Below are 144,179 nucleotides of genomic sequence, written 5' to 3'. Positions count from 1 at the left end.
AAATGGACATAAAACAAGCGTCTAGCGTTAGTATCGCGCGCCTTTATATTGATCAAGCGTTTATGTTGATGGCCATCACAAAGGAGATACTTTATTTTGCTTTGTACACGGACTGGACTGGACAGCACAGGTCTAGGATCGAGCGCACTGATGTTAACAGGTAGGCTGCCAGGGCATGGAATTTATATTTGATATATACATAATGGTCCCTATCGTTGCATCGGCGCTGTTTCTAGGCCGAACGCCTGGCGCAGCTCAAATCAGTGGGCGTGGACCAGCGCACTTGATATCGTCGTGCTGGCGCTAGACGCAGCCTCAACCATTACAACCACGCCTTTTAAGCGTAAAATTATGCACCGTCATGCTTATTGGATAACTGCAATAAACGAATCGCACGCTTGCCTTTTTAGCTCCAATTCCAGTGATCCCGCAAAACCAGACGAAAGCCACACGCTCTGCCCCCCCCCCCCCCTCCCTTCATCCAGTCTTGTCTGTCTCCATTATAGGCTATTATTCCATATTATTATGCTTCTCAAACCAATCTAACTGCAGTTTCAATACTGCAAGCATGTAAATACGCTACACAGCAAGATCAAAGTGAAAATAATGTTCTAAATGCATCAGCTAGAAAAATATAGCCTATTAGATTGGTGAAAGTTTGTCCAGAAAGATATCATTTTCTCTCGCCTGCTGCAGGAAGGATGATGCACATAAATATAGCCTACATTATGTAAAGTCATTGCATAAATGTGTTTTTATTGTAAAACTAAATGTGGAGTAGGGCCAAGTTATTGGAGCGGACATCACAGTATAGCAGATGACAGTAGAAGCTTCCGAAGCGCGTTCCGCTGTCACTTATCTAAATCACGTTAAATCCACACAGGGTATATATAGGCTCAAGAGGACATATATGTTTCACATAGGGTGGTGTTTCATTTCGATGTTTTATTTGGTCCAATATTGAAATGTTGTACAATTGCAGGTTGTCTTACCATTACACATTATTTTAGATCTACCTTTTATATCTATTTCGGCTCATTTGGTTGCTATTTAGTAGCGAAATGGAGGACCCAATTGCATGCTGGGACAGGGACATTCACAGGCAGTAAACTTACAACTGCTATTTCCTATGGGAAGCTGGGTGCTGCTATGTGTTGTGTCTGTCTGAGCGAGGGAGTCAGAGAGAGAGAGAGAAGGGTGACAGAGAAGCGGCAGAAGAGCACTGGCGCACTGAATAGGCCTGGTTTCAGAGAGAGACAGAGAAGGGTGACAGGGGAGAGGCAGCAGAAGAGCACTGGCGCACTGAATAGGCCTGGTTTTCAAAGGCGCAAAGCGCTAAATTTATGGCAGGTGCGAAGATAGCAGTACGCCGAGATTTAAAGCCGACACGCCCACTTTGGCCCATTCTGGGACTGCGCCACGCCCATTCGGCCTAAAGCGCATTTGGCAGCGTAAAGCCATATTGATATCGTCCCAAAACAGGCGCAAGGCACGTTTTTTTGCGTTTTTTTGCGTTTAAGGCCCGTTTTAGCGCCGAAGGCCTGTGGGAGAATAGGGCCCAATGGCTTTGTTAAGACTGCGTTGCCTACTGTGCTGTTGTGTTTTTTGGCCGCCGTGCTCATGCGTGTGGTGTTAATGTGAACATAACTGTCGTTCTCCCATGAAAGTTTGTTGTTTTAGATCACAACAACATACAAGCGAAGCAAGTGGGCGCCTCTTTCAGGCCCCGTTTGTAGCAGGGAGGCAATGGGTCCCATTTTTATAGTCTTTGGTATGACTCGGCAACCTCCCAGTCTCAGGGTGGACACAGACCACAAGGCCACTGAGCTGGTTTTGATAAAAGTATCAAAACGCCTGTTGTCCAGCTCAGTCACTATACAGTCTTGTTGTCACTGGCGTGATTGTTATATAGTGCAATCTATGAATGGTTCTATTTCTTTTTACTCTGGCACAGACTATTGATGAATGGATGTGCCTGTGTATGTGGCACTGTTTATTTACATATAGCCTATATGCAGTGATTAGCCTAATTTGTCTCTAAAATATAGCACATTTTAAATCTTTTGTGTAACTTGTGAATATAAACTCTTGATTTACCATCTAAATGTGTGTGCTGCATATAGCCTTGTGTAACTGGACTCATCAGTCTCAACATACAGTGTGACATAGGGCTAAATACACAGTCAGTCTTCAGCTCATTGAAGCACTTACATGCATAATGTTGGGTTGGGGATTTGGCTCTCAATGGAAAAGCAGTGGGCCCTCCTTATTCACTATCCTAATTCACACCCTATCATATTATTATTATTATTTCTTATATTAGTGGTTCTCAACCTTTTTACACAAGTACCTGAGAAATTACCACCATATGAATGTATGAGAGGGAGGGCCCCCCGCGTACCACCAGTGGTACCTGTACCACAGGTTGAGAAGAGAACCACTGTCTATTTATGTAGAAAAAGTTAGCCCCTGCTGTAAATATTTAAGCCCCCCCCTTAGCCCCCCCAGCCACAATTGGCTGGAGCCGCTACTGTGTCTATTACAGACATCTCAACTTACAGTAGAAGGTGTACTGAATGCCACATGGTTTACCGCTACCAGGAATGGACAGATGGTCTTCATAATTTCAATAACCATATCATCCTGACACTGCAGCTTTGTCTTTACTTAAGGCACAATCTTCAGGTGAGTAAAACAGTGTTATGACAAACAACGCAAAGTGTTCTGATCATGTAATTCATATTGCCCCAGAAAGACTGTCTCAATTGATCTCGTTCTGCAATTGTTGCAAGATTTTCTAATTTCTTTCTTTCTTCTTCTGCTACTACTGTGCTTTCTGTGGCACAGGCCAAAGTTAAATTGGCAGTCTATTCCATGTACGAAATTTATTTGGCCATTTTTTTAACGGTACATTAACAGGTATACTGATTGCAGGGAATGCTATTAATAGTTTGTACTGATGCTTTTCTGTATATTTATGCTGTTTAAAACCTTTCCCTGTTTCTCTTCTGTTTTTACCATAGAATCATGTGTCTGTGTCTAGAGTCATCAGCTCTCTGGAGACGTTGGACGTCTCCAAGACCAAGGAGATCATTGTAGACTACAGGAGGGGGGGGGAGCACACACCCCCCATTCACCATCAACGGCACAGTGATGGAAAGGGTGGACAGCTTCAATTACCTGGGAGTCAACATCCACCAGGACCTGACTTGGGCCGGCCACACCGCCACTGTTGTCAAAAAGGCCCAACAGCGAATACACGGACTCAGGCGCCTGAAGAAATTTGGGCTAAGGCCAGAAATCCTTATGGACTTCTACAGAGGCACCATTGAAAGCCTGCTGACTGGCTGCTTCACCACCTGGTACGGGAACTGTACCACCATGGACCGCAGGGCGCTACGGAGAGTGAGACGCGCGGCCCAGCACGTAACAGGATGTGAGTTGCCAGATCTGCATGAACTGTATAAACAGCGGTGCCTCAGGAGGTCCCTGAAGATCATCAAAGACACAAACCATCCCCACAACAGCCTGTTCTCCCTGTTACCTTCAGGGAGAAGATACAGGGTTCCGAAAGCACGCACAAATCGCTTGAGGAACAGTTTCTTCCCACAGGCCACGAGACTCCTTAACATACCCAAATAGTGTAGTAGCCGTACTGTACCGCACTGTAGCTGCTACCATTACGTATGTCTAATGTTTAAACTGTATGTTTAATAAGGAATATGCTATCTGCACCTGTATGTCAAATACGCCGAATTTAGAACGCTGAGTTTAATTGTATATTTAATAAGGAATATGCTATTTGCACCTGTATGTCAAATACGCCGAATTTAAAATGTTTAAGCACGTCTAAAGTATGCTCATGACATGTGCACCTATGTGCAGTGAATATGCCACTGTCTCTGACTTGTCTTATCACTATACTGCCTTATTGCTTGTTGTGTCTCTTGTTGTTTTTGCACTCATATGCCCTGTTATATTTGTACTATGTTGTGAACGGAGTCCACAGCACAAGAATTTCACGCGTGATACTTGTACCATGGAGTGACAATAAAAATCTTGAATCTTGAATCTTGTGGGGGGGGGGGGGGAGTTTCTCGCCACTGACTTAATTTTTAAAGCATATTGCCAATTTGAGGCACTTTGCAGCACTGAATATGAATACTCATGTATAAACTGTGGGTTCTACCCTCATGTGGTGGTTATGGACCTCTAAAAAAAAGCAGTGTTCAACTTTGAGGGTATGTTTTTCTTAAACTGCTATTTGGGTACATCACTTTTTAACTAGCTTTTTGATATGCCACACAAATTAAGTTTTACTTACCACAGTACTATTTCTCTGAGGGTATTCATGTCTTTATGTTGTATTTGGCAAGTGCAGTTAGTGAACTGAAAGAACCAAATGATGACTTCCAAGGTGAACACAACATAGAGGCATTCTGGGAATCCATCCATCTGCATATGATCAGCAAAGGATTTTTTGAAGGTGAGTCTATATAGTTTTTTTAAATACAGCCTGTCGTCCTGTCATATTAATGATTCACCCGTATGTCCTTGGGCTTCTTCCAGTACCTCCATATCTGTTTCCCCATACAAATTGTACTCTACATTTACAGCAATGGTCATTTGTAGTGCTATAACCAAGAATGTGCTAGACAACTGTGAAAAAAAGAAAGAAAAAAAAACTATAAAAAAGGGGAAAAACAAAAACAGAAACAAAAACAAAAAAACAAAGATACAAAAACCTTAATAGGTCCGTGAAACTAAAGGTGCCCGGTTGCTAAGCATTCCTTCATCCCTCCTCCAGTGTGTAGCCTAACCTACTTATTGCTTTAGAGATTGGGCATGACAGCTCATATCTAATAGTTTATCATGACTAGGTCTTGCTGTCATAGCTATATCCTCTTCTTCCCTCCCCATTTTAATCTTAATATGCAAAAGTAAAATAAACCAATGCAATGCCTCAAATTTATTTTCCACTATATTTCCAGCCAATTCACTTAGATGCGAAAAGGCACTGCGAATGCTACAACTAAAGACTTTTTTGTTTTGTTCTGTCTTCACCTCTCCCCCCTCTCTCTCCCACTCTACAAAAAGAAACAACCCAAAAAAAACAAGATTAAAACAAATATAAAGATACAATATTCCATTCAATCATGTATTGTTATGTTATTGTGTTTTCCATTCTAAAGTCATGCCAATACAATATTTCCATTCAAGTGTGACCATTGTGATAGTCCATGTACTAAGTTTGATTAAATCACTATATTTATACGGTATCTCGTCCATAGTTCTTCATCCAATGGTCCTGTGGGAAAAAAATATTGTCCCTTCTTGTCCCAAGAATAGAGAGAGAGAAAAAAGAAAAGAAACAGAACAGAAAATGTTCATCTAGGGGTGGGGGGGGGGGTATGTCCAGAAAATGTTCATCAGGGGGGGTGGGGGGTATGTTAATCTAAATTAGATGTGCTCTTCATGTATAGGGGGTAACAACTTCTCACCCACGGTTTTGCCTCTGGTCTAGTGGCTAGGATCCGCGTCGGGTCTCAGGGTTGTGTCATCTCCTCTGTCATCGTTCTGCATTGCTCTCATTTCAACGCAGTGTAGATATGAAAGTCTGTGCCTCCGTGGGGGTTGTGAAGAGATGGCTTTTGTTGTTCACGAAGATCTTCAGTGTGTCAGGATACAACATGGCGTATGGGGCGTTCATTGCTCGGAGTTGGCGTTTAACTTCGTCATATTTTTTGCGTTTTTGTATCGTCTCTTTAGACAAATCTTGTCTAAAGTATATACGTGTGCCCTGCCACTCGACAACGGCCTTCTCTCGTGCGGCACGTAGTACCGCTTCCCTCGCACTGAGTCGGAGGAATTTGACCAGGATGTGCCGATTGTACTTTGTTTCTGGGTTTGGTTTGAGCCTGCACCTGTGCGCTCGTTCAGTTTCAAAGCCCTTGTCGATATCCAAGCCCAATCCCTCTTTCAACAGTGTGCACATAAATACATCCATGTCTCCCTTCTCTGCATTTTCCAAAACGCAGACTAACATTATTACGTCGTCCCGCGTCTTCCAAATACGTCACCCTTTCCTGGAGCTGTGCAGCAGTTTTCACAGCTTGGGTTACTGTTCCTTCTCTCATGTTGCAGCCGTCCTCCAGCGTGGAAATACGGGTTTCTGCCTCAGAGATTCGGCTTCCGAGTTGCTGTACTGTCGTCTGAAGGGAGTCGAGGCTCTTTCTCACTCCGCCGATATCGCTAGCGAATCCCTGTAGCGCCTTGATGCTAGCTAGCTCCGTGGCTGTGTTAGGCTGGGACGCACTTGCCTCAGGCTGGTCCTCGTCACTCATCGTTGTTACTTCTCGTTCTAACATCAGTTTATTTCTCGGTCGTGGCATGCTCTCAGTTTGTAGATTGTCCCCCTCGAAGTTGCGCTTGGTCAGGTATTCATAGACTCATCAAATATCATTTTGTGGAGGGGTGTACTATGCTCAGCTCTGCGGAGCTCTTTGCTACGCAGCCATTCCGGGCGGCGTCCCACGTGACACTCTCACTGGACTCACACTCAGACTTAAAATAGTGACCTGGAATGTGAAGGGTGCTAACCTTGCCACTAAAAGAAATAAACTTTTAATGTACTGTAACAGGATGGGTTAGGTTGAGAGCATGGAGTTGTACAGTTATCAAGCACACCCACACAAAGTATTGAGTTATCCCCATTGGCAATGGCCTGGGCTTTTATTTGTAAAAAGGTAGAACCAAAATGAGTCTCAAAAAGGTAAACATAAAGTTGTTCCCACGGGAACTTGGCTTTAGCCCTATCCGGGCCGCTACCCGGCTTACCGGGTGGTCAACTCACAAGGTTAGGAGTTAGGTCTGGTTGTCCTCCCTTAGCTCGCTCTCTGAGCCTCTTTGCTCTGCTGCTTCCCCTCGCAATGAGTGTGTCCCTTCGCACTTAGTCTCCTCTGGGCCTAATCAGGTGGATGGGGAACATCTGGGCCCAATCAGGTAGTTGGGGACAGCTGGGTGAGTTTGGTCAGGTACACCATCCTCCTGAGACCACATGATGGAGCCAACAGGCGGGGACATAGCAGCCCTCAATCACCATGCCCATCAGCCCCTTACATACCCCCCCCCCCCCCTTCAGTTTCTGCTTGGGGATGGGAACCGAGGTCCAGAGGGCGTCTCTCCGTGACAGGGCATCTGCGTTCCCATGCTTCGCTCCTGACCTGTGGGTGATAGAGAAATTAAATTCTTGTAAGGAGAGAAACCATCTACCCACTCTAGCATTGGTCTCTTTCTTCTTGGACATCCAAACCAGGGGTGCATGGTCAGTCACCAGGGAAAAATGTCTGCCCCACAGGTAATACCTGAGACGTTCCAGTGCCCACTTGATGGCCAGCCCCTCCTTCTCTACTGTAGCATATCTTTGTTCCCTTTGGTTCAGCTTCCTACTGATGTAAAGGACTGGATGTTCCTCACCATTTATCTCCTGAGATAGGACAGCTCCTAGTCCCACCTCCGAGGCATCCGTTTGGACCACCATCTCCCGTGTGAAGTCCGGGGTGACCAGAACGGGACGTGCACAGAGTGCCTCCCTGAGACCTCGGAATGCCTTCTCTGCCTCCGCAGTCCATTCCACCATCAGGGCTTTTTTTTTCTTAGTTAGATCTGTTAGGGGGGCAGCTATAGAAGAAAAGTTACGGATAAAACGGGAGTAATAAGAGGCAAGTCCCAGGAAGGTCTTTACCTGCCTCTTGGTTGCGGGTCGGGGCCACTCCTCGATAGCCTTGACCTTGCGCTCCTGTGGCTTCACATTTCCTCGACCGATGGTGAAGCCCAGGTATTCGGTCTCCTCCAAGCCCAGCTTGCACTTTTTCGGATTGGCTGTCAGGCCTGCCCTGCGGAGAGCCTCCAGAACTGCCTTCAGCCTGTACAAGTGTTCCTCCCACCCCCCACTGTGGATGATTACATCATCTAAATATGCCGCTGCATACTCACTATGGGGTTTCAGTACCTTGTCCATGAGCCTTTGGAAGGTGGCCGGGGCTCCGTGCAGGCCAAAGGGCAATACGGTGTACTGGTAAAGTCCTGTGGGGGTAGCAAATGCAGTTTTCTCCCTGGAGTCGGCTGCCAGGGGCACCTGCCAATATCCCTTAGTTAGGTCTAGGGTGCTGATGTACCGGGCCTCCCCCAAGCGGTCAATCAGCTCATCGACCCTGGGCATAGGATATGCATCAAACTCAGAGATTTCATTAAGTTTTCTAAAATCATTACAGAACCTTTTTGTGGCGTCCGGCTTTGGAACCAGGACGATTGGACTGGCCCATTCACTGTATGATTCCTCGATGACTCCCAGCTCCAGCATGTTCTGGACCTCCTCCTTTATTATGCTCCTCGTGGCCTGCGGGGTTCTGTAGGGCCGTATTTTGACCTTCTGTCCCGGTTCAGTCCGTATGTGGTGCTCCACCAGGCTGGTCCGGCCTGGTACACTGGAGAACACATCCGAGTTCTGCTGTACCAACTCCTTTATTTGCTGTAGCTGTCCTGGGGAGAGACCTGGTCCCAATGTCACTTTGGCCCCCTCACTGCCTGGAGAGGAGGAAGGAAGCACACAAGACAAAGCACAACCGGCCAACACATCTCTGGTATACCACTTTTTCAGCAGGTTGATATGGTAGATTTGGAGAGGTTTCCGGCGTCCCGGCTGCCGCACCTTGTAAGTAACGGGGCCTACCCTTTCGGCCACTTCATAAGGTCCGTGCCAGGAGGCCAGGAACTTGTGGTCCGTGGTGGGCACTAACACCAGCACTTTGTCCCCAACCTGGAACTCCCGTGGCTGTGCACCCCTGTTATAGACTCGCCTCTGAGCCTCCTGGGCTTGTGACATATGTTCTCTTACCAGGGGCCACAGTACTTTCATGCGGTCTTGCATCCTCTCCACATGTTCTACCAGGCTGCGGTGGGGGCTGGGTTGCTCCTCCCAGGCCTCTCTCGCCACATCGAGCAGGCCCCTTGGCTGTCTGCCGTACAGTAACTCAAACGGTGAGAATCCTGTGGATGCCTGTGGCACCTCTCTAATGGAAAACATGAGGTAAGGCAGCAACTGATCCCAGTCCTTGCCATCTTTATCTATCACTTTTCTGAGCATGGATTTCAGTGTTTTGTTGAACCTTTCTACTAGGCCATCCGTTTGTGGATGGTAGACAGACGTTCGGATTTGTTTTACCTTGAGGAGCCGGCACAGGTCCTTCATGATCTTTGACATGAATGGAGTCCCTTGGTCCGTGAGTATCTCTCTGGGCAGGCCCACTCGGCTGAACATTTGGAACAGCTCTCTTGCAATGCCTTTCGTTGTCATGTTCCTCAGGGGAATGGCTTCCGGATACCTGGTGGCATAGTCAAGAACAACAAGGATATACTGGTGCCCCCGGGCCGATTTCACCAGTGGCCCTACTAGGTCCATGGCAATTCTGTCAAACGGCACATCAATAATGGGCAGCGGTATCAGAGGATTTTTAAAGTGGGGTTTTGGCGCCTTCTTTTGGCACTCTGGGCAGGTGCGACAGTAATCGGTCACCGCTCTTACCACTCCGGGCCAATAGAACCGGCTCATTATGCGCTCTTTTGTCTTCTCCACTCCCAAGTGGGCCCCAAGGACATGGCTGTGGGCCAGGTGCAACACTGTGGACACATACTGTTTGGGTACAACTAACAAACATATTTTTTGGTTGTTCCTCTTCTGCGCATAATATAAGAGCTGATTCTTTATCAGGAAGTGGGGATATGTCAGGTTACTCACCCCTGGGGCCAGTCTCCCCTCAATCTCTTGCACATTGCTTCGGGCATGTGTCAGATTGGGGTCCTCCAACTGGGCGGTGCCAAACTGTCCTTTCATCTGGGGTAACAGCTGGGCACCCTGCTCAGCTTCCCCGGAACTCTGTTCCTCTGGAAAAACCACAAACGGGTTCTCCAATGCCTCGTTGGAGCTGGGTCCTGTGGGACTACTGTCCCTGTTCTCTGGAGCAGCACACACCAGCTTAGTGGTTTCTTCTTTTAGGGAAGGTACCTGGGAGACAGTCGGTTTAACTTTGAGTTTGTTAGACTTTGTATTACACAGATGTCTTCTTTCACTCACCGGTATCCTTCCCATTGACTTTCACCGGCACCATGTGGGGAGGTGAACATTCAGAGACCCAGCAGGAGTCCAGCAGGTGGCAGGGCTTCCCTGGGCCTCCATCAGCCGAGGCTGCAGTGGGCATCGATTCGTCCCTGGTGGGGCAGTCCCAGGCCAGGTGACCCACCTCTCCACACTCAAAACACCTTCTCCGATCCCCAGGGACCTGGAAGCGTCTTCGTCTCCCCCCGTCATCTTCTCTCTCCTGTTCCTTTTTCCCCAGGGTCACCTTCTCCGCGACTTTCCTGGTTTTTGCAGCGTCGGGTCGCTCAGCTCTTCCCGCCTTCAGCATCTCCACTGTAACCTGGTGGCTTTCAACAAGAGTGACTAGACCCTCCACACTGTTCGGGTTACCATTGGCTACCATCTTCTTAGCATCATAGGGTAGAGCCCGGATAAATTTGTCCATAACCACTCTCTCCAACACACTCACCCCCTCTGGGTCGTTGGTTAGCCAGGATTTAGCCAACCGGGCCAGGTCATAGACCTGGGCTCTAGCAGACATCTCGGGGCTGTATTTCCACTCATGAAACCTCTGAGCTCGAGCATGTAGGCTGTAGCCATGCCTGGCCAAAGTCTCTTTCTTTAAGGCGCTATAAACCTTGGCTCGTTCAGGAGGAAGGTCAAGGTAGGACTGTTGGGCGGGGCCGGTGAGAAAAGGTCCGATAAGATCTGCCCAGGTGTTCTCTGGCCAACCCTCCCTTGTAGCAGTGCGTTCAAATGCCAGAAAGTACGCCTCTACGTCATCGCTCTCTGTCATCTTGGGGATGAAACGACTGGGGTTGGGATGACTCCCTGTTCCACTGGCCTGGGCAGTGGCAGGCCCCACCATCCTCTGTAGCTCTGTATGGATGAGCGCGTTCTGCTGCCGCTGTTCTGCCAGGAGGTCTCTCTGCATCGCTTGTTGCTCCGTGGTGATCTTCAGCAGTTCTTTTATAAGACCCTCCATTTTTTTTTTTTTTTTTTTAAATACTCTGCTCCTTCAGTGTGGCTTGATTCCTGTACACAACTCCAGCTCTGCCTGCATTCTCCACCAATGTAACAGGATGGGTTAGGTTGAGAGCATGGAGTTGTACAGTTATCAAGCACACCCACACAAAGTATTGAGTTATCCCCATTGGCAATGGCCTGGGCTTTTATTTGTAAAAAGGTAGAACCAAAATGAGTCTCAAAAAGGTAAACATAAAGTTGTTCCCACGGGAACTTGGCTTTAGCCCTATCCGGGCCGCTACCCGGCTTACCGGGTGGTCAACTCACAAGGTTAGGAGTTAGGTCTGGTTGTCCTCCCTTAGCTCGCTCTCTGAGCCTCTTTGCTCTGCTGCTTCCCCTCGCAATGAGTGTGTCCCTTCGCACTTAGTCTCCTCTGGGCCTAATCAGGTGGATGGGGAACATCTGGGCCCAATCAGGTAGTTGGGGACAGCTGGGTGAGTTTGGTCAGGTACACCATCCTCCTGAGACCACATGATGGAGCCAACGGGCGGGGACATAGCAGCCCTCAATCACCATGCCCATCAGCCCCTTACAGTACCTTAGACAAAAGAAAACTGACATAGCTCTTTTGCAAGAGACACACTTAGATGCAACAGAATCAAATAAGCTACAAAGGGACTGGGTAGGCCAGATTTTTCATAGTACATATTCATCTAACAAACGAGGGGTTATTATTTTAATACGCAAAAATTTAGTCACCCAGGTACATGGACAGAAAACCGATATTGAGGGGAGATGGGTAGCGATTGATATAGAGATAATGGGAAGAAGGGTTTCACTGGTGAATATATATGGCCCCAATACAGACTCTCCTGAATTCTTTTACGTTTTAAACACAACTATACAAAGCATGGGTAATACTGACATAATAATCGGAGGGGACTTTAATCAAGTAAGAAATAATGTATTGGACAGATCAGGTAACACAGGCAGACCTAGGACTATTCAAAAGTCTCAGATAGCCATTGACACCATTTCACAGGAATTGGGCCTAGTGGATGTGTGGCGGCTCATGCATCCTCAGAAGAGGGAGTACACATTATTTTCTAACCCCCACGCATCTTACTCTAGGATTGACTATTTTTTTTATATCAAAACAGCTTGTATCAGTGGTGGAACAGACCTCTATAGGTAACATTGTGAGCACCGACCATGGACCAGTAGACATAACACTACAATTTAAGACTGAGAGTGAAAAGCGCTCTACTCGTTGGAGACTTAAGCAGTGGTGATACTGTGGATACATGGTTTTCTGAAAACAAAGGCTGTCATCCTTAGGTCATCAAGCCAACTCAGAAAGAGATTCTCTTTCTCGACCCACTGTATTAACAAAGCGGTTTGGGATTTCGAGGCCAGCATTACCAGCCAATCCTGAGGTTACACCCTGAAAAACTTGTCTAATTGGTTACGTTCCTCTGACCTCTACATTTGCTTTGGTCACGTTCCTATGACCTCTACATTAGCTTTGGTCAGTGGCGTGCACAGACATTTTGGGGGGTGGGTGCTCAAGTGAAAAAAAAAGCACCGCTCTCTTGCGGCCGCCGCCAAAAAAAATTTGGGCCTTTTCAAGCCAGATTTAGAGGGAAAATGGCGACATCTAGTGGACAAAAAAAATCACTACATAGTGCCTTTAAGATAGGACGTGGAGGATGTTTCTCCTTCACATCAGTGCTGAAATGGCGGCAAGGCTGGCAAAATACAGCATCAACTTTAATGCTGTACTCTAGCCAACTGTATCTGTTGTACCATTTAGCTGAAAAACACCTACGTTTTCCAAACAGTGCTCTAGTCGGGAAGAACGCAAGTTTGGTTGGCATGCAGGTTTGTCTACTGCAGAGAGATCTGTAGCGTCAGTGTCCTCTGGCTCTGCACAAACCTCCGGTGTGTTGTTGGCTGCGTTCCCCGCTGTTAACGTCATTGTTTCGGCTGCATCATCATCTTCATCATCGTCTGTCTCTTATCCACTGTACACCACCAATACAGGTGCGGAACGGGGGCACTACAATCCGCACTTGTTGAGGGGGAGGGTGACGACGAGTCACTGCTGGTGCTGGCTGGCGCTGCTGCTGCTGTGCGTGCATTTGTTTACTTTACGTGGACGACAGCTTAACTAGTTTCCCATGATGCTCCGGGGCACATAGGGCAGCGGACAGTTGGACACAGTGCATGACAGCGTTGACATGTGTTTTGCAGACAAAACAAAAAACTTTTTTTACCCCATTTTTTTTAGGTGTGCCAGCGGCCTGTCTGGGTGGCATTTGCACACCCTGGCACACCCGTGGCTACGCGCCTGCTCAACAGACATACTACAGAAACATGTAAGACACAATGTACTAACTTAAAACATTTCATTTTATACAGTGAGGTCAAGTTTCGAAAAATGGTCTCACTAAATGGCTACTATGGGGACTAACATCATCACACATGAATATAATTGGGCTCATTGAATCCACAAGAGTCTCCGCTTTCCAGCCATACCCAAATTATCCAATTATGTAATTCCAAATTGGCTCTCTCTCCAAACATGGCCGCTTTCAAGCTACTGAGCCCTGAACACTGAGCTGTGTTTTCGCCACATTTCAATAATGAGAGACTAGAAGGAAAGTACAATAAACTTTAATGATAAAACAAACACTTAGATTTGGCGAATGACTCCATGGTATGACGCTCCTCTGAGACAAGAGGAGGACGTCAGTGATTTATAGGATAGAGAACCCCCATAGGGAGTTCTACTGGAGTCATGACATTGGTGGTGTTCAGGGGAGGAGGAGGGGCGAAGCAACAGCTACGCAGGAACAGCAGCTATGGGTGAACAAACAGGGTGAGTTGCAACTTGCAAGAGTCTGAAATAGAACTTCATTTAGGTGATTGGCCAACGGCCGAAGAGAGGGAAAGCGTGGGAGACATTGATTGGACAGGGATAAAGAGGGCGTGCATATTTATGAATGGCTGATGTAACCTGAGGGCGTTGCTGCAGGGGAGAGAGATATGAATGGAAAGGAACCATGGATTAGTGAATGGGATGGATAAACAATCATTGACTAGTGAAGTAGTCTTCATTATTGAAAACAGTCTGAGACATTATTTCTTGACCCATGTGGTAGGCTATAAACTTTGATTTGCAACTGTTCGTTTTTAGTCATTTCACCAAGTAAATGTGTTGTGTTGAGAGCATTATTGAGAGAGATTAAAAGCAGCACAGACTAGGCAATCAGGGCTGAGAAGTAAAACGGCTTTCAGTAAAAACAAGTTAGGTGATTCCTTCATGTGCTGATGTGCGGTCGTTTGAGAGTGAAAGTGCACTCAGTACTGCACATAATAGCGTTTCATTGCGACTTTTCACAGGCTGTTCTCACTATTACCATTGTACAATACATGCTGATCACTTGGCTGATCACTTCTGATAGTATAATAGCATCTGCCTCAGCGCGAGGTCTGCACGGTGACTCGCGGTGCTCCACCCCCACGGAGCTTTGCTCGAGTATAAGAGCCTAGTGTCAAACGTTCATCCAATCACATTCGCTTGGCTATCCTGCATCTCTTTCTACAGTCTGTGCTCAGTGGGTCAGACAGCCGTTTCGCTTGCATAGATCAGTCTGCGCAAACCATTGCGGGATTACTCCCCCTTTATAAATTGAAAATATGCGGGAATTCGGTAAAATGTGCAGGATTCCCACAATCCCGTGCCAAATTTTAAGCCCTGGTCATGCCAATAAAGCCTCTTTGAATTTAATTGAAATGAGAGAGGGAGAGAGAGACACAAAGAGGGAGAGACAGAGAGAGATGGGTGCTGCCTCTTGTGTTATATGAGAGTTGTATGGAAGAGTTTATAAGTGCCAGTTCTAGTGCTATCCATTTGTACAGTGTGGTTGTGTCAACAATAAATAATACATTTAAGCCTATTAGGAATAACTTTGCCTCCTGTGCGTAGCTGAATAGACAGTATTTTAACATCGGTCATATGGTAGTAGCCTACTTGAAGGGCCTGATCATCACCAAGTACCACAGAGGTGGCACTTGGTGTAAAAAGGTTGAGAACCACTGGTCTATGGGATTTACTTACTTTTGCAGTCAGCCTGAAGTGGCCATTCGTGGAACTGCCATTTTTGTTACTTCCGCATTGGCTTCATTTTTCAGAAGCGGATGTTGGGGCTTGTGTCCCATGATGCTGAGGAGTGAAGGCTTGTCTGAGGTACAGTGAAGGCACCATGATGCTGAGGAGTGAAGGCTTGTCTGAGGTACAGTCAAGGTACCATGATGCTTGTCCTGGTGGCTCACCTGGAAGCACACGTACCACGGAGGCTCAGTCCTTTGCGCGGCCGACGCGGGTTTGAATCCGACCGGAGGTCCTTTGCCCCATGGCATCCTCTCTCTCACCCCACCTTTTCTGTCTGCCTACTGTCCTATCCAATAAAGGTGAAAATGCCCAAAAAATAATCTTAAAAAAGGCACCATCTGTTCTTCTCTCGCCCTTGGACTGAGCGGACGCTTATCTCCTCCTCTCCAGCTTTCCTGAGTTCCCAGCCTGCTCCCTGCAAATAATCTTTCCTTTCCGCTGCTGTCTCTTCATAAACCCTGAGGAATTATGGAATTAATCAGCTGGTCCCTCAACGCAATTGATAAAATTATCTCGGGTCACAATGCTGGTCCAGGTGAGCCAAAGTGCCCAGACGGCACGTTCTCGGCTGGGTACGTGATGGACGGATGGAAGAAGTGGCAGACTGTATGCCTTGCCATTTTGACTGTTGAGGACGTCGAAGATGTCTACATATTCGGATTCATGATAGCTGGACTTTTGCTGACCGGTGTCGGCATCGCAGTCGTCTATCGAAAAATTTCCATGAAAATGGGGAATAATGAAAGCCCAAAGATACAGATCCTCATTAACATGATAAACGAGCTGGCCCGTGTTGTGAACTCTCAGTCTAATGCGTTCACTGAACGCATGAACTCTCAGGCTATTGCGACCACTGAACGCATATCAAAGGTGGAGGCTATGCTGGCAGAGGTGGTCAAAAAACTGGACACGATCTTGGAGAAGATGCAAAGAAACGGGATTGATGAGTATTAAGTTGAAGAGACGAGCTCCGAGGGAAAGATTTGGATTATACTTTCACTCGGATAACCAAATTATCCATCACTTATTTCGGATCCCCAGACTGCCCGAGGAGGTATGAGAAATTTTCACCGTTGAAGGGCAGTGGAAACGAGGAGTTAACACCCCCCCCCCCCCCCCGCACAGTCACCCTTTCACCTAGACAGCTGCAAGATAAGACTTTGGACGAGGCCGTATATCCGCTCAACAACCGGGAAGGAGGCCCCCACTATCTGGTTGTTTAGGCTTACAGCTTCATGGACAATATGGACATTCCTGCCAACACTCAAACTGATACACACCCACATTATCTATCCTCCCCCCATCCCCACCCCCCACCCCCCATGCCGCCCAGTCCGGCCTGTAGCCCTTGCAAACCTCAACCTGGACGCCACACCCCCCCTTCCCCCTTCTCTCGGTCACACACATTGGAGCCCAAGTGGATGCTGCCGTGCGCGATATGCATGGCCTTCAATCATGCGTGAGCGAGCTTCTCCTCCCCTCTCCCACTGCTAAACCCCCGGTCCCTGCAACCCCCACTCCCTTCCCCACCTAGTTTGTTTGCAACGGATGTTAATTCCTTACATGTAACAACAAATGTTTATGTATTGTATTATATTCAAGCGTGCCATTATTCCTTTCAATCTAGAAATAATGTAAATAGTCTTAATTCGAGTATTGAATGGTGATTCCCATTCGTGTGTGTTTATGTCTCTAAATGTTGTACGTTGAGGACCGCAATGGAAATAAGCCGCAAGGCTTTATTGTGTTTTTATCCTCGGTGAACTGTCTGTTTCCCTGTATCTGTGTTGACTTTTTCACCAAAATCAATCAATCAATCAATCAATCAACCATGAGGAGTGAAGGCTTGTCTGAGGTACAGTGAAGGCAGCATGATGCTGAGGCGTGAAGGCTTGTCTGAGGTACAGTGAAAGCTGCTCCATTCACAAAGACCCTGCAATGTGATCATGTTTAGATTAACACCTGGTCAGTCACCAAGGAGATGACTGTTTGTGTGTGTGTGTGTGTGTGTGTGTGTGTGTGTGTGTGTGTGTGTGTGTGTGTGTGCGCATGCGCGCATCTTTGTGTATGCCTCAGGCACCATTACATGGCCTTTCACCACCTGCCAGTAACTGGAAACACACATGTGCGCACGCACACGCGCACACTCACACACACACACACACACACACACACACACACACACACACACACACACACACACACACACACACACACACACACACACACACAGACACACAGACACACACACACACACACACACACACACACAGGCCGGTGGTTACAGTGTAGGTGTGAATGGAAACATTTCCCAAAGCAAACAACATGTCAGTTTCACACTATATATATATATATGTAGCTGCTCGCCTATGTGTCCAAACAGCTCCATGACTATGACTATGCTACGTCTGTGGGGGAAAGTCTGTCAGACAGACAGAGAGAGAGACACACACAGAGAGAGACACATACAGAGAGAGAGAGAAACAGACAGAGAGAGACAGAGAGATAGAGAACAGACAGACAGAGAGAAGAAAGACGGAGAGAGAGAAGAGAGACAGAGAGAAAGAGAGAGTGAGACTGAGAGAAGAGACAGACAGTGGCAATTTGCGACTTGCGAGTTATAAACGAACACAGCAAAAGTAGCCTTCCCTCAGGGATGACACATTTTTGTAGGTTTACCCAGAAGTCCCTGCACTTCCTGGTTCTTACGTGAAAAAGTCAATGGGATTTTTGTTTGGGAATTTCAGTTAAATGTATGGAATAACATCTGTGGTTAACAAAAGTTTATGAAACAGCAAAGTTTGTGTTCAGCAAGATAATCCTCACAAATGGGGACCACTGTTATGACTTTTGAAGCATTTTCTAGAATCAGCCTTGCATCAACAACAACAGCAGCAACACACAATGCAGACAGAGAGGACACCATGACCAGGAAGAATGAATTTAAAGTTGAAAAATGAGCTATGTTCGGTAATTAACTGCAGAAACGTTGACAGTAAACAAGATGCCTTTCATCGTTTCCCCAAAGACTCTGGAAGGGTCAGTAAAGGATTACTTCTAAAGTACTAAAGGATCACTAAACTTGTCCAGGTTCTTATTAATCTATCCGCTACATTTTTTAGTTTACATTTACTTGAATGTTTGTTTTGGGTATTAATTAATACACAGGACAAGATGTTACTATCCCTTGTGCCAAAATCCGAGGAAAAACACAGAGAAACCCAATCCAGAATAAAACAAGCTAACAGGCTAACAAACTAATAAACAAGACACAAATCACCAGTTACCTACCCTAGCCAACAGCAGTATGAAGCATGTCATTGGGGTTTTCAAGTGGGCACCTTCCTTCACCGATGTTTCGTTAATTTAGGCTCACGACACCTCAAGAAGGCTTAACGGTGTAATCCAGCGTCCTGGAAACACCACTGCATATTACCTCACCATATTACCTCACCCTCTAAGCCTAGCTATCCAGGTCGGTTCGGTATGACATTCTTAAAGGGGGACTTACCCCCCAGATATGTAACAAAACGGTGATTTGAAAAAACCTATGGGAAAAACCAAGAAATGACATATCCTCTTGTCTATACTATACTCTTTGGCTGTGCTCAGCTCAGGAATTTTTTCGGGAAATCGACGCCATTACAGTTTGCCCACCGCCTCGAAAATAATTTATATGAGAGCTGCAATATCTTTATAAATATCAACAACTAGCCAACGTTGGTGGCCTGTATGGAAACAGCGTTGCTCAAAAAGTGTGGCGGCTTGTGTAACTTACGTTAAAAGAGACTAGTGACGCGAGAGCACAGCACAATAGTCAGGACAAACGCCCTGCTCTCACGCTCATGTAATCACAATGCGTCATTCCCTCATCCAACTTGCCATATACCGCGCCATGAAATCCGTTTTTAATTTTCGTTTGGGGGCTTTTCGTGATTCTTGTTAAAAGTTACTGCACCTCGGATTTTTCCTCTCGAGCGCAGCGCAGGGCAGATCTCATCCGCAGAGCTGCAGAGCTCCCTCCTCCTCCTCCTCGGCCACAATCCATTCAGTCTGTCCAAACTTAATACCGATCTAATCTCAGTATGAGATGCAGGGAAATATATTATAGTAGCCGATGTGTTTAGAGCAGCTTTGTCACGTTGTCACGTCGTAGTATAGCGTTATATTTTACATGTGCGCTAAACTGCGATGAGATTTGTTTGCGGAAATGACGGCGGGGATGAAAGTTGCTGTGTGAGGGGAGGCTCACTTTGGTGCGAGGGCTCGGAGCCCCATGCTCGGAGCTGCTGCAAACACACAATAACCCTTCCCTCCCTCCCTCCCTCCCTCCTCCTCTCTCTCTCTCTCTCGGCACAATCAGTGTCTGAGATTGGGTACAGGATTGCGGGAATCCCGCATCTGGACTCACAGGTTACACAGGTTACAACTGCGCAAGCCGCTGGTCACAGACAGGCGGGCAGAGCGTCAGTGCAGCAGCAGCTCCGTGTCCCCAGCGAAAAAGGGCACAGAAGACCACCAGTCGTCCTTGAGAGGATTCCAGCATTCTATGTTGTCTCTCAACCTAATATATATGGAATTCTGGACAAAATCATATCTAGGCTACATAAAAAAATAAAAAATAAATCAGATTTGCATCTGAGAGACCAAATCTCATCATAGGGCTCCTTAGTATGAAAAAGGTTGGGAATGATTTACAGCAACACAATGCCATTTCCTTCCTTTTATGATTATAGTGGCGTTTATTGATAGTATTGTGTTACATAGGAGTTGGTAGGAAAATAACAGGCGATTGTAATCAATTAACAGGTGATTAACAGGTCAAGTGACATCATGGGAATAGGCTTGGAGTTGTGAGGATCCGAAAGGGTACAGGGGGAGTAGGGGAGTAACTATCTTGAAATCCCATAGTCTTTGGGGACAACGTGACGTCAGGTTGTACCAAATCTCCCATTCATTTGAGGGCAAAAAAAAGCAGTGTTCCACCCATAGAGGGCACTTATGCCAGTTATGCTGCTGAAAAATTATACAAATGGTAGAATGGCAACAGTTTGGTCTCAAATGTGGAAATTTTGACCAGCATTCTTCACACACCAGCCCCAAAGTCATATATATTGGTTAAAAGCTGAAAAAAAGTGTTTTGGGGGTTAGTTACACTTTAACTACCCCACCAGTACCACTGTCAATGATTCAGCCCTGTTGATGCGGACCGTCAATCATGACCAGCAACAAAAGCAATGAATCAATCTTACCTTAGCAAGCTCCTCAGCTAGCATGTTTCCTCCTTAGCCACAGCCATTCACTTGCTCGTTCTGCTGCCTGAGACATGTTGCTAACCGCAAGGGGGAAATAACGGATTTTGCCACAAAACCATGGCAGCCCACCTCTACAGGCCGCACTCGAGCCCTCCAACCTCGCTGCCCTGCCTCTGCTGCCATTTCAGCATACCTAGCTTTCTTGCGCTCATAAGCCTCCTCAACTCGATCTTCCCAGCGGACTGTGAGTTCGATAAAATAAACTATCTTCTCTACCTCAGACCACAGTAACAAGTCCGGACGTAGCCGGGTGCTAACTAGATATGCTGGGATGACTAGCTGTTCATTCAAGTCAACCCTCATTTCCCAGGCTCCACCTACACTTAGCTGCCCTAACTTGTGCCTGACCTTAATTGGTCTAATGTTTTCTCCCTCATGTACAAATTTGATCTGTCTAGTCTCTTTGCTAGCAACTAGAGAATTTACTTCTAGCCGCTTTTCCTCAACTGCAGCTGCCAAACATTTCAACACCTGGTTGTGACACCAGGTGTATCGCCCCTGGGAGAGACTGACCTTACACCCTGACAGTATATGCCTCAGTGTACACTAGAACACAACGGGCAGGCACCATCCTCGCCCAACCACTGATTTAGGTTCTGGGGAGATGGCAGCACATCATAAGTAGCCCCTATAATAAATCTAATTCTGCTGGCCTCCATGCTCCACAACTCCACTTCAACTTTCTCTTCTCGACACTCTCCCAGTTCACCCACTGTCCTTGCTTTGCCTGCGACACTGCCTTAGAACATCTTACTGCCTCCTCTTGCCTATGTACTTCTTCAACTACCATCTTCCTCTTTTCTATTACTGATGCCTTGTTCCACACAGGTTTCCCTATGCACAACCCTAAGCCTCCACATCCGTGCTGCACCTGGCCTATGATATCCCTGTGTCTAAGAGCTGACTGTGCTTGCTGTACTGCGTCCTTTGGGTTCCACTTCCTCCCTGTTTTAACTGTGGGCGCTACACTCCTAACCACTGGATCCTTTGACTGAGTCAGAGTAATTTCCAGTCTAACCTTAGCACACTTGAACTCCTCTGTCAGGCTAGATAATGACAATTTCAATATGCCTTTCCCATATAAGGCTGCACTGCTTAGGCAGCGTGGGACTCAGAGCCATTTTCTAATGAATGAGTTAATCATCCTTTCTTTTTTTTCCACCTTTGAAAGGGGAACCTCATACACTGTCAGTGGCCACATCAACCGAGGCAACAATCCAAACTGCAAACACCACAACTTTAACTTTCCTGGGAGCCCTGACTTGTCTATACTTGAAATACCTTGAATAATTTCCTGCCTCACCTCCTCAAACTGTCTCACTGAGACTTGCATCATACCATCTTCCCAAACTCTTGACTGGTTTATCTAACACTGTAGGCACCACCTCATCATTTATAACAAACTTCTTACCTACTACCCTCCCTTTAATGACTGAAATACTCCTGGACTTACTTGGCTTCACTTTCATTCTAGCCCACTGCAGATTACTATTTCACTTATCCAACAATCTGCTAGTACATGGAGCGGTTGACATCATAGTCATCATATCATCCATGTATGCCCTAATTGGAGGGAGCCGCAGCCCTCCCTGCAGCCTTTCTCCACCCACTACCCATTTTGAAGCCCTAATAATGATCTCCATTGCCATGGTAAAAGCTAATGGGGGAATTGTACACCCTGCCATAATAGCCTGGGTAAACCCAGCCCCCACGTGACCTGCTCTCAGACCCATGATGATCACTGATGATGTCATAGACGATGATGTCACTGATGATGTCATAGATAATGATGTCACAATGTCTATGACATCATCAGTGACATCACAATTGCCCGAGTGTAACCAAAAACGTGACCAAAAATCGCAGAACCCACTTACTCCCTTTTATATAAAGGATTTCTTCATTGTTCACCTGGGAGAGGTACTTTTGTACGGCACTGTATGCGGGATGTTTTACTGGATGCTGTTTCACTCATCCCTTAGGGCCAAAATTGTGGAGGTGTAGCTCTGCTACTGCGCATTGATGTTGCAATGGAGCGATCAATTGAGAGTCACTTCTTATCAATGTACATTCTTTGGTTGTCTTGAATGCGGTATAATTTCCAACAGGAAGTAGGAAGTAAGGGAGAGAGTGTGGCATTTGAGAGGTAGGCAAAACGCCACACGGATGCTGGGTTAAGCTGTACCCCAAACCAAAGATAATGGCCTAGCCTACCTGTTAACTTCATCAGGGTAATATGTACTTACAGGCCCAATGAAATTCCCCTTATTGGTGTGAAATCCTTATATATTTTATTGCTATAGCTAGATAACATTGTACAGTAGATAGGTCTTAATCAGTTAGAACTATTTTGGTTAGTGTAACTATTACACTCTTATTAAGGTGTAAACTTGGACTTATGAGTGAACTGAAGTTGAACTGGCTGGGACGCAGCTGGTGTGTTGGGTTCTGCTCCCCCACAGAATTGTTTCGAGCCTTAACATAACAAGTGACATCAGCAGATCTCGTCTGTTACATCTATTCAGCTTACCAAATAATACGTCTTGCCGCAACGTTTCCAACTTCTGTTTAAAAACATCTATAAAAAGACACTTTCACAGCCACAATTGCCAGTTCTCTGCTCTGTGTGTGGCTATATTTAACCCAGTACTGTATAAATAGGGCGGATACAGCTGGCGAAATGTCTTGGTGGAAAACATTCTAACCTACAGTAAACCCCCACCGTGTGGACTGGTTTGTGAAATAGACAAGTACAATTGAGTTTGTCGTTTATGTCATTCATTTGAAGTAGCATTTATTTTTCTGAAGTAATTTGCTGAAAATGTCTCCCATAAACAAATGAGCTCCCCCCCATCTGTCACTTTAAATTAGCAGCAGGCAGCTGGATGGCATTCGTTACATTAACGTAGCCTATCATTAGCTTCTCTTACCAGAACATTCTCTTTAACTTCATCATGAACCTTTTGGATTGTAAATTCCCATTTATCACTCAGGACCGTCTAATTTGTGTGTATATTGTATATATATATTGTACTGCACTTAGATTTTTTGAGTTTTTATCATTCTATACTTTTTTGTCTTCTGACTATTGATGTGACCGCTACGCTGCATACTTACACTAAAGGTACGTACACACCAGCTGCGACGCTATCGCATGTAGACGCCTGGCTCCGTGTTGCTGGTCACTTGGTGCTGCAGCTTGATTGGCTGTCTTGCTGTCTTTCCGTTTTGAATTGGTCGAGTTGAAACCCCGTCTAAAACTGGTGTTCCAAGCCACAGCAAAAATCACATTTTGAACCAAGACTCATTTTGTGGTGTGAGACCATGGCCAGACCGCTTCAACCCAGAAATAACCCCAAATATTACATTTTAGAGTGAAGATTGTTTTCTTTACTTTCTTTCTTTACATTTTCTTTTGTTTGTTTGTAGCAGAAGTCGGCGAGAGGTGTTGGGAAGGGCAGGGAGACTAAATGTAGAAACTTAGAACCTGACATCAACAGATGGCAGTGCATCATCCGCTGTTTTGAGTAGGTGATCGGATGCAACCTGCCATCCCTTCAGGAACTGCACACCGCTATGGATGCTGAAGTGGTCTCACAAAATCATGGCCGACTCCTCCCGCCCCGGTCACAAACTCTTTGAAATGCCTCTTTAAAATGCCGCAAGAGACAACCTCTCACCACAAGAACAGCTTCTTCCCAAGTACCATCGACCTCATCAACAAGGCCCGAAAGCCCCCTCTACTAAGGAGTCTACCCCCCCATACCCCTCAAGTATATCCGAATCCCCGAAGCCGAATGCTTCCTCTGATACATGTGCAGTCGCTACCCGCTTCTTCTCACCTGACAGCGAGGTTGTCTCACCGTCAGGACGTAGCGCGTGGGAGGATCACACTATTCCCCCTCCCCTCGAACAGGCGCCACAACCGACCAGAGGAGGCACTAGTGCAGTGACCAGGACACATATCCTTAATCCGGCTTCCCACCTGCACTCCCATTTAGAGTAAAATTAGATGATAAGGCAGATTGGGCCTTACCTTCGTACAGGCGATATCCCCTATTAGCACTTGCGCACCTGTTTGCACGTGCCTTAAAGCAGGGAAGATTGCAGTCCGCTGTCCAGGTGTTATGCCGAGTTTTGCACCACCGCCAGGCGGCAGCAAAATGCATCCCCACCTCATGGGAACATATTGTAATGATTTATACAGAAACATAACTGTTTAAAAATGATATAATTGTTTAGACGTGACCCCCCTGTTCTTAAGTTAAAACAGCCCCAAAATATGGTGGCGATGCATGGTGGTGCAGGGAAGCATAACTCCCACAACAACAGGCGCAAACGCAGATTAGAGGCGTACATAGGTGTAGTGCCGGTAGAACGCGGGGGAACGGCGTTCCCATACTTCTCCAAGCAGTGTTTTGTGTGTGTCAACGTGTGTGTGTATGTCGAGCCAATAAAACGAGTGAATCTGGACAAAGTTGTCATTCGTCTATATTTAAGGTGCACTGAATGATTCACATGGCATCAACTCTTGGCTTGAACTAAGGAAACATTCCACCTTCACTAATATTTAAGGTGGGCTGAATGATTCCCATGGTATCAACTCGTGGCTTGAAGGAAGACGGAAACACTCCACCTTAACTAGCTAGTGGCATTTTCAGCATCAAAATGTTTTTTTCCTCCCAGTACCTCACGATAACAGGTAAAGATGAAAAGGCAGCCAAACATCCTTTCATTTTTCGGACCAGTTGCTAAAAAGGTACGTTTACAATCATTTAGAAACAATGTTAAAAGCTGTTTTGGCACCAGGCACCACGCCCCCTTAAGCCTGGAGCTAACAGTCAGGTAGGTTGGTTAGCTTCTGACGCTAGCTGCTAGTACTAGCAGCATTGATGACGACTACAAAATTAGCACCAGCCAATGCTGTTAAAATATGCAATATGTACCTAGTAGATTTGCTTTACTCACAACTATACTATTGTATTACACTGATTTATTGAACTATTTTGAATAAACCAGCCCTTCATGAAGTGTTCATAGTTTTATAAGTTTAATTTACTTAATTTCTAATGAGCAATTGATTCATGTGGCAGTGCTTAGGCTACTATTTTAAATGTTTACTGTTTATGTGACGCAGCCTGACCAGTCAGTGGACAGTAGGTCACCTGTTCACATAGGAGTTGTAGGATCACATGACAGTAAAATTGACCAATCATATCGTTCCTAACAGTAAATGGGTGGGCCAAATCAGCTACGCATGGAAGCACACCGGTCCGGTTTCTCAGTTTCTGCTCATGCGCAAGCGGTGTAAATTTTACTATGGAGTGCACGTTACATTCCCGAGATTTCTTTTCAATTAACGCTAATCAAAAGTTAGCGTTAATCACCAGATTGCAATTTGCATCGCCAGAATTCGCCACAAAATGGTAAGTTACTTGCTAAAAATGCCAGCCGCCGTGCCAAATGATGATCAATTATGCCTTGTGTTGTGTAACTTGTGTGATGCTTGAGACTTCTTTAGCTTAGCTGTTTGTGATAACTGACTCTGTCATGGTCTACTTCTGCAGTGTCTAGGACACAATAAGTTAAGTCATGTGTGTCAGTGTAGTGTGTGTGCGTGCGGGGCGACCTGTGGTATGCCGGGGGAGGGGGGAATTCCGCATAATAGGTGCGTTCCCCCACTTCTCAAGATAGCACTACACCTCTGGAGGCGTACCAAATCATTTATGGCCGGCGCAAACGGGATTTGGGTGGTGTTAACCACCAGAATTATTCACAGGTGTGGCCTGGCAATGCCTGGGCATTAGATCAATCAAACCAGATTCCCGTCTTGCTGTCCATGTAATACAGTTTGCGTGAGGCATGCTGTAATTCTTCCCATGCGTAATTTGGATTTGACTGTATTATCCCTATCTCATAACGACACCATCACATCATATACCTGTTAAAAACATCTGAGTTTTAATGCAATTCGGGTTATTTTGTTGACTGGGGTGGGACAATAGCAAGGGAGCTGGAAGGTGGGTGCTGAGGGTGCTGCAGCACCTCCTGGTGGCAAGAGATGGGATTTTTGAAATTGTTGGATTTGGCTGTCTTGTCAACAAAATGCATTAAAAAACAGTTTGTGCTTCCCAGCTCTAATCTTATTTCGTACTCTTCAAAAGTGTTTGATTTTCATCATAATCTGGTTTTCCATAATAATAATAATAAGTTCAGTGTTTATGCCTGTGTTGCTGTCTGTTGTAGTGTAAAACGACTAAAGGGAGAGCAGGTGCTTACATGAAAGTGAGTGAGAAAAGGAGAATATACTGAATAATGACATCACAACAGTATAATCCTAATGTTAATTTAAAATTAAATATTCTTCTAAATATGGATGAAAGTCCAAAAAACGTCAAATTTTCTTCGGCGCTGCAGCACCGGGAGTCCCTTCCTTACAGCACCCCCTACCTAAAAGTACTTCCAGAGCCACTGGACAATAGAAACGTGTTTGCAGGGGGTAAATGGCGGAGACAAAAGAAAAGATTGGAGGATTTACAGTGGACTCAATTAAAACTCGACTCGTGCCGAGGCTTGTGCTAGATCGGCTGTGATGCCAATGACCCTCCGGGTTATAGCAGGTGAAGGTGAATAGCCTATTGCAAGTAGGCTACAATGTACAAGTTTTCTCAATTAATTTACCATAACCCCTCCTTGCAATGTGATAAAAGTTTATCGGTGAAATGTAGTTCTAACGTAAGTTCAAGCCAGGAAGACTATAATATGCATTTTTCACTTCCTTAATTCACTTTTTATATCTCCACTCTTCAATCTACTCACAAGCTCATAAGCTGTCAATTTCCGGGTTTCAATTGAATAATCAGCTGGTTGCCGCCTAGTCTCTTTTAACCAATAGCATAGTGTCACATCACTGCTCATCACCTCTCACGGCTACTGACTGCCTTTCCGAAGCCCTGCCACTCCGAACGTTAACTTCCATTATTCGGACTGGCGGTCGTTCACCTTAGAAGCCGCAATGCCGACCTTAGGTTTAGGCGTGGGGGTGGGAGAGGTTAGGTTTTGGGTTAGGGTCTGGGGGAGGTTAGGTTTAGGCATGGGGGGAGGTTAGGTTTGGCGTGAAAAACGGGGAATATAGAACCCGGGGAACATAGACATGATCCCTTTCTGAGTGCCGATATTTCGGAGTGGCAGAACGTCGGAGTGGCAGCACGTCGGAGTGGCAGCATGTAACCACCTCTCACACCACACACCTCCAGTGTAAGCCTATCATATTGCTTCGCACCCCTGTTGTAAGCCAATCGCTTGGAGGCGGTTTCCTTAAATATGCTTTTTGCTGTCTTATTCAGCCTCTCAACACTGCTGCTGTCAGTCTCGCACCCTCCTCCCCCTCTCCTCCCGGTCATCGCAGACCTATCCGCTTCTTCAGTCGGAAGAGTCTCATCGTGATGAGTCTCAGAAGGAGATCACCAGCACCACCAGTATCTAGACTCCACAGGAGGATTTATCTGGATGCTGATCTGGGCTGATGCAGCTCTCTCAAGATCTCCCTGCGGTGTCTAACCGCCAAAGACTAATAACAATACCTTATTCTCATCATTCTTTCTGTAAAGCATCATTCACGTTATTGTAATAAATATCATTTTATTCATTGGTCTCTAGTCTCTCCTGATTGAATTATAGTTGATTGCCTCACCGAATAATCTGCTGGGGTTACCCAATTTTAGCAGCAGAATTTGATGTCCTGGGGTGGCATGTCCGTGCGTAATGGCGTTTCTGCCCTGCACGGAGATTATGGTGCGCTCGAGCGCGGATTCCACTTTGAGAACAGTGTTGGCGTTACGGTTGATAACAGCCTTATTCTTGTTCTTTCACATTTTGCAGAGCCACTGGTGCTTTTATACTGGTAGACATAGTAGATAGGCCGCAAGCATGAGTATTGTCATTATGAGAATTGAGCACCTGTAACCGTAACAGTTGGGCAGTAATATATATCAGTAATATTATTACTCTAATACCCCAGTAATGAGTAATGTAAGAGATTGCAATTTCCAAAACAGTAATAATATTACAGTTACTAATCCAAGTAACTTCAAAGTTACTGCATTACTTTCTCCAGCGCTGGAAATAGGTGTGGGTATGTGAGACTATACTGTGTTGCCAGAACACGATTTTTGTGTGTGTCCTAGGTATAGACGGTTTTCACCAGAGCGCAACCCCACAGCACTTCCTTTTTCCCAGCATTCGGCAAACTGCAGAAATATTCACTTGACATCGTTACTTTTGTTTTCGCCGCTCAGCTGTATAGACGGTTTTCACGGAATGGTCAGTCCTGCACTTTAATGTTTTTTTTTCTTTTATGTCCATAGCAAACACTGCAACAGGAAGTGAGCGGGGGTTCAATTTAGAATGTTTTTGTTGTCAAGTTAAAACTGTCTATAGGCAAATAATTAAAAAGTATGCAGTTTAGCTGATTGTTGACTCCTGTATATTGTTCCAATAAATGTGTTCGATTCATTTCTAAAGCTGGCTAACACCTACGTTTTCGGAAGGGGGTAGTGAAAGTAATATAGTAAAGTAACAAGTAATGCTTTGATACCAAGTTATAAGTAATTTTACTGCTTTTTAAAGGAACAATAAGTAATGAGTAACTTATTACATTACGAGTAACTTGCCTAACACTCTTTGAAAACCACTGCCTTACAGTACAGAGTCCTGAGGCAGGGCAATACTCCTCTCCAAGCACGTCAGCCCCATCTATAGGCCAGTCCATGTAACTGCAACATCCAGCTCTGATTCTCCAGGAGAGATGGGTCAGATGGGACATGCTGGTCCCCTTGTGTGTGTGTGTGTGTGTGTGTGTGTGTGTGTGTGTGTGTGTGTGTGTGTGTGTGTGTGTGTGTGTACACACACACACACACACACACACACACACGCGCGCGTGTATGCTGAGAGTCAGAGGGAGGGATCCAGAAAACAGAAAAAAGGACAGAGCAAGTGAAAGAAACATCTCCAAAACAGCCAGCTGAAAATAACATGCATTACCATCTCAGTCCCAGCTGCAGCAGACGCACTGGAATCAATCGAGTACAAAGAAGTAAAGCAGAAGCAGCCTGTGACTCAGGCCGAGGAAAGCTTGTTAAACTGACTCCCACATTGTTTATGGGCTGTTCTCAAACAGCCTGTTGGTTACCAATAGACTGGACCCGATAACTCTCACTTCACCTCTCTATAGCAACCTCAACAGACTGGATCGGATCTAACTCTCCCTTTGCCTCTATAGTAACCTCAACAGACTGGATCTGATCTAACTCTCCCTTCATCTCTCTAGCAACCTCAACAGAATGGATCTGATCTAACTCCCTTCGCCTCTCTAGCAACCTCAACAGACTGGATCTGATCTAACTCTCCCTTCATCTCTCTAGCAACCTCAACAGACTGGATCTGATCTAACTCTCCCTTCACCTGTCTATGGCAACCTCAACAGAATGGCCGTGATCTAACTCCCTTCACCTCTCTAGCAACCTCAATAGACTGGATCTGATCTAACCTCATCAACCTTACTGCATGATGCAGGAAGGAGCTTCACATGACGAATGTGTCAAATAAATCACATCCAGGTTGTGAAGTAAGTGTTTAGTAAACTACTGTAGATGCGCTTCAGAGTTCAATCCAGTCACAAAGTACAGTCCAGTCTCAGAGTTCACTCCAATTTCAACAATATACAGGTAACAGAAAGACAGCTAAAAAGTCTGCTCCAGGATTTATCGCGGATCACAAAATCAAAACTTTATTCAACAGCGGAGTCATTCCACGAAATGGATACAATCCTACAGCTTCATCCCAGGACTCACCTTTTACAGTCTCAGTTTGACATCCTCAAGTGGCTCAGAGTGGAGAGGGTAGCTCAAATCAAACTGTGCATGGTACACAAGATAATTAAGAATGTTGTCCCACAGTGCCTCAGTGGCTACTTCACCAGGGTTAGGGATATCCATGGACACGGCACTAGAGGGTAACCTTGCTTGCAAGATGGATAACCTCGCGAGATCAAAAGAGATTCTCTCGACGTAATCCATCTTGTCATGCACAGGCAGTTAAGATGATTGGCCGAACCATGGCCGGCTCGACGAATCAGCGGCAGCCTTAGGCGGGCTTAGGCTTGTCTGGGCAAGTAGTGGGTACATGCTCTTTGTAGTTCTTTTCACTCGTCAACATGGCTGCCGCCACGGAAGTGACAGGTAGTCTGAATGAAATTGAATGTAACGTTCCCAATTCTATGTATTAAATTCTAAAAAACTACCCTCAACATTTGGGAAGGCTAAGCCACACAACTAGTTCGTTATAATCTAACGTCATGCTTCAAAGGTGACTTTACGATGATGAGGACAGTGAGGACTCAATCAATGATAGACTACCGGTCGTCAGAGGCATGGCGATCTGATTGGTTGAAGTTAACACGCACCAGCGGTGATAGATAGATGGGTCATCCAATCACCTGCCAAGTAGCTTGGAAAAAGTGCCCGCCTCCGTCAGCGGGGCGGGTTACTGCATTCCCAGATCGACTGGTTTAGTGAAACGTAATGTGGAGCTAAACCGTCCATCTGGCAGCGTCAGGTTAACTAGAGGGAGCCCTACTGATCTGGTTCCAGCTAGATTCAAAAGAGTAATAGGCCAAAAGACATTCCTTTACTCGGCAGCAGTCTTATGGAATAGCCTTCCAATGGAACTGAAGTCCATAAACCCCTTCTTCTCTTTTAAATCATCAGTAAAGAGCTGGATCAGGAGAAGCAGAAGCTGGGTCTAGATGCCATCTTATTGGATTCTAATAAATATTAATTTATTAGAGTTTTTTTATTTTACTGGATCTGATTATTTTTAGATTGCAACTATTTTACTGTATTTTATTATTGGGATTATTGATTGTATCTATGTTCTCCCCCCCCCCCCCCCCCCCCCTCCCTGCATGGTGGGCACACCCACGCATACTGTACCCACAGGCTCTGACAATGGTATTCTTACCATACACTCTTACATACATTACACGCACCCACGTCATCCACGCACCAGTGCATATTCAGACATTATTATTAAGGACCGCAATGGAAACAAGCTATCAGCTTTTTTGCGTTAATCCTTTTGTTAATGGCTGATGTGTATATGATGTTGGTATTGTTCATTCTCAATAAAAATCTTCAATCAATCAATCAATCAATTTTCCCCCCTGAACTGTATTTCATCTATTGGGTCACCGAAATCTAATTTTAAAAGCTTTTTTAAATATCAATTGAAATGTCCTCTTTAATAAAGTGTAAAAACATTACGTAAATTTGATCTTTATATCAGAAATTATCTTGTTTTCTTCAGTTGACACCACCTATTTTGTCATGTTCCTCATGGCAATCGATTAAATTGTACTAAAAGGATATGAGTACTAAAAATATTTTAAAAATCCATACATTTTGCCATTCACATAAACTGCTATCTGTGCTTTATTGCTGGTCATGTTTTTTTTTAATATAAATTGATGATTATTCATTAAAATCACATTATTTCGTCAGGAGGAGACCCCTGAGCAGGTGCCCCAACTGACCAGAGGAGGCACTAGTGCAGCGACCAGGACACATACCCCCAATTCAGTTTCCCACCCCCAGACACAGCCAATCGTGACTGTATGGACGCCCGGCCAAGCCGGAGGTAACACGAGGGTGCGAACCTGCGACCCTCGTGTTAGTAGGCAGGGAATCTACCACTACACTACCCGGACGACCGAAAGTCCTGCCGTAGCCTTTTGATTAACTTTATGCTTTAATGTTAATTCCTTTTGGAACAAAAATTGGCACAGGACTGCCTCTGGGAATAGCTGCGTTAGCAAGGCTGCCGGCAGGGTTTTTCTCTTCTGTATATTGTTACAACTGCTATGAGAAGAGGAAGCTTGTGAACAACATTCCCACAACCAAAGCACTCCTCATGCTTTACCCCTAATAAAACATCCAGTCCAGTGTCTGCTATGTGACTCCAAAGTGACAATGCCCTAATATACAGCGTTTGCCAACATTATATTAGCTGATGGCTGATGCCATGTGTGCTAACTTGTGTGGTCCCCGTGTACATTATGAAACACATCTCCTGGTTCTGCAAATATGTGTCTATTACGTTTTTATGCCTATGGCATTATGGATTCGGGTTGTCTGTCTGTCTGTCCGTCCGTCCGTCCATCCGTCCGTCCGTCCGTCCGATGTTCGCTAACGCAATATCTGAGGAACACCTTGATGGAATTTCATCAAATTTGCCTCAAACGTCAAAGTCTAGACAGACATATTTACTTTTCCAAAAGAAAACAGGTGCAACAGAACATCAAAATGATCCATGGACAAGAAGTTTATAGACTGGCTCCAGACCAGTCCTCTTGAGTAGAGTGGAAATGAGTTTATGAGTTACAGTAACGATCTACAGTCTGAATATCAGGCGGAGTTTACACACAGTCCGAAGTTTCATATACGTTTTTTTTATCTACCATCCGAAAAAAGATCGTCACGCACAGAAAACCTTGCACACTTGTGAGTCCGATGCATTTTTATTATTATGTCCGTCGTTCTATTTGCAATACGAAACAAATAGTCTCTCCTGTATCCACGTTACAACATGACTGATAGGCTGAGGCAGCAGCGCTGATGTGGAATGGAGAGGGCAGGTCGGGGAATGGTTATACTGGACACAATGCTCGCGTTCACCTCGCCAAGCCGGCTGTGCGCGGTGGCAGGTTGCTTGAGCACCGCTTCCCGGGGAGAGAGAGCAGAGAGAGAGGGGCCAGTGAGGTGAAGCGAGCCGCTCAGACTGGACTCCTGCCGAGCGGGACTCGGCCGCATCTCTGTCTCCGCGGCTTATTTTCGACTAGCATGTGTGACAAACTGCGAGCTTTGTCTACTTCACTGACGGTGAAAAAATTCCACAACGAGGAAGGTATGCTGGCATGTGTGGTGTGGTGGCTGGGTGCCTGTCTCGGTGCTTTGGGGTGCGCGCACGTCATGTGAAAATCGGCTCACAGAATCGGCTATTTAGAGTGACCGGCGCAGATCACCGATCGAGGCCGATCACGTGAAAATCGGCCATTTCCGGTCACGTGCCGATCGATCGGTGCATCCCTAATTACATTACATTTCATTACGTCATTTGGCAGACGCTTTTATCCAAAGCGACTTACAATAACACATTTTTGTCAGCAATAGAGCAATCAACTATGCAACACAGTCTATGACAACTACAACCTCTGAAGGAACAGTGGTACAAGTTTAGTTTAGTTTAGGTTATTTTATTTTTTTTATTATTTTTTTAGAAAGATAGAGAAAGAAGTTAGATCAAGAAGGGCCCAGATGGAGCCTGAAAAGGTGTGTCTTTAGTCTTTTCCGAAAGGTCGGCAGTGATTCAGCTGTCCTGACCGAAGGTGGAAGTTCGTTCCACCGTTGAGGTGCCAGGGACGAGAAGAGTCGAGATCGGGATGAGCGACTTTTGAGCCCCCGAAGCGAGGGAGGGGCGAGGCGTCCTGCACTGGTGGAGGAGCGAAGGGAGCGCTGAGAGGTTTGGAACCTGACCATAGATTGCAGGTACAGGGGAGCTGACTGGTGTACTGCCTTGTAGGCCAGTACCAGTGTCTTGAATTTGATGCGTGCTGAGATGGGAAGCCAGTGGAGGTCTTGGAAGAGGGGAGTGACATGAGAGAATTTGGGTTGGTTGAATACCAGACGGGCTGCAGCGTTCTGAATGAGCTGAAGCGGTCGGATGTCGGTGGCAGGTAGGCCGGCCAGGAGCACGTTGCAGTAGTCCAGGCGAGAGATGATAAGTGACTGGACCAGGAGTTGAGTCGCTTCTCTTGTGAGAAAGGGACGGATTTTGCGGATGTTGTAGAGGGAGAACCTACAGGAGCGTGCTGTCGCAGCTATGTTGGCTGAGCAAGACAGCTGGTTGTCAAGGATCACCCCAAGGTTTTTAGCTGTTTGGGAGGGAAGTACAGTGGTATTGTCAATGGAGATGGAGAGATCAGCGTGAGGGCAGTCTTTCCCTGGGAGGAAGAGTAGCTCTGTCTTACCAAGGTTGAGCTTGAGGTGGTGGGCAGACATCCAGTCGCCAATGTCTTTGAGGCATGCAGAGATGCGAGCCTCGATTTGAGTGTCGGAGGGAGGGAAGGAAAGGAAAAGCTGGGTGTCATCAGCATAGCAGTGATAACAAAAGCCATGAGATGAGATCACATGGGCAAGAGATCGGATATAGAGAAGAAAAAGTAAGGGGCCCAGGACTGAGCCCTGGGGGACACCGGTGGTAAGAGGGCAGGATCTGGAGAGGGACCCTCTCCATAAGACCTGGTATGAGCGGTTTGAGAGATAGGAAGCAAACCAGGAGTGTGCAGACCCTGAAATGCCAAGGTCGGACAGAGTGGAAAGAAGGATTTGGTGGTTGACTGTGTCGAAGGCAGCAGACAGGTCAAGGAGGACAAGGACAGAGGAGAGGGATGAGGCCTTAGCAGTGTGAAGGGCCTCTGTGACTGCAAGAAGAGCTGTCTTGGTGGAGTGAGAAGCCTTGAAACCGGACTGCAGAGGGTCCAGGAGGTCATTCTGGGAGAGATAGAGAGAAATGTGTTCGGACGCTGCTCGTTCGAGGGTTTTGGAAAGGAATGAGAGAAGAGAGACAGGTCTGTAGTTCTGAATAGCAGTAGGGTCAAGGGAGGGTTTCTTAAGCAGAGGCTTGACTCTTGCAGTCTTTAGAGCGGGTGGAACAAGACCAGACATATCAGACGACTTCTTCTGACTCCTGGCTCCATCATTTCATGTCAACTGGTTTCCTTCAAGTGGTTCACTGTTTACCTTTTGGCTGTGAAATTTCATTCTCTATCACCATCTATGGGGGAAAATTGACATGTACTTTGATTGTTTAGTGTGGCTCATATCCTATCCACTAACTTGGCGGAGGCGGGACTTGTAACCAGCCACCAGGGCGGCGATCCAGATGTTTTGGCTTCACTTTGAGATAGCAGATGTGTCCTGTCCATTCATTCTACAGTCAATGACCAAGTCAGTCTAAAGTCTAAATGTAGATTATGAAGTCAAGTCCAAGTCAAGTCCATACCATTAATACCAAGTATCAACTAAAGTCTCAAGTCTAAGCCTTTGTTCACACCTGGCGCTTAACATGAGCAGAACTGAAGCTCGAGGCAGGTCAACCTAAACACGATTTGAGACGGCAGCCCGTCTTTATTGTCACACAACACACTACAACACATGCATGCGGCCACAACACACACTCATGCTGACGGTGGCCGGTGAAATATGTCCTCTGCATTTGACCCATCCAGGCTTGTCCTTTCCTCCAGGGGGCAGGCCAGGAGCAGTGGTCGCTATTTCTTTCCAGCGCCCGGGGACCTTCATTGGACGATCATTGGACCAACTTCAGATGTTGTCGTCACTGGTCGCATGACGATCTTCTGCATGTTTTTAGTGGGGTTTATGTACGGAGGAACCCCCTGGGGGGTACGGGGAGAACATGCAAACTCCACACAGAAAGGCCCTTTCGACGAGATAGCCCACCTGGGCAGTAGGCACTGAAGATATGGGGGGGTCACAACTCCAGCCCACAGCGTCCCAGGTGGGAATCGAACCCAGGACCTTCGAGCTGCGAGGCGACAGCGCTTACCACTGCACCACCGTAACCTGAGCTGACCCTTAACCATTCACACAAGAAGCTTTCTCTTTTCCTCATTGCCTCGCTCGGCACGCCTGCGGCTGGTGTGAACGGCTTCGCCTGTTAACAAGGACGCCGAAATTAAACTTGTGGGTTCAGTGTAGGTTGAGCTTAGGTTGAGCGTTGCTTCGGCGTATGGTGTGAACGCGCTGTAAATCTAAAACACCATGTCAAGTCCGTCATTAAAGCATTAAATCCCAGCCCTTCACCCTTACGTGTCAGTGAGCTATTTCAATATCAGACAAGGTTATTATAGTTAACGAAAACTAACGAAAAAACGAAAACTAGAATTGAAAAAACATGAAATAAACTGAAATAAAAATAAAAACTAAGCTTTACAAAAAAACGATAACTAACTGAAACGGTATTGTGTGTTTACAAAACTGACTAAAATAAAATAAAATTTAAGAGAAAATGTCCTTAGTTTTAGTCTTTGTCAGTTTGCAGTATTTCATACATAATAAGCCTATATTTTGAGTGGAGATGAAATCTATTTTCCTAGATCTATCATATTTTATGACCCTTTTGAATCTCACCCCTGACAAACACCCCATATTACAAAAAAAAGAGGAAAGGGGCAAAAAAAGACTAAAACTAACACTGAAACTAATAAAAACTAAACTAAAACTAAGCATTTTCAAAAAATAAAAACTAAACTAAACGATCAAACCCACCTTAAAAACTAATGAAAACTAAACTGAAATTGAAAACAAAAAGTCAAAACTAATAAAAATAAAAACTAATGAAAAAATCCAAAACTATTATAACCTTGATATCAGACCGCCAGAGGTTGCCGCTACTTCCTGGTTACAGCTCCCTACTCTGGCATATGCACTGCATGCATGCACTTACTCACACAACCACAAGAGGTCGTATTCATAAACATTTGTCGTTTTAACTACTTCACTCTTCCTTGTGAGGAAGGCCTGGGTTTTGCTGTGTTTCTCTTGCGGCAGGTGCATTGTGGTCCATTGGATTCCACCACTTTCCTAAAAGGCATTGTGTGTGTGCGTGCGTGACTGTGCACACGCATGTGTGTGCGTGCCTGCCTGCCTTATGGAATGCTTCAAAACACTTTGAATGAAAGCAACTGGAACAACACAACAAAAAGCAGATGTGTTGTGTGTGAGAGCATGTGTGTGTTTGTGTGTGTGTGTGTGTGTGTGTGTGTGTGTGATTATAAAAGAATTACTACGATAGCATAGTAACTTCATGTGTGTGGGCAAATTTACAAGCACCGCATGGAACCACATGAATACACATTCACAAATACACATAATGGATTACACACACACACACACACACACACACACACACACACACACACACACACACACACACACACACACACACACACACACACACACACACACACACACACACACACAAACAAACACAAACACGGGGACAACATTAATCATCTCATTCTTGGCCATGGCCTGACTTGCTGTGTGGAGTCTGTCCTCCCCCCAAAAAGATGTGTGTGTGCGTGTGCGTGCGTGCGTGCGTGCGTGTGTGTGTGTCTGTGGGGGGGTGCTGTGTTGCATTGTGATTGGGGAGTAACAGATCAATACATGTATTCAGAATACAGTATTTAAAATACAAAATATTTGTAACTGTATTCCATTACAGTTACAGTTTAAATTGGGGTATTCTGAATACAGTTACTTTCTTTAAAAATAGAATACTTTTATTTGTTTTTGTTTTATTTAACAAAAGTTAACGTTACTTGTTGGCAGAGGCAGAGGGTCTGCTGCGGCGCTCGTACTCAGCGCATTTCCAGGTGGAAAGACTGCTTACTGGGCTAAACAATGATAAACCTGCTGGTATGGACAATATGGATGGACGGTTACTTAAAGTTGTTTCAAACATAATTTAATTGCCAATCTGTCACATTTTCAACTTGAGTCTAAAGGAGGAGTTATTCCCCCAGGTTTGGAAATCTGCCAAGGTCATCCCTCTTCCGAAAAACAAACGTGAGAGTTTTTCAGCTACTAATAGTAGATCAATTAGCATTCTCCCAGTGTTAAGCAAGCTAATGGAAAAAGTTGTTATTGAACAGATACTATGCTATTTTTCACTTAATGAAAATAACTCTGATTTCCAGCATGCCTATAGGGCAGATCACTCTACCAACAGCAATCAATTGGGTGAATAGTTACTTATCCAATAGGATGCAGTCTGTGTTTTTCAATGGTTGTTTTTCCTCCCCTACATGCTTTTACAGTGTGGCATGCCCCAAGGGAGTTGCCTTGGGCCACTCCTCTATGCAATATTTACCAACGGTTGTTTTGGACAAGTGCAGTGCTATTATATCGCAGATGATACAACAATATATTTTGCATCTAATAACATCAATGAATTAAGAAATACCCTTCAGTCAGAACTGCAACTATTACTTGACTGGATATGCAAGAATAGACTTGTTTTGAATGTGGCAAAAACTAAAAGGATGGTATTTAGGGCCAAACATGCCACTAATAATGATAATTATTAGCTATTATGCCTATCATTCAAAGGTGCAGCTATTGAACAGGTTCAAAATGCAAAATTGCTTGGTGTCACACTCGATGTGCAGCTATCATGTGAGAAACATATTGAAAATATTGTTAAAGGAACACTCCGCCCATTTTCAACCAGCTTTGTATCATTAGAACATCAGTAGTATATCAGAAAACTGTAAACTGTTTTGAAGTCTGTCATTTAATTTGACAGTTATTGAGTGTTAAAGGAGAATTTCTGCTTTTTTGAACCTGGACCCCTCTCCTCACATTAATTATGATCTGAAGACTCACCCAGGGATCTCCGCAGCGTTTCTGGCCGTCCTACGCGTTGTTTTGAGATCAATCCTCTCCAATACAGTCGTAAAATAGAGCTCCGTGGGGGCCAAGTGGCAGCCTGTCTTTCCTGCATCTAAATAGCCAGTTTTATTCCCGTTTTCGCCACATATCGTCATAATCTCATCCCTCAACAACCACCAGACTGATATTTCCCCCGGGCTGTTGACTGGAGTCTCCCAGGGATCAGATTACCTCATTCGTGATCTCGGTCACCAAGTGTCGTCTCCACATCTACATTATATTATACTTGCGCTGTTCATGTCAGCTGTGTCGAGTCACATTTAACTCATTGAGTGCCAGCCACTTTTGGAGAACGGACGCTCCCAGTGCCAGAGTTTCAGAGCGTTTTCAGTGATTTCTCGAGGCCCACAGAATATTGTGTGATATTACTATGTAAACACCGAACACGCACAAAGAACGATGAGACTCTCTTCTATCATCTGCAAAAAAAAGTTTATTGATCCCATTTTCCGTTCTTTAGTTATGAGCCGGAGAAGATAGGCTGTTTTGAGCAAAAAGACACTTTTCAAATTAGAAGCTGAGTTATTCCGCCTTTTGTGAAATGCAGCATTTCAAGCACATTCACTGAGTCTGAAGATAATATTTTCTGATGTAGTGACGTGGTGTAGTTGTGTGGTGCCTGCGTGCCCCACCCCCCTCTCCCCCCCTCAGCTGCAAACTCCTCCCCACACTAACACACAGCACGCACCCAGTCTATTTTTCGGAGCGCTCCGTTTTTTTGCGCCGGCTCCCAGCGCGACACGGAAATGCCAAACCGAACTGCAGGGAAAGGTTTGGCCCTTCGGCGTCGGGTGCTGCCTTTCTGGCGGCTAATCGTGTGTAGAAACTATGCAGACAGACAGACAGAGGCAGAGGGGCTCAGTTGTGTGCGCGGATTGACTGCTGTTCGCAGCCAACATCAGCTCTATATGGCTCTGGCTGCAGCATGAGCGGTTTCTCTTTGATCACGGGGGTTTTTCCTGCTGTTTTCCGGACCTTCCTCTAATCTGGAGAGCACTGTCGCCACCTAATGGGTCGGTAAAATAGGTTATACACATTCAACATTGAATGTGTATAACATTGCACCAAAATTTTACAGGAGATATATTAGGCTTTGATCCACGTCCCACCGTCAAAAAACGCAATTGACGACAATCGTCGTCATTGGTACTCTACGTTACTAAAGCAATTGACGACGATTGTCGTCATTGGCACTCAATGAGTTAAGAGTCCTAAACCAGTTTTCTGTGTAGCTGTTGATTGACATGTGTAAACGTCGAAAACTAGACTAGTAGGCCTATGTGCTTACAGCGTAAGTGAGCGATGACACCTTTACCATGGAAACATCATGTGCTGGCGCGCACATACTGTACCAGATGTAACAACATATTCCTTTGACACTACAATGAGCACACATTATAGAGAAGTGACTGGTATGAAAATTATAATAAATAGATAAATAAATAATCTAGAGAGGAGATAAATGAGTTTTTACTTTAAGACTGGGGCATATTAGAGAAAGTAGAGGACATGTGGCGGTGTTATTTGAGAGAGAGAGAGAGAGCACACACACACACACACACACACACACACACACACACACACACACACACACACACACACACACACACACACACACACACACACACACACACACACACACACACACACACACACACACACACACACACACACACACACACACACACACACACACACTGACAGCTCTAAAATATTGAATAGAATCACAAATATCCTGGCGCCCTCTACTGGCTCGCCACCACTGATACATGCTGACAAAACTCAGTAGGCCTACTACAACTACAAACTCAGCTGCCTTCCAGTCAGTGCTTGCATTATAAATATCTGATTTAGAACTGGAGCATGCAACGACAACGACCCAGAAAAGTTGCAAATACGACTGGGGAGTTTCTCTGGTGAGTTACATTGTAACATTTAGGCAGCAGATGGAAGCCACTCAGACATTGCTTGTTAGAATTTTCCAGTAGCCTAATATAACATATTCTGCAAAAATATTTTATCATATTAAGCAAATTCAATTTTGGGGATAGCCATATAGACATTTAGGCCTACAGATATAAACAACAACAATAACAACACCAACAGCAACATATTATATTACATGTTTGTTGTTTGTCCACATGTTGTCCACGACCTCGTTGTAGGGTGGAGTGCTTCATACTAAGGAAAGAGCCGATGAAGAAAGGAGTAGTCAGTGGCGTGCTTGCTGTGGAGGTGGAGACATTTGAGGATCAGGTAGAGTTAGTGTATGAGGCCAGAAGGATGTCTAGATTTGTAGAAGGTTACTATGTCTTGTAATAACCTTCTCCCCTTATTATTTGCTGATGACACTAGTCTTATAGCTGTTCATGATGACTTCAAGTCTCTCATCGCAAGTGTAAATGATGAATTATCAACTGTTTCAAATTGGTTCCAGATCAATAAGCTAACTCTCAATGTAAAAAAATGTAACTTTATGATATTCTGCAACAAAAATAAATCTTATGCAAAAGAAGAAGCCAAAATATCAATTGACGGAACTGAAATCCTTCAAGTATCACACACCACATTTTTGGGTGTTGTTTTGGATGAAGGTCTAAATTGGAAGAATCATATTAATCAAGTTTGCAAAAGATCAATGAAGATGCTTGGCATACTGAAAAAGGTTTGTCCCCTGATCAATCCCTCTGCTCACTTGACTTTGTATTATAGTTTTCTATTTCCATATATGAATTACTGCAATATTGTCTGGTCTGCAACTTATCCAACTTACCTCAACAAATTACTGATAATCCAGAAAAGATTCTTAAGAACGATCTCTCTGTCTAGTAGACACGAACCATCTGCACCTCTTTTTATGAAATATTCAATATTACCCATTCACAAACTTAATGTTTTTCACTCATGCTTGTTTGTGCATAAGTTTATCAACAGTAAACAAGATCTTCCATTTACCTTTCATAATTTCTTTATTTCTTCTTCTGATTTTCATTCATATTCAACCAGGCATAGTGGCAATCTTCATTTACCTTTCTGTCGAACATCTGGTCATCAATTTAATATCACATCTAGAGGTCCAAGACTTTGGAATGATTTGGACGTGTCTCTGAGGTCCACATTATCTTTCACATCCTTCAAAAAGTTATTGAAAAAACATCTTATGTCTTAACCTTCAATGTCATTATTTTCCATATTATGTAACCATGTTTTCTTTTATGTTGTTTATGTTTATAGTTTTTCTATGTTGTAAATGTCTTTGTTTATCTTGTGTTTTACGTATCCACTGCAGTAGATGATGGGAGTGGAACTCTGTACAAGCCCTTTGGGCTTCGTTCCCTCCTTGCACTGTTTTTCTTTTTAAATTGTGCTAAATAAATCAAATCAAATCAAATCAAAGAGGATAGTTTATCTGTGTGTCTGACTTTTAGAGAAGGGCTTCCGGAAAGAGTGTCCCTGGACAGTGTGAGATACAGGGTGAGGCCCTATGAAAGGGCGCCACTCAGATGGTTCAGATGTCAAGAGTATGGTCATGTAGCTGCGGTGTGTAGAGGAGATATAAGGTGTGGTCGGTGTGGGAAGGATGATTGTGGTGGTATGGATGAGTGTGAAGAGCAGGTGAAATGCCTGCATTGTGAGGGAAAGCATTATACAGGATCAGCACAGTGCCCAAATAGAATTCGAGAAGGAAAAGTGAGTAAAGTCAGAGAAAAGAAAGGGTTGTCATGCTGAGGCTGTCAAAAGTGTGGGGAGGAAACGTGAGAGGGCCGGAAAGAAACGAGGACAGGGTGGGTGTACAAAAGGAATCGAGGAAAGAAAAGGACAGATCAAATCAGAGTAGGCTAATGTTATCTGCATGGATAAGAAGCGATTCCTGGCCTTTATCGCTATGGTGTTGAACTGTGCTGCTAGTATGACGGGGGAAGACGGAGAGGACTGAAATGGTGGTCGATGCTGCAAAGAGGTTCCTGGATGTGGTGGATGTATCGGGAACAGATATAGATAAAATACTGAGGGACGCATTTGCGCAAACTCAGACAACTGCGTCTGAGTGATAGTATGGACAATAATTATGAATGGGAGCATTTTGGGTGGAAACTGTTATTTTCTGTTCACTAATAAATGCATTGCGAAACTACTAGAACGCAGTAGGTGGCGATAATGCACCTCTAAGCTGTTTGCCAACCGCCAATCAAATCTAAAGAAGAAGAAGAAGATATCGCGAGAGAAACAAGCCGAAGGCGGTTGCTTGTTTCTCTCGCGAGATCTGGCAACTGGTCAGGCAAGCTGTGTCCTGCACGTTGACATTGGGAATAGCTGATAGAAGAACACATCTCGGCTGACAAACAGGTCAGTTCTTTTACACTATTTAAAGCTGTTAAATGTGACCAGCGGAGAAACAACAACAGTCTTTCTCACTGTATTTGTGAACGAGGTGTGTTTTAGTGCACGTAAACTTGAAAGGCGAGAGCTAACGCTACATGGCACCTTAGCTAGCAGGGTTGCTAATTAGCCTGGTCCATGGGCTAGCTAATGTTTGCTAACGTCGATTCACTTTGTGACAACAATATAGCGTATCTGTGTGTGTTAGCTGTGTGTTAGCTGTCCATTACAATGAACGTTACGCTGCAGTCGATTTACTGCATTTCAAGTTAGTTAGCCACCCAATTAGCAAGTAAATGTGCTAACTTAGCTAGCTCCTTTTTGCTATGTGGGTTACAGGTAGCCCCATACCGTGACCCTGCTACTGTACTCCGATATTCTCGTACAGCAGTCAGCGTCACACAGCGTTCGATTCGTCAATGAGTGGGAAACGCTGTTCAAAAAGCTGTCCTACCCGTATCCGACGTCCGATTGCAGATCCAAAGATATAGCCTAGATAGTCCCCCTACTGAAGCCAGTAATTTGACCGGCGCTGTTAAAATGATACTGCTGCATGAAACAACCGTTTAGAAGCAGTCTTTCCACAGCCTGTGCTGTATTGAGGACAGGAGAAGCTTCCTAGTGCCTACAGGAACATTTGAAGTTTGAGTATTACATGTGTTGTTTGCTCGCCGCGTGCAAGCGGTGCACCATGATAGTGAGATCAAACACACCCTGCTGTAAATTCAGCGCAGGCTGTGGAAAGACTGCTTCTAAACGGTTGTTTCACGCGACAGTATCATTTTAACAGCGCTGGTCAAATTACTGGCTTCAGTATCATATCTTCGGATATGACCAGCTTGTGTACCCTATTTCTTGTATGTGTGTAGTCTAAATGTTATATATAGGGCTGGGCGATATGACCAAAATCTCATATCCCGATATAGGTCATTCATATATCAATATATAGCATATATTCTGTAAATTAAATGAATAAATAGTTTATATAAAATTACCACATAACCATGTATTTATGTAGCCGTTTGACCAATTTTAAACCAGTCAAAAGTTTGAGTCATTGTCAAACCCCACAAAGGATACATGCATTCAGAATACAGATGAAGCCTGGTTATTCTTTACAACACAAATGTATAATTAGTTGCAGGGCAGTAGAATGAAACGCAAACTGAACCACACCTCCAGTTCAATTTTCAGAGATTATATTAGAGCAAAACTGGTAGAAGAAAAGTTATTTATGGTTCAGTCCAGTTCCCTCACTTCAATTTATAAAGGAACAAAAATACTCCACTCCGGGATTTCCTGGTTATCCAACAAACACAACTCAAACCCAAGGAAACTATTTTATAGATATAAGCTAAAGCTAACTGAACCTAACCCACAGCTGCCGAGTCGTCACCCGTATTTTGCCAAATCACGGCTGGTGACAGCTGTTGTCAGTTAGGGTTAGTTAATTAGTTTGGCTAGTTAACGCTAGTTAAGATTACAACAGCTGTTGTCAAGTCTCCAGAGACATAGGCTGCGTTTCTCAAATAAGAAGCTTCTTAAGGAGTTAAGAAGGCTCCAAAGAAGAGGTCAGGTAAGACAGAGCCTTAAGAAAAGAGTGTTTCCCAAACGCGTTCTTAATAGGGATGGGCGCGAGTACTCGGGTACAAGAGCACTCGTTCATAACGTCAGTAGTCGAGTAACGTTTCTTCTGTTCGGGTACTCGCCCCACTCCGCACCCCTTTAAAAATGGTCTAGAAGATCTACGCACGCATCGTCATGTGGATCTGGCAGCATGAACTGCACGGGCGTCAAGTCAGCCAGAATGTACAAGTACATTGTCCGCTTTGTTGCTTTAAAAATAAAACGCTTATTGTAACGTAACCTTATTTATTTTGAGTAATGCGTTAACAGCCACAGTTTCACGCCATATAACATCACAACGAGTATTTTGATACAAGGTTTGCTGCTTCATTCGTTGAAATACCTTTTCTCCTCCAACGTGCATCAATAAGCTATTTACTTTTGTTTAAGTAACATTATTTTGAAAGTTTTAACCAGAAGTTTTCCAGCTCATCCCGAAAATGGTGGCTGAAGATATGCTACCGAAGGAGACGCACACTTCTTCATAGCGCACGCCCGATAAAACTAATTCAAAACTTTGCACTAACGCTAGTTTACTGACTACACTGTCGTTTCCCATAACGGTAGTCACAAGAAATGTGGAGAAAGAATCACTTTTTGGGAGACAATCGCTTCATGGTGATCACTATTCAGCTGCAGCTGTAACGTTAATCACACTGGTCAGTTTTCACTTTTTGGCAGAACACTGGACCTTGTAATCTGTGGATTTATGTTAATGTAACAGTGACCATAAAGTAAAATGGATGATACTGGACAATAACCTGACATTGCTGGACAATGGACATGTAGGCTGTTGGAAATACATTAGCTTGTTTCACAACTTGTCTGCTCCAAAGCGCTAATGCCATCCATCCAACCATCGGAGATACTGTCTGAGGTAGGCTTTAGATGTTCGCTTAGCGTCACCTAATATCACAGTCAGAGGGACTGACTTTGATATTGACAAAAAATGCTCCAGGTAGCGCTTTTTCCATGCAAAAATGCAAACGTCATGTGTGAACAGCCCCATTTACAGCAAATTACCCCTGCTCAGTCATTACCATAGTAATCACACAGACCCCCCCCCCCCGCGCGCGCGAGTGCTCGAGCACTCGTTCATAATATAAGGAGAGTACTCGAGTATTTAAATTGCTTAAAATGCCCATCCCTAGTTCTTAATGGCCTTCTTAACACATCGCTAAAGAAGGCTCTTAACTCATTCATGGCCAGTTTAGGACTGCCAATATTTAGCACAGGCCAAAGATTTTCATAATTGTTGGTCATCTTTCAAGACCCACAGTAAATTATCTATTAGCACCAGAGTGATTTGCAATACCTCAAAATGAAGATGTACGTCTCTGGGTTCACCAGGAAAAAAAAAGTGAGCTTTTAGCATGTTCTGTACTCTACTTATATCCATTTATATACACCCTGTTTTCACCCAAAAGGTCTCTCTGAGATGACAAACAGGAGAAAAGTCAATTTCTGTAAAATACACATTCTCAAGCAGAACTCGCTCTCAATTCTTTTATTTTGAACTGTATTGACATCAGACATGTAAATACTATTCGTTATGACACAAATGAAAAAAAAAATAAAATAAAAAAAATATATATATACACATGAAGTGCTTTTTTTTTACATTCAACAATACAGCAGTGTGAGTGAGTGTGCAGACAGACAGACAGACAGACAGACACACCGACAGACAGACAGACAGACAGACAGACAGACAGACAGACACACACACACACACACACACACACGATCCCCCTTCGTTGCGTGATTTCTAACCCCACATAGGATAAGCAATAACCACGCCCTGTGGCGCCGGGATTGGCCAGGAGCAACACTGGAGGGCACGCAGCCCAGCGATTTCATGAACCAACTGTTCTGCTCTTGAGAACTGTGACTGCCGCTTCTGCCTTGTTAGCTGTTGTGTCCATGTCTCCCTGTCCTATCAGTATCCTCCCTGCTATTTGATCGTTCCCGTTTTCCCCTCGGCTATTCAACACGTCCTCACCGCCCTCTGGAGTCTGGATTACCCGTCAAACTGATCGATCATGGTAAATGGTAAATGGTCTGCATTTATATAGCGCTTTTATCCAAAGCGCTTTACAATGAGTAGATAGTCTACATTCACCCATTCATACACCAATGGCGGCAGGCTGCCGCGCAGGGTGCCTACACACCATCGGGAGCAAGGAGGGTTAAGTGTCTTGCCCAAGGACACAGCGACGGCAGCTGGGAGGGAGCGGGGATCGAACCGCCAACCCTTGCGTCATTGGCCGACCCGCTCTACCTCCTGAGCTAAAGCCGCCCCATTTTCCTCATTCCTCCGATGATCAAACACATCTCTCTGGATTACTTTCTCCCGTTTTCTCCCGGCTGGCACAGAGGAAGGCGACTAGCTCGTGCAGCGCGCAGTGGGGCGTTTCAATGGCATTTCTCCTGTCTGCAGAAGGAAGCGTTTATCCGTTTTCTTATTTTCCTCTTGCTCAATTTCAAAACAACAGCTGCGGTATGTGTTTGTTCACGTGTTGTCTTAGATGCTAGGGACCTGATACTATGTCACAGGCTGGGTAAGTGTTTGAACCTCGCGCTGCACTGATAAAACCAAAAACACGTCAAACACGTCTTTGGCGTGGATGGCTATTTCTGATAACACGTCAAAGACGTCTTTGGCGGTGAATGAGTTAAGAAGCATCTTAACTGGAGCTGTCCACCATCTTAATGCTGAAAACAAATCAATCGATGCCAGAGTAATCGATTGTTCCACATAATTACATGCTCCCAAATGAAGTTTTGATGTAACAAGTGGCGTCCTACTCACCCCCATCAATAAATCATGCTAAAAATGAACAAGCGGGGAAATAAGGCGCCCGAATACGATTATAATACTAACTGCGGGCTGCATCCCATTCCCCTGCTGTTCTGCCTACCTATTCCAAGTAGGATAACGTTATGTACTGTTAATTTGCAATGTGTATGTAATGTGCTAAACAAATTAAATAGCTTTGCTGGCATTGCCCATTACAAATATGAAATACCAGGTTCCCCCACAAAAGTAGCACACGCAGAAGAATATCTGAAATTCGCTGGCCAAATTCGAATTTAATTCGAAATTCGAAAAAAAAAAAAAAAATGTAAAAAAAAAAAAAATGTTTTTTTTTTTTTTTTTGTGTGAGTGAAATGTTGCATTGTCTCCCCTGATTCTAAGTCTACGGCTTTATTAATTAATATAAAAAGCTTCTGCTGTGGATTTTTAGCTCAAACAAGCATTGCACCACTGAAGTAAAGAACATGTTACATGACATTGACATTTTCGAAAATAAAAAACAGTTTTGACAATCATGAGTGGTTCATTAAATATTTAGTAGGCTCAGGACTGAGTGCCAAAGGGGTGCCAAAGTCACCCCCTCTCCCTCTTCATGGGATTTCATCCGCCATTCATTTTTCCATAAACCTTGCTTAAAATGCTTATAAAAATTGTTTTACTTGCTCAAACCAAGCGATTTGACTATACTTAGAATTAGGGATGCACCGATTGCCATTTTCTTGGCCGATTCCGATTTCCGATTTTTGAATAGTCTGACTTGCCGATACCGATTTTTGCCGATTCCGATTTTTTTTTCTAAAAACAACAATTGACAGCTTACACAAACGTTTTTGTAACTTTGTTTGAAAATTAAGATTCATAGAACAATTCTTACATCTAATGGGGATCCAAATAATCTTATCTTATCTTATCATTTGCATGAAGTAGGACCATCTCACTCAAACACATCTCAAAATAAAAGTGTTCCAGGTTAGGCTACTGGACAGAGCTTTTTTGTGCAAATACAATGAATACAAAAATTAAATTAAATCCAATAGCCTACATCCCACAGCTATCATGCATTTACTTTTCCAAAAGAAAACAGGTGCAACAGAACATCAAAATGATCCATGGACAAGGAGTTTATAGACTGGCTCCAGACCAGTCCTCTTGAGTAGAGGGGAAATGAGTTTATGAGTTACAGTAACGATCTTCAGTCTGAATATCAGGCGGAGTTTACACACAGTCCGAAGTTTGGTATGCGTATTTTTATCTGCCATCCGAAAAAATATCGTCACGCACAGAAATCCTTGCACACTTGTGAGTCCGATGCATTTTTATTATTATGTCCGTCGTTCTATTTGCAATACGAAACAAACAAATAGTCTCTCCTGTATCTACGTTACAACATGACTGACAGGCTGAGGCACCAGCGCTGATGTGGAATGGAAAAGGCAGGTCGGGGAATGGTTATACTGGACACAATGCTCGCGTTCACCTCGCCAAGTCGGCTGTGCGCTGTGGCCGGGTGCAGCAGCACTGCTTCCCGGGTAGAGAGAGCAGAGAGAGGGGGGCCAGTGAGGTGAAGCGAGTCGCTCAGACTGGACTCCAGCCGAGTGGGACTCGGCCGCATCTCTGTCTCCACGGCTTATTTTCGACTTGCATGTGTGACAAACTGCGAGCTTTGTCTACTTCACTGACGGTGAAAAAAATCCACAACGAGGAAGGTATGCTGGCGTGTGTGGTGTGGTGGCTGGGTGCCTGTCTCGGTGCTTTGGGGTGCGCGCACGTCATGTGAAAATCGGCTCACAGAATCGGCTATTTAGAGTGACCGGAACAGATCACCGATCGAGGCCGATCACGTGAAAATCGGCCATTTCCGGTCACGTGCCGATCGATCGGTGCATCCCTACTTAGAATCAGGGGAGACAATGCAACATTTCACTCAAATTTTTTTTTTTTTTTTTTTTTTTTTTCCGAATTCCGAATTTCAATAATAAAAGTCGACCTTGATAATAACAACGATTATTCGAAAATTCGAAATTCGATGCCCATCCCTACTGAACGCAACATGCAAGATACCCGCTGAATAAGTGTCCAAATGTTCATGTCATTCTGGCCAATACTCCACTTCTGTTATAGCATTTCAGTCTGGAATATGGAATATCTTTCAATAATCTTTATGACTAAAAGGCTACATTGAATTAGAAATTTAAATAATTAACTCATTGGTTTTGGATTTATTTAGCTTCAAGACTGTGTGACCCTCAACACAGGCTTTGATCATCCCGGGCCACTTACTGATACTTATGCTTAAATTAACCCACTCATATTCTGATTTATTTCAAGAAAAACATTTTGGCTAGTGGAAATTCTAATTGGCTGGTAACTTTAAAATCTAGCAGCCATATTGGCAGGTGGTCAAAAAAGTTAATTTCAAGCCCTGAGAGCAGGTGGTGACATAGGAGTGAGTGAGAAAAGGATGAAATATTGGTGGTTAAGACTGAATAATGACATCACAACTGTTAATTTAAAATGAGTTATTCCTCTAAACGTGGCTTCAAATGCACCAAATTTTTCACGCTGGCGCCGTTCGGCCCTCAGCAAAACCTGGTAGCGAGGACATTTTTTGTGGCCCTCTCTATCATCAAAGTTACCCATCCATGGGTTACGGCATGACAATATTTGTTCGGCCCCCGGCAACAATCTGGGTTTCTCATGTGGCCCCCCATGAAAAATAATTGCCCACCCCTGTTATAGGGCGTGGTGTGTGCCAGTGGTGGAGGTGTGGTGGAAAACACAATGGGCAGGACAACAACTTATGGAATAACAAAGTGAATTTATTAACTGAAAAACATAAACCACAAGGAACAAGGTGAACTTAAAGAGAAAAAAAAACTTAAAATAAAGTGGTTGTTGATGTGCCCCGCGGCATTGTTTGTGTGTGTGCATTTGATGGGGATGAACTACTGTATCTCATAATGTTTGTGCATGCAGATGTGGGATGGTTGTAGAACAGGAGATCTTAACCTTTTTTAATTCAAGGCCCACTTCTGATTGTTAAAAAAACATTTCTGAGGACCACCTTCCCAAATAAATGATAGATTATCATTGTGATATCTTGATGTGAGAGGTCCTCTGCGGCCCACTAGATGGCACTCTGAGGCCCACCAGTGGGCCACGACCCAGTGGTTGAGAAACACTGTTGTAGAATAACCTAATCGTGGTCACGTGGTCAACCACTCTACCATCCTTCAAACAGGCCCTCAACACCCACCTCTTCAAACTCGCTTTCACCTGCTAATCATCCTCCCCTCCATCAGACCTAAAAAAAAAAAGTTTGGTTCCTGTTGGTTGTCAGTTGAGGTGATGGGTCGGTAGGGATTTTTTTCCCCCCAGTGGCAGCAAGGGATAGATAGGAAATATATATATATTTTTATTTTCCTTAAAATTACAGCAGCGATGGATACTTTTTTCATAACATAGCCTACGAGCTAACACTAGATAAACAAAAAGTGCTAAAGCTAGCTGCTAGCCGACGACAAACAGTCTCTCTCTTGTAGCCTTGCATGCAGGGCGGACGTATCTCCGTAACCTTAAAGGAGAACTTACCCCCAAAACACTTTTTTTTCAGCTTTTAACCAAAATATATGACTTTGGGGGTGATGTGTGAAGAATTCTGGTCAAAATTTCCACATTTGACAGCAAACTGTTGCCATTTTACCATTTGTATCATTTTTCAGCAGCATACCTGGCATAAGCGCCCTCTATGGGTGGAACACTGCTTTTTTTTGTGCCCTCAAATGAATGGGATATTTGGTACATCCTGACGTCACGGTGGGTTTAGCACGTGCATCTGGTGCATCTCCAAAGCCTATACAACTGGCAAGATGGAAAAACACTAAGGAGCCCTAATTTAGTTCACATTGGGGCAATGGACCCCCATATGATGAGATTTGGTCTCAAATGCAAATCTTATTATTTATTTATTATTTTTTTATAGCCTAGATATGATTTTGTCCAGAATTCCATATAATTAGGTTGAGAGACAACATAGAATGCTGAAATCCTCTCAAGGACCACTGGTGGTCTTCTGTGCCCCTTTTCGCTGGAGCTGCTGCACTGACGCTCTGCCCGCCTGTCTGTGACCAGCGGCTTGCCCAGTCGTATGCAGGGGTTCACGCAAACAGATGCGGGATTCCCACAATAGTTACTCCCCTACTCCCCCTATACCCTTTCCCCACTCCTCACAACTCCAAGCCTATTGGAGGGAGGGAGGGGTAATTGTGTGTTTGCAGCAACATGAGCCCCAGCACCAAAGTGAGCCTCACTTTCATCCCCGCCATCATTTCCGCAAACAAATCTCATCGCAGTTTAGCGCACATGTAAAATATAACACTATACTACGACATGAGTGACAACTAGGGATGCACCGATCGATCGGCACGTGACCGGAAATGGCCGATTTTCACGTGATCGGCCTCGATCGGTGATCTGCGCCGGTCACTCTAAAATGCCGATTCTGTGAGCCGATTTTCAAGTGACGTGCGTGAACCCAAAAGCAGCGAGGCAGAGTGGATCAGTTTCAGCCAAAACAAAAGCTGCCACTACACAGTACACACATGCCACAGCATGTCTTCGTCGGTGTGGAGCCGCGGAGGGGCCGCCGGGTAGGTTAGAGTCCACAGTCTCCAGTCTGAGCGGCTCGCTTCACCTCACCGTCCCCTCTTCCCCGACCAGCCTCCACATCACCGCTGCCTGCTGCTATCCGTCAGTCACGTTGTAACCCTAACCCTAACGTGTACAGCCAGGAGAGGACTTTTGTTTCGTATTGCGAATAGAACGACGAACATAATAATAAAACGCATCGGACCAGTGTGCAAGGTTTTCTGTGAGAGATGATTTTTTTCCGAATGGCGGATTAAAAAAAACGCGCTCTGTGTGTAAACTACGATATTCAAACTGAGTCAACTCAAACTCATTTCCTCATCTAGGCTACTCAATAACAGCCAAATCCACAACTGTAGAGTGGGCATGGCTTCGAAGGTCTCTGGGCTCCAGAGCTATAGGCTATAAACTCCTTGTCCATGGATAACATTTTGACGTTTATTTATTTTATTTTATTAGTTTATTTGGCAGGGACATAGGCCTATACAAAAAAACATTAAACCCCATAGGGGAAGAGATGCTTTGTAACAGATTTAGCCATAGGCTACTTTCCATCTGAAGCCCCTGTTCTGTTACACCTTTTTTCTTTTGGAAAAGTAAATGCATGATAGCTGTGGGATATACTGGAATTAATTGTTTTATATTCATTGTATTTACACAAAAAAGAAAAGCTCTGTCCAGTAACCTGGAACACTTTTATTTTGAGATGTTTTTGAGTGAGATCGTCCTACCTCATGCAAATGATAAGAAATGTGACATGAATGTTAATTTTCTTTTAAAGCAAAGTTAAAAAGTAAAAAAATAACCTGCCAATTATTGTTCTTAGAAAAAAAATCGGAATCGGCAAAAATCGGTATCGGCAAGTCAGACTATTCAAAAATCGGAAATCGGAATCGGCCAACAAAATCGCAATCGGTGCATCCCTAGTGACAACGTGACAAAGCTGCTCTAAACACATCAGCTACTATAATATCGTCACTGTGCAATGAAAGCCACTTCTCACCAACTTTTCAGGAAATGAAAAAAACCCTGTCATCTTAAAATACTGAACACCACGTTGTCATATTTGACAACGTCTTCACTGTAGACAGTTTATCGCTGAATGTGTCATTACATTATTAATATCTTATCTGGATAAGCTCAAATGATGATGTTTATATTATCAGTCCGACTTGGAAGCACTTTCTCCCGGCCAGTCAAGCGGGAGAGAGTCTGCTCTCATGCACATGCACGAGCCCCAAGGGGGCGCGCAGCAGCAGCATCAGTGCTCTGACCCTCTCATGGCCGAGGCAGGGGCTTTCGCATGGGATGACATAACGTAGCCTGCACACAGGCGATCCCATATTAAGATGATTCATATCTAGGCTACTCCTGCATTTTACAGCTTGCAACTGTGTTGCTTTTGGCCTGTATGATGTGATTGAACTTCATATTTCCAGCATCATTATATGAAATATGGAGATATGCGACTCTGCTGACAATATATGTGACCACAAAATAGGCTATTTTTTATAAATGAAATCTATGCCCACACGTACCGTGTCGATTCAGTTCAGAAGCATTTTTTTATTTTATTATATTTTTTTTTTATTGATTAGCCTATAGGAATTATTCAATCAGTGCGACTAAACACATCATGAGATCATTATTATTCATTGAGCCTAAATGGTCTATACATACGGATTTTGGACTGAGATAGATTACACATTGCTTCCACAAAAGACTGTAGATAGAGAGCTGTAGATAGCCTACGAAACCGCTCTTCAAAGAAATTACTGGTGTGGATAAAAGTGGTCACTTTCAGGGGTGGGCAAACTTTTTTTATTGTGGGCCACATACAGAAAAATATAAGCAGTCAGGGGCCAAACAATACGCGCGGCAGTTTTCAACCAATTACACTGCAAGAAGTGTGTTTTTAAACCAGAAAAATCTAATAATCTAAGACTAATAATTTTCCATTAAAATAACTATAAGAGACTACTGAACAGTTTACTGTTGACATTATAGTTTATTGATGTGCTTGCCTATTACAGTAGGTATTTGTGTATCTTAGCCATTTTTCTTTTTGGTTATTGGTCTCTGTGCCAAGAAGTTAAGACAGAGATCACTTCACCAATATTCAGTATTTTTTTCTCTCTTAAAAGACAGTACAAATAAAAGGCTGGTTAAAAAAATAAGAACAGGAGAAAAAAATACAAGACAGTCTCCACACACCTTCCTCCACAACTCTCAACTATTGTTTCTGTGCCAGAGAGATCATTTCACCAATATTCATTATAAAAAATGTCCACAAAACACTGCAACATAACATAAAAGGCTGCAAGGCTTAAAAAAGGAGTTTTGTGTCTCTGAGTGTCTTTTGCCAGTATTTAGACTGGTCTGACTCCTTCAGGATGCTGAAGAGGCAAACAATAAATAATAATAAATACAGGGATGCAAATTCATGCAAAGTAAAAAAAAGTGATACACACACACACAACTAGGGCAGAAAAACAAAACCACTCAATTAAGTGCCCTATTTTGGAATTAAAAGATGTCACCAGGTGGCTAATATGCATCCCTGTAATAAAGAAATAGAAAATTGTCCACATGTCCACAACTCTCCAGCAGCCCCAAGTGTCTTTCTTGCCAGCTTCAGACTGGTCCTTCAGGATGCTGAAGTGAGAAAAAAAGGGAAAGAAAAAAAGGGAGGGGTAAGTAAACTCAACTGTATTATACAGGTCAGGATAAGCATGTAGCCTACAATAACATAAATGAGCTGGCCTTGCACAACAAATAAGCTACTGTTTGTGAGATATTCTTTAAATTGGATTGATTATCTTTATAAAAAAATGGGGTTGTCAACACAACAAATACTAATGGGGTCATATTTTTAACTCACCGATGATGGGAACAGCAGGTCACTCAGTGGGAGCAGTGTAGTTGTGCCTTGGACTGAAGAATAGCTGGCATGTCAGGAGTAAGTCTTGTTGTTGAGATACGAAGAATGTCGCAGAGAATGGCTGTCAGTCAAGTTGGTTCTCAGTCTGCTTTTGTTCAGAGTCATCAGAGAAAATGTTTGCTCACATATGTATGTGGAGCCGAACAGACTCATCATTCTTGCTGCATGACGTCTCATCAGAGGAAACCTGGCCTTTTTCAAACTCCGATAGAACTCTGGTAGGGGGAGAAGCTGATGTCGACTCTTCAGGGAATCATCACATTGGATATCAATAACCTCCAGTTGCATGCTCTCATCAACCTCTGTCACATCAGTCGAGAAGGGGTTAGTGAAGAGCTTGATGCCTTTCTCAATGGCAGCAAAGTCTTGGAAGCGGCGATTGAATTCTGTCAGAAGAGATGTGATCACAAACACATATTTACCCTTTTTTGTGGAAAGGTTGGCATTTGGGAAAGCAGCTTTAAGTTCCCTCAGTGTTGGGAAGTGTGCCAAATTGAAGCTGCGTAGTTGTGTCTCAAATAAACGGAGCTTCACACAGAAGGCTTTCAGGTCTGCATACAGTTGAGACACAAGCTGATCTTTGCCTTGCATGCTCTTGTTCAGTGTGTTTAGCTGGCTTGTCAGATCAACTAAAAAAGCCAGGTCTGCCAACCATAAAGGGTCACTCAGTTCATGAAGAGGTCAGTCTTTCTCTTTCAAAAACTGGTCAATTTCACATCTCAGGGAAAAAAAACGCTGAAGCACAGAGCCACGACTGAGCCAGCGCAAATCAGAGTGGTAAATGACATCTCCGTATTCAGCATCAACATCAGACAGGAAGGCCTGGAATTGTCTGTGATTGAGTGCTCGTGCTCGAATTAGGTTGGCAGTTTTCACCACAATATTCATCACATCACCAAGCTGGACTGCCTTGGCACAAAGTGCCTCTTGGTGGATAATACAGTGCATTTTAACAGCCTCACCTCCACTGTCATTAACCTTCCTGCACAGCATAGAAGCCATTCCATTCCGCTCGCCTGTCATTGCTGGAGCGCCATCCGTTGTAACGCCACACAGCTTGTCCCAGGGCAGTTTTATGTTGTCAATTGCAGCGGATACAGCTTCAAAAATGTCTTTACCCGTCGTGGTGTCCTTTAGACTGCAAAGCTCAAGCAGCTCCTCTGTGATGTCAAAGTTGTCGTCAACTCCCCGCAAAAAAATTAACAGCTGGGCTGTGTCCGTTGCGTCTGTGCTCTCGTCACACGCAATTGAGTAAAACTCACATGCACTCGCTTTGTCTGATACTTGTTCTTTTAAGTTAGCCGACAGGTCTTCAACTCGGCGGGCAATTGTCTTTCTGGACATACTGACGTTGTTTAATTCTTGCGTTTTCTCTGGGCAAATGATCCCGGCTACTTTAGCGAGGCACTCCATAATAAACTCGCCATCCGAGAAGGGTTTTCCATGCCTGGCGATTAGCTGAGCTACCTCGTAGCTAGCCGCTGTGGCATTTTCTTGTACTTTGTTGGCACGCAAAAACTGCTGTTGTTGAGCTAATAGACTGGCTGCCAGCTGTTTCACTTTCTGCTCCCGCTCCGTGCCTGTGTACGAGCTGTAGGACTGGTGCTTCGTTTCATGGTGTCTTCGCACATTATAATCCTTCATCACCGCAACAGATTCCTTGCAAATCAAACAAACACATTTCCCCTTGACTTCAGTGAAAAAGTATTCATTTTCCCACCGTGTCTGAAATTGTCTGCACTCGTTTGCCATCTTCCTTCTTTTTACTTTTGGTTCAGCCATGTTTACGCAACGTGAAGACGCCAACGTGAACTTGCTGCTTTGTAATTGTCCCCCCTCCCTCGTCCCTCCCCACCCCTCCCCTCTGTAGGCTAGGTGTTTAAAGCTGCAGTGACATCTACTGTTGAAACTGCAGCGATGTTGTTGAAACGGTAGAATGTAGGCTACATGGGCGGCGGGCCATATTCCATTCTGTTTTTAGAATTCACGGCGGGCCACTTAAAACCGGGCAAAGGGCCGCAGTTGGCCCGCGGGCCGTAGTTTGGCCATCCCTGCTTTAGACAGTCATTCGGGAACAGTAATAATATCCAACGCAGATTTGTATTTGCGGTTTCATTCAATGAGGAAATAGGCGTGTCTGGCGCTGTAGGAGTTTTGGAGCAGTCCATATTGCACTGTGATTGGCAGTTGTTAAAAACCACGCCTCTTTTGCGGGCACGAGCTCCAGTGCACGGGCATTTTCATGTGCACGAGCTGAGAGCTTGATTAGAAAAACCTGGTTTGAGTTTAGGGGTGGGACAAAATATCGATACTCACGGTATCGCGATATTTCCACTTGCGATACGTTATCGATACACTGGCACCAAGTATCGATATGTTTATTAATTAATTTATTTTTTTTATTTTTTTAATAAACAGGCTAAAATATTATGCTGTGTGTGGTAGTTGAAACATAGTTTCAAGTTGACGTTTATTTATGTTTGTAGTTGAAACAAAAACATAAATACTGTAGGCTACATGAATGGAAATGTTTGATCATTAATATCTACTTTTAGAAATTATATAGGTAGGTAGGTTATATAGGTTTTCTTGTTTTAATAATAATAATAAAAAGACTTAATGTGTAACTTTTCCTCCGTGGTATCAAAAATGGTATGAGTGAGTGAGTGAACTCAGAGAGTTCATGTCAATTCTGCTAATAAATACATAATACCTGCTTCTTGACTTTTAGGGGTATTTTTTTCTCTTCAGTTACACAGGTATCGTGATGTATCGTCTTCCAATATATCGATTATCGCAGTATCGCTGTATCGTGATAATATCGTTATCGAGGGCCAAGTATCGTGACGATATCGTATCGTGAGCTACTCAGCGATTCCCACCCCTATTTGAGTTAACGAGTGGCAATCGTCAGTCGTAGTACAAGTTAACTACAATCGAGCTGATCTGGTTTAGACAAACCAGATCAAGGGACAGATCCTGGATCTTCTTATAGAACATTCGTAGTACAGGCCCCAGGGCAGCTTCAGTCAAGACTAGGGATGCACCGATCGATCGGCACGTGACCGGAAAAGGCCGATTTTCACGTGATCGGCCTCGATCGGTGATCTGCGCCGGTCACTCTAAAATGCCGATTCTGTGAGCCGATTTTGACGTGACGTGCGCGCACCCGACGGATGAGTTGCAGCCACTATGCTCATGCCACAGCATGTCTTCGTCGGTGTGGACATTTTTCACCATCAGTGAAGACGATACAAAGCGTGCAGTTTGTCACACATGCAAGGCGAAAATAAGCCGTGGAGGAGCAAGCGTGAAAACGTTCGGAACGACCAACTTAATCAGACACTTGAAAAATCACCACCCAGGTGAACATGCCAAGTTTGAGGAAGCGAACAAAAGAAAGGCTGAATCCGCTGCCAAAAGCACAGAGCCAGCCACACCCACCACGAGCCAGCAGCCTCTAGCTTTCTCACTAAGCAACGAAAAGTCCAAAATGATCTCGCGGAAAATCATCGAGTTCATGGCTTTGGACGATCAGCCATTTTCCGTAGTCGAGGATACAGGCTTCAGACGCCTGATGCATTATCTGTGCCCAAGATACACAATTATGAGCAGGCGCTACTTCTCTTACACCGCGCTACCAGAGTTGTTTAACATCATGGCAGAGCGCACACAGAGCCTGCTAAACGAGAGCAAAGCACAAATCAGTTGCACTACGGATATCTGGACATCAAACGTGAGTTTACTATCAATGATAAGCCTGACTGCTCAGTGGGTTGATGAAGATTTTCAACTACAGCAAGTGCTCCTACACTGTTCAGAGATGCCAGGGTCCCACACTGCAGCCAATCTAACAGCAAAGTTGGACGCGATGTTGCAACGGTGGAATATCGATAAAACCAGGGTTCATGTGGTGCTGCGTGACAACGCTAGAAATATGGCGAAAGCAATGGTAGATGGCAACCTGGCGAGTTTGCCCTGCATGGCACATACGCTTCAGCTGGCGGTGAATGAGGGTCTGCTGTCTCAACGCAGCATCAAAGACGTGCTGGCAAATACAAGGAAGATTGTCGGCCACTTTAAACACTCGCCACTCGCCTATTCCCGACTCCACGACATCCAGCATCAGCTTGGCCAGGAGAGGAAACGACTGCAGCAGGATATTCCTACCAGATGGAACAGCACGTACTACATGCTGGAGTCACTCATTGAGCAGAGACGGGCTCTCGGGGCGTACAGTGCAGAGCACGAGCTGCCAGCCACACTCAACGCGTATCAGTGGGGCCTGATAGAGAACGTGGTGACGCTCCTCGCACCGTTTGAGGAACTCACAAAACAAATCAGCAAATCCACAGCAACAGCGGCAGACGTGATTCCAGAAATCACCGCGCTGAAACGGCTTTTGGAGAGAGAAGCAGACACTGACCGTGGAGTGGGGACTACAAAAGCCACGTTGTTGGAGGCGGTCCAGACAAGGTTCAGCAACATTGAAGAGGAGCCACTGTACACTGTGGCCACTTTCCTGGACCCCAGGCAAGTTAATAGCTACACTACTGTATAATATTTATCATATTATTAATATTGCCACATACAAAAAAGCCTATTACTATACTTGTCAAATAATAAATGAAGACAATAATATCTATCTACTCTAGGCTAATAGTAGTTACTGTAGTTATGCTTGCCTATGCGTTTGCCTGGCTATGTCTCTGAAACAATAAATTTGAATTATCCTTCTTGTCTGTTTATGCAACAGGTACAGGAGTCGCTACTTCTCCGCAGAAGTTAAGGATCAAGTGAAAGAGCGGATTCTGACTATGCTGGAGGCTGAGGAGCGCAGACCAGGAGACCACGCACCTGAGGAGGACGCACCTGAGGAGGAGGAAGACGAGGTGGAACCTGTTGCAGGACCATCCACGACACCTGGGCCTGCAGCCAAAAGGCCAAGTCTGCTGCTTTCAGTACATGAGGAGATAATGCAGGAGAATGCTGATGCAGAGCAGCTGCTGGCCAGCCCTGCAGCTGTGCAGGTACAGAGTTACCAGTCTGAGTTGCCCATCAAGAAAAACGAATGCCCATTGACCTACTGGAGGGTCAATAAACATCGTTTCCCTGCACTTGCTCCACTTGCCCGTGCCTACCTCTCTGCCCCATGCACAAGCGTTGACAGCGAGCGGTTGTTTAGCTTGGCTGGACATGTGATAGATGCACGAAGAAACCGACTAGCTGGTGACAAGGCAGAGATGCTTCTGTTCCTGAAAAAAAACTTGTCATTAATGTGACTGTCCAAGTGAGGCCTTAGCCTTAGGCAGTAGTATGCCTGTTAAAAGTGCCTTGTTATAGTTTCTAGTTGCACGTTTCATTTGGATTTTGCTAAATACAAAAATAAATACTGCACCTAATTTTTTTTGTTGGAGCTTTGTAAAAGAAAGAAGAAAGTTGGACCATGTTAAAAAAAAATAGGGAGAGAGCAAAGAAGGCTAAGGACCTGTAATGGTGCATTTGTAGTCTAAACAAAATGTAGGCTATATTGTATTGTATTGTATTGTTACTTGAAAACAAGAATTCTATTAAAGCTAAGTTACAAAAATGTTTGTGTAAGCTGTCAATTATTGTTTTTAGAAAAAAAATCGGAATCGGCAAAAATCGGTATCGGCAAGTCAGACTATTCAAAAATCGGAAATCGGAATCGGCCAACAAAATTGCAATCGGTGCATCCCTAGTCAAGACAGTGGTCAGCCTGGAGAAGGTGTCATCACGGGCCCGATCGGACAAGAAGGGCAGAGAAGTAATTGTCAGGTACCAATCCGTAGCTCTGGATGTCCAGCTGTCGCAAATTATAGTGACTCTCTCTGCTGACTTCAGTGACGTTGAGACGTTCTTTTTCACCTTTTCATACAGCTTTGGGATTGCTTTGTTGTTTGCGTGATGGCGGTAGCACATAGCGTGGTTCAAGGGACTTAACGAGGCTTCGGAAGCCGACATTTTCTACAACGCTGTACGGCCGCAGATCTTTGCAAATAAAACTTGCCAGAGCCAATGTTATTTTCTGTGCACATGGAGAAGTGGATGGAAGCTTGCACGCAAATGCTTTCTCCAGCGAGGCTTGTTGCTGCTTTGAGATGAGGCGCGGCGCCTTGAGTAGAGCAGCCTCCCCATGTTTTTTTTTTTCAGTCTGAAGCATGGTCTGAAAAACACAACGAGACCTCGCGAGATCTGGCTGCGATCACGTTGCGCTAAGAACTAAACCACGTGCGACTAGCGGGTAAAAAAACCCCAAAATTAAATAACGGGGTAAAATGCATTTTAAAAGATCGATACTGGGATTTATGTATCGATACTTGTTCCTTAACTCATTCATGGCCAGTTTAGGACTGCCAATATTTAGCACAGGCCAAAGATTTTCATAATTGTTGGTCATCTTTCAAGACCCACAGTAAATTATCTATTAGCACCAAAGTGATTTGCAATACCTCAAAATGAAGATGTACGTCTCTGGGTTCACCAGGAAAAAAAAGTGAGCTTTTAGCCTGTTCTGTACTCTACTTATAGCCATTTATATACACCCTGTTTTCACCAAAAAGGTCTCTCTGAGAAGACAAACAGGAGAAAAGGCCATTTTTGTAAAATACACAATCTCAGGCAGAACTCGCTCTCAATTCTTTTATTTTGAACTGTATTGACATCAGACATGTAAATATTATTCATTATGACACAAATGACAAAAATAAATAAATATATATATATATATATATACATGAAGTGCTTTTTTTACATTCAACAATACAGTTTACTCAGTGTGAGTGAGTGTGCAGACAGACAGACAGACAGACAGACAGACAGACAGACAGACACACACACACACACACACACACACACACACACACACACACACAGAGAGAGTTCTGTCCACAGCTGCTGCTGGATCGCACCTCTTCCCAGGGAATACTACTGATCGCCCCGCAAATTAGCATAGGAGGGGAGAACACCAAACTGGTCTGAGATCAGCGTCTAGCCTCCTCTGCCTCTGCAGCGTTTTCCTCCTCTCGTTCGGGCTGGGACGATTGCTGCGACACAGGAACGGGGTCGCCTTGGCTTTGGGACCAGGCGCTGGAACCGGATCGATCATGTTGGTTTGACTTCCGCGAACAACTCAAGCCAGGTTCGCCCTGCAGCAGAGGCGACCAGCGCAGCGCGCCGAGGGGTGTTTCAATGGCGTTTCTCCTCTATGCAACAGGCAGCGTTTCTCCGTTTTCTCCTCCTCTTCCATTTCAAAACAACAGCTGCGGTATGTGTTTGATAACGTGTTGTCGGCTTGACTTTGAGGCTAGGGACCTGATAACATGTCACAGGCTGGGGAAGTCTTTGAACTACGCGCTGTACTAATAAAAACAAAAACACGTCAAACACGTCATTGGCGGGGAGGGCTATTTCTGATAACACGTCAAAGACGTCTTTGGCGGTGAATGAGTTAATATGAATATTGATTCAATATCGATATATCGATTTTTTTAACCCAGCCCTATACAGAAGTGTCAATATTTTTTACAACCCTATGAAGTAGTGACTCTGTTTATCAAAATGGCTGCGGGGAATCACTTTCAAGATTGTGCATATTTGATTAAAATATCGATACTTGGCGCCAGTGTATGGATAACGTATCGCAAGTGGAAATATCACGATATCGTGGGTATCGATATTTTGTCCCACCCCTAGTTAATACTCCTGTCAGTGCCCCTGATCAAGGCAATGGCAAAAGAACTGGAGTTGGTCCCCGGGCGCTGCACTGTGGCTGCCCACTGCTCCTAGTTCTAGGAAGGTTCCTAGTACAGGATGGGTCAAATGCAGAGGATGAATTTCCCCATGGGGATAAATAAAGGATAACTTAACTTAAACGTGGACTTAACACGGCGCAAATGCCTGGGTAGCAGACTGTGGGCAGGATCAGACATCATACCTTCATGTCCTCTATGTACAGTGGTAGACGGATCAATAAGCGTCTTTTACCGCAACGCGGCGTTAATTCTGTTTGCCGTTAGTATGTGGTATCAAAGTGGGACACTAGGGGGCGGCAGTGCACAACTACCTACAGTACAGTATATGCAGCAAGCAGGGAGGCTCTCGCTCTCAGCCTACGAAATCAATCGTGTTTTGTCTCCCCTTGATGATTAAAGTCCCTGGAAACCAAATCCACAAACTAACTATTAAATTAACTATTAAATGTAGGGTCTTATGTGAGTAATTGTGTGCCTCTGAAAAGAGAGAGAATTACTTTCAAACCCTAACCCCGAAAATCGACACTTTTCTACAAGGTCTGGATTTCCATTTCCTCATTGAAGAGAGCGGAGCGCGCGGTGCTAAAATGAATGATCTTATCACGTCATAATTATTATTATTATTATTCCTTTGTGTGACATTTGTGCATTCCTGCTGAATATTCTACATGCAGAATAAAATCACTTGCGATGGGGGGTGGAATGTTTCATGTACTCTGCCAACAGTATCCTTTGTGTGTGTATTTGGAAATAACAGCAGTGGCTTGACCGGCGCGCGGCCGCAGAGAAGTCTGATCAACCGCATTAAAACTACTGCGCACTCCACGGCAATTCAGCTCCTTTTATTTGTTCCCTCTAGACTATACGAACTAATTTTTATGGCCTTGCTTTATTCGTATTTAGTACAGCTGCAGAGGGCCATCCATAATAATAATAATAATAATAATAATAGGCTATAGGCTAGGCTACCATAAAAACTATAATATATGTTTTATTATAAATATCTGTATTATTATAAATAAAATAAATAACTCCCATAGCCTACACCTTAATCAAGAGGTGAGAGTAGCTACTTTATTTATTTGTCATCTGGTTCTCGGCCACGCTGGCCGCCCGTCATGTCGCTCAGCAGGCACAGCGTGCGCAGAGCCTGCGGTTCTCGTAGGGGAGCTGTGTGTGTGTGTGTGTGTGTGTGTGTGTGTGTGTGTGTGTGTGTGTGTGTGTGTGTGTGTGTGTGTGTGCGCGCGCGCGCGCCGTGCCCATTGTCTGAAAACATATTTTTATCAAACAATATAGGCCTACTCTGGTTATGTAGGCTCTTTCACACCAGCCTTGAAAGCCACAGATTTTATATATAGCCTATTGTAATATAGGCTACTGTAGGCCTATTCTCATCGGGACTGCCCCCGTTCCTTTATTTACATTTCAATAGGTTGGCCACATGAGACAATAGACAGGTAGGGTCTAATAGGGGTGAAACATTCCACCCTCCATCCCCCTCCCCCAATTCCAGTCAGTGTCCCTGCAGAAGTCACAAGGCTGATGCAGATCGCAAGTTGTGGAAAGGGTTTGGAGGCCTTCAACTTTGCACATGCAGCGGAGCAGTTCAATGCAGTGAAGTCCCGACGCAAATAAATGCTAAACGAAAACGGGCAGAACCGAGCAGCCAGCCACTTTATTAAAAAATTTTTTTACAAGTGATTCTTCATTTATTAGTTTTCAAGTTATTTAATTTCACGTTCTAGAGACATTCTAGGCATGCCAGACAGTGCATGTATTTACTTAGGTGCCCAATAATGCTGCTATAGGCTATTTGTTTAATTTATTGTTGCTTGCTGAGTTTGCACTTTGCAGTTAGGCCAAAGGCCTTTAATAGGCTACATTCAGCAGTCAGACACCTCAGGCTATCATTGAAAATGTTTTTAATTAGGCTACATGAATAAACAAACATCTTCAGTCAGGGTTCCATAAGTCTCTACTCTTCCTTCATGTTCACTTGTCCGACTATCCCAGAAACTGAGAAAATGTAAACATAAAAATATGCTTCTAAAATATAGAAGGCTAAATAAAATAAGTAACCGACCAGCATATTTATTGTTGTTTTTAACTGAGCAGCCTACTAGCCTGCAGTTTATGTCGCGCCTGACTCCGTGACATGACATGTTTGTGAATGCGCATTCGCAGCAGTGCCAGGCCGGGCAGCCAAACAGCACCGCAACGACTTCATAAAATTTAATCAACCCCCCCCTCCTAATAATAGCCATATAAGACAAATAAAAATGTTACTATAATAAACAGAAATAAAAGAAACAAGCTTGTTTCCGTACAACACTTTATTTGCAAAAACACAACCCAGTGGGACATTGGGAAAACCTTCATCATTTCACACACAAAAATTAAAATAAATTAGCCTGGTAAAATTAACCAGTAGATATTGCTGTGTAAAATAAATACAAAACGAATTATGCAATTATCTTAAATGAATTAAGCTTGTATTAACGAACTTCAGGGATTTAAACAACACAAGCCCACCACACGATCTTATAAACTTAAAGGAATTCGAAATTAAACATTTTGGGCTTGGTTAAAGGCTATAGGCCTTTAGCCATTAGCCTTTTTGCTTCGTTTTACCATTACAGGTTTCTGGCCAAGAATACCAACAGCTTTACCTTTTCGGGCAATAATTTGCTTCGGAGTGGCATTGCAACAATCCCTGCTGTGCTGAACACACGCTCGGATGGTACACTGGTGGCACAAATACACAAATATTTCCCTGCCAAGCCGGCCATGAGTGGAAGCCGTGCCTGGTTATCTTTCCACCAGCACCTGACTCGTCTTCTTCACCCTCCACTCTCACGCGTGCAGCGGGGCCGACTGCTGCCACAATCTCTGCTACCAGCTCAGCTTGGGTATCACTTCGGTGGGATCCATGTTTTCCGCCCGGTATCTTGGGTCCAGAAGAGTTGCTTTCCGCATAATCCTCTGGGTTGAATCATTGTCATATTTCTGCTGCATCTGCTCCAGGATGACTCGCTTCAACACCTGCCCCTGCATGCATCCAGACATGTCCAGACATACACCATCCCCTCCTTCCCTCTCTGGATGGCGCTAGTCTTACTTTCAGTTTCAACACCTGCCCCGCATATGACACGAATAAACACGTCGTTGCACGTTCCAATTCTTTCATACTTTTGGTAAATGCGATCAGCGGTATGGGGACCCTGTATGTGATCACAGCCTAACAGAACGGTGTGCCCCTTGAACGTCCCGTCAATGAAACTGGCCACGATGCCCAGGAAGCTGTGCCCTCTCCTATTTGTCCAAATGTCAGCTGACAAGACAAATCCATCACCCTTTTCTAATAGCGCCCGCAGTCCATGTAAATCATTTTGAAAAATGATATATCCAGCTCCCTTTTTCTCGCTGCTGTCACGGTTGGGCAATGAAGAAACTCTCAGATCTCCATTTCTCTTTCTCTGCTTGCTGTTGGTTCGCCTCGCTCTCTATAAATAAAACATATTCAGACGGTCCGAAATTAAATTAACATTACAGGCTACTTTTTGCATGATAGCCTACATTTTTATTTTATTTTAACGCTATATTGGGGCCTATTTAGCTGCCGTAATTACCTTTTGTTTTCTTCCCGGCGCGCCCTATTGTGTCACATTCAACACTTGATCTCAAGGATGCTCACAGATGACACCTGGTGGTCAACGGTGCAACTACACCTCAATTAGTTTTAATGCCGCCGCGCGTCAATACACAGCTTGCGGTAAGGCACGCTTATTGATCCGTCTACCACTGTATTTATGATCAGACATCATACCTTCATGTCCTCTATGTATTTATGATCAGACATCATACCTTCATGTCTATGTATTTATGATCAGACATCATACCTTCATGTCCTCTATGTATTTATGATCAGACATCATACCTTCATGTCCTCTATGTATTTATGATCAGATATCATACCTTCATGTCCTCTATGTATTTATGATCAGACATCATACCTTCATGTCCTCTATGTATTTATGATCAGACATCATACCTTCATGTCTATGTATTTATGATCAGACAACATCATACCTTCATGTCTATGTATTTATGATCAGACATCATACCTTCATGTCTATGTATTTATGATCAGACATCATACCTTCATGTCTATGTATTTATGATCAGACATCATACCTTCATGTCTATGTATTTATGATCAGACATCATACCTTCATGTCCTCTATGTATTTATGATCAGACATCATACCTTCATGTCTATGTATTTATGATCAGACAACATCATACCTTCATGTCTATGTATTTATGATCAGACATCATACCTTCATGTCTATGTATTTATGATCAGACATCATACCTTCATGTCTATGTATTTATGATCAGACATCATACCTTCATGTCTATGTATTTATGATCAGACATCATACCTTCATGTCCTCTATGTATTTATGATCAGACATCATACCTTCATGTCCTATGTATTTATGATCAGACATCATACCTTCATGTCCTCTATGCATTTGTGTTGTGGTCCACAGACTGGGCAGGATGGGAGCCTCAGTGTCCATGTTAGCTCCTCCAACAGTCCAGGCGGAGGTGATGATGGCTTCCCCACCTCAGGGCTGCCCCATGCACCAGGAAGCCCAGCCTGTAAAAGGTAGGTGTATGTGTGTGTGTGTGTGTGTGTGTGTGTGTGATGTACGTTAATTAGCTTTTAGCAGCTGCTAGCTGACTAACCAGCTGGATATCTCTGCTATCAGACACTACAGACAGTTACAGCAAGCAAAGTGACTTATCAGCTATTTCCAATATGTCCGGTATAATCCATACTGCCTTTATGATAGCTGTTGCAGGAACGTAAATCCACTTTTACAACGTTCAACCTCTCCACTTTCATGGTATCATGACATGTTGCCTGTTTCTATGATGAAAACAGCCAGTGGGTATGGTTGTAGTGGAGGCTAACGTTAGCCTACTACAGTATCTGTCCGAGTCATATTGTCTCCAATCAATCACCTTGACCTAGGGCTGTTCGATATGACGATATATTTCGTCTGGACGATAGAAAATGTATTTCGTATGATATGATGCTCTATCGTTTATATCGTTGTGTTGCAAATCACACTCTTTACGGCAATATTGTCCGTCATTTGGATGACGCTGTGCTTTCTTCATTCCGTTTTCTTTTTTACTCACGTCCACAGTACACACAAGCACCAGACTGTGTCAACAAGCCCATTGTGTCCCTTTATAAGTGGCACAAATCAGCCGTGTGTAGGCTAAAGAGCAGGGAGATGTTACCTCCACTCCGTCCGCCTAGCCTACCAGGCATTTGCGCTGTGTTAAGTCCGCGTTTGACCCATATTTGCGTGTGTCCTCCTAACGTTAAACCTGGCAAAACATCTCCTCTCATCATCCCAAGGAAATCCCTTGAGGGCTGACGACAAAACGTCTGTGGTTAGCTTTAGCTTTTAGCTTTCCCTGTGTGAGTTTTGTTAGTTAACGTTGTTCTTCTTCTTCTACCGTTTTATTCTTCTTCTACTGACATGTAGGTATTTTGACGTTGACTAAAGAAATACTGCCGCCTAGTGTCAGCTAGGCATGGGTCGATTTCCGGTTTTACCGGTTCGGTTCGGTATACGAGCCCAAACCGGTTTGATCACGTGCAAACCGAAAAAACCTAATTTTTTTTTTTTTTTTTTTTTTTAGTTTTTTAGTTTTTTTTTTTTGCCAGTCCATTCTGATTGCACTATTGTTCGTATTAGCCTCTTCTCAAGTTGCACTAGTAGGCAAAAGTCTTATTTTGTTTATTATGTTGATGTTTGAAGAAAAGTTAAGCTGAATAGTTATGAGAAATAAAAACAGTGTGTTGTTACAGTTAAAAGGTTCTGCTTATTTGTATTCAGTGTTCGTGCTGGTTGGCAGCATACCAGCTTAGAGGTGCATTATCGCCACCAACTGCAGCCGCTTTGATACGTTTTTTGGGGAATATCGAACCGGTTTCAAAATGTTCAAACCGACCCATGCCTAGGCCCTATATTGTGTGAATTTGTGAGTTTTGAAGTTTATAAGGCAGCTCAGCTGTAAGCCAATCCATTCTGATTGCACTGCTTGTGTTTTTATTAGCCTTTTCTCAAGTTGCACTACAGGCAGAAGTCTTATTTCATTTATTATTTTGATGTTTAGAAGAAAAGTTGAGCTGAATAGTTATGAGAAATAAATACAGGGTGTGTTTGTTACACAGGTGTCCTGCTTCTTTTTATTCAGTATCTGAAGTTGCACTACAGACAGTTATGGGCCACACTCGGGAGCCCTGCTTAAAAAAAAAAAAAAAAAAAAAAAAATTATTACAAAAAAAAATCGGTATACCGGTTCGATCCGGTTTAGACGGCAATATCGAACCGGTTTTAAAATTTTCAAACCGACCCAGCCCTAGTGTCAGCTTTTAGATATGATTCCAAATTAGTGCTTAAATCAAACACATCAAATGCTAGTGTCCTCTTTGAAAATCGAACTCGTGGCATGGTTCAGTTTGTGTTTCATTCTACTGCCCTGCAACTAATTATTATTTGTGTTGTAAAGAATAGCCATGCTTATCTGTATTCTGAATGCATGTATCCTTTGTGAGGTTTGACAACATTTTAACTGGTTCAACTGCTACATAAATAAATGGCCATGTGGTCATTTTATATAAACTATAAATAGAATTTACAGAAAATATGCTATATCGTGATATATATCGGTATCGGGATATGAAATGACTTATATCGGGATATGAGATTTTGGTCATATCGCCCAGCCCTACCTTGACCCCAAAGCTGAGTTTTGAATGTTTTGTGCAGTCCATAGCGTCACACAATGCACGGTATGCACATACTTAAAAACGATGCCGGCCGGTTATGTAAACAAAGCGGAAAACGTGCGTCAGAAACTTTTCTCCTCTTCCCTCTGCCTGCATCTCAGAGTCAGACCAGCTGCCAGACACACCCCCTGCCAGACACACCGCCTGCCTCAGTCTGAGTGCAACAGAAAAACATAGATGGCTCATATGTTGTCGTTGTTCCACCCGCCCTCTGTCCGCATTTAGTTCATTTTTACCCGGCGGCCCGACCCGGTAATTTACAGAAGTGTATTTTTTACCCGCACCCTGCGGTTTTTTGCGGGTACCCGGCGGGGCCCCGCGGAACCCCGACGCGGTGCAGGACTCTGGCGTGCGTGTTGAAGGGGTGGGTGGGATTTGGCGAAGCAGGGTTCCCACACATCCTGGAAAACAGTCATGGAAATTGAGAGAAATGGTAAAATGTCCTGGGAAATGTAGTGTTATCCTGGAAAATTGTTTCAACATTCTCCTATTTTCCTTTAGCTGAGAATGGACTATTAGGCCATATATCAGAGCTCCCAAAACATTACCATCTGAAACGGCTAAGTTTATGTTCAGGATCATATTAACGTTCAGATGGTAGTTTATGGGCGAGAGTATTTTGAATAGGCTCCTCTCGGTTATGTTGTGGAGACGCTCTGAACACACCCCAAAGTCACTGAACTTTGGCTTGTAACTGTGGCAGTTTTTATTAGGTTTACACAAGAGCATATTAAAAGTATAAATTCCATCGCCATACATTTGTGTTTGCATTATTCTCTGATCAATTTGTCATAGTTTCTAGATTTTCAAAGTGGGAGGTGGGCCTCCCCAGGCAGGCTCCAAACAGTTTCAATTTCAGTCAATGAAAGTGGAAAAAAATTGCATTAGTTTATCAAAATAACCTAAATGTGTGTGATTTGGTTAAACTTTTCCAGAGTCAGAAACAAATAAATGCCTACATTTGTGTGTGTGCGTTCGTTCGTTCGTGCGTGTGTGTGTGTGTGTGTGTGTGTGTGTAATTTGAAGTAGGCATTATGTCAAACACCAATATCAGGCTATCTTGGCTAACTTCCTGAGTGTCTATGGGACCAAATAACAATCATAATCCCATAGGCATCAAGTAATTGAGTGAAACTAAGCAAGTAAACTGTCGGGGGAGGCCCACAGTCTCAGACTTGGAAAACAAATAAATAAACAAACAAACAAATAAAAATCAACGAATCCTACTTATTCCTTTTGAAAGTCTTAGCTGATGAAGACTGATGCACAGTTAGTTATACTACTGTTGGGAAAATGTCGCTTTGGGCAAAAGCATTTGCTAAGTGACACAATGTAATGTAAAAATCACACGCAGGTAGGGATGGGTATCAAGCACCGGTATTATTTTGGTACCGGTTCCTGATTGGTCGGTACTGATGTCGGTGTTGATGGACGTTCTGGAAGTTCGGTGCTACTATCGGTATTTTGTTTTTTGTTTTTTTTACTAAGGCGCCACCAGACGTTTGATGTTGCGTGTTTACACTCTTGTCCTGTCACTACGCTTGCGGCAGGTTTAAAAGATTTAAAAGATCGGTATTTGGAAGAAAACTTGTTTATGATACTAGGGGGGTCGCGTTGCAGAATCACACAGCATGTAGAGTCTGATAAAGTGAGCGACTGCCCTGTGATGATACAGAGAAATCTCCGCCTCGTGTTGCACAAATGTCACGGTGCTTTGCTGATTGACATATTATGTCAGAATATTATGTGGACTTCACTTTGCCAACTCTGAATACAGAACAACGAACAGCGACGGTGTTCACTTTACGACTAACGTTATCCTTGCAGGCAGCTAAGCTAATGCTATCCAGCCATCCATTCAGCAGATAAAGTTGCTCCACAAACTCCACATAACGTACCTTTATCGCTCTGGTTTGTTTAATAATCATTTGAAAACGGATGTAATTTATCCACACACAATGAAGAAAACGTTTTGTAAATGAAAACATTCCCAAGTAAAGATTGCACGGGCAACGTTGAGTGTCGAGTTTCATTAAGGTGCGCAATGCATTCTGGGTGTTGTAGTATGATTCTCCCTTAAAGGTCCCATTCCGTGCAAAAGCTGTTTTTACTTGTAAATGCATATATACTGCTGTCAGCCCTCCCTGTAAGGAGTGGTCACACGCTCAGAACTGCCACAGTTGGATTTGTCCCTATCCAGCGTCCCCCTGCAGTCTCCTCCAAGCCACACCCCCAAACGCGTCGTTTGCCCAGAGAGGAATCTGGAGAGAATATCGACGTCACTAGCTTCCTCCTGCATACTGCAGCACCATAGGGTCCCTCTCACACAAGCTACCTGCACCATTTAGTCTATAGCCACAAAATTAACACTTCTAGCTGGAGCGACGCCAACTGTACGTGATCCAGCAACTGCAGAGGTGCATTCGGTAAGTCTAGGCATTTTGAGATGTCCTCTTTAGCGTAGTACCGTTAAGTTAACGATAACTCGCAACCTAGCGTGCTGGTCCACAGACGCTAATCTGATTGGCCGCTGGGAGCCTGGGGCGGGCTCTCCCTCAGCGGCCAATGGGAACTGTTAGTTCTGAATATATTATAGAAACAGGCCATTCTTGGGAAGCGACCAGATGAGGAAGTGAGAACTCCGTCACAACAAACGGGGTTGCTATATTTTCGACAGATTAATCCAGAATCATGTTTTATGGACCAGAGACACACGTTTTTAAGAGGTTACAGCTGCACGAATTTGGACCTTTAAGAGCAGGGGTGCCCAAACTCTTTCCCATGAAGGGCCAAACCTCAATCTGGGTGGAGGGCCGGGAGGCAAAAATAAACGTTGTGGAATTACATTAAAATGTATTGTGTTTTATAGAAAATTAACATTCTAAATCTAAAATAACATTTCAATATAATAATCTACTTTTTATCTGTTTGGTAATTGTAATAATTTGCAATTGGTTATATATATTTTAGGGATGGGCGCGAGTACTCGGGTACTCGAGCACTCGTTCATAACGTCAGTATTCGAGTAACCTTTCTGCTGTTCGGGTACTCGCCCCACTCCCCACCCCTTTAAAAATGGTATAGAAGATCTACACACGCATCGTCATGTGGATCTGGCAGCAACCAGCAGCAACTGCACGGCCGGGCGTCAAGTCAGCCAGAATGTACAAGTACGTCATCCGCTTTGTTGCTTTCAAAATACAACGCTTATTGTAACCTTATTTATTTTGAGTAATGCGTTACAGCCACAGTTTCACGCCATATAACTAGGGATGCACCGATCGATCGGCACGTGACCGGAAATGGCCGATTTTCACGTGATCGGCCTCAATCGGTGATCTGCGCCGGTCACTCTAAAATGCCGATTCTGTGAGCTGATTTTCAAGTGACGTGCGTGAACCCAAAAGCAGCGAGACAGAGTGGATGAGTTGCAGCCATTCCGTTGCACCCAAAACAAAAGCTTCCACTACACAGTACAGACATGCCACAGCATGTCTTCGTCGGTGTGGAGCCGCGGAGGGGCCGCCGGGTAGGTTGGAGTCCACAGTACACTCCAGTGTGAGCGGCTCGCTTCACCTCACCGTCCCCTCTTCCCCGACCAGCCTCCACATCACCGCTGCCTGCTGCTGCTGCTGCTATCTGTCAGTCACGTTGTAACCCTTGGTTACACATCAAGAGCGATGCGAATATACGGCACGAAATTGCAATGCGAGTTTTGACCCACCTGTCAATTACAGCAACGTTAACGTGTACAGCCAGGAGAGGACTTTTGTTTCGTATTGCGAATAGAACGACGAACATAATAATAAAACGCATCGGACCAGTGTGCAAAGTTTTCTGTGAGAGATGATTTTTTTTCGAATGGCGGATAAAAAAAAACGCGCTCTGTGTGTAAACTACGATATTCAAACTGAGTCAACTCAAACTCATTTCCTCATCTAGGCTACTCAATAACAGCCAAATCCACAACTGTAGAGTGGGCATGGCTTCGAAGGTCTCTGGGCTCCAGAGCTATAGGCTATAAACTCCTTGTCCATGGATAACATTTTGACGTTTATTTATTTTATTTTATTAGTTTATTTGGCAGGGACATAGGCCTATACAAAAAAGCATTAAACCCCATAGGGGAAGAGATGCTTTGTAACAGATTTAGCCATAGGCTACTTTCCATCTGAAGCCCCTGTTCTGTTGCACCTTTTTTCTTTTGGAAAAGTAAATGCATGATAGCTGTGGGATATACTGGAATTAATTGTTTTATATTCATTGTATTTACACAAAAAAGAAAAGCTCTGTCCAGTAACCTGGAACACTTTTATTTTGAGATGTTTTTGAGTGAGATCGTCCTACCTCATGCAAATTATAAGAAATGTGACATGAATGTTAATTTTCTATTAAAGCAAAGTTAAAAAGTAAAAAAATAACCTGCCAATTATTGTTCTTAGAAAAAAAATCGGAATCGGCAAAAATCGGTATCGGCAAGTCAGACTATTCAAAAATCGGAAATCGGAATCGGCCAACAAAATCGCAATCGGTGCATCCCTACATATAACATCACAATGAGTATTTTGATACAAGGTTTGCTACTTCATTCATTGAAAATACCTTTTCTCCTCCAACGTGCATCAATAAGCTATTTACTTTTGTTTAAAGGTCCCATTCCGTGCAAAAGCTGTTTTTACTTGTAAATGCATATATACTGCTGTCAGCCCTCCCTGTAATGAGTGGTCACAAGCTCAGAACTGCCACAGTTGGATTTGTCCCTATCCAGCTTCCCCCTGCAGTCTCCTCCAAGCCACACCCCCAAACGCTTCGTTTGCCCAGATAGTTAGAGAATTTTAGCAAAATGCTTGGACCATCTGTGAAAAAATTTACTACCAATAGCTTTCTTCACCAATGTGTTCTTATAGGTGTCTAGAATCACCTCTCAATTAGTGCAAACCCAAATCCTCGTGGAAAATCCTGGAGAGCCAATCAAAGTTAAGGTGCCCCGAGGGCTTGGGTGAAAAATATGATAAAAATTAAAAGTCTAAAATGAACTTGTGGGGTGTCTAACTAGGGGTTTTCAGGGGTGCTGAATCCATTCCAAACATTATTTTTGAGTAAAAATGTCTCCCTGACCATATGATATTGGTATATTGGTTATTGTTATGTAAAGCACAGTGTATAATCTAATGTAAATTTTCCACGAGGATTTGGGTTTGCACTAATTGAGAGGTGATTCTAGACACCTATAAGAACACATTGGTGAAGAAAGCTATAGAGGGTATGCATGTGATGTCACAGAGGCAGAAGTCACTGTGGGGTCACGCCCACTGAGTCACAGCAAGACTGAGCTTTAATGCAAGTAAGCAGCCTAGATAAGTGACATCTGCTGCTCAGGGAGGAATTTGACACTCATTTTGACACTCGTTCCCGATTGAGGGGGCGTGTTCCAGTGGGTGTGCATACCCTCTATTGGTAGTAAATTTTTTCACAGATGGTCCAAGCATTTTGCTAAAATTATCTAACTAAGAGGGGGATTGGGACGTCACAAGCTTCCTCACGCATACTGCGCGGGTCTCTCTCACACAAGCTACCTGCACCATTTTGTCTATAGCCACAAAATTAACACTTCTAGCTGGAGCGACGCCAACTGTACGTGATCCAGCAACTGCGGAGGTGCATTCGGTAAGTCTAGGCATTTTGAGATGTCCTCTTTAGCGTAGCAACGTTAAGTTAGCGATAGCGTTAGTTGTGGACACAAGCTAGCGTGCTGGTCCACAGACGCTAATCTGATTGGCCGCTGGGAGCCTGGGGCGGGCTCTCCCTCAGCGGCCAATGGGAACTGTTAGTTCTGAATATATTATAGAAACAGACCATTCTTGGGACGCAACAAGATGAGGAAGTGACAACTCCGTCACAACAAACGGGGTTGCTATATTTTCGACAAATTAATCCGGAATCATGTTTTATGGACCAGAGACACACGTTTTTAAGAGGTTACAGCTGCACAAATTGGGACCTTTAAGTAACATTATTTTGAAAGTTTTAACCGGAAGTTTTCCAGCTCTTCCCGAAAATGGTGCCTGGAGATATTCTCGCGAATGAGAAGCACGCTTCTTCATAGCGCACGCCCGATAAAACTCATTCAAAACGTTGCACTAGTTTACTGACTACACTGTCGTTTCCCATAACGTTAGTCACAAGAAATGTGGAGAAAGAATCACTTTTTGGGAGACAATCGCATCATGGTGATCACTATTCAGCAACAATGGACATGTATTGGAAATCAAATGCCTTCCCTTGTTTCACAACTTGTCTGCTCCAAAGCGCTAATCCAACCATCGGAGTTACTGTCTAAAGGTAGGCTTTAGATGTTAGTTTAGCGTCACCTAATATCACAGTCAGTCCCTCTCCTGACAAAAAATGCTCCAGGTAGCGCTTTTTCCATGCAAAAATGCAAACGTTATGTGTGAACAGCCCCATACACAGCAAATTACCCCTGCTCAGTCATTACCATAGTAATCACACAGCCCGCGCCCCCCGCGCGAGTGCTCGAGCACTCGTTCATAATAGAAGGAGAGTACTCGACTATTTAAATTGTTTAAAATTTCCATCCCTAATATATTTACAAAAACATCTGCATTTGTGGGGAGCTTAACCATTTAATCAGTAAACACCCAGTTAAAAACAGTTGTATTTTCCACCTTTGTAATCAAGAGAGAAATTTGACTTAATTCACAACTTGAAAAATCCTCAAGGTACTTTGAAAATCAGCTTTATTGTCCATCTTTTGTAAACAATTTGCCATGACAATTTGCAGGGATGCAATCTCAACTAGGGCATTCACAGAGTAGTCGACTAGTAAAACCACTAGTCGACACTGTGCTTAGTAGTCGACTATAGTGCTGCACGATTTGGGGGAAAGGTGCGATTAGCGATTAGGGTGGACAATATTGCGATTGCGATTGTGATTGCGATATAATAAACAAGAGGTATCTAGGGATGTGCCGGCATGAGTTTTGACGGTATGATAACCTTGGACAAAAATACCACGGTTTCACGTATCACAGACTAAAATACATGAAATATGTTACAATTTAAAATATATTAAAACTAAATAAATAAAACAATTTGAAATAAAATTATCTTTACAAAAAAATAAAACATTTTGAGACATTTGCCTGTCCCAAACATGTAAAAAAGAAACACCAGAAAAATAGAAACTGCACTGTGTTACAGCACATAGAAGATGGCTCAGACTGGCAAAGTTAGTTACATGTCTGTCGAGTAATACAATGATACACCCCGTTTATTTATTTTGTAGCGACAGATGGCCGTAAACGCCACACTCACGTGACGCTTCTTGAGAGAGAGGTGAGGGAACGTGCATATTTCTGCAGACTTTATCGAGGGACCATGAAGGCGTCATGTGACAGGCTAACGCTAGTTGAAGCCTGGAGGTGCTGCTGATGGCAGCTGCGACAGTGTTTTGCTATCAACCTTGTTAATCTCGCTATATTCTTCATCACAGCGGGTCATTACCCACTGTGCACTTAATCGTGCACTAGTTCTGCATAAGCACCTGCAGCTCTCTCCTGATTTTACTGACGTTCTCACTAAACACTCAGCTGTTTACATGCGTTTCTGAACGGCAAGCTAGTTATTAGCATAGCTAGCTGTTAGCGATCATGGATGTTCTCTCTCTCCCTCTCGGTAAGATGTAACTTTGCTGCGCATAAAATTACTTATTTGCGGGAGTGCATGGGAGAAGGCTCCCGCTAGTGTTGATGCCCACAGTGTGATGGCAGAGAAACGTGTGTTTGCTGCGTCGCGTGTAACGTTAGAGGACACACACACACACACACACTCAAAAAGACGTGAGAAAATGATAATAATCGCACACTTTTGCGGTTATGTAATCGCACGTGCTGACATCGTGATTGCGATTGCGATTAGATTAATCGTGCAGCACTAGTCGACTAGTCGTTTTTTTTTTTTTTTTTTTTTTTAATCTTTAACACATTCACTGCCAGCCGTTTTTTCAATACTGTAGGTAGGTTCTGCCAAGTTCTTTTTTTGAGGATTCTGGCTCATCTTTCAAGAGCCGAGGATTATTTTCTGCTAAGATTTTGTGAACACAAATGATCTCAAAAGAACTAATAGAATGTGTGCTTTCTCTGTCTAAAAGAGTTAGTTTGTAGAGTTAGTAGTTATGTAGGCATTAGCAGTAGAATACAGCATGGTTTCAGCGTCTGAAAATTTATTCTGAGATAAATGGCTTTTTGTGAAATTCGATAGAACAGTCACTTTAACCATTTATTTTTGGCGTAAGACGTCAGTAGGCATGGGTCGATTTCCGGTTTTACCGGTTCGGTTCGGTATACGAGCCCAAACCGGTTTGATCACGTGCAAACCGAAAAAACCTAAAAAAAAAAAAAAAAAATTTTTTTTTTTTTTTTTTAAGTTTTTTTTTTTTTTTTTTTTGCCAGTCCATTCTGATTGCACTATTGTTCGTATTAGCCTCTTCTCAAGTTGCACTAGTAGGCAAAAGTCTTATTTTGTTTATTATGTTGATGTTTGAAGAAAAGTTAAGCTGAATAGTTATGAGAAATAAAAACAGTGTGTTGTTACAGTTAAAAGGTTCTGCTTATTTGTATTCAGTGTTCGTGCTGGTTGGCAGCATACCAGCTTAGAGGTGCATTATCGCCACCAACTGCAGCCGCTTTGATACGTTTTTTTGGGGAATATCGAACCGGTTTCAAAATGTTCAAACCGACCCATGCCTAGGCCCTATATTGTGTGAATTTGTGAGTTTTGAAGTTTATAAGGCAGCTCAGCTGTAAGCCAATCCATTCTGATTGCACTGCTTGTGTTTTTATTAGCCTTTTTCTCAAGTTGCACTATAGGCAGAAGTCTTATTTCATTTATTATTTTGATGTTTAGAAGAAAAGTTGAGCTGAATAGTTATGAGAAATAAATACAGGGTGTGTTTGTTACACAGGTGTCCTGCTTCTTTTTATTCAGTATCATTGCTGGTTGACAATACCAGCTTAGAGGTGTATTATCGCTATCAGGTGGACTGAAGTTGCACTACAGACAGTTATGGGCCACACTCGGGAGCCCTGCTTGGAAAAAAAAAAAAAAATTTTTTTTTTTTTTTTTTTTTAATTAAAAAAAAAAATCGGTATACCGGTTCGATCCGGTTTAGACAGCAATATCGAACCGGTTTTAAAATTTTCAAACCGACCCAGCCCTAGACGTCAGACATCTAAACAATAGTTTTGAACAGTAATTTCCTCCATAGCAGCAGGAAACCCCCCTCTCCTTCAAACTCCTCCCTCCGTGGGTGTGTCTCTGGTGGCTTTGCAGCGTTTGTCACAAGCCTGTCTGCTGCCTGGCTGCTGGCGGCTGCTCTTTGGGCGAGTCTGCATGAGTCGTTTCGGTTGTGAGCTCAGCTGCAATGAAGCTGCGTGCGATTGTGGGCTTTCTGCGGGTGTTTCACTGGCGTTTTCGCCAATCCATTTTACAGTATGAGAGAATGGTTTCCTCGCGCGTTCCCCTGCAGTTTTGGCTCGGCTTTTTCTAGTCTGGAGAGCACTGTCGCCACTTAGTGGGTCGGTGGAATGGGTTGTACACGTTCGGTGGCTCCAATATTTTTATAGGAGACGTGGGGGGCGTTGATCCACGTCCCACCGTCAATTTTTTTTTTTTTTTTTTTAAGAAGAGATATCTCGTCATTGGCAGTCAACTGTTGGATTTTTTAAGACGAGATATCTCGTCAATGGCAGTGAACGTGTTAAGAAAGAACATGAGGTATTTACACGACATACATGTACCGTACTATCATATCCCATATCCCCCACAAAGAACATCAAAACACAACAAAACAAAACAAGAAAACTGCACAAGATACACAATAATCCAAGAACAAACAAGACTATTGGACAAACAACCAAACAAAACAATGCATTCAAAGTAAATACATAGATCTTGCCCTGTTGGCAGCTAGGAAATGCATAGCTTTAAATTGGAAAGCATCCAATCCCCCAGCTGTAGTTCACTGGTGGAATGAACTCTCAAGCTACCATACGTTGGATAACATTTACTACAAGAGCAAAGGCAGATTCTTAGACATCCCCAAAATATGGCAACCACATACAGAGTTTGACTTTAAGAACTTTTTACCCCAGTGTCATTAGGCTTATCAGGATAGGAGCTGAATGCATTGTTTTTGTTTGGTTGTTTGTCCAAAAGTCTTGTTTGTTCTTGGATTATTGTATATTTTATGCAGTTTTCTTGTTTTGTTTTGTTGTGTTTTGATGTTCTTTGTGGGGGATATGGGATATGGGATATGATAGTCCATGTATGTCGTGTAAATACCTCATGTTCTTTCTTAAAGAAAATAATAATAATAATAAATTAAACGACTAGTCGACTACCTTTAGGGACGACTAGTCGACTAGTAAAATTCACTAGTCGTGAATGCCCTAGAGTGAACACACTATCCGCAGCCACATTCAGACACTGTTTCACAAAGTCACCACATGAAAAAGCTCGTCCACCCTTTGCAATCAGTGCAGATATCTGATAACTTGCCCGAGTTAGATTCTGGATAAAAAATCGGGGGGAAAAAACAACACAGTCAAAGGGCTCCAATAAAAAATTCTACCACATAGGTGGCCTAGGTTTAATAAATCATCATATTCACAGCGGTGAAATAAGCCTTCTCAGGAATTTAACATAAGTAATAACAAAAATAACTGTTGAATCTCTTCGCATCTTTTCATGCCATGTCTTTATTTTTTTGCACCAAATTATGGAGATTAGTATCGATAAGAGTATCGATAAGTATCGGTATCGATAACCAGTACCGGAACCGGAACCGGTATCGATAAAATCCAAACGATACCCATCGCTACATGCAAGTGTTGAAGTAAGCGGTGCAGATTTGCAGGTCCGACCCTCCTGCTCCACCCCTCTCCCCCCTCTCTCTGAGTCTGCTGACCGAGGAGCTGGGGGAGTGTCGTAGGCTAAATCTCATCAGCATCACACATCTCATACTCACAACTCGTGCTAGTAAGACACATAGTCACTTATAGAAGCGGCCGCACCGCTTAAAAACCGATCAATAGTTGCACATCTCAGGATTCCCACGGGTCCTTGGAAGCCTTGAAAGATTGTGAATTTTGGGGAAGCGGTGTAATCAATAGGGGTTAGGGGTGTCACGGTACATGTATTCGTCCCGTGAGTTTACGGTATGAGCCTCACGGTACGTCGTTTCACGGTATGTGAAACGACACGACGAATACGTCAAATCCAGAAGCACCTAAACGCTGTTTGAACGGCATTGAATTGAATTGAATTAAACGCCACAGAAGAAGACACACCAAAACAACACAAGGGCCATAGAAATCCGCGTTCACAGAATGGGACGTTTTGTGGCGATAAGCTGTTTTGCAAATTCTGTCAACATCAAGCCAACGAGGTAAGCTTGCCAATGTAACGTTACGTAGCCGCGACAAAGTCCTTTATAGTTGCGCGTTGCGGCTAAACGTTACATAACACTGACACTGACAAAGCTGTTAACTTGTAAACAAGCAACTTACATCGCGTGGGATGAGTGATGCGGTCAAGCAGACTCAACCAGACATCTGCGGATGCAGACAAGCAAGGAAGAGGGGATGACTCCTTGTCATGTTCCAATAATCCATTAGATGACCGAACGTAATCATATTATGCTAAACAAAACTCACATCCAATAACGTTAAGGCGCTGACAGGGTTCTTTCCCGTACTTACTGGGAAAGTGAAACCCACCCCGTTGTCTGTCAGACAGAGGGGGTATCTTTCAACAGGGTTTAGAAGTTTTTCTTCTTCTGCCGTTTTATTCTTCTTCTACTTAACATGTAGGTATTTTGACGTTGACTAAAGAAATACTGCCGCCTAGTGGCCGCTTTTAGATAGGATTCCAAATTAGTGCTTACATCAAACGCAAATGCTACATAAAACAAATACAACAGGGGGAGGGGTTGGTGGGAGTATTAGGCTACTCCACACATGCGCTCTGTTTACAAACTTGTGTACAATAAAGATTTAAAGTGGGGGGAAATGCCTTTGCCCTGTCAAACAGCTGGAATACAGACATCTGAGAGGGAGGCGCACCCCACACTTTGAAAATCACTGCTCTAGAGTAAAACCTTTTTGTGTGGATTGCCTAGATCTTATTAAATAGTGGACATTTATTCATTCCCACATATTAGACACTATTTCTGATGGTAAAAATAGCGTAAAAAGTAGAATTCAGACATATTCAAAGGGAAAAAAACAGAATTTGGGATTTGTTGCTTTTTTTCCCCGTTTTCGTACCGTGCCGTATTCGTACCGAACCGTGACCCCAAAACCGAGGTACGTACCGAACCGTGACTTTTGTGTACCGTGACACCCCTAATAGGGGTGTCAAAATTAATCGTTTAATCGATGCATCGCGATGCGGACGTGTGAATCGAATCGAATCGTTGACAGATGAATCGTTGAATCGTTTATGTGTACATTTCTGTTGACATTCAGATTTTAAAGCACATTCTAAGTAAAAAAGGGACTTGATATTTATCTGACTGCTTGTATTAATATTAATTGATGAAAAAGTTGCCATGTGCAGTAATAATATAGAAAATTGAGGATTTGATACTTGGAGCTGCAATACTTTGAGCTGTATCGAGATGCATCCTGATGCACCGTGGAATCTAATCGTTGACGGATGATTCGTAATCGAATCGTGAGGCCAGTGAAAATTCAGCCCTAGTAATCAAGGCCTTGAACATTTTTGAAAATAGGCATAATAGACATGGGTCATTGAAAATGCTTGAATTTATATATTTTGTGCAGGAACTATGCCGTGTTGGGTCCTTGAAAAGTCCTTGAATTTGATGTTTAAGAAGGTGTGGCTCTGTTGGAGCTGGGAGCCCTGATGGGCTGGGAGCCCTCGCTCAACATTTAGTGGATTGTGTCTTCTTCTGTCTCCCTTAGTGGCTCCTCCCACAGAGTGCCCTATGCACCAAGCGGCAGCAGACCCCGCCCACCAGGACCAGGCCTATGACTTTGTGGAGTGTCCCATGAAAGCTGCAGCAGGCCTGAAGAGTGACATCGACCCAGCCAATATGGTACCTGCTGCAACTCACCTCAGTACATGAGGGGGGGACGTGTGTGGCTACTGGGCCAATGAGAGAAGACGTGTGTGTGTGTGTGTGTGTGTGTGTGAGATTTGATTTATTTGCCATTCAAGCAAATATCAATCAATCAACTTTATTTATATAGTACTTTAAACACAACACAGTTGATCCAAAGTGCTTTACAGCACATAAAATACAAGTACACATACACATCAAACATCAAAATACATGATAAAAAACACAAAGAACATAAGACAAAAAACATAAATAAAGTTCTAGAGCAGGGATGTCAGAGATACGGCCCGCGGGCCGGATCCAGGTTTCATCCGGCCCGCGAGATGTTTTGGAATATTTAATTTTAATTTTTTATTTTTATTATTATTATTATTATTATTAAATTCGCACCCCATTATCATGAACTACGTGTGGATAATAAGCAAGCTAAGAGTTCATTCATAAGTTAATTAACCTGCACTACAAGGAAGTATGTCAGTAGGTCATCAGGTGTAAACAAAGCCGACATGATGCCACGCTGGAATTGAATCGCGCATTCAGCTACCTACCAAAAAACAAAAGAATCAACAAGATCAGGCACGGACTGCATAATCGGGCACGTCGGGCAAATGCCCGGTGGCCTGGCCTGGCCTGGCCTGCAAAAAAAAAAAAAAAAAAAATTGTGCCCGCAGTCAGGCCACTCACTGAACAGCAGGCCAGGCGCCGCCTACTGGTTTACTAGTGGTTTTATTACTTTATTCAGGGTTAAAGTGGGTGCATCTCATTGTAAAATTGGACTTGGCCCAAATTGGGCTTCAAACGGCCCAAATTGGGCTTCAAACGGCCCAAATCTGCCTTTAAACGACCCAAATTGGGCTTCAAACGGCCCAAATCTGGCTTCAAACGGCCCAAATTGAGCTTTAAACGGCCCAAATTTTTCGGACGCCGGCACGCGCGTCGGCCCGTATCGGCCTGGCCTGCTTGGTATCTAATGCCCGGCCTGAATTATGATCCCAGTCCGCCCCTGAACAAGATGCTGTCGAAAAAGAGAAAGGTTGACACGGAATGCAGGCAGTTTCAAGAGAAATGGAAAGAGCAGTATTTCTTTTGTGAAGTAAATGGGTAAATGAGTCGAATTGATTTTAGTAAAAAAAAAATCCGGCCCCCATGAGGTCTCAGTTGAACAAATCCGGCCCTCTACCTAATATGAGTCTGACACCCCTGTTCTAGAGAATCACACAGCCACAGAACTAGATCTAGCTTAGCCAACCTGCATCCTCCAAGGTGTAGAACAAAGCTCATTTGCTTACACAGGAGCTCAGGAATGGAATGAGTTGCCTTTGACCATCAAACAGCCTGAACCCAAATAGTTTCAAGGTGACAGTTAGGAAATGGCTCCTAGAAAAAGTCCAGGATTAAACCTAGTACGTCGTCGTCACTGTAGTCAAGTAGTATTTTGTTATATTTTATTGACTTTGCTTTTTATGATGTAGGTAATGTTGATTGTGTGATTATATGTGGTTATGTACTGTATATTATGTGCTGAGACCAAGGACCACAACGGAAATAAGTCCATGACTTTTTGTGCTATCCTTGACATTTTTATGATGCGTGACTTATTTTTTTTATCATGTATTCTATCAACTGTCCAATAAACTAAACTAAACTAAAGAGATGAATGCCTGGATAAAGGCCTGCTTTTTTTCCAGTGGGGTCCAATAAGACATAATACAGACATAATACATCGGACTTCCGATACAACTCAGACAGCTGCTTTCTCCAGAAATTCTCTGACGACTCGGCAGTTGTTGGATGTTTTGATGTGAGGTGGAGTACAGGGGCACAATTGAGGACTTTGTAGTTTGGTGTAACCACAACCATCTACAGCTCAACATATCAAAGACTAAGGAGATGGTTGTGGACTTTGGGCGGAAGAGGCCCAAACCAGCTCCAGTTACCATCCAGGGTACGGAGGTGGAGCTTGTCTCCAGCTACAAATACATTGGAGTACAGCTTGACAACAAGCTGGACTGGTCCACGCACATGGAGGCTCTGTACAAAAAGGGTCAAAGCCGGCTGTATTTATTAAGAAGGCTGAGATTGAGATCCTTCAACATCTGCAGGCCTCTACTGTGCTCCTCCTACCAGTCTGTGGTGGCCAGTGCTCTGTTCTTTGGTGTGGTGTGCTGGGGGAGGGTGCTCGCACAGCAGACAAGAACAGAATAAATACACTCATCCGGAAGGTGGGCTCCACCTCTGGGACTGAGGTGGCAGAGCGGAAAAAACTCCACTCCATAATGAGCAATCCTGCTCAGCCACTCCATGCCCTGGAGGTGGTTCGGCTGAGCACCTTCTGTTTTATTTTACGTTCACTTACACTTCGAACTGCTGTGCATTTTAAGTTGCTGCTTTGTGTTTGTTTTTATGTTTTGTTTTTAATCATGTGTGCCTATGTCTCTGTGTTTTTTACGCTCCAATCACTGCAATCCAGCAATTCTTCTGGGACACTCAATAAACTTGAATCTTGAATCTTGAATCTTGTAGGCTGATCCCGCCCAGGTGCAGGACTGAACATTACAGGAAGTCCTTACTGTTAGCTGCCATCAGGCTTTTTAATTTGCACACTAAATAGTAAATACAGGGTTCCCGCAGGTCCTTAAAAAGTCTTAAATTAAAATCAGGGAAATTAAGGCCAAAGTAGAGCCTATGTATGGGAAACTGTGGTAAAATTACTATTAAAGACCAATAAACTAGAAGTTAGGGATGTCACGATACTAGAATTTATACTTCGATACCGATACTCAGGAAAATATCGATACTTGATACCATTTTCGATACCACGGGAAGGGGGGGTGATGACACATCAAGAGGCATAAAAATAAAGTTAGACAGATGGACGGACAGACGCACACTTCTCCATAATCTAGGCCTGATAAAACGTTTAATTTAGACAGCAGATTAGCCCTGCTATAGCCATCAGAACACGTTTAGCTTGTTGAAGAAAGGAAAGCACTGATGGTATCAAAACTGTTGCAAATGAGTATTGTATCCATTTCAAATTGTTAGTACTAATACATTTGGTACTATCGATACCTGTTGCAAATGAGTATTGTATCCAATTCAAATGTTCAGTATTGATACTTTTCGATACTATCGATACTTTTGACAACCCTACTAGAAGTTAAAAAGTATAAAATGATTTATTTACAAAAAAAGTCTACAGGGCCCTTTGGTTCAGCCATTCTCACCTCTTGCTCCTAATGACTGACCCCGGAAATCCCTCACTCACATCCCTTTATAACTTTTCCCAGGAAGTCCTAGGATAGAGAGCAGCTTGCTGCAGATAGCGCCCTCTAGGAAGAGGTATCACAACAATTTCTAAATTCTCACCACAGAAACACTGTTGTTCATGTGTTGTTGAGTTGTCTCCTGTGCCTGTGTACACAGATGCCTCCCCCGAACCAGACGGCAGCTCCCGACCAGCCCTTTCCCCTGCCCCTCTCCAGAGAGGAGTCTAGGATCCCCCGACACGGAACCGGACAGAACTGGGTCTACCCCTCTGAGCAGATGTTCTGGAACGCCATGCTGCGCAAGGGGTCAGTTCAGCTTCTCTTACACCAGACGCCGTTTCACATCTGAACAGTTAGCCTCCAGTCATTGTCTATGACAAGTGAGTGACTCTGTGCAAGGCATGCCAGGATTAGAGTCCATACCCTCTTCTAAACATGAAGTCTGGATCATGTCCGGCTAGCCAGAGCAGGATATTTTCCGGTTTTACCTTTCTAGACAGGAGTCTTTGTTTAGAAACAGCTGGAAATGGTCCGTATTCTCTCTGCCGATAGCGAGTAGAGTGGGCGGGGGGATGGGGTGCCGTAGGGTGTATCATAAAAAGAAATGTGATGTGGAAACCGCTTTAGCGAATCCGTAACCAAACTGGATTAAAAAACATGCAGTTTTAACGGAACATGCATTCCGATGCATTCAGGCGATAACGTGGGGTGGCAATGTGCCAGAAAAAGTGAGCGCTTGCCTTTGTTACATCGCCCAAAAGCCGCCAGTCAAAATAGTGGTCGCACCGTAACACTAACATTACACTGTGGATTATTTTACAAGTGGCATTCAAGTCATATCTGACTAGTTTTCAATTTATTTCTCCCCACAAAAGTTAGGCTATATGTCTCGATATAGGCTGATGCAACTCTTGCATTTTCACATAGCCTATAGAGCTGGGTATTGGTTTAAATTTCAAGAATCGATTTGATTCCAATTCACAAGGTTGCGAATCGATTAATCCCGATTCGATTAGATTCCGATTCGATTAATCTCAATATCGATTTGGTTAGTGATACCAAAACGTGTTTTTTGAGCTGTAACCTGAATTACATGACTGTCCAGTAGGGGTGCTCCAAAAAATCGATTCTGAAAGGATCGCGATTCTTAATGCCACGATTCCTGGATCGATTCCAAACTCCCAAGAATCGATTCTTAAAATCGTTAATTTTTTTTTTTTTTTTTTTTTTTTTTACAGTGCACCTGAACGCAACATGCAAGATACCGGCTGAATAAGTGTCCAAATGTTCATGTCATTTGTGTACTGTACTGCCACGGTGCCACCACCTCTTGCATTTAAGAACTCTGGTTAATGTATTCCCCCCAAAATCTATAAATCCTTCTCAAAGTCTACAGATCCCCCCCAGCCTATAAATCCATCTTATCTGAAGAACATAAGGGGGGAATTTAGGCCCTGACTGTAATACAGAAGTTGAATTTGAAGTTCAGCATTAATACATTTGTAATTTTTTGTCTTATATTTACCTTTGTGTGTTATTGCAATATAAAACTACATAATTGAGAATCGATTCTGGAATCGAGAATCGTTGGAATCGAGAATCGTTGGAATCGAGAATCGTTGGAATCGAGAATCGATTCTGGAATCGGATCGTGACCCCAGGAATCGGAATCGGATCGGATCGTGGCTTAGCCGGATCGGAGCACCCCTACTGTCCAGTTATGTAACACAGGGGTTCCCAACCTTTTTTGCGCCAAGTAGATACATGGGGAAAAAAGCTGCGGACCGGTTGTCAATTTTAATGGTGGTGACAAAGGGTAAATAACAGCCTTTTCATCTGTCAATAAAGACACTTTCACAATTATGCACAGTGATTTGATTTCAGCCTATATAATTTCTAAAAGTAGATGTTAATGATCAAACATTTCCATTTATGTAGCCCACAGTATTTGTTTTTGTTTCAACTACAAACATAAATAAACGTCAACTTGAAACTATGTTTCAACTACCACACAGCATAATATTTTAGCCTTTTTTTTTTTTTTAATAAAAAAAATCGATCTCTGGACATATGAATCGATATCAAAGGATTAAAATAAAAATCGATACAAAATCGGAGAATCAATTTTTTTAACCCAGCCCTATTAGCCTACAAGACAGACAGGTCGGGAGGAAAATAAACCATTCAAGCCGTTTGCAGCATTTGAGGATACCGTGAGTTTGCTCATTTAATTCGTTGATATAACGCTAAGCGATTGCTTGAACGATTAATTAATTAATAGGCTAGTGAACGTTAGCGGGTACTTTAGCCTATGCAGTAGGCTAAAAGTAGTAGGCTATCATCTCCTTGTTGCATTTTTAAACTGGCAGATGGGGGAGAAAGAAATTATTCAACTTTTACTTGTTGACTCACCTAATTTGGCTTTCTTCCAAATAATCCAGCCACGTAACTAACGCTATGTCCATTCATGAAAATAATGATCACTGGGACATAAATGGCTTGTAAAGTGCCATTTAACCACCCGCCCACTAAGACATACATGATGCGGAACATGAGCTGCCGGTGTTAAACAGCCGTTTTTCCAATAATGCTAATACTGTACTAGGGGCTCAGATGGTCATGAGCCGCACTCGCGGGAGTGCGCATAAGGCGGCTAATTGTTTCTAAACATGCAGGCCGACCGGCTAGCAGCTGGTTATAATCCGGATTTCACTGCATGTTTAGAAGGGGTTCATGTGAACCAGGCCTGTAAGGCAATCAGCAAAATTGTTTTGTTCTTAGTTCCATTTTCTCTTTGAATGGAATAGGGCCGCAACTAACGATTATTTTCATTATGGATTAATCTGTCGATTATTTTCTCGGTTAATCGATTAGTTGTTGAAGCTTGAATCAGAGAATTTTGACTTTTTATTATGGATTCGGGTTGTCCGTATGTACGTCCGTCCGATTTTGTTAACGCGATATCTGCGGAACGCCTTGACGGAATTTCATCAAATTTGCCTCAAACGTGGACTTGGACTCAAGGATGAACTGATTAGATTTTGGTAGTCAAAGGTCGAAGTTCAAGGTCACTGTGACCTCACGAATGCCATTTCCAGGTTCGTTAACGCGATATACCTCAGGAACGGCTTGACGGAATTTCTTCCAATTTGGCTCAAACATCGACTTGGACGCAAGGACGAACTGATTAGATTTTGGAGATCAAAGGTCAAGGTCACTGTGACCTCTCCAATGCCATTTTCAAGCTCGTTAACACCATATCTCATGAATGCCTTGATGGAATGTCTTCGAATTTGCCTCAAACGTCCACTTGGACTCAAGGATGAACTGATTAGATTTTGGTGTTCAAAGTTCAAGGTCATTGACCTCATGACCGCCCGTTTCATGCTCGTTAATGCGATATCTCAGGAACGCCTTGACAGAATTTCATCAAATTTTCCTAAAACGTCCACTTGGACTCAAGGATGAACTGATTAGATTTTGGTGGTTAACTCATTGAGTGCCAGCCACTTTTGGAAAACGGATGCTCCCAGTGCCAGAGTTTCAGAGCGTTTTCAGTGATATCTCGAGGCCCACAGAATATTGTGTGATATTACTATGTAAACACCGAACATGCCCAAAGAACGATGAGACTCTCTTCTATCATCAAAAGTTTATTGATATCATTTTCCGTTCTTTAGTTATCAGCCGGAGAAGATAGGTTGATTTCAGCAAAAACAGACGTTTCAAATTAGAAGCTGAGATAATGAGCCTTTTGTGAAATGAAGCATTTCAAGCACATCACTGACTCTGAAGCTAATATTTTCTGATGTAGTGACACCTCAAAAATAATTTCCTTCAATAAAAGAGCAAAAACAAAGGAATTTTGATGGCAAAATAATATTTTTTAGCTGCAACCAGCAGCGCTGGTCTTGATTTACTGCTGGTGGGCATCAGATATTCTAGCTTGTGTTTTGCCAATCTTTCCATCTAGCCTGCTGTCTGGGTCGGTACGTGTTGTATGGTGCCCTGCGTGCCCCACCCCGTCGCTGGCACTCAATGTGTTAACGTGATATCTCAGGAATAGTGCTGCACGATTAATCTAATCGCAATCGCAATCGCGATGTCAGCACGTGCGATTACATAACCGCAAAAGTGTGCGATTATTATCATTTTTTCACGTATTTTTGAGTGTGTGTGTGTGTGTGTGTGTGTGTGTGTCCTCTAACGTTACACGCGACGCAGCAAACACACGTTTCTCTGCCATCACACTGTGGGCATCAACACTATAGCGGGAGGCTTCTCCCATGCACTCCCGCAAATAAGTAATTTTATGCGCAGCAAAGTTACATCTTACCGAGAGGGAGAGAGAGAACATCCATGATCGCTAACAGCTAGCTATGCTAATAACTAGCTTGCCGTTCAGAAACGCATGTAAACAGCTGAGTGTTTAGTGAGAACGTCAGTAAAATAAGGAGAGAGCTGCAGGTGCTTATGCAGAACTAGTGCACGATTAAGTGCACAGTGGGTAATGACCCGCTGTGATGAAGAATATAGCGAGATTAACAAGGTTGATAGCAAAACACTGTCGCAGCTGCACCTCCAGGCTTCAACTAGCGTTAGCCTGTCACATGACGCCTTCATGGTCCCTCGATAAAGTCTGCAGAAATATGCACGTTCCCTCACCTCTCTCTCAAGAAGCGTCACGTGAGTGTGGCGTTTACGGCCATCTGTCGCTACAAAATAAATAAACGGGGTGTATCATTGTATTACTCGACAGACATGTAACTAACTTTGCCAGTCTGAGCCATCTTCTATGTGCTGTAACACAGTGCAGTTTCTATTTTTCTGGTGTTTCTTTTTTACATGTTTGGGACAGGCAAATGTCTCAAAATGTTTTATTTTTTTGGAAAGATAATTTTATTTCAAATTGTTTTATTTATTTAGTTTTAATATATTTTAAATTGTAACATATTTCATGTATTTTAGTCTGTGATACGTGAAACCGTGGTATTTTTGTCCAAGATTATCATACCGTCAAAAACGATACCTCTTGTTTATTATATCGCAATCACAATCGCAATCGCAATATTGTCCACCCTAATCGCTAATCGCACCTTTCCCCCAAATCGTGCAGCACTACTCAGTAGGGCTGTCACGATTCCTCGAGTACCTCGAATAACTCGAATAATTAAAATGATCGAGGCCTAAATGATTCGCCTCGACACGGCATTTAGAGTAGAGACTGTGTTTCTCACGGACGCTTACTGGTGTGGCACAGCGCTCTTCCGGGGTAAACACGTGAGAACACATGATCGCAGACAGACCAGAGATGGACCCCGCAAAATGGAACGAGGCGGCGGAGAAAGCAGACAGGAGGAGCCGGGAAGGGAAGAACCAGGGCCGACAAAGCGACCGAAACTGTCTAAGTGTGGGACCATTTCACGCTGAAAAAGGACACAAACTCAGTGGTGTGCAAGTACTGTAACGATACTTGCATATCACAACAGTACCTCGTCAATGCTTCAGCACCTGAACCGTAAACATCCAGTCTACGCATCCACCAGCGCATCTACGTTGAGCGGAGCAAGGTAATGTAACGTTAACTATACACAACGCTAATGTAAATGTATGCTAATGATTGCTACTTGATATTAAGACTAGTAGTAGTTGTGCTGCTGGCTTGCCACGTTGCCAATATGACTATTAGTAACTGCATTCACGCTGCATTTTTGTGATGTGGCTTGCTGTTTTCTGTGAGAAATACAAAGCTCAACCTATTAACGTTAGCGGCTAATTTAACAGCGTTGTGTGTGTGTGTGTGTGTGTGTGCGCGTGTGTGTGTGTGTGTGTGTGCGTGTGCGTGCGTGCGTGCGTGTGTGTGTGATCACACTAGCCTGTTGGTGTGTGAGAGTGAGTGTGTGTGAGAGAGAAAGAGTGTGTGTGTGGAGAATGTACATTTACACACCCTAGACCGGTCGACTCTTCTCATGATGATTGCAAACAACTATTTAATTGGTGCATTTTAGGCTCCAATTATTACACCACCTGACCTGTTATCTTGCTATTCTGATATTTGTGTCAATAATAGGCAAACAGGTCTAGGGTGTGTAAATGCGCATTCTCCAGTTTTGTTATGAACTTACCTAATAAATATCAATATTAATTATTATTTCACCTCTTTTTCAGCGGATCACAGCGTACTATGGACAGCTTTGTAAGGACGGGTGAAAAAGATGAATGGTGCCACTGCCAGTTCTATGCAATTTAAAAATAAAAATGTTGTTTTTTCTAAGAAAGAAACTAATGTAGTTGTTTATTTGAAGAGATTTATCTTATTTTTTGGTGTATATTTACGATAAGCCTTTGAAAACACAAAAAAGGGTTCTTATCCGATTACTCGATTAATCGATGGATTATTCGGTAGAATACTCGATTACTAAAATAATCGATAGTTGCAGCACTACTACTCAGGAACTCTTCTGCCCTCACCATGTGTTACATGTGTGGACACGGCCTAGACAGCGAGTTAAACACTTCTTCCAAATAAACACTCGACACAAGATCCAAGGTTTGAGCATTTAGTGGAAGCTTTCTTTTTGTGAAACTGTAAATAGATACAGAAATAAAGACAGAAATGAATAAATGAATGTACTATATGACAATGAAATCACACAAATAAACTACACAGTTCACCTACATGATGTGAAATAATGTTCAAATAAGACAATTCACCAAGGTAAACCAGTAACAATTAGTTAGCACAGTTAGCATTGACTGATTTTGTCTGTACTGTATAGTCAAGAAAAAATAGCGATGCTATCGGAATAATATCGATATCGGCAGATATGGATATATATTCAGATGGGATCGGAACTGAAAAAAAGTGGATCGGTGCATCACTAGGTCAAGGTCACTGTGACCTCTCGAACGCCATTTTCAAGCTTGTTAACGCGATATCTCAAGAACGCCTTGACGGAATTTCTTTCAATTTGCCTCAAACATCCACTTGGACTCAAGGATGAAGTGAATAGATTTTGGTGGTCAAAGTTCAAGGTTACTGTGGCATCATGACTGCTCGTTTCATGCTCGTTAACGTGATATCTCAGGAACGCCGTGACAGAATTTAATCTAATTTGGCTCAAACATCCACTTGGACTCAAGGATGAACTGATTACATTTTCTTGGTCAAACGTCAAGGTCACTGTGACCTCATGAATGCCATTTTCCAGCTCGTTAACGCCATATCTCAGTAACACCTTGACGAAATGTCTTCACATTTGGCTCAAATGTCAAGTCTGGACAGATATGCATGTCGACTGCTCACTTGTTGGCGGAGGCATATATCCGCGGTGCGGTTGTTCTAGTTTCTTAAAAAAATACTCAAAATAGCCATAAATTATTTTTCTGTTGATCGACTAATCGATTAATCGTTGCAGCTCTAGAATGGAATATATTCCCAAATTATATGACTCATCTGTCATCTTATAAAGGACAAAAAGTAAAATGCATGGAGGAATGTGGCAGAGATTGTTGGTAATCCTGGTGTGTAACGTTGCATGAAGTAACTTATCAAATATTTTAGCTGCTAACTTTAGTTCTGGTCTGTTAAGCAAGTAATGTTAGCTTACTACATGTAGCCTACCTATCTCATCACATCCAAATAGCTCTAGCCTTTTACCTAGCTAGCTCATTAGAAGAAACCATAATTTCAGGAATATGCTTCATACATATTTAGCTTTTATCTTTGTTGTGTCTCTCCACCTCTGCTGCAGGTGGCGCTGGCGTGAGGAAGACCTGGGTCAGCAGGATATGAGCAACATCATTAAGATCCACAACCGCAACAACGAGCAGGCCTGGCAGGAGATCCTGAAGTGGGAGGCTCTGCACGCTCAGTGAGTCTGTCCACCCTCTATAAGCTGGCCTCAGCCAAGCATTTAACTCATCGTTTGTTTTAGCTCTGTAGCATTCTTCATTTGTTATGGTACTGGGGCGTCCAGGTAGTGCAACGGTAGATTCCCTGCCTACCAAAACAAGGGTTGCCGGTTCGAGCCCCCGTGTTACCCCTGGCTTGGTCGGACATCCATACAGGCATAACTGGCCGTGTCTACGGGTTGGAAGCCGGATTATGGGTATGAGTCCTGGTGGCTGCACTAGCTGAACCTGAACCTGAGTTCAGGGGGAGGGGAACTGGAGAGAATAAAGAGGAACAAGGCAACAGGCAGCAGCATCGTATTGGCAAAGGCAGCAGGCAGCAGCATCATATATTGGCAAAGGCTACACCCATCAACATGAAACAGATTCTTTATTCAGTTCCCATTATCTTCCTGCTCTTCCTCATACTGTAAATTGATGGCATACTTTGCCATGTCATTGCAGGATGGACAAAGTTATTTGATGTGAAATGTGACTTTTTAGTGTGTGTGTGTCTGCTCTCCAGAGAATGCCCGTGTGGCCCGTCTTTGAAGCGGTTCGGTGGTAAAGCCAAAGAGTTTTCCCCCAGGGCACGCTTACGCCACTGGATGGGGTGAGTGAATTCAACACTTCATCACTCTTTCACAAATCAAATGCATGCTGTATGCCATAACACTTCTGACAAGAAACACTGCTCCTGGGAAAGTTCTCATACTGTGGCTTGATGTGGCAGACGTGGCTCAAGTCAAGCCGGAGTAGGTTAGGCATTCCTAACTGCGCTCACACTGTGAGCAACTTGGTTGAGGGATCGCTCTATTGTGACTGATTGTGGATGGTGTATCTATTTGATTGCTTATGCAAGTGTATAATTGGGTAGCATTGATTGAAAGAAATTTGTTTTACTTCAGAGCTTCTACTGATTTCACTGCTCCCCCACCCCCTGTACCATGATTAGGGCTGGGTATCACCACTGATTTCCCGATTTATTTGATTCCGATTCACATGGTCCCGATTCGATTTCCGATTCAATATCGATTCAGTTGGGGATATTACAGTTACAATACCAATTTTGCTTGGATATGAAAGAGATTCTCAGAGAACTAATGCTGTGAATTGTACAAGGAAACCTCTAACCTGGTGCATTATTAAAAGCATTGATTACATTAGGAATTGACCCCAAAGCAGTTACATTAGTGTAGGTGTGACATCATGTAGTGTAACATCTGTAAACTGGTATGGTTTGGTACAATATGGATCTGATTCCTGTCAGAGAATTTCTTTGCCTCCGCCGGCGAAAGCCAGGCCGGAGGCATTATGGATTCGGGTTGTCCGTGGGTCCGATGTTCGTTAACGCGATATCTGAGGAACACCTTGATGGAATTTCATCAAATTTGCCTCAAATGTCGACTTGGACTGATGGATGATCTGATTCGATTTTGGCGGTCAAAGTTCAAGGTCACTGTGACCTCACGAATGCCATTCCCAAGTTCGTTTGGTGGTTGTTTGGTGGTCAAAGGACAAAGTTCAAGGTCACTGTGACCCCAGACTGTTCGTTTCATGCTTGTTAACATATGTCAGGAACACCTTCATGGAATTTCATCAAATTTGCCTCAAAACTCCACTTGAACTCAAGGATGAACTGATTCGATTTTGGTGGTTAAAGGTCAAAGTTCAAGGTCACTGTGACCTCACGAACCTCCTTTCCAAGCTCTTTAACTCGATATCTCAGGAACGCCTTGACGGAAGTTCTTCCAATTTGGCTCAAACGTAGACTTGGGGCCCTATCTTCGTACGGCGCTATCGTTTGCGCTGCTGTTTGCACGCCTCTTATTGCTATCTTCCCTGCGTCTTAAGCTATCGTCTGCCTCCACCATCCAGTTTTGCGCTGGGATCTAAGTGCAGACACAGGTCAGGTGTAGGCGTGGCCCAGGTGTGTCCGTGGGCCTCTAGCCTATTATCTGCCTCCCGCAAGTGTCATTTTGTGCTCTGGCGAAGATACCGTCGCTATGTTCCGAGCGTAAACAGAGGTTTGGGCGTTGACCGTGCCAAAATAGGCGTTCCAGCGCAATGTGTTAGCAAAAATGGCCTTGGGTGCTCTCAAGTGATTTGCTGCCAGAAACTGATTTCGCTCCGTGGGACCGCGCACAGCGCTGCCTCTCCCCACCCTGTGAGTCCCATGGCCGGCCCAAAACACCCAGGGCACCAACCCACCCCCACCACCCAGCCTGCCTATCCAATTTCATAACGCAAATCACTTTTTGGCACAACACCTGTCCGGCCAGTACAGTAACCTCTTTCCCTGCAATTGCACGCAGGCAAGACCAGCCCATAGCGCGGATGGCATGACGGCAGTCAATGGCTTAACCAGAGTGGACAATTCTGACATAGGCTATTGAAATAGGCTAGAATTAAAATCTCACACATTCCTACCCTATTAACTCATTGAGTGCCAGCCACTTTTGGAGAACGGACGCTCCCAGTGCCAGAGTTTCAGAGCGTTTTCAGTGATTTCTCGAGGCCCACAGAATATTGTGTGATATTACTATTAGGGGTGCACCGATCACGTTTTTTGCCACCGATCACCGATTGCCGATCACCTATGAGAAATATCTGCCCAACCGATCATCGACCGATTACCGATTACGATCACCGATATATATATATATACGCCCTGGGGTGTCCGTAAAAACACGAGGCAGGAGACAGATGGGAGTTCAACCGTTTAGTTGTCAGTTCTCTTCAGTACAGTACAGCAGTATAGGCTCTTTACAGCATTATGACAGGAATAGTAGGATTGTGTGTGGTCTGGAAAAAGGAGGCAATAAAATATACAAACAGATCAGTAACCAAGCTTGCTGTTATATAGGCCAATTATAGTGATAATTAACAACTAATAATATATAAATGATAATTAGGTAAACTGTAAGTCAGTTACTCTTAAACACCAGTCTTGAACCATGACTAAAGCCAAAGAGCTCCCACTCATAGAACCGGGGTTATGCACAATAACCGTCATACATTGGGATCCGCATCGAACGAACATCAAAACGACCCGCCCATCGAGGCCGAGTTACAGTGTTATAATTAGCCCGAAACATCCTATGACCCCAGGGTACATCACTGAGGATACGTCCCAGTTATGCATCCATGCGATGTTTTTTCTTTCTTTATTAGTTAGCCTGGCCTAGCCAGTGACTCATAGGAATAGACTATGTGACAACCAGGAAAGACTGGTGACTACTGGAGAGTCAGTTGACAGCCGGAACAGGGACGGCACCCGGGTAGCAGTATGGGTTAGCTCCCCAGCCTGCGTCTTCCGTGAGGAAGAAGCCCAAAAACCCACGAGAGGCCTTTTAGGAGGGCCATTCAAGCCGCAAGTGGAGACTGCAGTACCACCAAGTACTGGTACTGCATAGGGATGGGCATTTCTAGCAAAAACACTATTCGAAATTCGCTGGCCAAATTCGAATTTAATTCGAATTTCGAAAAAAAAAAAAAAAAAATGTAAAAAAAAAAAAAATGTATTTTTTTTTTTTTTTTTTGTGAGTGAAATGTTGCATTGTCTCCCCTGATTCTAAGTCTACGGCTTTATTAATTAATATAAAAAGCTTCTGCTGTGGATTTTTAGCTCAAACAAGCATTGCACCACTGAAGTAAAGAACATCAATCATGAGTGGTTCATTAAATATTTAGTAGGCTCAGGTCTGAGTGCCAAAGGGGTGCCAAAGTCACCCCCTCTCCCTCTTCATGGGATTTCATCCGCCATTCAATTTTCCATAAACCTTGCTTAAAATGCTTATAAAAATTGTTTTACTTGCTCAAACCAAGCGATTTGACTATACTTAGAATCAGGGGAGACAATGCAACATTTCACTCAAAAAAAAATTTTTTTTTTTTTTTTTTTTTTTGAATTTCGAATTTCAATAATAAAAGTCGACCTTGATAATAACAACGATTATTCGAAAATTCGAAATTCGATGCCCATCCCTAGTACTGCATGGTGTCCACTAAGATACCATCACCTCGGAATGAGATGTTTGGAGCGGGGGAGTCTGGTGCAGCGCACAGGTCGTAGACCTGGTGAGACGAGGGAGGATCCCGGCCGGGTGGCAACCCACAGAGCTCGGTCCCTCTACGTACCAGAGCTCTCTCCCTCCCCCGGTCCCGGCAGAGTAGTTCCGGAGCAGCGGATTGAGTGGCCCTGACCGCATGACCACCTTCGACCCTCCCTATAGGGCTGACCGTGGGTAGCTACTGGGACGTAAGTTGGGGCTTGGCCAGCCCCGGCTGGGTCACCTGGGCGAGGGTGTATGATGTTGCGAGACCCGAAACATCCTATGACCCCAGGGTACATCACTGAGGATACGTCCCAGTTATGCATCCATGCGATGTTTTTTCTTTCTTTATTAGCAGCACTATGAGTGCGATCTACATAATGGTGACAGGGTTACATGACGGGAGAAACAACAGAATCACAAGCTACACACGAGCTAAACTCCATCTGAGTAGTGGCATTAATTAGCGCAACAGACAATCAAACCGCAAGTGCACGCCTAAACAAACGTTATTGCAATGATTGCAGGTAGATCGATCTAAAACCAAAAGGGAATGCAATACAGGAATATTAACATAACTAGAACGGGCTAAATTTGCTGAAGCAAATTTGATTGTGCTTGCTCCCGCGTGACGCTCCGCCCCCCTTGCACCGCCCCTGCCTTAGACCCCACCCTCCCATCCAGTATAAATACAGCCTCAATCGGCACTGTGTAGCTCAGACGTGTTTAGGCGGTTGCAAGGGTGTATTAACTGGTTGCTAGGGTGTGTTTGGCTGATCGCTATAGGGCGTTCGTAGATCGTTGCTAGGGTGTACTAATTAGTTTTGGGGGGGAAATGGGCGGGCCTTTGTGAGTACAAGTGGGAGGAGCCAAGGAAACCAGGGCAGAAATAATTTTGATCATATAAGCTACGGTTCCAAACTTACGAACCAAAACGTAAAGAGGGCAGCTATAGCGCCACCGTGAGTTTAATCGGTATAATTGTTTACGCCAGAGTAGAAGAGTACTCTATGAACCTATGTACACAATTTGGGAACAGTCGCTCTTACGGTTTGTGAGATACAGCTACTGAATGCTGCTATAGCGCCCCCTATAGGCGAAATGACACAATTTTATTTTTATCAGCACAGAGTACATATGTGCATACCTGGACCAAGTTTGGTTCGGATCGGACAATGTGGTCCGGAGTTATGGCGGTTTTTGTGAAGTAGGCCCCACCCACCCCCACCCCCTACAGGCCAAATTACACTTTCTTTTCTGAAATCAGCTCAGAAGTGTCAAGTGTCATACAAGAAGGAAGGCTGGCCATAATTCCAATGAATCAGCACTTCCTGCCGCCCTTCAAAATAAAACAATTTAGAAGGGACAGGTTCTGAATGCTGCTATAGCGCCCCCTAGAGGCGAAATGACACAATATTTGTCCTATAGGCTCAGAGTACATCCTTCCACACCTGGACCAAGTTTGGTTCGCATCGGACGATCTTTGTGAAATAGGCCCCACCCACAGAACTTTGGAAGTCGATTATATCGCAACGGTGCGGAATTTCAAAAAAACGCAAAATAAGTTTTGTGCGGGACAGTCCACACACGCTCTGTGATGTGGTTTGGTGAAGATCGGGCAAAATTTGAAGGAGAAATAGCGAAAAAACGCTTTTCGACAAAATTCAAAATGGCGGAAAATCTAGTTAGACGGAAATGGGCGGGGCCTATATCAGCAGATGCGGAATGACCCAAGGAATCCAGGGAAAAAATAATTTTGAATGTAGCCCTTACGGTTCAAAAGTTATGGACCAAAACGTAAGGACGGCTGTTATAGCGCCACCATCTGGTCAAATAGTGGAATTTTCCCGCACAGAGTAAAAGGTGACTCTGTAAACCTACCTACAAAGTTTGGTAATAGCAGGTCATACGGTGTCTGAGCTAGAGCTAATTTAATGCCAACGATTTCGAAACCCCATTCAAGTGAATGGGGAAAAAAATCGTACGTTAACGCCAATATCGCGAAAACCGGCGAACGAAACCCTTAGCAATCCAAATGCACACGATTCCTCAATGAGCCGCACGTTTTGATGTCTCCCATGTCTGTGTAGTGTGAAAACTGTAGGAGAAATGGCGAACCAAACTTTTGACCAGAAGAAAACAGAATAAAGAAATAAAAAGAAGTATGAGAGATTCTAAGATTGTGCTTGCCTATCTGCAAGCACAATAATAATGACTTACTGGTTGGTCATATACGCACACATGGAAGAAGGGGATTAGAACATGTTCAACTGATGTCCAAAGAAAGGAAGAAAGTCCGTCTGAACGGAGCGCACATCCACATACTCAGCCGCACACTTTCGCTTCCTTCAAAGTGCCCGCGGGAACATCAATGCTTGCGTGGAAATTGTCTGTGTGTGCGCGTGCACTACCCCGACTACCACAGTAGCACCGTGTCAATCTGGGACTTTAATACACACGGACTTAACAGCATGCAAATGCCTCGGTAGGCGGGAGGACTGGAGGTAACTTCTCTCTGCTGAGGCTGCTCTAATCACCAGCTGATTTGTGTGATTCAAAGACGCAAGGGGTGTGTTGACAGTCTGGTGCGGTGTGTGCATGGAGGTGAGTACACTGACGAAAGCAAAGCGTGTGCTTTGCAACACAATGATATAAACGTTAGAGCACAATATGAAAGTTAAACGATAGACATTGAAGACATGAAAATGGGCTGCCTCATGTTTCTCACGTGCAGCATGATCGGCTATGCGATCGGCAACATTAAAGGAATATCGGAAACAGCAGATCACATATTTGAGGTCCAAATCGGCCGAAACAGATTGCGTGTCGATCGATCGGTGCACCCCTAATTACTATGTAAACACCGAACACGCACGAAGAACGATGAGACTCTTTTCTATCATCTGCAAAAAAAAGTTTATTGATACCATTTTCCGTTCTTTAGTTATGAGCCGGAGAAGATAGGTTGTTTTGAGCAAAAAGACACGTTTCAAATTAGAAGCTGAGTTATTCCGCCTTTTGTGAAATGAAGCATTTCAAGCACATTCACTGAGTCTGAAGCTAATATTTTCTGATGTAGTGACGTGGTGTAGTTGTGTGGTGCCCTGCGTGCCCCACCCCCCTCTCCCCCCTCAGCTGCAAACTCCTCCCCACACTAACACACAGCCTAACACGCACCCAGTCTATTTTCGGAGCGCTCCGTTTTTGTGCGCTGGCTCCCAGCGTGACACGGAAATGCCAAACCGGACTGCAGGGAAAGGTTTGGCTCTTCGGCGTCGGGTGCTGCCTTTCTGGCGGCTAATCGTGTGGAGAAACTATGCAGACAGACAGAGGCAGAGGGGCTCAGTTGTGGGCGCGGATTGACTGCTGTTCGCAGCCAACGTCAGCTCCAGACAGAGCAATCTATACGGCTCTGGCTGCAGCATGAGCGGTTTCTCTTTCATCACGGGGCTTTTTCCTGCTGTTTTCCGGACCTTTCTCTAATCTGGAGAGCACTGTCGCCACCTAATGAGTCCGTAAAATAGGTTAGAACACGGCTCTCTCGAATACTCGATTCTGATTGGTCAATCAACAATATTCACCGGTCATTATTTCTCGACAACCGACCGCTGCTCTGCCACACCTGGATTAATCAGTTGGTAAGAGCATTTTGTCCGCAGACGCTACTAATTAGGCCAACCAGTTGCAGCTGTGGTTTCTTGTGTGCCAATTACGAATGAAACCGCTTTGTGTTGAAAACGCTATTAAAAAATATATTTGAATAATTATTTTTGTCAGATTATTGAATGATTTAGTTGTAGGCCGTGTTCTAAGCGGGATAATGTATACTGAGCCGGTGATTACTGGAAATAATGACCTTCAGGTGAATATTAAGCCCTCCGCTGCGCGTCGGGCTAAATCATTCACCTGTCGGTCATTATTTCCACAGTAATCACCGGCTCAGTATACATTATCCCTTACTTATACACCTTCAATAGCTATAATATTTGTACAGGAGATGCCTGAGGCTTTGATCCACGTCCCACCGTCAAAAAACGCAATTGACGAACATACTCGTCCTTGGCACTCTACGTTAGTATCTGAATTGACGAACATACTCGTCCTTGGCACTCAATGAGTTAAAGAAACAAATATTTTTAGTAGGGCTATCAAAGTTAACGCGATAATAACTAGAGATGCTGCGATCCGATCATGTGATCGGATATCGGCGCGATATCAGCCAAAAAACATGGATCGGATCGGATCGGATTCCAGCGAAAATGACCGATCCAAGGCTCCGATATAAGCACTCCATTCCATGACTCCGCTCCAGGATTTCTATCCAGCATGCAGCAGCAGCAGCAGCAGCAGCAGCACACAGAGGCCGCGTTGAGCCTAGGATGGCCAGTAGTGATGCGCGGGTCAGGTTTTTTTAAGGCGCGCCCCAACCCAACCCATCATTGGAGCCAGCCCGCCCCGCCCGCCCCGTTAAAATATCTGAAAATTCCGAACCCAGCCCAACCCAGCAGCCCGCAACGGCCAATTTAATGTAATATGTCTCCGGACGCAGGCGGAGCACAGCAGAGCTTCCAAGGTGTGCAAAGCAGCTAATAACTGTCTCTCTCCCCCCTCTCTCTCTCTCACACACACACACACACACACAGACACTCACATCACATGCTGCCGTGCGCGACAACAGTTGTAGCCTAGGCCTGCTCTGTATGAGTTGCGTTGCTGCTTTCATGTCGGTCTTTCTTCAATTAATCCATGGTCTTCAGATAGCGCGACCGACTACGCTTCCCCAAAGTGCGGATGGCGTGACCGCGCAGTGTTTCAAATGGAGGTAGCAGGTATAGAGGTAGGCACTAGGCAGGCTACAGAAACAGTTCTTATTCTTCCCCATTTCTTTTAATTACCTCATGCGCTCTCAATTGACCATGTTGCAGTAGTAGGCTAAACGTAGTAGTGCAGCAGGTGCGCACACGGCTTGCAGATACGGCCAGACTCGCTGTCTGATTTCTTTTAATTACCTCATGCGCACTCAATTGTTCACAGCCTATACTCACGTTGCAGTAAAGTTGACAAATAGATCACAGTCGAGTCCACAACAGAAAATCTGCGGTGGCATTATATGGACACTAATAATTACAGCGAATAATCCTTCCAAAATGTTTGTTTTGAGAGCACATAGGCTACCTCATTGAAGCGTTTCTTTACTCCATGTAGGCTATAGAGAGTGCAGCAGGAGTCTGTCTGATTGTGTGTACCTACATGTGAGAGAGAGTTAACGTCTTTAAGGTTAATTACTCTGCGTGTTTCATTGCTCTAAATTATTTAATAATGTTGCTTTGTCACGGGCCATATCGCCCAGCCCTAATTTGATTGTTATGTTTTAGTTTTACATCAAATGAATTAGATGAACTAAATCGTTTACATACTATATTACCAAAGCACACACATACATACCTAACCCTAAAAATGTTTGTTGCCTGCTAGCTATCAGACAGAATAGAGAGACTTAAATATGTGCTGTATCGGTATCGGATCGAAATCGGTATCGAATCGGGTATCGAAATTTGATCGGAATCGGATCGGTTTTGAGCTAAAATATCGAAATCGGATCGGAATTGAAAAATCTCGATCGCAGCATCTCTAATAATAACGCGTTAACGCCACTATTTTTTAACGCGCGATTAATGCATGCACTTTCTGTGATGTTTGAGCCTTGGTCCGACCCGTAGTTTGGGAAATCAGGAAGCAGTAACGTTGATAGCAAGCAGAAAGAAACCTCTGTGAGCAGAAAAGGAGGAAGAAAATGGGTATAATGGCAAGTTCATCTTAACACATTCAGTGCCAAGGACGTCTGTGCACGTCCTAAAAAAAAGTAACGTTCAGTGCCAAGGACGTCTGTGGACGTCCTAAAATCATAATTCATATTATTCCATAATTCTGCTGTTTAAGGTCGTACCCAGCCAGTGAGCATGAATCCCTTCAAGGGATCACACGGCGCCACCTTAAACATCGTCACAGGAGCTGCTCCACCCACCTCAGATCCTTTACTTTGTACAGGAGACAGCGGAGAAAGCCGTGGAAACCGATGCATGCTTTCTGCCAGAGCCGTATATATTGCTCCGTCTACAGCGAGAGTGGGCTCGGCTGCATCCGCGCTCACAACTGAGCTCTTATGCTTCTATCTATCTCCACACGATTTCCTAGAAAGCCAGCATCTGAAGCCGAACGGGCCAAGCCTTTTCGTTCAGTCGCGTTTGCCAGTGCATCATTTCCTTGATGCCCATCAAGGAAATGATGCGCGCAGCAAAGCTGGGATCTGTCTGGGGCAAAAACGGAGTCGAGAAAGCAAACTCTGTGCGTGTGGGAGGAGCCCGCAGCTCAGAGGTGGAGAGGGGGGGGGGGGGGGGGGGGGGGGGGGGGGGAGAGGGGTGTGTGGCTGCACAGAAACCACACCACACGCCACCACATCAGAAAACACCAGCCAGAGTCAGTGAATGTGCTCGAAATTAGAGTGCAAAAGGTATTCATAAAAGGGGCTATATCTTGGAAAGAAAAAAAAAACGACAGAAAACCCTTGAAAGTGCACTTTTTTGAGAGGCTGTAATTTCATAATGGAACTGTCTAGAAACAAAATTTCTTCTTTGGAAGAAGCAGGAGTGTTCAATCTTTCATTAAAGTCCAGCCCCGTTAATATAGCCATAATAGAAAAAATTCTATAGCTGTTTTCAACTGAATGGAAGTGAATCTGGCACAGGCTCCAGACAATTTTACTGAAGCGCTGTGGCACTGAATGTGTTAAAATTGAGAAGATGTCCCGCATTTTGGGTGAGGGAGAGAAAGAGAGAGCGCGTTAGCGCGATCAGACCGCTGCAGAGAGAGAGACACACACACACACACACACACACACACACACAGACGGAGAGCGGGTGGGGGGGGGGGGGGGAGGGAGAGACTAGAGAGAGAGGCAGAGAAAGCGAGCGAGCCAGACAGAAAGTGAGAAAGACGGGAGGGCAATCAGACCAGAGTGAGAGAGACCAACGGAGAGCGGGAGAGAGAGAAAGCGAGGGGGAGAGAGAGCTGGCATGCAGCTGCTCCTGGATAGCACGGTTAACTTCACACAGTGCAGCCTGAAAGATGTGTATTCCCAGTAACTAGTAGCAATAATAACAATATACCAATGGCCAAATACTTACCCATACTAATGATAATAGCTACTACCCATATTAATACAACAGTGCATCTTTGCACAAAGCTCCCATGTTTAAGGTACCTCAGTTTAAGGTAGATTTAGAACAGATAAAAAATTGTGCGATTAATTTGCGATTAATCGCGATTAACTATGGACAATCATGCGATTAATCGCCATTAAATATTTTAATCGATTGACAGCCCTAATTTTTAGATGTGTATGTTATAGCATAATGAACGAAACGTCTAATTACAGTAAGCGCACGCTTTGGGACATGGATATTCACTGCGTAATTGCGCGGCGGCCCTTTGTGTTTCAAATGGATCGTTCCGGCATCAATTTTCGTTATGAATCCGAACTGGTTCATCCTCCAATTCTCTCCCTCTCTCTTCCCTCTCTCGTTCTCTCCCCTCTCTCTTTTCTCTCCCTCTCTCGTTCTCTCGCCTCTCTCTCCCTCTCTCTTTTCTCTCTCTCTCTCACTCTGTCACTCTGCTTGCACTCAGCAAGAAAGAAGCTGCTGTCAGAGACGTGATGGCGGTGACGCTGTGGCTTTTAAGGGGAGTGATCACAAACTTGTGAATACTGTTTTGGGCATAAACACGCCTATGAGGTTTCCGCCGAGATGACGCGACGTGCAGCGGGCCAACACGCCCACAATTAGGGCTTTGCGCTTCGCTATTCCAGCGCAAAACGGGTGCTAACGCAAAATCACCGCCGTTGCGAAGATAGGGCCCTTGGACTCAAGGATGAACTAATTACATTTTGGTGGTAAAAGGACAAAAGTTAAGGTCACTGTGACCTCACAAATGCCATTTTCAAACTCGTTAACGCTAGGGCTGCCCCCTCCTGATCGATTGGTCGGTCGACGTGCTCTTGGTCGACGAGATTCACGTTGTTCGAACAATCGCTGGTGTTAATAATTTCATAGGAGAGATTCAATTTCATAACAAGAAAAGCGATCCGGAATGAAGTAACGTGCCGCGGAAGCAAGTTGCAACACGGACCTTTTCTAGAAGCACACAGGAAGGGATCCAGGCTAGAGAGAGACAGGCCCAATTCCAATTCGCCCCCTTACTGACTCAAGCCCTTAGAGGCGCGTTCACGTGAAGGGAGTGAGGGCTTAGGGATGTCCCACGGTGAAATCGCAAAGTGAATGAGGGCTCAGAGTGAGCCCTTTCTGCCCCCTTACCGTAAGGGAGCAGCTATGGCCACTTACGGAAAGGGAATTGCCCACAATGCATAGCGTTGTGACATAAAACGGGGAAGGCTGCAAATATCTGTCAAAAAAATAAAAGCACACACGCGCGAAACGAACGCGGTGTTTGCGAGTGCGCTGGAATGCCTTAATTGACAATGAAACATTACATTAATAGGGATTTCAGATTAGACAAAAATATTATATCAGAGGAATGCAAGTAGTTATTTTACACAATCCTAAAATAATCATCGATCATTTCTATTACAATTACAATCCACAACTTTGTTGATGAATGACAAATAGTTTTACCGAATCTGTATTGTACAGTATTGACATTGTGTATAATGTTGGGTGACATGTCATTATTATGCTTATTTTACTTATAATTACACATGTTGCAGATTGCAGATTTTGCAGTAGGCTACATTTATTTTTAAATGACCTGTTGTCCACTCTGAGCCAGAGCCTGGATGAGAACAGACTCATCAGGGAGTCTATCCCTCAAAGCGTCTTGACAATAAACAATATATAGCGAGCCCCAAACCTGCCAGAGTCAACATCATCTTGTCAAGTGCAAAGGGCTCTGCTGTCCCAATCCTCCTATTTATCCAATGTGGATCCCTTCCACACTTGATGACTCAACCACTTTCAGATGGCGGCCATTAGAGGGACTGAGGGTTCAGGGCTTGAGTCTTTAAGGTGCTCTTATGCTCGAGCAAAGCTCCGTGGGGGTGGGGCCCCGCGAGTCTCCGTAGTCACCGTGCAGACCTCGCGCTGGGGCAGATGCCATTATACTCAGAAAGTGATCACCATGTATTGTACAATGGTGAAAACAGCCCGTGAAAAGTCGCAATGAAACGCTGTGCAGTACTGAGTGCACTTTCACTCTCAAACGACCGCACATGAAGGACTCACCAAACTTGTTTTTACTGAAAGCCGTTTTTACTACTCAGCCCTGATAGCCTACTACTCTGTGCTGCTTTTAATCTCTCTCAATAATGCTCTTAACACAACACATTTACTTGGTGAAATGACTAAAAACGAACAGTTGCAAATCTAAGTTTATAGCCTACCACATGGGTCAAGAAATGTGGCGAAAACACAGCTCAGTGTTCAGGGCTCAATGGTTTGAATGCGGCCATGTTTGGAGAGAAGCTCGCGCTGTTAGAAAAAATATCAGGCACAACGCGAGCGGCCGCTGGAGCTAGCGAATAACCACGCCCAACAAATTTACGTAATTTGACGCGCCCGCCCCTCGCTCCACCCCCGCGCCCTTCACGGCAGGGTGAGCATAATTCAGCCTTTAGGGGGCGGATTGGAATTGGGCCACAGGCTAATAGTTAGCAGGTTACAGTGCTTATCTTCCCCTTCTGTGAAACCACACTTCTTCAGAGAAACCACAGAAGGGGAAGATAAGCACTGTAACCCCATCCGGGGCAGATCAGAGTTGAGTCGCTCGGTGATGTTGTTAGCTTAGCTTTTAGCTTGGCATTATTATAGATATCTGATGTCAAGATTATGGACGTTTCAATTCCATTACCGCTCGTGTGGAATCATGCCACATATCGACAACAACAAACAGCAGCGGGAGATGTTATATGTGATGGACACCCGGACAGCAAACGGAGTGGGCTGTCGGGACTCCCAGCAGACGATGGTTAGTTAGATATCGATTTCATGTTCTCATAATTATATTTACAACCATAATGAACCGCGATGTGACAGAAAAAGTGACATTTACAGAGCGCAAGCACCTTGCCCCGTCTGCTCTCGTTATAGCCTGTTTGAGGAGACTACTCAGAGCTCAAAATCTTCCGTGGGCATCCGAATGAAGCCAAACATATTTCGGTGAGTAAAACATCATATTTTAAGCTGGAAATGAGGACCGTGGTGTAAAAAAACGAAATTCTCCTTTAATATCGATATTGGATGATTTGTTCCTGAGAAGTTTGTTTTTTATCTAGTATTTTGATTTCTCTTGCTGTGACCAACACCTCCCGTTTTGGATGTGCATAAGTGCTCTTCTATCGATTGGACTTCATGAATCGATATCAGCTCCTTCAAATAAATATCAATTCAATATCGATTTTTGTTTAACCCAGCCCTAGTCTTGCTTGCCAGACTATCTCAGTTTCGCACTGTACCCGCGCAGGAGAGAGATTGGCTAGCAGGAAAAAAGGCTCTGTTATCTTTACAACCATCCACTGAAAGTACCAAGCAGGCCTGCTTTATTGCACAATCCAAATCTTTGTCAAAACGTGATATTTTCTGCGTGTAGCAACGCTAGTTTGTTAGCTAGCGTTGTTGTTTCACAGTGGCTGAGGCATTTGAGAGCGACATGCAGGCAGCGGAAGGGAAATCCCTTTCCGCTCTGACTGAAATGGTTGGAGCCAATGGCAGCGCTTAGACCCACAGCCTGCTTCCAGGCAGTCGGACTAAACCAGCCCTAACTGCGATATTTGGGCGGGACTGCATTGCGCTATACAATTTTGGATATCGTCAAAGCCTATTATATATACACTCAGGGTCGGATCTACCATATGAGCAACCTGGGCAGGTTTTTGGTCGGGCTCCCCAGAACTATGACACAAATCTAAGACCAATCAGAATAAAATAAAAATAGTTTCCAAGAAGATTAAGTCTCATGATTGAGTGTCATTGGATGGCTGTGACCACGGGCGCCGGAAGTGGAGGTGCTTATGGTGCTGCAGCACCCTCTGCTGTTTTGTATTGGAATTGCAATGTCAATATATATATATTAGGGCTGTGGTGATTCACTTATCTCCCGATTCGATACTATCACGATACTTGGGTGCCGATTCGATATATATTGCGATTCTTAAGTATTGCGATTCTACGATTATTGCGATTCGATATTACGATTTATTGCGATTTTTGTTTCTTTTTTTCTTCTCTTTTTTCAGTTTGTTTGCTTTTTACACTAGATTAGAACATGGGAAAAGTTTAATCATACACTAGAGACTGTATATTATATCATGAGTAGGGCTGGGCGATATAGTTAAAAACAGGGGCGGACTGGGATCATAATTCAGGCCGGGCATTAGATACCAAGCAGGCCAGGCTGATATGGGCCGACGCGCGTGAAATTTGTCCGTTTGAAGCCCAATTTGGGCCAAGTCCAATTTTATAATGAGATGCACCCACTTTAACCCTGAAGTGTAATTATTACTTCAGACTAACTAATAAAGTAATAAAACCACTAGTAAACCAGTAGGCGGCGCCTGGCCTGCTGTTCAGTGAGTGGCCTGACTGCGGGCACCCAAAAAAAAAAAAAAAAAAAAAAAATTGTTTTGTTTTGTTGCGATTATCGATTCTGGAATAAAAGAACGGTTGACTGCCGTCGACGAGTTAACTCGTCAAATTTTTTTTTTTTTTTTTTTGACGGTGGGACGTGGATCAAACCCTTTTACATCTCCTATAAAAATATGGGAGCTATAGAATGTGTATAACCTATTTTACCGACCCACTAAGTGGCGACAGTGCTCTCCAGACTAGAGAAAGCCGAGCAAAAACAGCAGGAAAAAGCGTGAGGAAACCATTCTCATGAAAATGGTTTGGCAAAAACGCTTTCGCGCTGGGAGCTGGCGCACAATGGTGGGGGATTCCAAAAATAGACTCTGGGTGCCACACACTTTGAAACACACAGCAGAAATCCCAGAATCGCACGCAGCTTCATCCCAGCTCACAACCGAAACCCCAGAAACGAACGAGCCCTATCCAGACTCGCCCGACGAGCGGCCGTCAGGCAGCACAGACAGGCAGCAGAGACTCGCTTGTGACACACGCTGCAGAGCCACCAGAGACACACCCACGGAGGGAGGAGTTTGAAGGAGAGGGGGGTGGGGGTGCTGTTATGGAGGAAATTACTGTTCAGAACTATTGTTTAGATGTCTGATGTCTCACTGATGCCAAAAATAAATGGTTAAAGTGACTGTTCTGCCTGTTCTATCGAATTTCACAAAAATGCATTTTTCTCAGCTTTCCTTCTCAGACGCTGAAACCATGCTGTATTCAACTGCTAATGCCTACATAACCGAACATGATAAAAACTAACTCTTTTAGACAGAGAAAGCATACATTCTATTCCTGACTAGCTGATATAATATATAATAATATATATTATATAGATATAATATATATATATATATATATATATATATATATATATATATATATATATATTATTATACATTAAACCCAGGTTCTGCTTCTCCTGATCCAATTCTTGACTTTTACTTTGAAGGAAGGATAGGGGCTGATTGTCTTAATCTCAGCTGGGAGACTGTTCCAGGCTACTGCCGCTGAGTATAGAAATGAATTCTGGCCAATGCATCTTTTGCATTTTACTGGGACCAAATCTGTGGGGCTCCCTCTCGTGCCGTGACCATGTACGTCACTGACCTTGGTGAAGTAATTTCTGAGGTATTTTGGGACAGCATTGTTGACTATCCTGTGGACCATGCCGAGTTTGATTTGTGTTACTCTCTCATCTACTCTGAGCCACTTGAGGCTGTCGAAATGAGACTGTAGTAGGTGAGTCCTGGGATTCAATTGTAAAATGAGTCTGACTAATCTATTTTGCGCTGTCTGGAGCCTGTTTTTCAGTGACAATGTGATGCTGGTGTACCAGGAGGAACATGCGTAATCGTATTGACATTGAACCAGGGCTCCCGCTAGAATTTCCAAAGCATACCTGTTAACAGAGGTTGAAATCCTGGAGAGGAATTTCACTCTCTGGTTAACCTTTTTGGCTACTCTCTGCGCCATGCTCTCTCCTGATAAGGTGTTGTCCAACACACATCCCAAATATGTGACCTCCTCTCTGGCTGAGACCTCTACTTCTCCCACCACTACCCTAAACCCCGGAGACCTCCTCAATTTAATAGTAGAACCAAAGAGGATGGCTTCTGTCTTACCTAAGTGGAGGGACAACCTGTTATCAACCAGCCAGCAACTGATCCTGAGTAGTTCTCGGCTGAGGATCCTTTCTACCTCCCCTTTATCTTGGTGTGAGACCAGTAGAGCAGCATCGTCCGCAAAAAGAAGCAAATCACACTCACAGGCAGATTTCATGTCATTGACATATAAAAGAAATAAGACTGGGCCTAAAATGCTCCCTTGAATAAGGTCTATAGCTTGATTAGGCTATTTACTCGGACTACTGCATTGTCCCAGTATACAAACACGGGTGGGAAATCGATTTTTTGATGGAATCATGTTGCCTCCGCTACGATAGGTGGCGATATGCACTTTCCCCGCAGGCTCCGCCAATAGAGAGCCGCAGTAATGAGTCCGGAAATCATCGATGCTAACAGCCCTGGTTCTTCACAGTTTTCGCCTATGGGAGTTTTGAATGGGTTTTTGGCGCGATGCTTCTAATAAGCTCTCTGGGCAATGCTGGCTTAATCAAACGCGAACCAGTGTTTAGTAATATCATCTTCACACACGAGGACCACTTTTACGAGTTTTGAAGCTTTTACTTGCGGTTAAAAGGACGGCTAGCTAGCAAACGGCTAAATGAGACTACACTTTTGAGTCGATGGGGATATATACGTCAATAACGTCACCACTTCAAAGGGCGAACACGGAAATTCTCTCTCCCTCACCTGGTTCAGCCCCGTTCAGCCCGGGGTAATCAGTGCACACATCAACAACAGTCCAGGTTGAGTGCTGACGTGACGTGGAAGCCTATGCGACAGTGTGTAGTTCTGGATTAGCTTAGCTCGAGCATTTTACTTCTAGGGCTCGCATTTACGCTTCAAAACTCATGAAAGTGGTCCTCATGTGTGAAGATTATCCGACGGAACTCTGGTTCGCGTTTGATTAATCTTGCGTTGCCCAGAGACCGTATTTGAAGCATCGCGGCAAAAACCCATTCAAAAATCCCATAGACAGAAACAGTGTAGAACCAGGAAGTTCGGGACTTCCGCATTCTGCCTACAAAAATACGTCATCCCTGCGGCTCTCTATTCTAACAGCTGGTAGCAGCAAGTCTCTTAATAATGCAGCTATTTCATAAAAAAAATATGATATAATTATACAAATGTTTCCCCTCAAAACGATCACTTCTGGCCCATATAATAGTGTGGCAGTGTGTTCATGTTGAGAGACGCTGTGCCCTGTGTGTATTTTAGTGATAGGATATTGTTTTGCAGTGTTCTGTGTTTATGTGGTCGAGCAAGGTTGTGTTTATGTGCAGAGAGAGAGCGCCGATAAACCGTTCAAACACAGGGATGGTCACTGGTCAGGTAACACAAAGCTGCCCTTGTTAGCTCAATACAGTTGAAATGAAGTTATTCCATTAAAAAAAAAAATTTCTAGACACAGATTTAGCTCTACATCAACGAACTTCACATTTAGCTTTAGCTAATCGCTCCCTGGCCGCTAACATAACAGTTTTACACGCTATTCGACTTCCGGGTCAAAGAACGTCAGCACATGCACTGATCGCCTCATCCAGTTCCAGTCCGACTGGCCTGTATACATGCAGGAGTAAATCGACTACCAATTGCATTACCTGGGTGTAGGGATGGGTACCGAGACCCGGTACCAAATGGGCCCCGGGGCCGGATTTCGAGATACCGGAGGATCAATAAGCTTTCACGTTAACGGTTCTCTTATCGGTACTGGAGAAATTAAGAAAATAGATTTCCTATTTATTTGCTACATAAATGTTGTTTTTTCGCACCAACACTCCGTAAGACATGCCTGTGATGTGATTTTTGCGATTTCCGAACGAGAAATGAGATCCAGATCCTCTTTTCCGCGTTGCTTTCTCTGTCTCTCTTCAGACGAGAGACAGGCAGCTGCCAGCGAGGAGCCGACACACTGACTGAGGAGGGGCGGGGCTGGCAGCACACACATGCACACACTGAAGGGAAGGCAGCTGAGCCGAGGAGAACAGAGACCGCAACACGTTAAGAAAGAACGGAGATGTTAGCAGAGTGGGTTAATGCAGCAGTTCTCGCGTGCACTCCCAGAGTAGCAGCAAGACGGAGGAAATAAATGTAAACGAGCAGTTTCTCTTTCTCTCTGTGCTTCTTTCTCACACGGAGCTGTCCATTCATTGACAATGACACAGAGTCAGAGACACACACACACATACACACATTAGTTTTCCGTGCATGTCATTGGCTGTCATCACCTGTGTTGCATTCAGGTAACATCGTAAAGTACCATGCTATACAATTGAGAGCATATTTCTCTTTGATATCAACAGGAGAGATCAAAAGTCTGGTTGTACTTCACTCGAGTTGATGCTGACAATTCACATTGTCATAAGTGCGATAAATCATTCACTAGCAACGGTGGAAACACGAGCAATTTGTCTAAACAATTAAATTAATAATAAAAACGCACCCATTAAGATTTTGCAACTATTTCTTCTTTCTCCCCTTAAAAATAACGAAAAGAACCGACAACAACCAGCACCATTTTTTTTCTCTTAAAAATAACAAAAAGTACCGATAAGAGTACCGTTAAAGTACCGGATCGATAAGCAGTATCGATAAGAGTAGTAGTATCGTTAATTCCTTAACGATACCCATCCCTACCTGGGTGTGTTAGTCAGGCTTTTATAACTTTGTTTAAAATGTTAATATATTTCATGTATTTTAGTCTGTGATACGTGAAACCGTGGTATTTTTGTCCAAGGTTATCATACCGTCAAAAACTCATACCGGCACATCCCTAGATTGTTTATTAAATCGCATATCGCAATACTGTCCACCATAACCGCTAATCGCACCTTTCCCCCAAATCGTGCAGCACTAATATATATATATATATATATATATTGTAGCGGGTTGGGTTTGTGTGCTACTGTACGTGTGTTATACTGTTCTGTGCATGGGGGTTAACTGTGGGATTGACATGTCTGTGGGGATTTACGGGGGTCTGTGAAGGCGACATATAGCCAGTGGGTGGGGTGAGAGGGGGGATCACCTGTGATTGGCTGGGGGGAGGGGAGCTGTGGGCGAGAGGGGAACAGCTCGTCGAGTTGGAGCGTGAGCCTGAGGGAGACGGCTGTGTTTGGGGAGAGCTGAGAGCTAGGAGGGAACTAGCAGGGTTTTGGTGTGTGCTGTGGGGTTTGTTTGGCGTGGGCTACGGCTGACAGTAGCCCTGGAACCTGTGTTACAGAATAAAATGCGGTAACTAGATCCTGACTCTCGCCTGGTTCCTGACAATGCTACAATATATATATATATATATTAGGGATGGGCATTTCTAGCAAAAACACTATTCGAAATTCGCTGGCCAAATTCGAATTTAATTCGAAATTCGAAAATAAAAATGTAATTTTTTTTTTTTTTTTTTTGGGTGAGTGAAATGTTGCATTGTCTCCCCTGATTCTAAGTCTACGGCTTTATTAATTAATATAAAAAGCTTCTGCTGTGGATTTTTAGCTCAAACAAGCATTGCACCACTGAAGTAAAGAACATGTTACATGACATTGACATTTTCGAAAATAAAAAACAGTTTTGACAATCATGAGTGGTTCATTAAATATTTAGTAGGCTCAGGTCTGAGTGCCCAAGGGGTGCCAAAGTCACCCCCTCTCCCTCTTCATGGGATTTCATCCGCCATTCATTTTTCCATAAACCTTGCTTAAAATGCTTATAAAAATTGTTTTACTTGCTCAAACCAAGCGATTTGACTATACTTAGAATCAGGGGAGACAATGCAACATTTCACTCAAATTGTTTTGAAATCACATGAAAGTGAGTGTGAAAAGGAGAAAATATAATGACATCACAACAGTATAATCCTAATGTTAACACATTGAGTGCCAAGGACGTCTGTGGACGTCCTAAAAAAAGTAACGAGGAGTGCCAAGGACGTCTGTGGACGTCCTAAAATCATAATTCATATTATTCCATAATTCTGCTGTTTAAGGTCGTACCTAGCCAGTGAGCATGAATCCCTTCAAGGGATCACACGGCGCCACCTTAAACATCGACACGGGAGCTGCGCCACCCACCTCAGATCCTTTACTTTGTGCAGGAGAAAGCAGGGAAAGACGTGATCAAAGGGGAAACCGATGCATGCTGCAGCCAGAGCCGTATAGATTGCTCTGTCTGCAGCTGAAAGTTGGCTGCATCCGCGCCCACAACTGAGCTCTTCTGCTTCTATCTATCTGTCTGCATATAGTTTCTCCACACGATTCCCTGCCAGAAAGCCAGCACCCGAAGCCGAACGGCCAAACCTTTTCGTTCAGTCGCGTTTGGCATTTCCTTGTTGCGCTGGGATCCGGGCAAAAACGGAGTCTGAGAAAACAGACTCTGTGCGTGTGGGGAGGAGCCCGCAGCTCAGAGGTGGAGAGGGGGGGAGAGGAGGGGGGGGAGAGGGGGGGGGGGGGGGGGGGAGAGGGGGGGGGGGGGCACGCAGGCTGCACAGAACCACACCACACCACCACATCAGAAAACACCAGCCAGAGTCAGTGAATGTGCTCGAAATTAGAGTGCAAAAAGTATTCATAAAAGTGACTATATCTTGAAAAGTAAAAAAAAAACAGCAGAAAACCCTTGAAAGTGCTCTTCTTTCAGAGGCTGTCATTTCATAATGGAACTGTCTAGAAACAAAATTTCTTCTTTGGAAGAAGCAGGAGTGTCCAATGTTTCATTAAAGTCCAGCCCTGTCAATATAGCCCTAATAGAAAAAATTCTATAGCTGTTTTCAACTGAATGGAAGTGAATCTGGCACAGGCTCCAGACAATTTTACTGAAGCGCTGTGGCACTCAATGTGTTAATTTAAAATGAGATATTCCTCTAAATATGGCTAACAAACATCCAAACGTCAAAAAAACGTAAATGTTCCCCCCGGTGGCATCCTTGTGGGTGCCGCTGGAAAAAGAGAGTCCCTTCCTTACAGCACCCCCTACTTAAAGGAGGACTTACCCCCTAGATATGTATCAGAACAGTGATTTGAAAATACCTATGGAAAAAACCAAGAAATGACATATGCTCTTGTCTATACTATACTCTTTGGCTGTGTTCAAGTCAGGATTTTTTTTGGAAATCGACGCCATTACAGTTTGCCCACGCCTCGAAAATAATTTATTTGAGAGCTGCAATATCTTTATAAATACCAACAACTAGCCAACGCTGGTGGCCTGTATGGAAACAGCGTTGCTCAAAATGGTTGAAAGTTATATCAATTTGGCCATTCAGTGGCGAACTAGAAATTTAATTATTTTTCTCCAATATGTGTGTGCGTGGCTTGTCTTATGTTACGTTAGGAGAGACTAGTGACGTGACGCAAGGCTCTTTACCGCAGCACACAGCACGGACAAACGCCCCGCTCTCAGCTTATGTAATCACAATGCCAGATTTCTCCACGTCATTCCCTCGCCCAACTTTCGATAAACCGCGCCATGAAATCCGTTTATAATTTTCGTTTATGGGCTTTTCGTGATTCTTGTTAAAAGTTACTGCAGCGCAGGGCAGTGTCAGACCTCCATGTGAAGAGCTCCGCCCGCGCGTCCCCGCTGCCTGGAGCACAGCAGCTCGTGCTCGCGCTCTAAAAGGCAGGGTGCCTACGAGCTGCTGCCTGGCCGGCAGAAAGTGCTCCAGACTCGGTGTGATAATCCTGTAACAGCATTTGAGCTTATTCAGGTAAGATATTAATAATGTAATGACACATTCAGCGATAAACTGTCTACAATGAAGACATATGTCAAATATGACAACGTGGTGTTCAGTATTTTAAGAGCACAGGGTTTTTCTAGCCTACCTACTTGCCTGATCAAACCCATTCCGTGCATTCCTCAGCCCAGCGCAGCAAAACACACAAGGCAGTGAGTCCACGTGGAGGAGGAGCACACACAGACAGAGAGAGTGTGCTGCTGTGCTGCTCACCCCCCCCCCCCAGTCCCCAGTCGCTCTGCTGACTTCATTTCCTGAAAAGTTGGCGTCGCTTGTACACAGTGACGATATTATAGTAGCCGATGTGTTTAGAGCAGCTTTGTCACGTTGTCACGTCGTAGTATAGCGTTACATTTTACATCTGCTCTAAACTGCGATGAGATTTGTTTGCGGAAGGATGAAAGTGAGGCTCTCACTTTGGTGCTGGGCTCTCGGAGCTGATTGCTGCAAACACACAATTACCCCTCCCTCCCTCCGGGCAGAGCGTCAGTGCAGCAGCTCTGTGTCCCCAGCGAAAAGGGGCACAGAAGACCACCAGTCGTCCTTGAGAGGATTCCAGCATTCGTTGTCTCTCAACCTAATTATATGGAATTCTGGACAAAATCATATCTAGGCTATAAAAAATTAAAAATAAGATTTACATGAGACCAAATCTCATCATAGGGCCCCTTAGTATGAAAAAGGTTGGGAATGATTTACAGCAACACAATGCCATGTCCTTCCTTTTATGATTATAGTGGCGTTTATTGATAGTATTGTGTTACATAGGAGTTGGTAGGAAAATAACAGGCGATTGTAATAAATTAACAGGTCAAGTGACATCATGGGAATAGGCTGTGAGGTAGCCGAAAGGGTACAGGGGGAGTAGGGGAGTAACTATCTTGAAATCCCATAGTCTTTGGTTCATCGTGACGTCACGACGTATCAAATATCCCATTCATTTGAGGGCAAAAAAAAAAGCAGTGTTCCACCCTTAGAGGGCGCTTATGCCAGGTATGCTGCTGAAAAATGATACAAATGGTAAAATGGCAACAGTTTGGTGTCAAATGTGGAAATTTTGACCAGAATTCTTCACACATCACCCCCATTATTAATTAATACACAGGACAAGATGTTACTATCCCTTGTGCCAAAATCCGAGGAAAAACACATTTAGAAGCCCAATCCAGAATAAAACAAGCTAACAGTCTAACAAACTAATAAACAAGACACAAATCACCAGTTACCTACCCTAGCCAACAGCAGTATGAAGCATGTCATTGGGGTTTTCAAGTGGGCACCTTCCTTCACCGACGTTTCGTTAAGTTAGGCCCACGACACCTCAAGAAGGCTTAACGGTGTAATCCAGCGTCCTGGAAACACCCCCCTCCATGCTACCACCACACAACTGCATATTACCTCACTATCTAAGCCTAGCTATCCAGGTCGGTTCGGTATGACATTCCTGACTACACCACCACTGTCAATGATTCAGCCCTGTTGATGCGGACTGTCAATCATGACCAACAACAAACAATCCCTAACTACACCACCACTGTCAATGATTCAGCCCTGTTGATGCGGACCGTTAATCATGACCAACAACAATCAATCTGACCTTAGCGAGCTCCCCAGCTAGCATGTTTCCTCCTTATCCACAGCCATTCACTTGCTCGTTCTGCTGCCTGAGACATGTTGCTAACCGCAAGTTTCAGGCTCCGTCCCCGAATGCCCAACTCAGTTAGTAAGGCAATAACGGACTTTGCCACAAAACCACGGCAGCCCACCTCTACAGGCCGCACTCGAGCCCTCCAACCTCGCTGCTCTGCCTCTGCTGCCATTTCAGCATACCTAGCTTTCTTGCGCTCATAAGCCTCCTCAACTCGATCTCCCCACGGGACTGTGAGTTCGATAAAATAAACTCTCTTCTCTACCTCAGACCACAGTAACAAGTCCGGACGTAGCCGGGTGCTAACTATTATGCTGGGATGACTAGCTGTTCATTCAAGTCAACCCTCATTTCCCAGGCTCCACCTACACTTAGCTGCCCTAACTTGTGCCTGACCTTAATTGGTCTAATCTTTTCTCCCTCACGTACAAATTTGATCTGTCTAGTCTCTTTGCTAGCAACTAGAGAATTTACTTCTAGCTGCTTTTCCTCAACTGCAGCTGCCAAACATCAACACCTGGTTGTGACGCCAGGTGTATCGCCCCTGGGAGAGACTGACCTTACACCCTGACAGTATATGCCTCAGTGTACATACACTAGAACACAACGGGCAGGCACCATCCTCGCCCAACCACTGATTTAAGTTCTGGGGAGATGGCAGCACATCATAAGTAGCCCCTAGAATAAATCTAATTCTGCTGGCCTCCATGCTCCACAACTCTCTCCACTTCAACCTTCTCTTCTCTACACTCTCCCAGTTCACCCACTGTCCTTGCTTTGCCTGTGACACTGCCTTAGTACATCTTACTGCCTCCTCTTGCCTATGTACTTCTTCAACTACCATCTTCCTCTTTTCTATTACTGATGCCTTGTTCCACACAGGTTTCCCTATGCACAACCCTAAGCCTCCACGCCCATGCTGCACCTGACCTATGATATCCCTGTGTCTAAGAGCTGACTGTGCTTGCTGTACTGCCTCCTTTGGGTTCCACTTCCTCCCTGTTTTAACTGTGGGCGCTACACTCCTAACCACTGGATCCTTTGACTGGGTCAGAGTCATTTCCAGTCTAACCTTAGCACACTTGAACTCCTCTGTCAGGCTAGATAATGGCAATTCCAATATGCCTTTCCCATATAAGGCTACACTGCTTAGGCAGCGTGGGACTCCGAGCCATTTTCTAATGAATGAGTTAATCATCCTTTCTAGCTTTTCTACCTTTGAAAGGGGAACCTCATACACTGTCAGTGCCCACATCAACCGAGGCAACAATCCAAACTGCAAACACCACAACTTTAACTTTCCTGGGAGCCCTGACTTGTCTATACTTGAAATACCTTGAATCATTTCCTGCCTCACCTCCTCAAACTGTCCCTTATCACTGAGACTTGCATCATACCATCTTCCCAAACTCGTGACTGGTTTCTCTAACACTGTAGGCACCACCTCATCATTTATAACAAACGTCTTACCTACTACCCTCCCTTTAATGATTGAAATACTCCTGGACTTACTTGGCTTCACTTTCATTCTAGCCCACTGCAGATTACTATTTAACTTATCCAACAATCTGCTAGTACATGGAGCGGTTGACGTCATAGTCGTCATGTCATCCATGTATGCCCTAATTGGAGGGAGCCGCAGCCCTCCCTGCAGCCTTTCTCCACCCACTACCCATTTTGAAGCCCTAATAATGATCTCCATTGCCATGGTAAAAGCTAATGGGGAAATTGTACACCCTGCCATAATGCCTATCTCCAGCTGCTGCCAAGCTGTAGTGTACTCTGCTGTGGTAAAGCAGAGTTGAATATCTAAGAAGTAGGCTTTAACTAAGCTCTTTATACTACCTGGCACTCTAAAGAAATCAAAGGCCTCCCATAACAGACTATGCGGCACTGACCCGAAAGCATTAGCCAGGTCCAAGAATACTACATGCAGGTCTCTCTCTCTTCTCACGCCTAGCTGACTGGATTTGGTGCCAGATCATGCTGGTGTGCTCTAAGCACCCGGAGAAGCCGGGAATTCCAGCCTTTTGCACCGAAGTATCTATTAGCCTATTCTTTTCTAGATAACTAGACAGCCTCTGTGCCACAACACTAAAGAAAACCTTCCCTTCAACATTAAGTAGACTGATAGGTCTAAACTGACTTATCTCTAACGAGTCCCTTTCTTTAGGAATGAAGATTCCCCCTGCTCTACGCCACGCCTTAGGAATAACCTGCTTCTTCCAGACTACTTTCATCAGCTTCCATAGAAACTGCAACACATCTGGAGCACTCTTATACAGCCGGTAGGGGACTCCATTAGGACCCGGGGCTGAAGAGGCCCTTGCACGTCTCACTACTTCTTGAACTTCTTTCCACCTTGGTGGGCTATCATCACACTGGCTCTCTATTTCACCGATAGGTGGAATATCAGCTGGGACTGTCATCTCTCTAAACCTTTCCCTATCTTTGTGAACCTCCTCCAAATATTCCTCAAGCTTCTGCTTAGGTACCATAAGGCTACCATTCTTTTCCTTACTAAACAATGACTTCACAAATCTAAATGGATCCTTATAGAATGCTATTCTAGCTCTCTCTTTCTTTTTCCTATTTTTCCTAATGCTCTCTGCTCTTCTTAAAACTGCCAACCGCTCCCTCACATCTGACTGCAAGCAATCAATGCCTTCCTTCTCAACCTCTGTAGCTTTCCTCCACTGCCTCTTAAGCTGTCTTCTCTCCTGGATAAGTCTATCTATCTCTTGTTGGCGCCTAGATTTAACTACCTCACCCTCTAGTTTCTTCCTTTTCTCAAAGACGCCAAACCTTTCCTTACCATAATCATAAATACAATCTCCCATTTTCTCCAACTTACTCTCAGCAGTTCCTTTAAGCTTCTCTAACATCCTAACCAAATCACTATTGATATCTTCCCACTTCCTACTTTCCGCTGCACCTGGCCACTTAACTCTAGGCTTCTGACCGCTAATCTTCTCCCTTTTTGGCTGGCTGGCCTCTCTACTTTCCTCGGTGCTAGGACCTGCCTCAACATCAGGGGTGCTGATGTCCTGCGAGCTGTGGCATATATATTGGTTAAAAGCTGAAAAAAAGTGTTTTGGAGGTAAGTTCTCCTTTAAAGTTGAAATGAACCCAAGCTGGCGCGTGGGTCGGTGTCCGTTTTAGACTGAAAACATAACTTTCTGGGGACTGGATTGGGCTTTGGCCAATCCTGGCGTGTTCCACCCCCAAATCGAGTGGGATTCAGCGTGTTGTGGCGCTCTCCTCGGGAAGAGCCTGGTGATGCGAGGTTTAGTCGCTGAGTGGAGCTCGGCGAGCCGCAGGCAGCCAGCTGCCGGAGCAGAGAGTGCAGCCCATCGGCCTGGAATCTCCGAGGGGCCGGTGTCTGAATTAGGGATGTCGACCGACAACCGTACTATCAGTTAAAGTTTAAACGGTTACAAAAAAAAATGTTGCACGTCCCCTAAACACATGCCATGCCATGTGCGTAGGTTTTACTTGAGAGACAGAGAGAGGGAGAGAGAGAGAGAGGGAGGGAGAGAGGGAGGGAGGGCATCAAATTTGCATTATACATTTTGTCTTTAACAAGTTAATTCTACTATCAACATTGACAGCCTACCGTAGGCTACTAACATTAACAACAGCTAAAACAGAGAGAGAGAGAGAGGTGGTTTGAAAGTTTTTTTTTTCAGCTTGGTCAGGACAGGAGCGCATGGCCTGAAACCTGACACCTTGCTCATCTCACAGCGTTCAGCGTGCGCACGTCCATGTCTGGAGTACAACATGATGGAATATAAAACGTGCACATAACTTTTTCTTCACTGGCTCATTCGGTCTCACTCTCTCTCCCTCCCTCTCTGCATGTTCATCATGCACACGCATGCATACGCGCGCACTCAATGATGAATGCTGAAACAGTAGTTTTTACATCTAAGATGCAGACATGAAGCGGTCTAATTGACGATTGAAAAGTAACAACGTTAGTCTTTACTCTTTACTGTGCAACACATGGCAGTTCGGAGAAATTGTTTCACAACGAGAGACGGATTGTTTGTAGACTGCATTGACACTTTCAAGGCCCGTGTGAAAGCGGCTACTGACAGCTGCGTGCGGACTCGTCTTCATAATGTTGTGGAGCCCTGCAAGACACACAGAGAGCACAGACCTCGTTGCATGTGTGCGAGAGAGAGGGAGAAGGGGTGAGACCAAAAGCAGGTAAACCACTGTGGGATTAGCGAGACTATTGCTAAAAGGAGAAGATACTGTAGTGATGCGTACTCCGTCAGTGCGCCCTGCAGCCTGGGCTGTCATCCGCTCAAAACACGTACTTCACGGGGCGACTGCGTGTCAGTTGATGTGCCCTTAATATGCAAAGCGTGCAGCTCTAAGCAGTATAGCCTATCGGAGGAATGTTTTTGTTTAGATGGCTGGAGGATTCAACTTGTCTTCTCGTTTTGCTAATGTGTTTTTTTCTGCTTGTAGATGTAAAAATAAACGCTTTCTAATGGAAAAAAATCAAGCATTTGTTGTGGTAATGGTTTAATGGGGCACAGACAGTCAAATAGCGCATTTTAATCTTCTCGGTTAACCGACCAATTGTCGGCTAATGAGGGTCGGTTGTCGGTCAAAGAAAATTATGATTTTCGACATCCCTAGTCTGAATTCGGCCTTAACAACGTTAACTCACGTTATCCTGGAATGCGAGTTTAAGAGCCAGTTACATTTCTTTGCATTCTTAGACATTACCGTTTGCTTTTTTTTCGTATGTTACATACATTTGGCCAAGTTAGTAGTTAGTTTATAGGCTAGAAATTCTGCAAGATTACAGGTAGGGTTGGCACGATGGACGATGGCATCGACCATCGTGATTGGCCGACCCCCCATTGACCTCTGAGCCTTCTACATCGGATCATCGTGATTAATTATCTGTTCAAATTAAATTTGTGCCGTTTTAATAATAAAACATACCAAGTCAACTTCCCGTGACGCGTGGGGAACGCGCCGGCAGCATTAAACGAGCGCCCCCAGTTCAGACTCAGAGAAGCCTCCCCTCCCCCTCCTCCGCTCTAGTGCTTCTCTGCACTGGGTGTGCTTGTTTAATGTCGCCGGGGCGTCCCCCGCGCACGAGAAGTCAGTTATTTTGTTGTGAAAACTAGAGGTCGACGGATTAATCGGCCGGCCGATTAATTGGGGCCGATTATTGGCATTTTTAATTAATCGGCATCGGCCTGCAAATTTTTTTTTTTTTTTTTTTTTTTTTGCCAGGCCAGGCCACCGGGCATTTGCCCGACGTGCCCGATTATGCAGTCCACCACTGAATGTGAGTCTTCTCATGCACCCATGAGCCTACTGTAACGTTACGTTTCCTCAGTCACCACCATCTTCTGCAAACACACTTCTCCCATCAAATGACAGCAAATCTAAACAGTTACATTATTATTATTATTATTATTATTATTGTTAATGTATAGAACAGTGCATGAATGAGTTCTCTGACATACTGCTCTCTCGCTATAGCCTACCAGTCACTACTGAAATCTATACCGCATAACCCAATGTATTTTTCTATTTAATAAAAAGAATAATCAAAAACATGTTACTGTACTGGCTAAGATAACATCTTATATTAGATGTAGGCCTACAGTATAATGTTATATTCGATTTTCAATGTGCATGAATGGATAATGGAAATCTAGGCTACTAGATTTCTTTAAAAAAAATACCAACAGAAGAATATTGCACATTTTTTGTTGGCGCTACCCACACGTTTAGCTGTGTGTTTCTCATTCCACGAATGCACAATCCTTACAAGTTGTACCCCGTTGTAAAGGTGACTAATCAGGCTTTCCAACTATATAAAATACAATACCAATTGGTATTATTAAAGGGGAGAAATAATCGAGCAAAATAACGTTTCCAAACTTTTTTTGAGGAGTTTATTTTAATCGTATTTTATCGAATGAAAAAAAAAATAATAATCGTCATTATATATCGGCCATCGGCCGCCCTGCTCTCTAAAGATCGGCATCGGCATCGGCCATTGAAAAAGCAATATCGGTCGACCTCTAGTGAAAACTTTTAAGAGAAAGAAGAAACCTCACGTTCTTTAATGTTTTCACCCCACAGTGAGTACAAGTCTTCAAATGTGAATATAACTCGCCTGTTTCAAAAGTGAAAGTTGAAGTTGATTGATACAACACTAGCAATATTGAACGGTGCAGGCTAACGTTAACGTTACAGTCAGATCCTGACCAACAACGTGTGCGTGTTGAATTTAACTAGCTGGCAGGAAAGTGACAGAATTACTGGCGGATATAACGTTAGATTCACGTGGGCTTTTGAACCTAATAAGAGAGGGTTGAGGAGACTGGAGAGAGTAATAGAGCAGCAGCAGCAGCAGCTAGGCTACTGCTAGCTGTTACAGCAGTACTGCTTGAGGAGCCAGAGCCAGGCGAATCTAACGTTATATCAGCCAGTAATTCAATCAGTTTTCTGCCAGCTAGTTAAATTCAACACACACACGTTGTTGGTGAGTAACGTTAACGTTAGTGTTGCGCCGTTCAAATTGCTATAGTGACAGCCGATGCCCGCTTCAGTCGCGTGGCTCTGTGCTGTAGCACAGAGCAGTATTCAAGCCCGCTGGTATCATGTAGAGCTCAGGCTCAGCTGTCCTGTTAACGTGAACGCATTACAGCAACGCAGCGACTTAATAAATAATTAATTATAACCCCCAACCCCCACCCCAATGACGATGGCATCGTGCAAAACGATGTTTCACTGTAAAATAATCACAATGGGGATTTTGGTGACATCGCACAACCCTAATTACAGGCACTAGTCGCCATTTTCTCCTTCATTTGGAAGAGAAAATTATCCTGAAATGAAGGTTTGATTGACAACTGCCATGTCGTGATATGATTGGTTGAAGGAAAAAAGCTTTTGCACACCTAGACTCGACAGGTGCGTCGGAGAAGGGCAAAACCCGACACAGTACCAGAATAAACTCCCGCACACTGTCTCCACATGCAATAAAAAGTTTAATCAGAATAACGATTGGTTGAAATGGGGTAGAAATTTGATAGTACTAGGTGATGTCAGCAAACTGTAGATTACTGTTATGAATGAAATCTTGAAAAATTAACTTTTGATGTGAAAAATTGTGAAAAACTAAAGAAATTCGATTTTTGTGATTTGTTTTGGCATACATTATTAAATAGGTGCACTGCATACCCAGGTATTTGGACTAAAAGAAAAGAAAGTCATTTTTGGGTTCAGCTTGTCCCTGGTGGTGACTGGTCAGCCATTAATTTTTTCATAGATACTTTGTAAAATGCTTATAAAAGAATAGATTTGCTTGGTCAAACAAAGCGATTCAGTTATATTTAGAATCAGGAGAGAATAACATTTTACTTTGACACATTTTTTTGTATCTTGTTTTCCCCCTTCTTGTGTCCGAGTGTAATGTTCAGGGAGGGGGGGTAGGGGTAGCGTGCTTCCATCGGTCTGTAAATAAGAAATGTGATCTTGTGAAAAAGATGTACTTACATGTCCCACCACCCTCCACCAGGTACGAGCTGCCTTTCGACCGCCACGACTGGATCGTGGACCGCTGTGGGAAGGAGGTGCGCTACGTCATCGACTACTACGACGGAGAAATCAACAAGGACACCTATGAGTTTTCCATCCTGGACGTCCGCCCCGCCTTTGACTCTTTAGATGCCGTTTGGGACCGCATGAAGGTGGCCTGGTGGCGCTGGACCTCCTGAAGAAATATATAGGTCACTACATGAGGTTCAAACACACATGCACAAGGACTTTGAAAAACCTCATTTCAGCTCTGTGTGGGAGGTGTGGTGCTGTGAAAATAAACTATAAGCATAAAGAAAATCAAAACAACTCAAGCTATCCAAGTAGTATCAACAGAACTCCAGTTGTTTAGGTTATATCCAGCTTCACCTGCTAATCATATTGATTTCAGTTGGATATGTTAATTTCTTCTTTGCAGTGCAATTCACTGGTCTTTTAAACAGCATGGGCCCTATCGTCGCAAAAGCGGTAATTTAGCGCTTGCGCTCGTTTAACGCCACACGCAATGCAAATTGGGGGCGTGCACAAGCGCATGCCTGTTATAATTGTACTGGATATAGGCGTGCCACATGCCAAACCAGGCGTTTCGTGCAAAAATGTGAGGATAGATGGTATTATCCTATCATCAGCAGCGCGCAATTATTTTGCGCTAAGAGCTTTTAAAAGCACCTCTTATGTGCTAAATACCCCGCTGTGCTTGAGCGCACCATAATCTCCATGCTGCGCAGCACAGTGCAGAGTAAAATTCCTTTTGGATATTTCATTACGCACAGCCTTGCCACACCAGGACATCAAATTCTGCTGCTTAAATTGGGTATTGGCAGATAATCCAGTGAGGCAATCAACTATAACTTACTGAGAAACTTTTATCACATCGCAAAGAGGGAAATTAATTGAGAAAACTTGTTGGACAATGGACATAGGCTATTCACCTTCACCTATCCCATAACCCGAAGAGTCGTTGGCACCACAGATGATCTGTCAATAAGCTCTCTCCAGCTCTCTCTGTCCTCGCACGAGTGAGTCCACTCTATTCCGCATGGAGAGAATTACAGGATATTGCATGCCTCGCGCAAACAGCGATTGCGACGGGAATCTGATTGGTAAAGAGCTATTGGCCTGGCCACACCTGTGAATAATTCTGGTGCCAATCCCGTTTAAGCTGGCATTTTGGGGGCGCAGATGATATGGCACAGCTCTAATTTGCGCCTGCGGCAGGTGCTGTGAACGTTTCCGCATCCCCGTCGCCTGTACCAAGATAGGGCCCCATGTATGTTGCAGGGTGGAGGTATACTTGCTTTTAACTACGTGTTCGCATTAGGGATGTCACCGTGTACACGGCTAACCGGATATTAAATCATAACCTTTTAGAAAAAACAATAACCGACTACATGTCTGCATCACATCAGCTGTAGCTGTACCTTTACGACAGGCAGCTTTACGACAGTCTGCCTTGCTGGAAAGTGGTGTGGTTGTAATTGTAAACATCGAGCCAGTGTGACCGCATGAAAATAAAACATTTTAACAGTTACGTCGTGGTCCACAAGTTATTAAACATAACATTGGCGACGAGGATGATGGATTCTCTGTTCTCACCTCTCTCCCCGTTCCTCGCCCTGCCTGGTGAGCCGTTGATCCCGTGGGTTCGCTGGCATGAATCCTTTGAAATGTTCATACTAGGGCTTGCTCATGCTAACGTTGAAAGGAAGAAAGCCCTGCTGATACACAATCTGGGCAACAAGGGACAGTATGTATGCAAGTAAATTTTATTTACTAGGAATCTCGCACGCTCGATTCCTAGGCTCGGCCGCTTCGCGGCCTCGCCCGTCCTGCAGCTCGCCAAGCAGGCCCTGCAGCTCGGCCGTTGCGCGTGTGGCCAATGAGACCAGCATCACTGATGATGTCACAGTGGGATTTATGACATCATTGATGATGTCACAGTGGGACAGACGGAGCCCGAGCTTGGGATAGACAGAGCCTGAGCTTGGGACGGCCTCGCCCATCCTGCAGCTCCCCAAACGCTCAGCCGCTGCGCGGCCTTGGCCGCAACTCGGCTGCTGTGTGGCCAATGAGACCAGCATCACTGATGCTGTCATACTGTATATGTCAGAGTTATGCATCATTCACTTCAATAGAACTGGCCCCAATGCAAAGTTTGAACGCTGTGATCATGTGAGTGATGTCTTTCCCTTTCTAGGTTCCTTGCTCTAGGGCAGTGCTGTGTATGAGCATAGGGTTGCTGCTAGGGATGTTCATCAATTGTCGAAAATCGATGATTGATCGTTAAGGATTGGAATCGATCCTGTGGAATTTGGATCGATTTTGTTATTATAAAAAAAAAAAAAAAAAAAATTGGGCTAGGTTTGGGTGGAATTCGTTCCTCCTCGCCCCACTCCATTGCACAGCCGACTAACGTGAGGTGGAGCTTCATATAGTCTCTAGTTTTCTGGCTGGGCACGGGCCTTTGTGCCAACAAAACTGTTTTAAACATGGGGAATTCACACCGGCATGCGCCGGGGACAGCAGAGTGTTGGACAGGAGACACATTGAAATAAAGAGTTAACACATTGAGTGCCAGCGACGCCATATGGCGTCAAGAGAAATTTACCGTAGGCTGCCAGCGACGCCAAATGGCGTCAATAACTCCAAATTCATATTTTGACGGGGGAATGTCGATCTAAGCCTCTTACATCGCCTCTTACAATATGGGAGCTATTGAATGTGTCTAACCTATTTTACAGAACCCTTAGGTGGCGACAGTGCCCTCCCGATTAGACAAAGGCCAGGAGAAAAGACAGAAGAAGTCATGAGGAAACGGAAATCGCCATTGATATGCTTGAAGCATAACGTCGTTAGCTGTGCCTGTGAACAGCAGTCATCTGCTGCTACAATTGAGCCCCATCCCTGTCCGCTGCTATAGTCCATCCATATGATTTAGTTGCCGACACGGCGACACCACCGTCTTTATGAAAAGTGACATTATTCTCAGCTGGGAGCCGAGGACATGCTGTAAAAAAGCGGGGGGTGCAGGCAGCGGACTTTTCAGTGCAGATCAAACAGAGCAAACCGCAGCAGAGCAGAGACACTCGACTCCTCCCACCACGGAGGAGGAGGAGGAGGGGGGTGGGGCACGCAGGGCACTAACAGCATACAACCATTGACAGTACACACACACCCATGCAGCAGCAGGCTCGATGTTTGTTCAACTCAAAGCAGAATTCATTCTGTCGCCTTTCTAACATAAAGATGTGATTATCTCAGAAACTAATTTCAGCATGCTCTTTTCGGTCGAAAACACTCTTTTTCAGAGGGGTGTATTTCCAAAATGGAACGGTTTATAAACACAGTTTTTTTTTTTAATGAAACAGAAGGGTTCAAAGTTTCATTGAGGCTATTGGTTGTCCATATAAGAGGAACACAAAAAATGATATGGCTATATTAAAATGCATTGCGGCCTATGTGGCACAGTACAGCACCTTTTGCCCAAGGGCCGTGGCACTCAAAGTGTTAATTGAGGAGAACACGTCTTTCGTATTTTCTGCCATAGGCGTTCATTTTGTAAATTATTTTTATTAAATTAATAAAAAAATATATAAGTATTAATATGATCGATAATTGATCGTTAATTTTCACCGATTATCGATTATGGAAAATTTTCAAAATGAACATCCCTAGTTGCTGCTTTTGGAGTGAATGTTCCATTGCCTGTGTCTTTGCTGTATTGGGTGTAACCAAGTTTTTAGCTGCAGCTTGTGAGAGTCTGTCTGTTTTCTCCTGCATTTATATCTGTGTGTGAGAGGAACATAGGTGTTAACTTGGATATGACGTGCACGACCAATGCGCCAAATGGACGCAGGATATGCACATCAATGCAAGAATATCTCCGACCTAAGCTAGTGGCAGTGAGTTGTGTGTCAACCAGGTCACGTCTGGCTCAAACTGCCCTTTGGAACCTGTTAAACTGCCATCTGGGATAGATGGATAACTCTTTGTCCGTCAAGACTCCATGCTTGTAGTTTGCTGTAGACATTGGTTGTTCCAATGTCATCCAGACACTCACAAACCAAAAATCCAATAAGTAGTTGTCTTGACTATTTTATCACCTCTTCTCAAGAGTTGGTAGTGAGATGCAGACTGAAGCAAGTTCCAGGGTGGCTTCAATGGTTCCCATGGCAGGTTGAGCCAAGTCCGCGGGCTTGTCCTCACCTCCATACTGTGTCCTGTCCTGGCTAACTATCACTTTAAGAAGGGTTTTCACTGACCTGTCTTCTCTCAGCGTTTGTACAGTATTTCTGCTATGATTGTAACAAATGTTCAGTTTCTAGTCAAACCCACTTTACTGTAAAATAGTCGAAGCGCAAGGATTAAGAGTGTTGTGGGTTTGACAGAATACCCTGTTGAATATGTGAGGGGTTAGCCTAGTTTTTGGGGGGGGGCAGAAATACAAGATATAGTTTTATTTTTTTAAAGGGCCAGAATGGATATCAGCTTTTATTATTTGTAAGATACTGTAACACCTTCCCTTCTTGTTGAGGTAAGTTTGCCCTGTGTTGAAAGTGGGGTGTAGATGTCAATGGTTTGTGATGTGGTACTGTGTATTACATTCTTATTTCCTGCTTCAAAGGGATTAAGTGCTCATTAAGGTCGCTTTCACATATAAGCTGTTTGGTCCGCTTTAAACATGCCAGCGTTCATTTCCTCAGATAGTCCGCTTCGTTTGGGGTGGTGTGAAAGCGCAAACGAACTCTGGGGCGGAAACAAACAAGCAAACTCTGGTCCGCTTGAAAACGTGGGTCTCTGTTCGCTTCTAAGTGAACCCTGGCGCGGTTCGTTTGTTGTGTGAAGGCAAACCGAACTAAACACAATAGCAAATAGGAAGCACCAGTTCATCTGATGCACTCATCATGAGTAGAAGATGGTAGAAGGGAGCAAAACAAACACGCGCGCAAATGTGTACAGTACCTGCGCGCCGCGTGATGTACGTCGTCATGACAACACATCGTTGTCTCTCAACAGCTGGCTTGCCTTCTCCTTATGTACTGCCTCGCTCGTCTCATCTGCAGAATGAAATGTTCAACAGCTTGCTGCCTCATCTGCTGCTCATATTGGACACATTCTTGTAAAATATTTATTTGATAGTAAAACCAGAAATCCCAATATAGCAGGTGTTGCTCCATGGTTTGTGTTTTGCGGGTTCACTTGTGTTGATCAGTCAGTGTTCAGTCGGCCCTCAGCCAGGCAAGAAGCCTGCTGAAGAGGAGAGATGTCCCTTCTCTATTCTGTCCAATAGACGAGTGACTGTTTCGACCACGTGAGATTGTTCAGAAAGTTTGGTGCGCTTGACAAATTGCTGTGTGAAAGCGAACCGGACCAAATGGAAATTGCAACAATTTTGCAACTTCACCCCCCCCCGAATTGCACCGAGTCCACCAGCTTATGTGAAAGCGACCTAAGTGTGGGGTTTGCATCCATCAGACATTCAACAGAACACCCATATTTGCTTGAGCATCAAATACATTTGGTCTTGCTTTGTGATCAGTATAGTATAGTGATATTTCACCTGCCGCTCAAGCTCTTTAAAATACATTTTGTATTGCTTTCAGCATTCTCTGCTTCAGCTGTGTAGTATATAATTTTGTAATGCTGATTTGTATTTATTGTTTGGTGACTGGACTTCTGTGTGTGGGGTACCTTGATGCTCCTGTCTCCCGAAAGTGTTCTTGTTTTCAAAAAAAGTTGGTCTGTCTGGCTCTGACATTTGCTTGTCTTTCTTCCTCACTCTTAAAGCAACAGTTCACCCAGGCCTCGCTGACAGAGTTGGCTAGTGGTGAAATATTCCTAGCACCATCTGCTGGACCGAATACAATATTTCTGCAGGTGATAGCTGAGCATGCAATGTGCTAGAGGTGCTCCGATCGATCTGCACGCAATCTGTATCGGCCAATTTTGACCTCAAATATGCGATCCGCTGATTGCAGATATTTCTTTATTGTTGTCGATTGCATAGCCCCTAGTTCCTCATTGCGCGGTTCGCGAGACGCTGGCGGCTCTCGAAGCTTTATTTGGCGGCTCTAAGAAATTGCAATTTTTTAAATTCTTTTATATATATTTTTGTTGTTTTTCCCTGCTCTCCCCAAAATTTCAATAAACCTTTATGGCATATTATTACAATACAACAATACTGGTGTTGACAGTAATAGAAGGTGCCAAATCATTCAAAACAATAAGCATTTTGCTTTTAGGAGTATTGTGCCAGCGTGCAGCGCTGTTCCAAAACGTGTCAACGTGTGTCGTTGCCTGGGAAACGCACATCCCATAATACAACTGTTCGCATCGCATCCCATAATAGTAGGATGATACTTGGGATGCCATTGCGAACATAGATGTGAACAGGTTAGCTAAAACTTCAGCGTCGCCAGCGATGGCCCCCACCGTTGCGGTCGGGGTACGTTTCGAAATCCCTCCAGGCCTGAAAGATTTTCTAGGGGATAACGTGTGTGTGTGTGTGTGTGTGTGTGGAAAACAATAAAACAAAAAAATGGTAGGCAGATGTGCTTGGTTGGGGTGGCTTTTGGTGTTTTGCGGTAAAAGTGGCTCTCCTATTGACTTTGTCCTGCCAGTGCGGCTCTCATCGAAGAAATAGTGAGGATCACTGGCATAGCCGATCATGCTGCACGTGAGAAACATGAGGCAGCCCATTTCTCCGCAGTTAGTCAGTCATTGTTACTCACCTCTACACTGCACCAGGCAGACTCTGTCAACACGCCCCTTGTATCTTTGAATCACACAAATCAGCCGGTGAGTGAAGCAGAGAGAAGTTACTTCCAGTCCTCCCGCATACCGAGGCATTTGCGTGGTGTTAAGTCCGCGTTTGATCCATATTTGCGTGTATCCTTGTAATGTTAATAGTGCCGGTTAGCTTTAGCTGCTTTAGCTTATAAATCTATAAAATAGTTTCCTTGGGTCAAAGTTATTTTTCTTGTGTAACAGCGAAATCCTGGAATGGAGTATTTTTGTTGAGTGAACTGAACTGCATTGAACTGGTAACATGGAAATCCCGAAGTGGAATATTTTTGTTCTTTTATAAACTGAACTGAGGGAACTGGACTGAACTATAAAGAACATTCTTCTAGCTCTTTAGTTCAACACAGTCTTGGTACCCAATCATCTCACACACAAAAAAAGTTGGTGGTTTCCTTTAGCCTACACAAAATAAAATATTGTTGTAGAAAAAAAGAAAATGTGCTGCACTTTCAATTTGATGTATGAAATGTAGGCCTATATGTCAAATGGAAACTGTTCTATAATAGACTGCTATAGCTGCTTAAAAGAAATCTGTGATCTGTGATCGGTCTGTGATCGGTAGGGCAGATAGCCTATTTCTCATTGGCGATCAACGATCGGTGATCGGTGGCAAAAAAGGTGATCGGAGCACCCCTACAATGTGCATCTGCCAAGTTGGTTGGATGACTATTTAGTGCTTTGTAGCAGCTGTATTTATGCAGTGTTGGGTTTGTTACTCAATTTTTTTTTATATATTACTCTGTGACAAATAAAGACAGGCTTGTTCGTCCTGTTTGTTTTGTTTAAACTTTTTTCTACAGCCTATGAATGAATCCATAAAAAGTGACCTGCTTCACCTGGCTCAAAGTGATGAAGAGACAGTCTTTTAAACAGCTTCTGTTCTTAATAACGCAGTTGGGGGGTACGGTGGCGCAGTCGGTAGCGCTGTCGCCTCACAGTCAGAAGGTCCTGAGTTCGATTCTCACCTGGGAGACTGGGCGCTGTGGTTGTGTTCCCCCCCCCATATCTTCAGTGCCTACTGCCCAGGTGGGGTATCTCGTCGTAAGGGCCTTTCTCTCTGTGGACTTTGCATGTTCTCCCCAGGGGGTTCCTCCGTATATAACCCCCCCACTAAAAACATGCAGAAGATCAGATCGTCATCGTCATCCGACCAGTGACGACAACATCCGAAGTTGGTCCCCGGGCGCTGTACGAGAAAGCGACCACTGCTCCTGGCCTGCCCCCCGGAGGAAAGGACATGCCTGGATGGGTTAAATGCAGAGGACACTTTTCACCGGCCACCGTCAGCATGAGTGTGTTGTGGCCGCATGCATGTATTGTGGTGTTCGTGTGACAATAAAAGACGGGCTTGTCCGTTACGAGAGAGTTGTAAAATCTGCAACAGGGGCAAACAGCTAGACCCAAATAAAATGTTGGCAAGATGAAAAGGCCAACAGAGCATTCTATCAATACACAATGTACATGTTTGGGAAACAAGTCTGTGTAACAAATAGCCCTGCAACATTAACCTGAGTCAGCGCTCGAGAAACAAGTCCGTAACCAATACCCCTACAACATTAACCTGAGTCAGTGCTGGAGAAAGTAATGCAGTAACTTGAAGTTACTTGGATTAGTAACTGTAGTAGCTACTTTACTCTTTTGGAAATTGTAATCCATTACACTACTTGGAGTCTTTACTGGGGGAAAGTAATATACGCAATATATTACTTTAGTATATTACTGCCCAACAACACTGCATTTATGATTTTGAGTCAGTTAAAATCGTTAAATCCCTTTTATGTGGAGAAAACTATTTTTTTTTAGCTCTCTTGATGCACTTTACAGAGGAAGGGTTGCAATTCCATTAAGGTATTGAAGGTAGAGTGAAAACAGTGACACTATGATCAAAACAGTTATTCTTCTACATCCTCTAGTTGCGTTCACTTCTTGTAAATTAAAGAATGCTGAAGTTTAACGATTCATCAGTTTGCTGGAGCAGGACCCCCTCATCGACCCCTGGTGGTTGAGAACCAATGTTTACACTTGTGATGTGGTGCTCATGGTTAGCTCATTCTCTCTGCAAGTGTTTTCATAGTCCCACTGCCTGGAAGCAGGCTGCAAAGCTCTGCCATTGATGCCGACCATTTCAGTCGGCAGCGGAAGAAAATCCCTTTCCGCTCCCTGCAAGCTCTAGCCTGGTAAACCAGCCGGTCACGTGAACTCACATTTAATTTCGTACTTCATTATGAAATGTGAGTTCACGTGACCGGCTGGCAAGCTCTGCCATTGGCTCAGACCGACTGGCTCTGACCATTTATGTATTTCCTTTCCTTTTCCTTTCAAATGCCTCCGCCACTGTGAAACGACAATGCTAGCTCATTGCTACATGCTGAAAATGGCAAGATTTGGATTGTGCAATAAAGCAGGCCTGCTTGGTGCTTTGGGTGGATGGTTGTAAGGATAACGGAGCCTTTTTTCCCTGCTAGACCAGAGTCCTGAATTGAGGCGGACTTGGACAGCTGCGGACACCACAGACGTAGGTTACTTGTACATGTCCGTTGCATGTACAAGTAACCTACTTGTACAGCAGGTGGCGGTAAGCACCTTGAAGGTGTCAGCGACCCGCCTATAAACCGAGAGAAGAAGAAAGCTGGCGTCAGCTAGCTGTTAGCTCTGTGCGCTACGTTACTTATGTGGCAATAAAATGCCACCGAATGACCAGATTAGATAGTGAAATCAGACGGTGACACTGACTATCACGTTGTACAACAGCGGGATGGTGTACACAGCATTAATTCTAGCCTCCTTCACTGCCATCTTCTTTGAAAAGTTGAAACAAACCTCGGAACGCCACCTCTCGGGACCTCGACTCTGATTGGCTAAACGGACAGTGACTATCCGACCATCCGATACGTCCATCCAGAAAAAGTTCATCCCTCTTCAACTTTCTGTCCATCAAAACGTATGCAAACTTTCTGGATACGTACGCTTCTGAGTGCTCCACGGATCAGTGTGGCCAAGGCCTTAAGGGCTCATTATACTCGAGCAAGCTCCATGGGGGTGGAGCTCCGCGAGTCACCGTGCAGACCTTGCGCTGGGGCAGATGCTATTATACTATCAGAAGTGATCAGCATGTATTGTACATGTACAATGGTAAATAGTGAGAACAGCCCGTGAAAAGTCGCAATGAAACGCTATTATGTGCAGTACTGAGTGCGCTTTCACTCTCAAACGACCGTACATCAGCACATGAATGAATCGCCAAACTTGTTTTTACTGAAAGCCGTTTTAGTTCTGAGCCCTGATAGCCTACTCTGTGCTGCTTTTAATCTCTCTCAACCATGCTCTCAACACAACACATTTACTTGGTGAAATGACTAAAAACGAACAGTTGCAAATCAAAGTTTATAGCCTACCACATGGGTCAAGAAATGTGGGGAAAACACAGCTCAGTGTTCAGGGTTCAGTGGCTTGAAAGCAGCCATGTTTGGAGAGAAGCTGTGCATTGGTCGCGCTGTGAGAAAAAAAATCAAGCACACGGTGAGCGCCCGACGGAGGTAGCGAATAACCACGGCCAACAAATTTACGTCATTTGAACGCCCGGCCCTCACTCCACCCCTGCGCCCTTCACGGCATGGTGAGCATACAGCAGCCTTTAGGGTCTGGGGGAGGTTAGGTTTAGGCGTGGGGGGTGGGAGAGGTTAGGTTTAGGCGTGGGGGCTGGGAGAGGTTAGCTCCTGCCAGTCCCCCGACACGCTGCACACCGCCTCGCTCAGCTGGTTCTGCTTGTGGGCTATCAGCATTGCGGACTGTCGGCACATAGACGCGGCACCGTTTTCGTTCCCCCATTTTTTTATTTTTCTTACCATTTGTGTTGCCATTATATGGTTTTAGTGGTAACACTTTACAATACTGGTGCACACATGTGCATGAATTGATGCTTAACTCATGATGAATTAAGCCATTAATTGATGCTTACCGCATCATCAACTAATGAAAGGTATGTTTGATGAACAGACTGAGTCATATATGAATTACTATTAATTAAGTAGGCTATGCCTATGTCATCATGGATTAATTCCTCATCAGTACCTAGCATTAATTAATACTGTAATTCATGTGTTAATTACCACTATCGACATCCAGCTCCCTGCAACCGGAACTTTAGCGTTACCAGCCGCATCTGCTTATAGCCGCCATTACCTCGTTCATCATGGGCATTGCTTCCTCCTCGAGGCTTGGTCCAGTGCAGGGACACAGAACATGTGGCCGGTGTTGTGTGCCTATCTTACCGGGTGTCTTAGCCGGGTACGACTATTTCAGCAGCTGTAGCTATCATTCCGATGTTGCTGCTCTGCTATAGGCTATGCATAGCCCACCTTGGTAGCTCCTACTAGCCCCGAACCATACCAGATCAAACCCATTCTCTGACGTTGTATTCACTGTGCATCTCACCGAGAGACCTCAAACACTGGATGTATGGCTTGTAGGCTCTATACACTGAGCTAAATAAAAATGGAGAGAGGATCTCCATCTCCTGCCTGTATTGTCTATTGAAGCCAAAATCTTCTCAGATCAAGAGAACCAGAGTCTGCGCAGTAGCTCCGTTGAGTTAGAACCTCTGAGAGCTCCCCGCCCCTCTGAACTTTCTTATGTAGAGCTGCTGTTTCTAGAATGCGCACAGTGCATTGCGTATTTATATACAGTCTAGCTCTGTAAATATGGCACTTTAAGTTGTAATATTCTTTGTCTCGCCAAAGGTAACCAGGAAGATTCCCACTATGAGATCAGTTTATCAAAATGACGCCTGTACGAAAATCTGATTTTCGTTGTCGGAGATTGAAGCTGTATCAGCCAGACAAGTCAGACCTCCGGGGTGACAAGAGGAGCCTTCAGCAGGGCTGCTCTCAGCCTCTCACATGGGAAAAAATATCAGATCTCTGTGTTGATTGGCCTAATGTTTCCGTGGCATTTTGATTAACTTTATGATTTAATTCCTTTTAGAGCAAATGTTGGTTTAACAAATCCAGTGTTGGGACTAACGCGTTATTAAGTAACGCGTTACAGTAACTAAGTTACTTTTTGCGGTAACGAGTACTGTAACGAATTACTTCATCAGTAACGTAACGTACTTACAATTATTGCGGTTTAAACATGCTCGTTACTCGTTACTTCACGATTCTGTGCGGGACCTACAGCAGCGAGGCTAGAGAGGAAAATGCGAGTCTGACGGCGGTCTGATGAGGAAGTAGGCTAATCGTGCGGCACTTCTATACTTTCTAATGTTACTGGACCAAATTCTGATAGTGAAACGGGTCATTTTGCGTGAGCTGTGTTGTGTACGGTAAGCGGTGTTCACTTCACACCGCTCGGCGAGTCAGCAGCATGGAGCCCTCTCCTCCTCGCTTCTCTCAGGCTGTCTGTCACCAGTGCCCTGCTGCACCCAGGCAAGCACAGCACTCGTCTCTCACTTACAGATTCCCCTCGCGTTGGAGGGTGTTCACGGTGTGTTTCGCGTTGTCATGAAATGGGAAGAAAAATGCCTGCAAGTCTCCTGCCTTTTGGAGATGAACTGCTATTAAAGGCAGCCGCGACGAGCGGCTGCTTTGAGGCTCTGCTCTGTCCCTATCTGCAGGCAGCGCTGGGCTCTGCTGCTGAGTGTCACTCCGCTTTTACAAACGGTAACCACGGTGTTTATGTTGTTCAGCCAGGATATTATAGACTACTGATACAGTTGTTAATTATACACTGCCAAAAGTGTACTGGCTACTTTTTGAAGGCAATAATAAATATGCCTCAATGCCTAAATGTTGTGTTTTCTTGTTCCACTACTTTTCGTCGTAGTGATAATGGGTACAATGCTCAAATTTGACAGTTGTCTTGTCCCACACTATGCTACAGCAACCCCAAAATAATGTGTGTGCATTAATAAGAGAATTGAGTTAAAAAAAAAAGTAACTCAAAAGTTACTTTCCTAGTAACTAGTTACCTGCAAAGTAACAAGTAACTTAAAGTAACTGAGTTACTTTTCAGAGCAGTAACTAGTAACTGTAACTAAGTTACTAATGTAAAGTAACTTGCCCAACACTGAACAAATCTAACCGTGAAGCTATGTTGTTGTAGCCTACCCCCCCGGTACAGTGTGGGTAGGGCAGCCAAACCTATAACGTTAGCCCGGCAGTGCGTGAGCCACACACAGGCAGGCAGCCTGCAGGCTGTGGTCTATTCTCTGACTTGGTATATCCCACTGAGCTAACTATATCTTATTTATGACAATGGTATATCGTTACTAAGAGGTTTGAGGTTGTTGTTGTTTGAGGTTGTGAAGAACGAACATCCCCACAGTCAAAGCATTTCTCTGAGATATCCATAAAACGTTTGTTGCTTTAATACCAAAAATAAAACCTCTTTGTATGTGACGCTAACGGCTAACCTGTTAGCGATTAGCTAATGGCTGGTGGTTACGTACTAGCTAGGCCCCATCTAGCCAGGACCCTGCATCTAACGTTATAAAACACATTTCCTGGCAGTTGGACAACCTGGTAAGTTCTGAAAATATGTGTATATTATTGTGTTATTCCAGCTATCGTTATCGGTTAAGTTATATTAAGCCGATAAATAATGAAAAACAGCCGACTAGTGAAAGCGGCTAACGCCATTGCTAGCCTGCATGTTAAAACCATTGTGTAGCCTACCTATAACGTAGCTGCCTGGAGTAACTCATAAAACACATATTTTCTGAACTTACTTCAGTCCCCAACCAACGTTAATTCCTCGCGCACCTTTCTCAAAACAATGTTCTTTTTATTGCGGTCCATTGATATGTCTGGTAGCCACTGCCAGCACAGCCAACCCATGAGCCACCCGACCTCCAGGCAGCGTTAGATAACAGATGAAGCCATGTGTCTTGTCTATGACGATAGATCTATAATGTGCAGAGCCTGTCCAGCAAAGGATGGCTTGAGACTGGCTGCCACAGCTGTCAATCATCCATTGTTATCCCTTTTTATAGACGGTTTTCACAAGCTGCAACCCCACAGCACTTCCTTTTTCTCAGCTTCTTCTTTGGTGTTTTATGGCGGTTGTTATCATTAAATGTTGCATTACCATTCTATCATCTTCACAGTGCTATTTACAGTGTCCACTTTCTCAGCTGTTCAGGGGGAAACACTGACATAGCCTACTTCTATTTAAAAACATTTTTTTGCTATGTAAACGTTTAAATGCAAAGATAGGCCTATGCGTGCAATAACGTACTAGTCAGCTTACACTGTAACATGTAGCTATTATTAGCCTCTCAGGCTAGCTCTGGACCAGACAACAACGGTTCCTATTACCCAGCGTGTGCACGTATTTCCGACAGGGGTGGTTGTTATGGCAACTATCAACAACAACAACAACAACTACTACTAACTACTACAAGACATAAAGACCGAAATAGGCTACGTTGTTACTGTGTCTGTCGGAGACACGGCGTCACGTTAACATTTAATATGAGCCGAATATCAACCTGCGCACAGCTATGTATACAGGAAGTAAACCGGATATTCAGGTGGGTTGTGACGTTTGTTATTGTTGTCAAGTTAAAACCGTCTATGTTAGGTATGCGCCACGTCAGTGGGACTGGCCCTTTAAGAGTGTTACGACAGTACCGGAAGTTACGTCGGACTGTGGACAGTAACAGTTTAGCCTGCTAGCATCTAGGCAGCATAAGCATTGAAGCCTGTACTACCAGCAGCCGTTGTTTAATAAAGCATCAAACAGCACGTCGTGGTCCGCCCGTTCTTCAGACATAACATTGGCGACGAGGATGGGATTCGAACCCACGCGTGCAAAGCACAGTGAGTGCCCCCCGCCGCTCATTCAAAACGTGCACTGTGGAGCTGGACAGCGTGTGCCTTCCATTGCTGCTCGATACAGGGGCAGACGCATCTCTCCTAAATGCAGCTACGGTCGAGCGTTTTTTTCCTCACCACACGCTGGCAGCACCCCCTTTGGGACCCGTACGCGGCTATGCAAACTCAAAGATCGACATCATTGGCACCATTTCTTTCTCCGTGCGTTATGGCGATAGAATCGTTCCCTCATTCACTTTCAAAGTCGCACGCCTTGGCACCAATCTCATGGGCCTGGATCTGCTCGCGGGTTTGGGGTTTCAGCTGGTGGATTACAGTGGGCTCAGCATCCACCACATCACCTCGCCCTGGCCCCAGCAATGGCCCGAACTGTTTTCTAGCCTCGGTTGTCTTTCCACTTTCAACCATCAGCCCCTCCTCGACCCAGAGGTCCGCCCAGTCATTCAACCCCTACGCCGTGTTCCCTTGGCCCTGCGGGAGGAAGTGGCTGGGGAGCTCAAGAATCTGTTGGAGGCCGGCATAATCGAGCCCATCAATGCTTCACCCTGGATTTCTAACCTGGTGGCAGCACGCAAGAAGACGGGACAGCTGCGCTTGTGCATTGACCTCAAGGCTGTCAACAAGGCTGTCATCCCCGATAAGTATCCGTTGCCTACAGCGGAGGAACTGACCACGCAGTTCCATGGTTCCACCATTTTCACAAAGCTTGATCTCCGCCAAGGCTATCTTCAGGTCCCGTTGCATCCCGACAGCCGGAACCTCACAGCCTTTGTCACACACGTCGGTGTGTTTCGCTACACAAGAATGCCCTTTGGCCTCAGCTCTGCCCCTAGCTGCTTCCAGAAAATCATGGCCACCGTGTTCGCGGGCATTCCCGGCGTGGTGATCTACTTGGACGACATCGTGGTGCACGGCCCGACACCTTCAGTCCATGACGAGCGCCTTTGCCGGGTGCTCCGCGTCCTCGCCAGTCAGAAGCTCACATTGAACGGGGACAAGTGTGTCTTTGCTGCCCTGGAGATCGAGTTTGTGGGGTTCCGCGTGACCGCCGAAGGTCTCCAACCACTGCAGTGTAACGTGGAGGCCGTGCTGCGCCTTCCGGAGCCATCAGGCCCTGCTCAGGTGTCCTCTTTCCTGGGGATGATGGCTTATTATCTGCGGTTCCTCCCCCAGTTTTCGGCTACCACGGCCCCGCTGCGCGAGCTGTTGAAGAAGGACACGCCATGGCTCTGGACTGCCGCCTGCTCGGACGCTGTCCAGCGCCTAAAAGTCCAGATCACCTCCCCACCGGTGCTTGCACACTTCGACCCTACATGCCCCACGCTCGTGACCTGCGATGCCTCCAGCACAGCCATGGGGGCCGTGTTGTCTCAGCTTCATGGTGGCGTAGAGCGGCCCATCGCCTTTGCCTCACGGGCCCTCTCTGAAGCGGAACGCAAGTACTCTGTGGGGGAGCGGGAGGCCCTGGCGTGCATCTGGGCATCAGAGCGGTGGCATATGTACTTGTATGGCAGGTCATATACGCTGCGGACGGACCACCAGGCACTCACGGCCCTGCTCGCAACGTCCGGCACGGGGCACAGACCGCTGAGGCTCCACCGCTGGTCGGAGAGGCTCCAGCAGTATAACTACACCCTGCAATTCACTCCAGGTCGGGAGAACGTGGTGGCGGATCTGCTGTCACGGGCCACCCCCTGCTCGTCACCTGATCCGGGTCCGGACGTTGCAGAGATCGCCCTCATCCACATGCTCCATTCCCCTCTCCAGTCTACAGTGTCACTCCGGGACCTCCAAGAGGCTTCTGAGCAGGACCCGGTGCTTTCACAGCTTCGCACCTTCATCCGCTCAGGTTGGCCTTCAAAGTTCCCAGATGAGCTGCGGCCCTTTCATCGGGTCAAGGAGGAGTTATCATGCTGGAATGATGTCTGTGTCGCTCGTGGCGTGTGCACTGTCATACCGGACAGCCTGCGCGCACGCGTTCTGGCCATGGCTCACGAGGGCCATCTGGGCATCGTGAGGGTCAAGCAGCGCTGTCGAGACCGGGTGTGGTGGCCAGGCATCGACAGAGACATCGAGGTGTTGGTGAAGGACTGTACAGCCTGTCTCCTGAGCGGGAAGACTGGCTCTCCCGCGGCCCCTCCTCTACAACCACTACAATGGCCAGCTCGCCCTTGGGAGCACCTGCAGCTCGACATCTGTGGGGAGCTTCATGGCGTCCCACACCACCAGCGCTTCATGGTGGTGGTCTACGACCTTCACTCCAAGTGGCCGGAGGTGCTCCCGACGGGCTCTGTTACCACCCAGGTGGTGACCGACTTTCTGGACTCGCTCTTCGCCCGCTGGGGTTTCCCGGTAGCCATCACCACAGACAATGGCCCGCAGTTCATCTCTGCTGAGTTTGCGGCCTTCATGGAGGAGCGAGGTGTCAAGCACATCCGCACAGCATTCTATCACCCAGAGGCAAATGGGGGGGTGGAGAGGCTGAACCAGACTCTGAAGAATGGCATCAGGGCCCACCTGGCCGACAGGTTCACGTTCTCTGCAGCTCTTCGTCGCACCCTGCTGCACTACAGAGCCACTCAACACTCCACAACTGGCAGCTCCCCAGCGTTCCTCATGACGGGACGTGAGCT

General features: G+C 44.4%; 1 protein-coding gene across 1 annotated transcript; it reads left to right on the top strand.

Annotated features, from left to right (window-relative positions):
- Nucleotides 1–43,461: 43,461 nt before the first annotated feature.
- On the top strand, nucleotides 43,462–128,427 carry LOC310794660 (holocytochrome c-type synthase-like). The gene is made up of 7 exons (XM_083656659.1): nucleotides 43,462–43,530; nucleotides 67,927–68,045; nucleotides 83,258–83,391; nucleotides 86,842–86,990; nucleotides 94,439–94,558; nucleotides 95,104–95,190; nucleotides 126,888–128,427. The coding sequence occupies exons 2-7, from the start codon at nucleotides 67,937–67,939 to the stop codon at nucleotides 127,084–127,086; spliced, it is 798 nt and encodes a 265-aa protein (XP_083512785.1). The 5' UTR covers nucleotides 43,462–43,530; nucleotides 67,927–67,936; the 3' UTR covers nucleotides 127,087–128,427.
- The last annotated feature ends 15,752 nt before the right edge of the window (nucleotides 128,428–144,179 follow it).

Source organism: Poromitra crassiceps (genome assembly GCF_964638095.1).
Source record: "Poromitra crassiceps genome assembly, chromosome: 2".
NCBI lineage: Eukaryota > Metazoa > Chordata > Actinopteri > Beryciformes > Melamphaidae > Poromitra > Poromitra crassiceps.
Note: the sequence above shows the minus strand (reverse complement) of the source record. Positions and strands in the feature narration are given on the sequence as shown.

Coding starts and splice junctions, on each gene's coding strand:
- LOC310794660 (XM_083656659.1), top strand. CDS start 67,937: ATGGGAGCCTCAGTGTCCATGTTAGCTCCTCCAACAGTCCAGGCGGAG. Junction 94,559..95,103: donor TGGGAGGCTCTGCACGCTCA/GTGAGTCTGTCC, acceptor TCTGCTCTCCAG/AGAATGCCCGTGTGGCCCGT. Junction 95,191..126,887: donor CGCTTACGCCACTGGATGGG/GTGAGTGAATTC, acceptor ACCCTCCACCAG/GTACGAGCTGCCTTTCGACC.